This window comes from Gymnodraco acuticeps, unplaced genomic scaffold (genome assembly GCF_902827175.1).
Source record: "Gymnodraco acuticeps unplaced genomic scaffold, fGymAcu1.1, whole genome shotgun sequence".
NCBI classification, from domain to species: domain Eukaryota; kingdom Metazoa; phylum Chordata; class Actinopteri; order Perciformes; family Bathydraconidae; genus Gymnodraco; species Gymnodraco acuticeps.
Window position 1 is genome coordinate 2,164,290 of NW_022990021.1, and position 144,179 is coordinate 2,308,468.

The 144,179-nt window shown below is 41.1% G+C and overlaps 1 protein-coding gene and 1 long non-coding RNA gene across 2 annotated transcripts; one reads left to right on the top strand and one right to left on the bottom strand.

The window, feature by feature from the left end:
* Positions 1 to 8,887: 8,887 nt before the first annotated feature.
* On the bottom strand, positions 8,888 to 115,663 carry LOC117544793 (cadherin-7-like). The gene is made up of 11 exons (XM_034214216.1): positions 115,412 to 115,663; positions 74,281 to 74,575; positions 64,642 to 64,761; positions 46,517 to 46,684; positions 44,360 to 44,547; positions 41,793 to 42,046; positions 40,606 to 40,742; positions 33,780 to 33,901; positions 22,905 to 23,022; positions 20,692 to 20,940; positions 8,888 to 10,701 (listed from the first exon to the last, which is right to left on the bottom strand). The coding sequence occupies exons 1-11, from the start codon at positions 115,646 to 115,648 to the stop codon at positions 10,187 to 10,189; spliced, it is 2,403 nt and encodes an 800-aa protein (XP_034070107.1). The 5' UTR covers positions 115,649 to 115,663; the 3' UTR covers positions 8,888 to 10,186.
* LOC117544794 lies at positions 98,614 to 99,886 on the top strand. The gene is made up of 3 exons (XR_004568725.1): positions 98,614 to 98,753; positions 98,841 to 99,048; positions 99,140 to 99,886. It is a non-coding gene; the product is annotated as an uncharacterized LOC117544794 (long non-coding RNA).
* Positions 115,664 to 144,179: the final 28,516 nt, after the last annotated feature.

Below are 144,179 nucleotides of genomic sequence, written 5' to 3' on the forward strand. Positions count from 1 at the left end.
AAGGCCCCGTTGGAGCGTTTCCTGGTGCCTGAGAGGAGGTTTGATCACGTCAACATTGACCTGGTTGGTCCATTGCCTTCCTCTCAGGGGTTTTCCTACCTCCTCACCATGGTGGACAGAATGACCCGGAGGCGGTTCCGCTCGTTTCGATATCAGCCGCAGACGTTGCCCGGGCCTTCATTGCAACGTGGGTGTGTCGTTTTGGCACCCCGTCAGACATTTCCTCAGACAGGGGCTCTCAGTTCACGTCCGAGCTCTGGAACGCTGTGGCAGGCGGTTTGGGGGTTAAGCTGCACAGGACTACCGCTTATCACCCTCAGGCTAACGGCCTCTGCGAGCGCTTCCATCGCTCCATGAAGGCGGCCCTCAAGGCCGGCCTTACGGACGGTAACTGGGTCGACAAGCTGCCCTGGGTGATGCTGGGCCTGAGGACCGCACCTAAGGAAGATCTGCAGTGTTCTACAGCGGAGATGGTCTACGGTCAGCCGCTGAGAGTTCCGGGGGATTTCCTCCCAAATGCATCAGCTCCCTGGTCTGCCACGGCCCAGCGAGTTTTTCTGCGTGACGCGGCGGAGGCTTTCGCTCCAGTCCCGACTACTCAGCACGGTGCGCCAGGGTCTCGAGTTCCCGCGGAGCTACGCTCGGCTGGGCACGTCTTCATTCGTCACGACGCACACAGAGGCCCCCTGCAGCCCCCTTACGATGGACCTTTCCGGGTTTTGGAACACGGTGAAAAACACCTGGTGGTCGACATGGGCGGTAAGGCTGAGCACGTCTCGGTTGACCGGGTGAAGGCTGCTCACTTGGACGTGGACCGGCCGGTGGTGCTGGCTCGGCCGCCGAGACGGGGCCGACCCCCGGCTTTGATTCCTGTCAAGGAGTGTGGACCTGTTGTTCCGGTCCCTCCTCTGTCAGGGGCCGCACGGGCGGAGGTCGCTGTACCGACTCCGGTGCGCAGGTCTCGTGGGGGCAGGCGGATTGTTCCTCCCCGCCATACGGATTTTGTTTACACGTGAATTCTGGGGGGGGTTGTGTGGTGACACATTATTGGACATCATGGATATCATGTTGACAATATATGAATTACTACACTCTTCACAGATTATTTTAATCTGATGTCATGAAGAAGACACGCCTCATGTTTCAGATTTCACAAAGACATCATAAATTTGATATTCCGTCATTTATAGTCCATATAACTTAAACATGAAATATGGTAAAAAATAGGTAAAGAAGGTTTAGGTACACCTAAAGTTGGTCAGATATAACAATATTCCTGTTTTTAAATGGATGCTAGAACCAGCTTGGCACTTTTAAGTATTTGCATCAGTTGATATACATATATGATATTGTGGTGACACGTTATTGGACATAATTCACCTCTCGTATTGTGTTGCCACACGGACCCTTTAGTGGGAACACCTGTAGCGTTAGCTTCCATCCCTGCTAGCTCATCAAGCAGAGCAGTTCATGTGATAACCTCTCTGTTATTAATGGCTAATAAAGATTAGAACTCTGTTCTTAATACACCGCCTCCGACTCCCTTTTCCTGGCACTACAATATACCATTTCTCTCATCGTTACATACTATTTGTAACTATTCTGCTTCTTTCAAATCTACTGCTTCTTCTTGAATTCCCAATACCAACTTTTTTAAATATCTAAATAGTGGATAACTGCAACATCTCTCTCTCCTTTAAAAAGAAAATGACAATAAAATAGAAATGTTAATAAAAATGTTCCCGTCATTACTTTCCACTCCAACAGTTCATTACAAAGTAGAAAAGCAGTATGAATAATAAAGGCAGAGAGAGTCCCAAGTTTAAACAATGTATATTACATTCACATTTACAATACAATTTGTAAATAGGAATCATATTGTATTAAATATTTGAGGGAAATAAGTTGTATTTTGTGTTTCTCGTTTTGTTATTTGTTGTTATTCAAAGATATAGTTGTCTCATATGGTTGGCAATATGTGCGGTGAAGTATACAAACATATAACTATGATGACCCTTTGTGTACAAGGTTATTATTATTTTGTATTTATCTGAAGAAAAGATTATTTGTGTTTGATCTGCTTTGCACAGCTGGAAGAAATGACATCTGTATTTAGGAGAGATTGTGAACCGCTGTAATGTATTTATTTGCTACTTTCACTAGTGGTACTTCTTCTTCTTCTTTAAACCAGATTAACCCTGCTGGCTCATCAACACCTTTCCCATATAAGAGTTGAGTCATTTCTGGCCTTCCATGTTTATATTTCAATTTGAACCTCTAAAAGAGAAGTTCAGCTTCACTTCAGAGCAGCTACCTATTTAGTGTGCACGACAACAACACAAACAAGTTAGACTTTGTGCCATTACGGATGTCAAAACAAGGTATTAACTAAGACTAAATGCTGGAGCCATAGCAATTCCATCCCAGCGTAGGAACAATCGACCAGATGTTTTGTCATTAGATATCAAGGCAACGCAGTTCATCTCCACCATTCAACAAGGACATAGTTTTTACAATAGCATTTAAACGAATCACTTTAAGGCTGATGTTATTTTTAAGAGAATCCATGTCAGCCCTTCGGAAACCATATATGCATTTTTTTCGCGTTCCACAATCTGTCTCCGGCGCCTTTTCACTTCAAGGTGAAGGTCAGAGAAAGAAGTGTCTATTGTCTTCCTTGTGCATGTACTCGAGCCATAAATACAACATTTTACAAATTAATATAATCACGTAAAATACCATTATTGCTCTCCTGCCTCTCTTCATTCTGCTCCCCTCTCTTGAGAACAACAAAGAGAAGGTGTCAACTGGTTGTGCCATATTGATGGAGCCTCTGGTCTACGGAGACCTCTAATTTTCTGAGTGAACGGTCCCAGAAAGAGCTAATGATATGTTAATGCTGAATGACAGACATTAGGGAGTCCAGATGACGGCAATTACCTCTCAGGGACGTGTCTTGTGTGGTTTTGTCACGCAAACAAACTCCGTAAATACAAATAACTAGCGAAACGCAGCTGAAAGGACTCCGGGGTGGCTGACAACAATGTCATGGATCTGAGAAAAGAATTGAGGAACTGGAGACCATGCGACTTAAACTCAAACAACAATAACGCCTCCACACTTTGTTTAGCTCGGAAACTCAAAAGTGAGCGGCACCTCACTGTGAGATTTACATATTTTATTTCCTATGAGAACAATTATACCGGTGCTTTTCGTACCTTTCCAAAAAATGTCACAAAACTTCATATGAAAACTTTTAGATTGTTCCCTTTTGTTTGGAACTTTTTTCTGGCACCCGTTATGGCAGGAATATGAGAATAGAAGCAGAGGGAGCAGGTTCGTTTTGAACAGTAAAAAGATTGAAATATGCCACGGCTGATTGTTGAATTCCCAAGCTTTACCACTTGTACATATCCCCCTGTGTGAGTTTACCTGTGGATGTATCTGTTAGTATATATGTGTTCCTGTTTGGCTATGCTTAGCTGGAGATTGCCTCCCGCCCCCCTCCTCCAGTGTGTGCAGCATATGGCCATTGTGATGGGGGGTAAAAGAAAATGACAGGCCATTTGAAGATGCTCTAGTCCCTGCTTCATGAATAATGCAGAGGGTGCATCGAGCAGGTTCTCAGCGCGGCTTCAAAGTTTATCGGCCTCCCCCTGCCTCCCTGGGAGAGAGACTACAGTGCTGCGGGGGAGATTAGACCGACACTGAGCACAGACCTGGTCAAACTCAATTAAATACAACCAGGATAATTCCATCCTCTCATTGTGCCATTCGCTTTTATTAGAAAAATAAACCCAGCATGCTCACACCTTGAAGGAAAACAGGCAGTGAATTATTAAGCAGGGCGTTGACTGTGTGCTTAGTTGCTTCATGTAAAAATATGTAAATTAGCGGGTGGCAGAAGACATGATCGATGAATATTTTCATTAATTATGTCACACAAACACCCTCAGATCAGCAGAGAGAAACATCTCCCACAGTGTTCAGACTTTGTTTCGCAGCTGAAGGACGGGAGACGTGGGGATTTAAACACAATGGTGGTACTTCGACGCACATAAGTGGTGTTAAACCGTTGTTGATGGGTTGTAATAGTCCCACTGATAGATGATTTATTACTCATTCTGATTTGATTGTGTAATTCAGCTGAATATGACTCATAACCCCCCCCGAACACCTACCGTAAATCTAGTGTTTGAATATGCATGTTTCCTTCCTCACTTTTCAGAGTCTTTTGAGATCTAATTAGCCCCAAAGCCCCTCCTGAAGGCAGATGTAGGCCTACAGAACCCCCTCCCCCCCTCCATCGAGGCTATTGTAGCATGTAACTATTTTCCATGTCTACATGACAAACAAACACTTATGCCACCCACATATTCTGGGCTATATCAAGCCAGGCTTGGCTAATGATGATAAACCTACGTAAAAGTGCTGCTAATTAGGCCTATGTCGATTATGGCTCATTAATGCTGATGTTGCCCTGACATGTTTTTGCCAATCATCACTGGAGAGGGCTCCAGTGCATCATTTTCTAATTACCTTAATTCGTCATTGTACTGATGCTCCAAGCATGTTTGTATCTGTGGTCACCTGTTTAAAATAGAATTATAGGGAGAAAAAAAGACCCAAAATGAACAAAATACGGTTGTTTGAGCAGAAAGTGGATTGTCCACTCGCTCCTATTCGATTCTGTATGAGACATTGCTCCAAAAAATATCTTGGAAAAATGGATGATGTAATAAGTACTTATTTCAGGGTGAGATTTCAAAGCTCAGAATGGGACAAGTTAGAAAAACTAGAATCCTTTACAACCTGAAAGGTTATGGTTTTAATAGAAACCATCACATTATATAAGTGTGCAAATACATTTGTATGTTTTAAACCTCGCCCCATTGAGTTCCACTGGAAGATCTTGCAATGATTTGTTGTTTCTGATCTCCAGTATCTAAGCATTTTAGTTTCTCATCCTACTCCAGTTAATTTGTCATCCACATCTTTATCATTCTAGCAATTTTGTTGGATGTACACGTACCGATGGATTTATTTAGAGTTTTGGTCCTACATTTCTCATCTTTTGCACCCTATTACCCTAATCTTGCCACTTTGACCTACTTTTCCACTCGTTGCATTCCCCAGGTGCCTCAGGACCAAGCTGTTGCACTCCCACTCACATCTCAAGAGAATTATTTATATTGCCCAGGTCTGGGACCAGTCTAATTTGTGTGGAACTATAGAATACACAAATCTCAGGTCTGACATTTCTGTTGCTGAAGGCAGGCAAACTGTGAGTGCTGCTGAGAGATGGAGAATAAAACATGGCGCTGCAATGGCCTTTGATCTTCCTTTCCCTCCTTTTCTCTTGTTCAAAGGCCCAGTGAGGAGGGGTCCAGCTGATGGGGGGTGCCCCGTCTCTCCACCACCAACAGGCAGACCGGGGTGGCTGACCAGCACATTATTTATTTTGTTCTGCGTGAGAGCAAGAAAGACGCAGAGAGAATTTTCTTTGGAGTTTTCTTTCATGCTGGGTAATCGCAGAAAGAAATATTCACACGCATGCATTAATATGCAGGTCCCCAGTTGGTTTAAAGTAAGCTTATATTCAATGAATTCCTCCATATCTTTGCAAGAGAGGGGCATGTTATACTTAAATGATCCCACCTGAAAGACATTTGTTACCTTTATATGAAATTCCTCGCAATAAATGCTTCTATTTTTGGTTGTTTATAATATATTTCATGTTGTGGTGCATACATAAAAGTAAAACAAAAATTAAATACACAGATAGAGAACTAGAAAATATTAAAATAATAATATAATAAAAATATAGTAAAATATAACAGTATTTACATAGGAAGGGAATAAAATATAATAAAATATGGAATAAATAAATAGGCTACGCCTGGTTTCTACAGACTATCCGGGCCTTATTTCGACATAAAATACACTGTTTTCATTTTGCATTTTTTCGAAATGATTGTTTTCAACATAATTTACTGTTGTATTTTACTATATTTTGTATTTTAAATATTTTTCTAGTTCTCTATCTGTGTTTTTATTAATTGTTTTACTTTTATATATGCACCACGACATCAAGTCAAATTCCTCGTACGTATACCTGGTAATAAACCTGTTTCTGATTCGGTTTGTGCTGGAATTAAATATATTATAAACAACCAAAAATAGAAGGATTTATTGAGAGGAAACATCACTGTTAATCTTCTCCTTCCAAGAGTTTGACACAAAACCATCATTCTAGAAATGACAGAGTCTCTGGATATGGGGCCCTCTGTGTCAGGGCAATCTGTTGATGATGCATTATGATAAGAATTGAGTGAAGTGGCTCTTTACTGCCAAGGGCCTCCAGAGGGGCCCCGACCAACACCAGTAATCAACCAAGGTCGAGATTGGGCCCCGATAGAAGAGGGTCCCTGATTGCTCATAAGTAGCCCCCGGCAGCCGCCATTTAAGACACTCTTCCTGATTTTGATTGACAGCTGGTCAATCCAAATCAACTTCCTGTCGCAGCTGCTATCAGTGCTGGAGTTTACATCATATCTCTATGTTATAAGCTAAAAGAATGTGATACACCAGCTGCTTTTTGCTATAATATCACTAACATCTCTATAGGAACTATCTTTTTTATAAAGCTCACAAAACAAACAGCTTCAGGGGAAACAGAGGAGAGCTGTTTTTGAGTTTCAACTGTGTAACTGTGGCTAAACGACCTCTAAAGTTTTGTTTCTGAGTTTCAGATCTACATTTTTAAAGCACAACAGTTTAAAGTAAGAATCTATATCTTCACATCAGATATCAGCCTTCAAGATATTTTTTCTCAATGTTAATGCAGATAAAATGCAGTTTTAAATGTTTATTCTTCGTTTCCCAGTGAATGCAGCTACACTGGTTGACTTAATGCTAAATATGCTATTGGTCAACCCTCTTGTTAAGTGACTTATATGTAGATTTTTGGGGGGTATTTTTGTATCTTAATCTTCATTTTTGGTTTAAGATTCAAGATTATATCTTGATTATCTATAATGTATTGCATAAAATGTTAATGCCCATGTAATTCTTGTCTTCGGTCATCAGGTAAGCGCCTTCTTACTAAACCTTTTAAATACTCTCTAAATCTACACTAGTCTCAATTATATACATCGTTTGCAATAATTTATTTTAATTCTATATATTGCACCTATTTCATTCTATGTCTTTTCATTCAGCCCTTTTCCTCTATTGTTATGTGTTTGTGACCACGTGGCATCCCAATTAGTTGTCTACTTTGTGAACCTCTGCCTTTTAAAAGTTAAATGTACTTAGCTAGCATTAGCATTAGCGAGCATAAGCTCTAGTTATTATTGTAGCATTGAAATTGCGCAAAGGTGCATTTTATTCCTTACTCAAAAAACGTTTTGTCTGTAAGAAAGAGATGTTTCTTCTCCAAAATGTTAAATATTCTGGCATTCAACTATTAAAAAAAGAGGACAATGTTTATTTAGGTTTCAAGGCGTTTCTTTTACACATGACTCGATTTAGAAAGTTTTATCAAGCAACATCATTTGGTGAAAATGCTGTCCAACTCCACTACAAAAGTGTTTCATTCAATAATTTCCACATGAAGCTTCTTGCTCTTTAAAGCTCTTACATGTGTGGTATTGAATTAGCGATGCAAGAGGATATCATGTGAATATATTTCTTCGTGTTAATTGCATCATAATGAGCACACTGGGACCCTGGTTACTCCTGACTCACACTTAAACATTCTCAGATGTCTTGTTTTTGCCAGGTTCAAAGCTTTGGAAACTGTGTCAATACCTGTAAGGAGATGGCATATTTACCAGGAGACAATGCATAACAAGTTCATTGCAATTTCTTTCATCACTGTGAATCATACAGCTGTATTCATAAACCTCTGAGCTGTCGAGACGCGGAGACAGCACTGTGACAAAACTCGACTACTTTAGAACCCACATCTTGGTCGTGGTGGGTCATCAACTGAGCGGATTGTGCAAGCTTCAAAACAGTTATTACTCGAATATTACTTCGACATGCTATATTATGACTTTTCTTGTCATTTTTAAACGACATACTATACTACGCCTGGTTTCTACACACTATACCGTGCCTTATTTAGACAGAAAATACCATGTTTTTTTGTTGTTATATTTCAACATACTAATATGTCATTTCTTCTGATATTTTCGACATAATACAACAAGTTTCTTTCTGATATTTTAGACAAACTATACTATGTACTTGTTTCAGAACATTTCAACATACTATATGTCAATATAGACACTTTATTACAATTCTATATACATGTAGTGTATACAAAAAAAGCCTTGTTGAACATTAGTGGAGTATAAACAGTTGTAGTTAGAGGTAACATTCAATGTAAATATGCATGTAAGGTATAGTTAAATAGTACTTTTTTGAGGGGTAATTAACTTGATAAAGGGCTGATATCAATGAGAGCAAACATAAATATATATATTAAATAAGAAGAAATAATCTATTAAGAAAACATTTTAAGACTTTTTTGACTTTTTTCTTTGGAAGTATGTTCCAATACTTCCACACTGTGTACGTGTCTTTGTCCGGGGAGTTGCTGTATTTGAATGCACTTTTCTTCCTTGGACTGTTATCCTCGGTGGAGCGCCTCCATCAGGCCTTTCAACTACAAAAGCCTCATCAAAAAGAGATATAAAAGACAACAAATAAATCCCCCTCCCTCTAGTTCTTTGAGCTCCCCACATGCCCAGCGATAGGCACCATTCTCTTTCTTGTTTTCTAAATCATTGATGAATCCTCTTTGATTCCGGTTGTAGTTTATCAGAGGTAAACTTTATTTCTACTGAGCCACGATGGAATGAAACAAATCCCTTCAGTCTTTTAAGGAACTGAATGTCAATTTTATTTTCAGCAAAAAGGATAAAAACATCATTTGCACAATTCTGACTCTTCAAAAATAAATAATAATACATAATTGGTTGTACATGTTGGCACCCAATCGTAACATAATTAGTTTAAGCTGGAAAAACAACATAGCACACTGTGTCCTTTCACCATTATTTAACAAACAAACCAAGTGATTTCATTTCTGAATGACAATATATGTTGGACTCTGCAAACTACAGAAGCAAAATGCAGTTACTTACAAAGTTCATCTAGATAAGGACTGTCACTTCAGAAACAATTCTTTTTTCTGGAGTCTAGTTGGCATGAACCTCGCTATCAAGCACAACAAGGACGGATCCTTCCACAAAGATTTATCATGTAGAAGCCCCCCCCCCCGACTCGTATAAAAGCAGAACAACCAAATGTTGACATTTTAGAGCTCAGAAATCATTGGACTTATAGAAAGGCGGTAGACTCAGACAAACACTACATTGCAACATCTGCTAGATGTATTGTTAGGAGAATAAAATAAATTATTCTTTCCTCTTCCTCCCAGTGAAGACATCAAACCGACATGTCATTCTTTTGATTACTTGCACAACTTACAGTATGTCTTCCATCGAGTGTTTGTTTATTCTGTACGAGTGCAGCTACACTTCTCATATAGTGTCGAGAGGTATGAATAATGTTGAAAATATTTATGAAAAACAGCTTCTCATTACCCTGATCCCCAACCAAAAGAAAAGAAGAAAAAGAAAATAAAGCCCACGGAAATTGTTGTCAAATTTCAAATGAACAGTCAAGTGACTGCTGATTAGCCGCCAGGGACACAGTATGTCATGAGAAACTTCAATGTTTGTTTTTTTAGCACAAAGATAGCAAAGGAATGCATCAAAGCAGAAGAGTGCTGGGCCCGTGCCCATCGCTGGAATGAAAGGACAGGTGCCTCCCCGTAAAAATGTTCCAACATGTATGCAGTCAATGGTTGGACTGGAGCCTAAAATCTGCAACCTTTAATGTCTTTTGAACACAAGGTCTCCTCCTCAGTCAAGCCACTTTTGAAGTCTGTCCAAACTCACCATGGCACGCTTTTGAAGAATCCACACAAGGAGGTAAACAAACCAAAAAAACCTTTGATGTCAAAGTGTTTCTCTTTCAATCTCTCTTGTGTTGAATCTTTTTCCTCCAATGCACTAAGGCAGACAAAATCATTTTTCTCTGACAATAAATTACTCTTTTTTTTTTTTTTTTTTTTTATAGTTCGAGAAATGTTAAGAGAGACATTGAGGGGCTATGAGAAGACACTGGTGCCGTCGCTGTTGCCGTACAGGTCGGCCAGCTTTTTGAACCGCGGCCCCCAGTTGCTCAGATAGTCATAGTTCTGATCCGAGTCTGTACTTAGAGACTCCAAGGAGCTTAGTGACTCCGCCACAGAGCCGCTGCCTTCAAAAGCATACGTCTGTAACGAGTCATAGGGGGGGGCCGACGGGTCCACGTCAGCATCTTTGAGTCGCTCCCAAATAAACTCTCGAAACACCACGTTGTCCGGCAGGGCCTTATAGGGCGGGCGAGCGGTTGATGGGTAATGAAAGAAGGTGGGGGTGTCCGGTGTGACGTCCCGCCTCACGTTGGGGTCCCTGATGATGTTCAGGTTGCGGAGGGTAACCATGTCGAAGGCCTCCGTGTCCTCCTCGCCCCCCCCCTCGTCGTCGTAGCGCACAATGTTCTCCCTGATGTCCCGCTCCTCCTCGAGGATCAGGGGCTCCTTCCTCCTGCGACGCATCGTCACTATCAGCAGCACCATCACTGCGGAGAAGAGGAGAAGACATGTCCGAGTCAATATTCAGTGACTATTCTGTGCCCAGTCAGCGGAAAATATGCAGGAATATGGAACTTTTGTAAGAGCTGGAAACAGTGTGACAGCAACCAGGGGTGATTTAAGCCAGGGGGGATGGCAGAGTGATATGATATACAAAATAACTTTTACAGTACACTATATATATATATGATAGGTATACATTCACTATCTTTTGAATATATGTATACATATTTACATTAAAGCAACAGATTAAAGCTAAAATATACATGCCAAAGAAATGTATACATGGTTAAAAAGGAGAAATGGTGGACAATTGTATCTAATAGATAGAGTAATAGATACATGTCTCACATCTTATTTATATCATAGTTTAATTTGTATTAATGTATTATATACATTTGTGTTCTTTGTTAAAACCTGATAAAAGACCTTGTTGTTCTTGCTTATGTTCGAAATGTAGCTGTTTGCTTATATGTTTTTATTTGTGTATAGATGTTGCAACTATACAGAGCTTTAGCAATACTGTATACAACTATGGTCACGCTATTGAATTGAACTGATAAATGGTTGAAATAGTAAGATAACATAAATGGATCAAAGTTTCAAATTGTGGGCTAGACAGTGAAAAAAGACCCTGTTTAAAACCAAATGAACACATTAGAAACATGGCAGTGGTGTCAGTGAAGGTGTTTTTGACTTCAGATGACTGGGCTATGGGGAGGACACAAAGTTGGGCGAACCACTGCACTATGAATACAATTAGAGTTCACAAAACTAAACCTGCAATGTATCATATTGCGCTCCTCTGAGGTTTCCCCCACCTACATTTAACTTCAAGACTCCAACAAAGTGGAATGTGTGTCCCTGTGAGATCCTACAGAGCCCCTCCTCCAGCCCCCGCTCCCTCAACCATACATTGCTGCTGAAAATAACTCTACGCCCAAGCAAACTGACAAATGTCTAATGATCCTCTATCCATCAACGTCAAGCTGGTGCCAGTGAAATATCGCTCCGTGGGCCCATATTTATTTTTTCCTTTCTCCACGTCTAGCTGTTGCAGGCTGAGGAGAAGGAGGCCGAGGAACCAAATCCAAACCCCACTTCACACCCTCTATTAAGGGAGCAAATGGAAAGGATGGAATGGAGGAAAATGTCACATGGAAAGGCAGCAGGAGATTAATGGCTGGCTGTTTGGCGACCCTACAACAATACTCAGTAAGGTCCCTTCAGTTTAATAACAACTGCTAATATCTGTGAAAACGTATTTAGAGCCGAACGCCAAACATTTCTGTGTTTCCTTTTAATTTTCAGGAACTCTAAATTCTATTCCATTCAGTAGGGTTTCACCAAAGTGAATTACAGAGTGGCACATTGAAATAGAATATTCTCAGTGCTATCCAGCAAAAAGCTCTTTAGGGTTTAATGCCTAGAAGGCAGTCACGATGCTTCACAGATTGGAAGCGGGCCAACATCCAATCACGTCGTACGAGGAGGAGCAGGTGGATGGCCGGGCATACAAATAGTGAGTTTGTGTCAGGTACTGTACCGAGGGTCCTTTAAGAAAGTATTTCCAGACCCAGACAGTTGAGCAAACACGACTAAGATACGCCTCTTCATAACACATGCTGTACACTAAATGAAAAGCAGAAGCAAAGGAGATCCATTTAGAGGTACAAAGGCTTTTTGCAGTAATTGAATTGTTTAAATGATCTACCAGGCTGAATCGATACAGAACAAGGTGAGTTTTCTGTGCTGCCCTTTTCGTACCAGCATGCATCACTTTCTCATTAGAGCGTTTCTTTTTTTTTCAAATGCTGTGTGGTTCTGGTAAAACTGGGACTGATTATTCTCTCATTTTATGTCTCAGTGCTGCAGTTTAATTTCTGAGAGATGTATCAAATAACAACTGTCTGTAGGGAGGGAGAATGTATGTACAGTACAGTATGTGTGTTTCTACGGTGGCCCTGAAGTGCAAAACACCACAGCATTTCAGAAAACACCACAGCATTTCAGAAAACACAGCAGCATTTCAGAAAACACAGCAGCATTTCAGAAAACACTACAGCCTTTCACATTGGACGGAAAGGGTATTCCTTTAGGGAGAACACTTCTTGTTTGTCATTGGACAGAGCCAGCCAGAGAAGCACTGCTGTGATTGGTTGTTTTTGCTGCCAGTCAAGAAATTACGCTTCGTGATGGGTCTCCACTCGACAGCGCAACATGTCCCAACCGTCCCAACACATCAGCCATTAGCTGTTAGCACACACTCAGAGCTCACAACTCCTCATATCTGTTCAGAAACTGGACAAAAGTTCAACATATACAAAACACAGACTGTCGTCATGGTGAATACAGTCGCTGCTTTATTTATGTCTGTATGACGTTGTTGTGAGTGTGGACGGAGCAGCTACAGGTTAGTTTAGCCTGGTAAGGTTGAAAAGGTATTAATTCCTGCTTTAAGTTTTCAGGGGCTTAAAGCACACAGTGGTAAATGAGGTCCAACGGGATATAAAACAATTATCAAGTGAATGAAACTCCTTGGCTAAAATCACTGACAAAAAGTATTCTTAATCAAACTATCAATAGGATAAATGTGTAAGCTGATATTGAAAAAATAATGTTCTGCTGGTGATTCAGAGCCCTTTATGTGACGGCGCAGAGCGTGCTGCTACAGTTTAGCTGCTGATTAACTGCTTGCTTTAATGGCAGATTAATCGACCAGCTGTTCAGCATCCGCTTTACATAAGAACAGCATGGGTCCTTTTCATTGCCAACATATAAACCAAGGTGGACAGAATTTGTTTGAGTATATATTAGAGTAATAGTTTTAATTATAAAAAGTAACTGCAATCAAGCTGCATTTTTAGGAAGACTCTAACCATTTGTTTTAACCTACATTTTAATATGGCTTTTAAATTGGGTTAACTTTCAATTCTCACTAGTATCGTTGTCCATGTTTTACTGTACTTTTAGCGTTTTGCTTTTATTGTACATGTTATTTATTTTATGAATTGTTTTATTTGAACCTATTTTAATTTCTTGTCAGCTTTAATTCAAGGGAATTTCATTAGGATCACTTTAGATGTTTTATCTTGTTCTGTATTTATTGTAATATTGTTTCCATGAAAGGTGCTATACAAATAAAGTGTATTATTATTATTATTATTTGAAAAGCAAAGTAAACACTTGGTATTGGATTTATTCTCAATTATTTAATTTATTGATCTCTAAAAAGTCAGAAAAAGGTGAAACATGTCTAAAGAGCACAATGTGATTTCGTAAACATTATTGTTTAGTGTGACAACAAAACAAAATCAGCTGTTCCTCATATTTAAAAAGGGGAAACAAAACTGTAACCAGGTAACATGTAGCTCTCTGTTTCAGTTTTAACTCTAGCTGACTTGCTGACTTTGTAGTTATACGAGAACAAAGAAACGAAATGGAGGACAGCTGGAAAGAAAATAAAGGTGTCTGTCTACTAGTGTCTAGACACCTGCAGAGGTCTCAGGCGCCCTCATCAACATGACAGATTTCACTCTCCTCCATGGATGACATTGCCACATTCTGCAACCCAGCATGATGAAGGGCATAGAAACAATCAGAATCTACAAACACAAATCCTCCACGTTATTGGCTTCTGTATCAGTCGACTGTATGTTTTCTGCATGATTCAAACAGCTTTTATGGTTCCTTTGTTGCTGATGTTATCTGTCACACTGTTATTTCTGTATCTGTCTGTATTACACTGAACAAAAATATAAATGCAACACTTTTGTTTTTGCTCCCATTTTTCATGAGATGAACTCAAAGATCTAAAACATTTTCTAAATACACAAAATAACCATTTCTCTCAAATATTGTCCACAAATCTGAAAAAATCTGTGATAGTGAGCACTTCTCCTTTGCCGAGATAATCCATCCCACCTCACAGGTGTGGCATATCAAGATGCTGATTAGACAGCATGATTATTGCACAGGTGTGCCTTAGGCTGGCCACAATAAAAGGCCACTCTGAAACGTGCAGTTTTGCTTTATTGGGGGGGTCTGGGGGGGTCCGAAAACCAGTCAGTATCTGGTGTGACCACCATTTGCCTCACGCAGTGCAACACATCTCCTTCGCATAGAGTTGATCAGGTTGTTGATTGTGGCCTGTGGGGTGTTGGTCCACTCCTCTTCAATGGCTGTGCGAAGTTGCTGGATATTGGCAGGAACTGGAACACGCTGTCGTATACGCCGATCCAGAGCATCCCAAACATGCTCAATGGGTGACATGTCCGGTGAGTATGCTGGCCATGCAAGAACTGGGATGTTTTCAGCCTCCAGGAATTGTGTACAGATCCTTGCAACATGGGGCCGTGCATTATCATGCTGCAACATGAGGTGATGGTCGTGGATGAATGGCACAACAATGGGCCTCAGGATCTCGTCACTGTATGCTCTGTGCATTCACAATGCCATCAATAAAATGCACCTGTGTTTGTCGTCCATAACATAGGCCTGCCCATACCATAACCCCACCACCACCATGGGCCACTCGATTCACAACATTGACATCAGAAAACCGCTCACCCACACGACGCCACACGCGCTGTCTGCCATCTGCCCTGAACAGTGAAAACCGGGATTCATCCGTGAAGAGAACACCTCTCCAACGTGCCAGACGCCATCGAATGTGAGCATTTGCCCACTCAAGTCGGTTACGACGACGAACCGGAGTCAGGTCGAGACCCCTTATGAGGACGACGAGCATGCAGATGAGCTTCCCTGAGACGGTTTCTGACAGTTTGTGCAGAAATTCTTTGGTTATGCAAACCGATTGTTGCAGCAGCTGTCCGAGTGGCTGGTCTCAGACGATCTTGGAGGTGAACATGCTGGATGTGGAGGTCCTGGGCTGGTGTGGTTACACGTGGTCTGCGGTTGTGAGGCCGGTTGGATGTACTGCCAAATTCTCTGAAACGCCTTTGGAGACGGCTCATGGTAGAAAAATTAACATTCAATTCACGGCAACAGCTCTGGTGGACATTCCTGCTGTCAGCATGCCAATTGCACGCTCCCTCAAAACTTGCGACATCTGTGGCATTGTGCTGTGTGATAAAACTGAACATTTTAGAGTGGCCTTTTATTGTGGCCAGCCTAAGGCACACCTGTGCAATAATCATGCTGTCTAATCAGCATCTTGATATGCCACACCTGAGAGGTGGGATGGATTATCTCGGCAAAGGAGAAGTGCTCACTATCACAGATTTTTTCAGATTTGTGAACAATATTGGAGAGAAATGGTTATTTTGTGTATATAGAAAATGTTTTAGATCTTTGAGTTCATCTCATGAAAAATGGGAGCAAAAACAAAAGTGTTGCATCTATATTTTTGTTCAGTGTATATGCTTCTTTTTCATTTGTTCTATGAATCCTTCTCCAAGCTGTTAGCATGTCTTCCTCCAAATTCCCTTATAAGAGGCCTTTTAAGCTTCTGCCAAGCCGTCATTATAAAGACAAATCTGCTCTTAATTGATTTCAAGCTCATTTCCTTTTCTTCTTTCATTTGAACCAAGTCAACCAGTGTGATTCCAAATAATGACGCAGTTTAAACACACATTTGCAGGTTACAATGTGCACAGCGAAGCTTGGAGATCAGATCTGGGAAAATAAATGGTCTTGTGTCTGAATAGAGACCCATAAATAGACGCATACAGAGGGGATAACTAGAGACAGAGAGTAAGAGACGGATAAAAAGAAATAAAGATTTATCTGGTAAGCAATGCTCAGACGGAAATAAGTGTCTGGATATTCTGACTGCTACATCCTAATGTCCTAATTGGCCCACTGGAGTATTGAGCCATATAAACAATTGTAACAAGATAATGATCATCTCAGTAGTTCCAATATTTGACTATCATTAAAAAAAAAAATTATATGACATTTACAAAGGAAAAAAAACTGTAGTTGTACCGAAGCATTTTCAGGAATATAACTGCTAGGAGTAGAGGACAAGCTCTGTAATTAAATCTAAAAATATCAACGTATGATTAATGACCACTTAGCTTATGAGTACGTAGAGCCAGAGCTAATGTGCACGCACCTCTGCTTTACAGGCAGGCAGGTGGAGACCGCTCACTTTACCCACTGTTAGGATTGAGGCTCTCAGACACAACTGATGAAACCTCAGAAGAGTGGAGGGTGGCACGCTGAAGAGCCTTCCACTCACAGCCTTCTATTGTAGTTATTAGACTGATGATGGGCAACTAGAATCAGTGCTGCTCTCACCTGATCACACAGAGAGACTGAAAAAAAGTGATTTAAGAGTGTGTGCTTGAGTATTTCCATTTTAGCCTTCTTCAAGCGTCACTACATTTCTGAGGTAAAGGTACTTTTTACTTCACTATGTATTTGGCTTGTTTAGTTACATTATAGAATATGTTATAATACAATACATTACACTATATAATACGTTGAGCTACCCAGCAGTGTTTAAAGTCATTGAAATTAGCTTCACTTTTAGCAGTTCCAACATTAAAGTGATGAAGCCTATTATTTTTAAAACTCATTTTAGGTACTTTTACTTCTGGTACTTTGATGATTTAGTACTTTTGATTTGTGCAATTTGAAATGCAGGACCGTTTTAAGAGATGATTTTTCAACAGAGGCTGTGGTACTTTAACTAAAGTAAAAGCTCTGAGGAATTATTCTGGTCTTTTTCAGCCTCTAAGGACGACAGAAGCCCGGGTTTTATTCCATCTGGTGTCTCATTCAAAACAATACAATCACATGCAATCACAGCCTCAATTGCTATCTACAGATTGAAAGAGGTCTTGATGGAAGAGCATCAAGGAAGATCGGAATAAGGACCGCTTTTAATACAAGGGAAGATGGAAAGAGGGAAGAATATGCACATAGAGGAAAAAGAAAAGAGGCTGATACAATTGAGCAACGCAGGATGATGAGGACAGCTGAGGACACACACACACACACGCACACACAGAGACAAGGCGACTCGGAGGTATATTAAACTGGGGGCCATTAGTTCTAAGCCTGTGGCCTGAGGCCATGCTGTGCAAAATAGAGCCAGCTTTCATTAGCGATGCTGGGTTCAGGGCCGCTCTGACACATAGTTGCTCTTGTTGCTCTTTTGAAGTTTTCATTTATCAAGAAAAGTATGATCTGCAGTAGGAGCAAGGCAACCTTAAAGGGACAAGGGCAGAGATGAGCCCATCAAAAAACGACTTTTATTGTATATACTGTTTAGGTGCTCATCAGCTTTCAATGAAGATCACCTGAGTATTAAACAGCAACTGTGCCCTGATGTGGAGACGCTCCGTCTGAGGGCTTTATGAGCGTAAGGCAGCCAGGAGGTTCCGGCTCAGTGCTGCAGCAGCTATAAGCTTATGCTAATGAATTCTCATGTCTTTATGAACCTGGTATTACAGTAGAACACAGAGGCAGAGCAGTGCCTGCCCTTGGAAGGCAGTATTCCATACAGTACACATCTCTATGACCTTTATGAAACATAATTAGGTTTATAAAATACACTGAAATGAATCTGGGGGAAGGCTGCATGAGCGCCTTTTAGGAAGGAAAAGGATCTCAAATCTCATCACTGACTCAGGCTACCTTCAGGCACTGCTTTCTTTCAGTAAACGCAGGAGGAGCACTGTCACATAAATGACACCAAATCTTTTTTCTTTTTCCCTCTTTGTTATAATTATTATTGTAAAAAAAAGATTTCTGACATGTTCAATAAATTGACTAATAAAATAAATAATAGAGCATATATATTTTGTTTATTTGTGTTTCCAATCAGTTGTTCATACTTTCTCTTTAAGAATAGTGCTATCACAGCTAGTATTTTGGACAAATCTCTCACCTTTTAAAGGTTAAAATATATAGTATTTAATATAGTCAAGGTTACATCTTTGGATGACCATATTCCTTCAATCCATGTTTATATATTTGATCATGTACTACTGGGTCCAGCTTAACTCTAAGGCAATATAAAAAGAATCCACCAAAACCCAGAATACTCACTCTGGTTAATTGATCGTGTTGGCAGGATTTCAGTTGTATTTCACTAGTAGAAATCCAGGCTGCTTTTCAGAGCGGACTGACCCAGGTCACATGCATTTAACAAAGAGGAAATGTGAGGGGATGATATCTCCCTCCAGGTTTGACATGTGCACGACCCCCAGATGCAACTTTGTTTTGGAAAAAGCTTCTCTCAACCGCCCGCAGAAAGCGTAAGAGTGAGGATAGGTCTGAATGAATACTGAGGTGTTTCGCAGTGAAGCATTATATCAACATCCTCGCCACTTAAATCTGAACCTAAAGATGAACTGCAAAGATTGCTGGCTTGAATATACAGTAGTCCCGCTGCAACAAAGCCTACGAGCTGCTTCAGGCAGACGCGTCCAAAGCGATGCGATGGTGGAGTCTATTAAGCTATCAATGCCCTGCCCACTCTTTTGCTTTGCTGAGGGAATGGGCAAACATTATTATGTGGGAACAGGCGGTCAGAGCTGAAAGAAAAGTACTAGGATTTTATTGGAGAGCAGGGGGGAAGATTTGTATCTCAGATTCATTCCACACTAGAGAGATTTATTACAAAGCAAATATCATCTGATTTAGTACATATCAAGGTTTAACATTTTCCAGATGTAACTCTTATTTTATGACATAAAAATAAAGAATGGCTCAAATATTGCCATGTTTAAGAGTTATTCATTTATAATTGTGAGAAATTGAATTTAGTTGTGTGTTCGTTTTTTTTCCTTCTGAGTCCAATTGTAAGGTTAAAAAAAATGATTTTTCATTTTAAGGACATTCTTTAAGATTCCAACCTCTCCAATTCCCCAATATGTGTTGGGGTAGCTCATTTGATTTGTTTTGAACTGCTACATATTTTGTTCTGCATTCACCAATGTTGGTCATATTTCATTTGCAGAACAATGTTCATTGGGAGCCTTAGCTACTTTCTGACATTCAGTGGTTTAGTTATGTTCGTTCTCTACACCACTAGCTGTTTAGGTAAATTACACTTTTACTACAAAGAGCATAGCTACCTTGCTCTGTTGTTGAAATGAAGGACTTCAGCAACTCCTTAAAAAAGGTTTACTCCACACAAAGATGCCGGATTACTGCCTCACTTCATAGCAATATTTGCCTCTTTCAGTTGGCTTTGCAACATCAGGATCTATTAGCTGCTGATACTGCTAAATGTATAATTGCTTTCCTGCAGATCTACATTTGGGAGATGTCTCAGCTTTAGCTTGTTTTCTAATCATGTGCTCCTGCCATTTACCTATATGCTGTAATTGTATTGACGTTAACTGCTAATGAAAGCATCAAACTGAGCTGAGGTCATTTTCTTTTAGTTGTTACTCAATTGCTGATCTGAGGACAGGGAGCTGTGGTGGAATGTAGCTAAGTACATTTACTAAAGTACTTAACTTAACTAGATAGTTACCATGACATTTTATACTTTTACTTCAACACATTTCAGAGCCAAATATTGCACTTTATATAAACTACTATATCGAATATAGATGTATGAGAATTTCCATTATAGTTTGGGCAATTTATTTGTAATACATTCGTTCCAAAACAACACAATAAAAAAAGCCAATTTTAAAACGGCAATAATAGAATTGGTGTAATTTAAATGGGTGTTTGATTACTTTTAACTTCTGATATTTTGAGAACCTTGTTTGCAGATGATACCTAATTTAAAAGACTCTCGTAACTCTTTCTCATTGCTACTTTTACTTCAGAAAATACCCTTAACATTTCTTCCACCACTAGTGAGGCAAGCAACACCATGATCAGACAGTTTGTAAAGGGCTATTTTGGTGAGTTACTGACAGGGACAGTGGCTTAACCTGCAAAAAAACACCTCTACAACAATGACCACACAGAACCTCACACCGGCCTCTCCAGCAGCATGGGACTGTTTGTTACCTCTGACACTGAGGCCGTATGGATCTTACCGAGAAGTGTGATGATGCAGCCCAGAATAGCCACGAGGGCTCCGGTGCTCAGGCCGGTCGCAGTGTAGGCCACGGCTCCACAAGACAGGGCCACGCCGTCCGAGTCACAGTCACACACTCGCACTGAGAGTGTGTTTGTGCTGCTCAGGGCGGGACTTCCACTGTCCACAATCAACACCGGCAGCCGATAAACAGGCTGCTCCCGCCTCCTGAAACCACTCCTCTTCGTCAGTATGGAAGCTGTGTTGTCTGCAGAGAAGAAGGAAAAACATCCATCGGTCGGACTCCAAAAGAAATGCCTCTAGCTATTTGTAATTTACATGTTTATTGGCTTCAAATGAACAATGAAATGCTTATACATGAATTGCAAGAGGTTTCACTAAATTATGCGATGATTGCGGTGCTTTGGTTATGCAGTTTGAAATGATTTGACTGTATTAAAAGCAGGAATGCCAACAGATGGTGTCATTAACACGATTCATTACATGACACACTGTGGCATCTCTCCCTGGTTTTGGCCACCTGCTAATAACAGCTTTGGTTTAATGGTAATAATCGTATATAACATCTTAGAGTATTAGAGAGAAAGAGGCAGCAAGAGAAGGGAAAACATGTCATTACCAGCTAGAAAACAAAACATTTTAATTATGAAAACACTGAATGCTCTTTCAAGTTGAGAACAAATGGTCACATTGGTGAAGAAAAACAGTTGGTTGGTAACACATATGATGTGTCTAAAACAAAAACACTTTTACTGTTACATAAATATATCCAACGGTGGTCTTTAAATGAGATATTCAGCTACAGTACAAACATGTTCCCTTGTGTCACCGCTGAACAGTGTTAGAAGTTCTTCATTGACAGATTTGAGAGTGCAATAACTGTTCTTATTCAAATCTGCCAGAAAGAAAATGAGCACAGTTCCAAAAAAGTTCAATTTGCTTTAACTCTTGGTTAGTTGCCTTAACCACAATCTCTCTTGGACAAAGCTATCAAAAACGGTTTTCCAGCCAAGTTGTTCTTAGTCTGCTGAGAGGTTAGCGTTAAACATCCAGTTCATCATATAACACAGGTTAGCACTGACATCGATTACTACCTGCTTCCATTGTGGAGCTCAAACAAAACACTCATCACGGGGCATTTACCTCAACGAATGTTTCAGTTCTGTATGTTCTTTAAAGCAGAGGGAGGCCAGCGTAATTATTATGCTCTCGAGATATGCAAAGTTCTAGAGCTAATTTCCTTCATCCGCTCACCGCCTTGCGTGTAGGTGGTGAGCAAATCATTATGGTACAAATCATCAGAACGTTTGTTTTTGCATTTGATGAACAATTACAAAATAAGGGGAGTAAGGGCATTGTCATTGGAGAATGATGGTTTCATTTGGCACAGCCAGGCTCACCCGGGGGGCACCAGTTACTCTGAACTTGGTCTCCTGAGTCAGATTGCAGAGTAGATTGTGTCTCTGCGCAGGGCAGATATAGAGAGCCGAAGTGAGCAATGGCCAAAGTGTCAATTGCATTGCTGCCAGGCTCAATTCGAAAGTAAGTAAGCAGCAAATAGACCGTACCGTACTTGACCAACACCCTTTACAGACTCAAAGGCAATTTTCTCTCGGGAGGTTTTGCTTTAGCAGCTTAATGCAGCAGGGTTGATCTCACACGTGGAGCTTTGACAAGGACATAGACATTTAGTACAAGTTCAAATTGGTGACTTACTTCTGCAGCGAAATGGAATAAAGATTATTTAAGACCAAATAGCAATTGCAATTTATCTGCGGTAGCATGAGTGTTTGATGGAGTACATAAAGCCTTGTCATCATATCACATTCTTTCAGTTCTTCCCAGCAGTTTACACCAACATTTTTCTGATTTGAATCACTCCTCTATTTCATATTGCCCATTAAAGGATCCCATGCTTATGAGCATTTAATAAAAGTGATTGGGGACTCAAATCCACCGTCTTCATTTTGTGCAAAAGTGTTTTCAAAAGACAAGTACAAAAACGGTTTGTTTGGAATATATTGACTTGATTTGTCTAACTGCTGGAGGCTTATAGATTGGAAAAAACAAACTATTGCCAACAGCATGGTAGAGAAATAATTAATATCGTCTGAAGTCTTGTTTTTGTCTCGAATCATTTGCATATTACCTGCACTTTCAGATTTCTCTGTTTACAGGCAATATTAAGGAATATCAAAATGGCGGTTGCACCTTTGTTATCTCGCAGAGTGAAGTTGGGGTTTCCGGCAACAGGGGCAGCGAGGGCGAAATAAAAGCGATGGCCGCTCAGAGGTTCGTCTCTATCCACGGCACTGATGGTCTGGATCACCTGAGGACAACAACAACAACACATTCGAGATTAGTTACATGGCCGAGATTTATCCCATCTCACTGGCTGATGAGGTGTTAACTGAAGCTTTAATGAGAAGTGTAAGGAAAACATTGTATTTGCATCACTTTTCACTTCCATTTATTTAAAAGGCAGCATCAATCTTTTTTAAAAGGCAAAGCAGAGTGTGAGTGAGCTGAAGAAAATTAGCTTGATTCTGATTGGAAGATTTGTTTTATAATGTTTGGCTGTGCTGTGGTGTCGTTTATCTCTTCGAGTACAGTAAGTGCATATTTGGCAAAGGGCTTGGCAACCGCTTAGGATGAAGTGTATTTTCTTTTAGGAAGTGATTTCTTCCGAAGCAAATCATTGTCAGGCAACTATTTTCTGTCCCAGAAACTAGACCATAACATCCATTTAGTGAAATAATGGTCCGACACAAAAAAAACACAAAAATTGATTTTCTGTTGCCTTACATTGTTCCTGTGGGAATTAACAACAACAAACTAATGTTTTATTTGTTCCACTGACCACAGCGTTTTTTTATGAATACCATGATGAAATGGTATTGATGTCTGATTAAGGTACAAAATAAAGATATAAAAGTGACATTTTCTTGTTACACATCTCTGTTTTTTGATAAGAGCCAAAGCCCAATAAATGAAGCCATTTTAAATGAAACATAAACATTCAGCACTTTTTATCAACAAATAAATAAAATAGTCATTTTTATAAACATATATGGTTTCATCATCCAAACGCCAGCTCAAGTATTTCCCTTTACACTTCAATTATCTTCAAAACTGAAATATTACCAATGTTATGTTTTTTTAGTCAATATTACCCTGGATTTACCTCATAATTATCATACAAACTATAATGTGTAATTATAAAAACTTTGTATTATATTCTAATTATCATTTTCAGAAATGTTAGTAATGCTACCCTCACCATATAAACAACCAATCTCTACTTCTGCTTTGAAAAGTATTATAAAAGTAATTAGAATCGTTCAATAACATCATCCTGTTCAATCAATCCTGCGCACAGGTAATTATTATTCTACTTTTCAACACATTTTCCAAGTGCTAGAAATGTTAATTTATGGTGGTTACCTTTCTAACAAAAAAATAGGGCTCAACATTGTATTCAAGAGGACAATTAAAGGGTTAATGAACATCACAAAAGGAATCTAATATCTAAAGCACATGGCATTGACCAACATATAATTCAAAAAAATGCTATGGGAGGTCATTCCTCTGACTCTTGTTGATGTTCAAAATAAAATGCGTATTCTATGCAGTCGGGCATTTCTACTTCATTATTACAAGTTGGAAAATGACTCATAATAAGAACTGCTCTTGCCCGAGGCGATGCCAGACAAGCATTCATAACTGAGAGTTAAACAAGTGAACGCCATTTATTCTGTCCCACTTTATTCTGCCTCTGAACTCAGGACTAAACAGTATCTTCCTCACTTTATTATACAGCCCTGTTGACAACTATACATAATGCAGGAAATCAAATTACAAAATCAACCAATCTATTTACACCCACCAGCATGTGCTGTAATGACTTTTTTATTCAAACAAACAGAAAATCAAGTTATCTCTTTTTAGCCAAAGAAAACAAACAAACACTAAGCTTTAATGTCTTCTAGGCAGCAGCACTTAGATTCAGTAAGAAGGGAGAGAAAAAGGAACATTTCACTTGCTGTTCAGGAGGAGCATATCACACACAAACATGCCATATGGACGACAAATGATAGCCACCAAGACGACCATCAAAGTGGGAGTTACGCATCAGCGTCCTTATACATTTAGATCAAGCCTCCTGAATCCTTTGTAGGCAACCTAGAAACGCAACCCTGTGACAACTCACACTCACACCCATGGACGGGTTCCAAGAGATTCTTAAAAGCAATTCACACTAAATGTTCACATCTCACAGCCCCAAACAGCTCCGCGTCAAACATCAAGACATGAACAGAATTATAGAAAAAATAAATGTGGCGAGGAAGAAGACAAAGTAAATGATCCATCAGTGCTGAGACGTGGATTATCAGTCGTCAGCAGTGATTCAATGCTTCTGGTTACAAGCTGTCAGGTATTAGGGGTTGTGTAGGTGGTAAACGCCATCCTGCCAATAATTAAAACTGGCAAGCGGGGGGGATTCTTTCATCCATGAATATTTTACTGTGTTTCTTAACTAAATTACAAATATTTGCTCTTTCATCAACAAAAGTAACCACAAAGTAAGCTTTTTCTTTCTGTTTACTGCTTGGTATTGTGGCACAAAGGGATTTTATATGTGGAGCAGGAATGCAAAGAGGTTATCTGGATAAATCTAGATGTAATTTAATATTAGAATGGCATACACATTTAAAAGTACCATTACACATTACAGGGATGCTTATCAAACTGCTATTGTGTGTTGAGTGTAACTGTTGTTTTGAAGTGATACGTTTTATGTAGTTTTATGTGTATGTCTGTAGACCAACTAGTCCAATTCAGTTTCTGTTTATTTTGTAATTGATCAGAAATGTCCTTACTAAAACGTTTTCAAAAAGAGTCTCAGTCAGATGCTGTATGAGCTTCAAATGTCTCTAGTCTTCAATACGGTGTCTGTATTATGTGATTGAAGACTTCCGTTTAAGTACGTTGTTTTGGTACCACTTTACAATAAGACTACCCTTATAAAGGGTTTACGAAGAGTTTGTAATTCATTTATTAAGTAGGTTGTGAACACTATAAATCATTAATAAGCTTTTATAAGACATGAGATAAACAGAGCACCTGTGACCGGTTGCTTGCCAAATAGTGAGCCCACATTTATCTGTACTCCATCCATCCATCCATCTTCTCCCGCTTATCCGTGGTCGGGTCGCGGGGGTAGCAGTTCCAGCAGAGAGCCCCAAACGTTATTTTCCCTGGCCACATCAACCAGCTCTGACTGGGGGCGCTCTCAGGCCAGCGAAGAGATATAATCCCTCCACCTGGTCCTAGGTCTACCCCTTGGTCTCTTCCCAGCTGGACGTGCCTGGAACACCTCCCTAGGGAGGCGCCCAGGTGGCATCCTAACTAGGTGCCCGAACCACCTCAACTGGCTCCTTTCGCCCATTTATCTGTACTGCTAAACCTTATTAGAAATGGTACTAACTCATTAATAAATGGGAATGTGTTTTACACTTTACAATCAGGCTCCCTTTTGGCAGTTATACATGTTAGTAACTCATAAGTAAATGGTCATAAATAGAAGCCAAGAAACATCAAGATGGAAGGGGGGGGGGAATCAACTCAGTGAACAACAGATACCAAGGATGTTGGCTGATGAAGAAGTAAGCTATAGCCAATTTTTCCAAATAGTGAGCCTGTGTTGATGTATGCAAACTATGTTAGAACTGGTTTATAAATGGTTCTTAATGATTAATACAGTGTTTACAACCTAATTAATAACCTAATTATAAACCCTTTATGAGGGTAGTCTTATTGTAAAGTGGTACCGCTTTTTCTTTATGTTTACTACTTGGTATTGCAGCACAAGGGGGATTTATATGTGGAGCAGGAATGCAAAGTGGTTATCTGCTCTGGCTCAGGAACATTTGGGATATCTGTGTGTACAGAAATGATGTTTGTGTCAGCATCACATCGGCAACACCAACACCGAGCACCTGAACACCCTCGGCTTCATATCATGAAAGCTGCCATTGATTCTGGGATCATAATAACTCATATGCTTCTCATTCTGTTATGGAAATCTCACATCTGATAGAAACCTTTCTTTGTGGTTCCGACGATGAATCCTATACACAATCTGAACCCTTTGATGTCCTTTGAATATCGCAGATAGATTCGGAGCTTATCTCTAGGAAGGTTTCCATTCCCTCTCTGCTGAGGGAGAGGACTGTAAATCATCCTTAAATCAAACACTTTGTAATGTATAATGCCTTTCATTAGTGTGGCTCTGATGCAAGGCCTTCCTGAGAACCTTTGCCGGGGAATTCTCTAATGGGTTGAGAATTAGACAGGAGGAGAGAGGCAGAGATGTACACATACATTCTGCCTGAAAAACATTAACGGCAGCAGCAGACTGGTGCCTGTCGCAAGGCAAGACTGAGGAGGCCTATGAATCACAGAATGAAAGGTTTTTGGAGTTTACACATGGCTGCGCGTCAGATCAAAAAGGATATAAAAGGACAAAGGTGTCTCTGTTTGTCGCTTCGGAGGCGGAGAATGTGCAAACAACAGAGGCATGCTCGCACATTTCCATACACGCTCATCTGTCCTGCAGAGATTGTCAGCTTGCAGTGACTGGCGGTGAATTTGTGATTATAATCTTAAGAATTAGATGCATCTGCTGTGTATGGAAATCAGTACAGGCAAGAGAGCCTGAACATTTAAAATACTGATAACTGTTTGGGTCAGAAATAGTGTCCTAAAACAGCTTGTCCCAACGTTTTTGACCTGTGTAGTTGATTTTTGATTTGATTTGATTTGATTCATTTCGAAAGTGTAAAACAATAATTAAAAAAAATAATAAAATAATAATAATTAAATGAAATATGAGAATTATTATACTATACAGACTTAAGCAGTGTCAAATTGATAAACAAAAATATGACTGACCTACAAATGATATATAAACAAATGATCTACGTAATTACACATCCGAGAAGGGGTGGGAAGAAGTTTACACTTATTTAATCCCACCCCTTCTCCCACAAACTAAATTATTAACATATATATATATATTTTTTAAAATACATTTTCTTTTTTTTCTTGATGTGGTATGACGATTATGATCTATTAGCTGATAGACACAATTACATTTAGAAAATACATTTTGCAGTTAAAAATCAACTTCATAATCACAAAACAGTAAACGACCTCATATCTGCACACATCTTCTATTGACCTGGTTAATTTATTGATCAAACTATAATATTAACTTTTTACCTGTCATCAAAGGTTGCATACTACCAACCTAATAGTTATATTGCCTCTCTCTACTGTTTTCAAATGTTTTTGAAGTGATGTGTTAGGCCGAAAAAAGAACACTTGATTTGTTATTTATTTGCACCATTGTTTTGTTTTTTTGCTTGTGCACAGGACAGGGGAAAAGCCTTGGATTTGTGATAGAAATGTTTTTGTAGAAAAGTAGTGAGACGGACAGTACATCTGTTTGTTTTGTCAAGTTCAAATTTCAACAGTCTTTCTCCAGAATCGCCTCCTATAGGGTAAAATGCCGTAAGCCTGTTTATAACGGTCTTTCTACCGTCTCAAACTACAGAAAAGGTGACTGAGCCTGTAATATGTTTTTTAACTTCTTTGTCTTTGAATAAGTCAAATAAATAAAAGGGTCTATTATTATATTTACTAAGCAAGTGATAAAGTTAGAAGGTGTGGAACTGTCAACAGATTATTTTACACCAACTCAAAAGCAATCAACACTTTTCCAGAACTGCAAATTACACCTTTTTGTCATGTTGTACCACACGCATCAGTACCTGTACTCTGCACAATGAGATTTAAGTTGAACATAAATATAGATGTAATTTAATATTATAATGGGATAAACATTTAGAAGGACCATTACAGATTTGAGCAGGAATGCTTATCAAACTACTAAACTGTGGTTTTGTGTTGAGTGTAACTGTAGATTTTAAGTGATTAGTTTTTTGTAGTTTTATTAACTTAGGTATTAAAAATATGTTTGTAGCACAACTAGTCAAATTTGGTTCCTCTTTATTTGTAATTGATCAGATATTTCCATGCTAAAACATTTTTAAAAAAGAGTCTCAGACCTTAAACTTTCTCTAGTCTAAGCAATACAGAGTCTGTATTTTGTGATTGAAGACTTCAGTTTAGTAATTTGGACACCCATTTCTCCAGACATCACATCACAAGCATCACCTGGATGAGCTGAACCCTCACAGACCAAATACTCACAAATAACATCCTGCCAACTAAAATGTGTGTTTTCTCACCTGGTGCGATTCAAACAATTAGGATTTAATTCCCCTAAACACCTGAAGTATCTTAGAGAACTACAATGACCATAATTCATTGCACCTACGACACGAAGCATCTGTGAGCTGCGGCGTGTGTGTGCCAGACTCTCGCTGCAGAGACAGTTAGAAATGTGGCCTCTATAATGAGGGAAGAAATGTCAGCTAACTTCAAGGCTGAAGAGGGCATGGCTAGACTAAAGGCTTTGGTGTGTGAAAACATTGAGAGATAACGAGCCTGAATAACATTTTCCCCTCTTTGACACCAGCAGAGTAAACACTTTAAAATCCCTGCAACTATACTTATAAGAGTTGTATTGTCTTAAAGTGTATTTATCAGAAAGTAAACCGTATGAGTCATACGTCAATATCAAGCCTTGAATGTTGAACTAAGAGCATAATTAGCAGTGCATCCGATGGGTGACACTTGTTGCCTTGGCGATAGCTGGGGGGAGGAGGAGGAGGGTGGAGGCGGAGGTGGCCGTGCGTTTTTCACACCCTTCCTGTGACATCCTGTGACATCCTGTGACATCCTGTGACATCCTGTGACCCTTCCTAAATATCACCCACATGTGACACCCGTAACTTTGTGCTGAGGGATCAACAGCATTCACACATCCTGTCATTACTCACACTCACAACATTTGAAATGACAATCAACACATGTCATGTTTCTTTACAACTCTCATTTTACATTGATTATCCAAATCCTTTACTGATTTGTTGGCAGGATCCTAACAAGCCCAAACTGCTGAGGCTGAGGTGATCTTCTGGTGAGATCTGACTTCCCCATTTGTCTGTTTTTATAGAACACACAGTATGATGCCTTGCACAAGTCACTCTGCGCCCTGCCATATCCGTTTTCATCTCCCACCTTGATGCAACACCCATATTATAATAAACTGATCATTTGGATGAAGACTGGGGGTGTGAAGGAAGTTCTCCTTCTTGTTGTGTGATTGATGTTGACAGTGGAGGCAGTAATTAAAAGGTGATAAGTAAAGAAGTAAAGTAGGTTTGAAAGTGGGGGTGGGTGAACCAGAAAAGTTCTTTAAAGTCTTTCTTGTCTATATTTAAATTCCAGGGCAGATATGTATAGTACTTGTTAGACGGAGAATAGTTCAATATAATTGGCTTTTGTATTTGCTGTGAATATTCTTGGTCCATGTTTTGTTTGTGTGATGTAATAATCATGTTTTATAAATGATAACTCCGATAATGTACACTATAACCTGAGCCATGTGTTTTCAAACCATATTTGTGGCATCATTATAAGAATGTAGAATTAGCTTTTAGCTTCCCTGTTAGCAGTGTAACCATGAATTCACAAACATCAATCCCTGGATTCCTTTGATACTGATCAAAACCTAAAAAGTGTGAAAATTCTCAAGCAACGTTTTTTTCCCATGATTCCTCAGGTCATTTATTCGAGGTTATTCGCAAAGAACATCTAGGATAATGATATGCTTGTCAAGTATAAGTCACACTGAATTGCTAAAAAGATATGTGTGATGTCTGATTTGAGTCATGACTCAAAGGTATGGATGTTTAGAATGTCTCTTTCTCGTCATGCCCTTTCACAGTTTGAAAACCTTTGTTTTTGACCACCTAACATTCATGAATCTCTGGAGGACACTAAGCCTCCTCAGGGAGGGGCAGTGGAGCAAATTGGGGGCAGCAGAATGCCAAGTCCACTCATGTATGTAATGGCTACACTGAAGTGATTGTACAAAGACCCCTCCCTCCCTCCCCTCCCCCTCTGTGCCATCCCCACTGCTGCTGCTGCCCCCTCCACCCCATCATAATATCAATTAATATTATGGCAGAAGACAGACGCACCGATGATCCGTAACAAGTGGCATCTCTGGAGAGAGCCAGTGCCACGAGACGGCCTTAATTAGGCCTGAAAAATTGCAGGTTATTCCATCCCTGCACTCCCTGTTAATCTGTGCTACAGAGCCACGGAGTGAACCCCGGCCCCAACTGGCAAATGTTATTATTTCATCTTTTGGCAGCTGTGAATAAGCCAATGGGCATGACAATCAGTGGGCGGCCTAAGATTTTCAACTTTACAGGGAAGCACACACTGTTAGTACAGCCAACTGCTCGCTGCTACAGCCGGACAGAGAGTGCACAACAGGAGCATTCTCATTAATTAGGACTAAGGGAGATGGTGGGGTGCACATTTGACAGGTTACAAGTCCACCCAGTCTGTCTGCTAAGAGACAGCAGACACCTAGTTGAAATTCAAATGGGGTTTCACATTCAAATGTCAACCTCTCTCCTTCCCTTTGCTCTGTATGTGTTTTTGTGTGTACATTTCCTCATGGAATTTCCATTTTGTCTGCCTTCATTATTCAGTCTGAAGGTGCAATCCCACCGGTGCATTTGAGTGTTGCCTAAACAGAAGGCTGTATTTGAATAGGATTTAATAGGAATGGGATCAGAGAAGTGAGAACACACACTTCCTGTCTGGGGTTCACTCTGACAGAAAGTTAAGATGATGCAGGAAGTTAGAAAGAAATTCAGCTTTCTTATGTGAGCTAAAGATTTTAAATTTGATTTTCAGACCATTTACATCGAGTGGCAGCCTGTTACAGCAGCTCCTCTGAGTAGTTTATTTTTATTTTATTTATTATTGTCTTTAATATTGTATGCATGCCTCTTAATTAATATTGAGCTACTTTTGGGTCTTTTGCATAACAATGCCAATTTCCCCTCTGTTGGACGAATAAAGGTATTATGATTCTGATTAAACACATTTCAAATGTCATACATTCAAATACCTTATACCAAATGTGTATAACTGTAATTTTGGTCTTTATTGCGTTTATAAGAAACATTTTACGATTCAATCCAATTGACTGGTGATTTTCAGATATTTCACAGGTGAGATATAAGAAAACGCCAACATTGGAGAGAGAAAATACATTTTCTTACCCAATGCTTGTTTGTATTTTAGGATTTTCCAGAACTTAATTCATACTATATACTCAATAACATCTGGCTGGCTGTCTTTTTGTCAAATTCCCCAAGTCATCAGTCAGATTTCTTTGGAACATTTCTTTTAATTTACATATAAAAACACACATAGACACACACAAGCTATTAGCATGTACAAACTAGCTTGTGTCTAAAGCAGCTAATTGTATGACTGCACCACTTATCTACATGTACAACAGTATTTGATTGCACGTCTTCCCAGGTAGATGAGGTTAGAGGCCTCGGCCCCCCACAGCCCCTCTCTTTACAGCAGAGTAGCTCCTAGCTAATCCTAGGGCACCTCACAGCTCAGCTATCACCGGCATTGAGTATGCAATCTGTCTGCTTCAGCTGAGTAATTACAGATTTGCTGAACCTTTTCCTGCTGATGATGCTGTCATGGACCCTGGATATGTCCTGGGGGCCGGTATGATTGTTGGGGAATTACTTAGTTTCAGTATTGTCATAGGCTGGGTGCCATCATTTATTAGGTGCTAGTGGGGAGAAATGTACAAATTAACTGTTGAATTTCCAAGTCAGTGCAGTACATGTTTGCTAGGGTTGCTCTACATTTGATATCACTGAGCAACAGCACTCATCTCGAGATAAGTGGCAACATCGTTAACCAGAAATAGACATTCAGCTGTGGTAGAAATTCATTCTTTAATAATGATTGCAACGAATATGGAGGCAATGTGTATTCCAGCAAGTACTCCGTGCCCTAAGGCGAGAATCTGATTAATTACATTTCGATTTCACAATATCTAGAAATATCTTAACGTCGGTTAAATGATATGTACTAAACCTTTTTTCGGATATAAATCTGAAAAAACCAAACTGCTACAATCCCAGAAAGCCTCACCTGTAAGGCTTCATATTGTGGTCAAGCATCATGCACACAGAAAAAAGCACTCATGAAATATAGTCTCTCATTTTTGCAAATGAAGTCGTTTGCTATTTTTGTTCACCCTCCCGTGAGCACGGTGACAAACAACCCTGAAATAGGAATGCAAATAACATATTTAAAAAGGGCCTAATAGCCATTCTCCAATACAATGCATCATTCTGATCAATTGTACTTATTCAGGTCTACACGCCTCCTCTACCCTTCGCCTCTGATTGTATTTTCCAAATGCCAAGAGCAGACGAATCGCCGCCGCAGACACACAAGTCATTTAACAACAATGAGGCCAAATGCTAAAGACAGGGAAAATGTGATGCATGGCTACAGCTTCTTTTCTTTCCTTATTTTCCTCAAACACAAAATCTTAAAGCCCTCAATTCCCTCTGGGTTCCTTTTTCATGATTTTGTGATGCATTTTCTGCATGGCTGCCCTCCATGGTGATCGTCTTATTACACAAAGCCTCAGAATGGAAAGTCAAACTGCAGAGATCACCAAACCGTCCCAGCATGAGGTATCGCTTTATAGGCCATTATATTATTGTGGATTAAGACCATAGGCACCGTCATTAATTTTGTTAGCTTGAACAGTACGGAATGAGAGTGCCATTTATAACAAATGAAAACACCTACAATACCTGCTATACAATCTAAAGGATGTGTCTCATACTAATGATGCTGGAAGTTCCCGAAAATGACCTCAAGCTGTGAAGTGGGTATGCGCACAGTGGACTTGTTTTGAGGAACAAGAAAGAGCTTTAATGGCTTAGAAAGTCAGCAGATTGTCTTTGTGAGTCAAACTTGAAGCATGGACAGAGAAAAGGGAAGGAAAGCTGGACCGTGTGCAGAGATGTGTCTGTGTCTTACCTGTCCTGTCCTGGCGTTTTCACACAGAAGAGTTTCATAGTCGATGGCAAAGACCGGGGCATTATCATTTATGTCCAGCACCGTGATGAGAGCGATGCCTTTCCCAATTTGGACCGGGTCCTCTGAAAGATAAAGGGAGAAAAGGAAGACATGTCAAAGCAAACTTTATTTTAAACACTTTAATCCTGCCTTAACATTCCCTTGATGCACTTGGCCAAATTATGGAATATTGATATTTTTCATGTGTTTTAATTCATCACAAAGGAGGAGGACAAAAGTGCTGCTGTAATGAAATATGCAGTGTGCCATCCCTACCAGCCCTGCTCTGGATCAGCCAAAGTGATTACACTCGGTGGCAGCTTGTTGTCGTGGGAAGGCTGTGTCTGTGGACGAGCCATTCTGCACTGCAGGCTTCACGCCTCTGTCTGCCTGACACACACTGATGGTTAAATGGCTACGTCTGAGTGCAGGATGATGATTTAGCCTGGCGTCGCCGCCAATGCCGGCAAGAGATGACGCGCTGACATTCGGGCCAGGCTGATTTGATGGTGATAAAAAGGACGTGTGGAGCCTCGAGCCATAGGCTTCTTGTCATTGCCGTGGTCTGGCCAGAGCGGATGAAATTTGAGTGAGTGCAGCTCAAAAGCACAACATCCTATAACCGAAGAGTCCTTCACTCTCTCCAGTTACAAATAACCTATTTACTATAAATACTGTCATCAGCCGTACAGGTCAGTGGATTTCTTACCCAGTCCGTGAACTCAAAGATGTTTTCAGCTGGAAACAGCGCCCGAGTGTCACTATGTGTCAGAAGCCAGTACCTCATGCATGAGGGACTGTTGTGACATTTCATATGGCTATTATTATATGCCTTCTCTTTGAGGCTATATCAGGCGAGCGCTCACACTATGAAATCAACAGAGAGCTGAGCCTGTGTGCTTTCCGATGTAAATGAAAACACACCTTTGAAGCAAAGAATGATACGAAGGGTTTGAAGACAAATAAATACCATTTCACACAGTGTGAAGATGTGAAGGCAGAGGAACTGCCAGGCTGACAGGCTGGTTGTCTTTTTCAACTTATACAGATGTGACACAGCTGTCGAAAGCGCTCTGCCGATCGGGCGCTGATGATTGTTGTCTGTTGTGTTTGCATGATCGCGGGTGGAATGATATGGAGGCTGGAGGGGGAGGCATCAGTGTCCTTTGAGACATTGAGAGATGAACAAATAGGCAGGCGACTCTTCCTCACATCACATTAACATAGTTCACCCGAGGGTGAGGTCACCCACCCTTAGTCAGCATCTTGTCTTCACGACGGTTGGACACATGGAGGTCAAAATGACCGTCCTGTGCGTGAATTAACATTCCCCAACAGCCCTATAACAACCCCAACAACTGTTTCGCCCTCTACACAGAGGGCTATTGGACATTAAGAGGATAAGAGGATAACAGGGCAAATAGTGTCACCCAGAGAGAATGAATAAAACCTCAGTTCCTAGGAAGTATTGGAACCATTCGCTGAGCTTGGATTTTTAAATAGAGGTAGAAAAAAGCAGGCTTACATTCTGTTTTATTTCTTCTGTGGAAAACTGACTGTTAGCTAGCATCCTCAGCAGTTTTAACCAACAACATTGCTACTGTATTAACTTGTTAACATTATAAGTATGTTGAAGAATACAACGTAAAATCAAACTGTTATTTAATTTTAGCCACCTTAAACTTATTTAGCTACTTTGCCTATATTAATTACAAACTCTTATTGTCAAAGTGGAAATTGTTTCACTTTAAATGCAACAAGAGAAAAGGCTTTTAGCATAAGCACTAACTGATGTGTCTTGCGAACATAACTTAATCATGTACCTTTGGCTAGGGTTACTTTAGCAACTGACATTATCCTGAACGCTTAACTCTGATAGCATACCAGATACGTTTTATCATAGCGGGAAATACTACACTAAAACGGGATTTTTGTTAATGTATTTAACCCCACAAACTCATTTAGTTAGCTAATGAATGCTCTTTGGCCTAGTAAGTAATGCTTACATTCAATGTCTTACTACTGTGGGTGTAAGCTAGTTAGCCACGCTAAAATGCTAACACTTGTAACTTATACCTTTTACTATTGCTTTTGTGTTTTAGTTTTTTAATAGGCTTAAAAAGATACCATCCCCTCCAGATTGAGTATACTAGGTGTTAGGGAAATAATTGTCCTAGACTCCTAGATATGACGTGCATGACCAACCCTGACGTCTGTTATCTCCTTTAAGGAGATAGCAGACAGTTATTGCTTTTATTTGAAATCGTATAATTTCTGACTTTTGTTGCCGTCTGTGAGGAAAATAAATGGGGCTCAGAGCCTCAGAATACGGAAATCTGTATTTTAAAATATTTGTTTCCTTCTAATTCGATATTCTTTTCAAAATAACACACTGTTATTTACTCACAAATAACACACAATTATCCTTGCTTTTATTTATTGGTTTAATTCCATAATCTCGGGCTTTTTTGGCGTCCGTCAGGAACTGAATTTCAAAATAAAAATAACCGGAAACAGACGTAGGCCTATAAGGGACATTTCGAGCATCATTGCGATTGTCAACATTTCTGAGTTTAGGATGGCCGAAGACACTACACTACCCATAATCCCCAGCTATCGTTTAGGACTACAGTCCCCGTAAGGTTACGCAGAGCGTCAAACAGCTGTGTGAAATGGAACGAAACCACGCCAGACTATCCAAAACTGGAATCGAACGCCCCCCCAGAACTACACATGCTGGCTATTGTGTTTCGCAAAATGTTCTATGGGACGTCTCTACTGAACGTTTTCGTTTTTCCCACAATTAGAAGTTGCCAGTATTAAACACATTGGTGTTATCAAATGTAAAACATATAATTAATAAATGGGTGAAAATCGCTTGTGTCCATAATGCGCAGCATTAATACCCACATGACAGCTCATTGTTACTTTGTAATTCTACTCCACTACCATTCAGAGGTTAACCTGGTATTTTTACTCCACTGCATTTATTTGAGTTACTTTGCAGATTCTGATTAATTATGTGAAATATAAACAACCCTTAAATCAGACTTTAGTTACACCTGAGTAACATTCAGGTAAGGTGATTGTCAAGTGCCAACAATCAGGAGATATTTGATAGTTGGTGCTTGAGAAGACTAAACATGTATCTGCAATTGACATGAATGGAAACGAGTAATAAAGTATATTCATTACTCGTTATTCTCTACTAATAGTTAATTAAAGACTGTATATTATGGCTATTTTGCACATCCCTTTCAAGATTTTCAAAGGTGTATTGACATACAGTATGTGACCTGCTCTATCGAAATCAGTCGCATTGACCCGAAGACACATTTTGAGTTGTTTACACTGTTGGAAAGAGGATATTCCTAGCTTTCTAATGATATCAGGATTGTTTTTGTACTCCAAATATTAAGCAAAATATGTCACATTATATAATGACTGTCACTGAGTCATCATTTTGAGAAAAAGGTCTTCAAAGTTTTCTCTTCTCTGGAATCCATCAATCTGATTGATTATTAGTGGAGCAAATGATCAAAATACTACGGAGGGAAGATATTTTCGTTGGAGGGGAAGCTCACGAGCAGAGATGGGGTCGTTACTAAAAAAAAGTAATATATTACATATTACTTTTAAAAAAAGTAATATATTACACTACTTCGTTACTCTCTACATAAAGTAACTTGTTACTTTACTCGTTACTTTACTTGTTACTTTACTCGCAGGGCCGCCCGCCCCTCCCTGCAGGCAGATCACGCAGACTGCTAAAGTTTCAAATGTTCTCTTTAGTTCAGTTTCCATTGTCGCATTAGACTGATCCAGATCCTGAATGTTTTCCTATCTGACCATGGCTGTCCTCTGTCTCCTGCTATCTGTATATTTTGCGCAGTCTATCTCTGCTCACGCTGTTGCGTCGGCGTGTTCTCCTGCGTGTTGGCCATGTGTTGCACTGAAACCAGACACCGCAAAGACTTCAGCCGAGCACGTACGAACTGCGCATGCGTGAGTGGCAATAACTCTCCTTACCAGCAGGCGGCGGTAGTGTGTATTCGTCATTCAAAACAGGCAACAACAGGAAAACAGAGAAGAAGAACATTGATATAAACAAACAACAAATAGCTTTGCGTTAGCTTCACCTTAGCATGTGTTCTTTGCAGGTGTTTGTTGAGGTTTGATTATGACTGATTTTAGTAAGTAACTAAGTAACGCGTGTCGGGGCAATGTTAGTAACTGGAGTGTGATTACTGAATTATAAAAGTAGCGCGTTACACTACTCCGGTACCAACAAAAGTAATATTATTACAGTAACGCGTTACTTTGTTACTTTGTAACGCGTTACTCCCAACTCTGCTCGCGAGTGTGTGTGTATACGTGTGCGTGTGTGTGTTTGTGTAATTTTTCGTTTGTGTGTATTGTGTTTGTTTCCCGGGGAAAACCCTCACGAGAAACACCGGCTGTTGTTCTTTCTGCAGTGACGTTAAATTACTCCGTTCTCTGCTTGTAATTATGCCGTTACAAGCTTCAAAGTTGTATTTATCATCTGAATTTGCCGAAACAAGTTTAATATCCTGAAAGCCAAGACTTTGTTTATTTAAAATCAAACAAAACACCCGAACCCCGAAAAAATAGTTTTTTACGTAAATCCACGTTTATTTTGAAATGAGCCGTTGCGACTTCCGACTGATTTCGATTGAGCGGGTCACATATCATATACACAACTACGGTGTAGTTATGCAATGAATGAAACACTTGGGTCACAGGTTCCTCAACAGTGCAAGACATCTATCAATATGTGTGTACCTCCACCATTAAACTGTCATATTCTGCACATTTCTTATTCTATATACATACATAAGAGTATAATTCATATGTATAATATCAGTTAAAATAAGTGCTTCAACATAGTTAACATTGCAGGAAAGCAATATATTAGACGTTAAGTACTTTGTCAGGCTTAATATGTATCTGTAGATAGATACCCCCAAAGTTTTTTTCTTATTTAAAAGAAGACCTTAATCTGTTATTTAATGTTTAAATAAAGGTTAATTCGTTTTTCTGTTTTGCACCTCCTCCTATTAACATCTTTGTACATCCTGCACTAAACTGTTTTATTGTAGAGATCACTTATAGTATCTTCTTGATTTTTTATATTCTATATTTATACTTTCCCCTTATGAAAGTATGTACTCTTAATATTTGTTTAATCAAATAAAACACAATAATTCAATAACGTGCTTTAACCACTGGGCGGTGCACACAAGGTACACACAGCCATAATAACTTTGTATTATTAGTGTAGGACACTTTTGTTTTCGTACAACATCTGAAGATGTGTAGTTTTATTCATGCTTTCACATAATTTTACAGCATATTGCTATACTATTTCAGACTCAGTATTTACATTCTTACATTCAAAGAAAATCAGTAATATCTTTAAAAACTACAGTCCTTTTATATCAGATGTCCACCGTTATGGTGTAAATATAACCTATCTGTGAATTAGATCAAATGTAAAAGTCAGCTGAATTAGTGTTGATACTGCACTGTATTGTGTGAAGAGAAATTGAAGATGTTGTTTAATTGTTGAATATATTTATGATCCACGTCAAGTATTCAGTTTCGGCGGCATTTTCTCAGTTTTTCCAAAGGTCTTCTCATCAGGGCTCTATACATAAAGAACTACGGCAGATCTGTAATATACAATGCAGCCGAACCGTGTATTACAATGCCGTTATGTGATGACTTTCAAAGAGAAAAGCAAGAGCGCTCGGAATTAAGTATTATTTTATTCTTTTAAAATGTTTTCCGGATTTCATATCATATAAACACCGAATCCCAGCATGCATTGCGGCTAAAACATCCAATAAACGAGCTTAAAACCATAGCTGAGGATCTTGGGTAATTGCTCGAAATGCCTACGTCTGTTTCCGGTTATTTTTATTTTGAAATTCAATTCCTGACGGACACCAAAAAAGCCCGAGATTATGGAATTAAACCAATAAATAAAAGCAAGGATAATTGTGTGTTATTGGTGAGTAAATAACAGTGTGTTATTTTGAAAAGAATAACAAATTAGAAGGAAAAAAAGATTTAAAAAAATACAGATTTCAGTATCCTGAGGCTCTGAGCCCCATTTATTTTCCTCACACGCGGCAACAAAAGTCCGAAATTATACGATTTCAAATAAAAGCAATAACTGTTGCTTGATATTGAGTAAGAACATGCTTTTATGAACCACACAGCTTCCGGTCTTCCTCGACCGGAGAAAAATACGTGCTGCAGGCAGTATAAATACATTGCTTTTAAAATCGTGCTGTGCAACACGAAAAAAAGGGGCAAATCGTGTTGGTGAACACGAATCAATAGATTAAAAATCGTGTTGGTGAACACGAAATGCCGTGAGACTGGGTTGCTCAGTGTTCCCAACTGTTTAGGTTATCTTCTCAAATATGTTGATTACTCTCTGCGAAACCAGTTAAATGGGCTAACGAGAGAGAGGCGCGCCAGAATTGACGTGGCAACTCTACCGTGAAGTCAGAACCTCTGGCTCTTGGACTTGTGATGTGAATTCTCCGGCCGAAGCTCCAAATAAACCATCAGTGTTTGACATCAAAGCTTCTGCTCTTCCCGTGTCTCCTTCCTGAGTCGGTGACTCCCACTGCATTGCTACACAGAAGTTTCCCTTACACTAGGTATGAATCTTATTAAAACCAACAAGGCTTTAGCCAAAGGTCAACTCTGCCTGTACAGCAGATTTGAGAGTGTATGCTGAAGGTACACTTACGGCTCTCGATGGCCAAAATGGTGAGGTTATGGACCATGTTGGCCTCTCGGTCCAGAGGCTTGGCTGTGCTGATGACTCCACTTAGAGCATCCACGTTAAAGAAGCGCTCCAAGTCGGTGTTTCGGTCAATAGAGTACCTGGAGAAAAGAGAAAGCACATCAATACACACAGCCGACATACGTAAAAAGAATACGCTTTTTGATAGAGGTATTGATTTGACATTTAGGTGTTTCTTTAAAGATTATGATATTTTTCTTCCATCAATCTGTGCAGCAATATACAGGAACCACTTTTATAAAACCTCAATGTGTTGTGTTCACAATAAGAACAATATAGGATATTTCCAAACAGTATTAATGAGTTTGGATTGTAAATTCAGAAATGCAGCAGAAATGGTATGAGTGAAACAAAACCCTATTAAATGTTTATCAAACTGAGGTCTGTCTGCTTGTCCCTCAGCACACAACACTGATCAAACCCTTTCAATACACAGCAACTCGTATTACTAGAGCAAATTACAATTTCAATTAGCCTACATCCAAAGGGTATTATTACAATGTAATTCGACTCTTGTGGCTGCATTAGTTCCACAATAATTTTAATTTCAGCAGATGTGGTGAAATATATTGCAGACGCTGATAACAGTCACAGGAGCAAAAAGAAGCAATTTACAGCCACAATGGTGCAGTAATTAGATTTTCTGATTAGGATTACTAACAATACTAACAGACCAAGCATGAATACTATACAATATTCATTCAATTAATGCAAAATAGGAGGGGATCTCGAGAGTGACACTGCACAGATTGGTATTGTGAGTGCTTGTTTTGAGTCATAAATGCCACGATACAAGTGTTGTATCGCCTTGACCCTTCGGCAGAAATGCCCTTCTCTCGTTCAAGATGGCATTTCACTTTTGCAAATTCTGCACTCTTTGGCCCTCCCACCATCTGGCATTGTCTTTGCAACATCCATATGGGGGACCTTCGAGGGTCTATGGATTCTGTGTTTGCAGAAAATGTGGAGTAGTTAAATGGATTGTGAAGACATTGGTATTCTTTATTGTCTATTCTAACAAACAGCTCTGGAAAACTTTACCCAAGTCTTTATGAATGAAAGAGTTACATAACAAAATATATTTGACATGTAGAAATACATTTACGGAATAGTAGACCGATCGTAAGTACCTGATGCCGTTGTTGGAGTTGTCTGGGTCATGGGCAGAGACCCTCCCAATTGAGGTGCCCGATTTGGCGTCTTCTGAAACAACCATCTTGCTAAGCGGTGTGGAAAAAACGGGCGGCTCGTTCACATCTTCCACTGTCACCTTGACTGATGTTGTGTCGCTAAATGGGCCCGCGCTCAAGAAGTCGGAGTCAATGTTCCTGTTTGTGGCCTCGATTCTCAGAAAGTAGCTGCTCTTTGTTTCAAAGTCCAGAGGCTAGAGGAGACAGAATACACAACATAAAGTGAGAGATGTTCACTTTTCTCATCAAAATAAGAGAGGTGGCAGAACATTTTCAGTTCTTTGTTGTTTGTACTTGAAGAACACAATGCTAAGGCTATATCACTTTTTCATTCAGTCAAGGTTAAAATAGCAGTTTATATAAATGATTCATACAATGCTGAGGTCCCAAATGAAGATCGGAATGGAAAAAAAAAAAAATACAGTTTAATTGTATCCTAAAAATATTGATTTTAAGAGAGGTGCACAACAAGGTGAAAAACGTTCAGAAATGCTATCTTTTGTCTGGGTTAACAAACTCCTCTTTGTAACATGTAACATACTGCAGGACAACATGGAATTGACACTGTCAGACACTTACTGCGATGATGTATTTGCCTGTGTCTTGTGCAAAACAAACACAGGATCAAATGGGCCCATCTGACTAGAATGGCTAGTGTCCAACAATGGCTGTGCCTCTCCTACAAAAGAGCTGCAGCAATGAACTGTCACATCCATGTGGCCGTAGGAGGCCATTTAAAGTCTTCAGAAACCATGACGTGTTAAGTGTGAGCCATGAGCACTGCAGCATCCTAAAGTGAGGCAAGAAAGTGCAACGGATTTCCTGCGTAAATAAATAAGAGGATTGGTTATACATTTAACTTGAGATGGTTTATTTATTCATGTAGGTGGGTATAGCATCCTGGGTTCCATTGCGAGAGGAGTGCTTATTTTGAGTGTTAAAGTCTCTGTTCCCTTCATCATCCTTACAGTGATGTGTATACTCTCATGAGCAAGTCCGGAGCTGTTATGGTAGTAAACCTGCTTTGATTGACCATGGGATGTTAACTTTAATCTAATGTGTTGGATATCGTCAAGACTGATTTGCCATTAGTGATTATCACTCAATCTAAAGGTGCAGAAGAAATCATGAAATGAGGCTTGTGAGTAAAGAGGAGAAAGGGAACCTCAAAAAGGCATTGTACTTTATATCCTTCAGTAAATTACCCTTGTGAAATTGTATCATTATTTTGTTCAGTTTATTATAACCGAAGAATGAGTAAATCATTGTGCGAGTGTGTTACGTGCCGTAGTGGGTGCTTGTGTGTGGGTGTTTGTCTCTCTCTCCCTTTCCCCCTGATTGTCTCCCTCCAGGTGCAGCCTCTTCCTCAGGTGCTCCCAATTAAGGACCTGAGAAAGGCAGCAGTCGCTCTCTTCCTTCTCCTCTGGCTGCATGTGCGGCATGTGTTGTGTCTTTGTGTGAGGACTGTTGGGTTAACTTGTATTCTGCTCATTGTTAGATGTGCTCCAGTTTACCTTTGGGTATTGTTTAATTTAGTCACTTTCTTTTAGAAGAAAGTTGTTCTGAGTTACCTTAAGTCTGTTTAGCAAATTGGCTGGTGAGACTCTTTTTCTGTTGTCAATTAAAAGACCATCTTGTGGCTTCACAAATCTGTTTCCTCTTTTCTCTCGCCCGGTTATTTTATATTTTTGTTACTTCCCTTTGGTACCCCTAGTCCAGGAGGGAACGTAACAGAGACAATTTCTCCCTAGTTTTACTATCTTACACATTTCCAAATAGTCAAATATTTCTCTTGCAGCCAAATCCCATGAAAAGAGCAAATCTGAGTCTCTCTTTAAAATATCTGACTCAGCCCCATGTACATGAATCACTTGTGTATACCGTATTTATTCATAAATATATCGTTTTATTTAAAAAAGATAAAAGTAAACAGAATATTTTCTATATCTAGAATGGTGTGTGTGGAATAAATACATATACATCTCTGCCTAAGTTCATGGTTATAATGGACCAAATCATCCTGTGCTAGAGCGTGGCTCATTGATGTATTTTTTGACAACAATGGAGTTATTTGGCATAAAGGATTCAACAATGTCAAGTTGCACTACATGTTAATACGATCCATACATTGTTGGTATTCATATCCTTGAATATTTCACATTGAGTGTAAAAACTTCATTTCTGTGGGTTGGCTACAGATTAGTAACATTCTGGAGAAGAAAGAATATAGTATTGTGAAAATGTGGTGTGTCTGTAAGTACGCAGGTAGAAAAAGGGAGCATGTGGAACAGTCACACCGCTTCAATCAATATTCCAAGCAATATTGAATGCCACGCCAGCTGCTAAAGTACAGAGCTTTACCCAACAGCCGGAACATTTTGCCCTACAGTATGTCTCACTGACTTTCAGGAGGGAGGGTGAAGTACCATTTATGGGCAGAAAGTCATGGTACGAAGGTTTCAGTTTCTCAGGCTGTCTTAATTTGTATGTGTTTTTATATGCAGTACCTTCAGAAGGATGACGACCCCGTCTTGTGTGTTCTCATCTGTTGTAATGTTGAACATGCCAGGCCCGTCGCCATCCATCAACCTGTAGTCCATCTCTGCGTTGGAGCCTATATCAGCGTCAGCCGCTTTGATTCTGGCCACCACAGATTGCACCGGCAGCGACTCCAGCACCGTGTACTGATAGTTCTCTGTAAGAGGAAAGACAGGAGCGGATGTTGGTAATGGATGTGTTCATTTCACCGCCAACTCACCTTCAAGCAGCTCAGCTTTTCTTATACCCCCTTCAGCTTTGACTCGGCTGTGTGGCTCCTCAATAATTGTATGTTTCATAACACAGACAGGCAGCAGAGCACTTTGCTTTAACTCCATATTGCAGTGTAGAAGGCAACATAAATGTGAATTATACAAATGAGGTACTAAAAATCCATTTCTGTTGTCCCATTTCTACAGGTTTAACAGCTGAAGGATTACATGTATCAAATTATAAAACTCCCTAAATGCTGTCGGGATGTAATGGGGAATCACTTGGAACAAAAAAGACAAAGCAAGAATTAAAAAAAATGAATGATACTTAGATCCCTTTCAGAGGATGGGATGAATTGTCCACTTGAAGATTCTATTACACAAAAAGTCTCCAATGTGTTCCCTTAGCTTTTGTGTGACCCTTCGGATTGAAAGTACTCTCATGAGAATAAAGAAGGGAATCATATTCATATTCATAATCTCCCCAATCACCATGACAGAGCTCATTACGGGACCTTTCTGTGTTCCTCACGTTGTCTCCCTCAGCCACCGTCTAAATGCTAATCTGCCTGACATTGTTTGCCGCCATGTAATCTTTATAATGGCTTTTTAATTTGCCGTGGAATAGCAGCTCTTTAAAAGACCGAATAATTGCTTTCCTCCCTCCGATTTGCCCCATGCACCTACCTCCTGCATGAGCCTGTCCTCTCATGCAGCTAACCTTGGCTTTCCTTCTCTTCTCTTTCCTTCACTAGCTATAGCTTCTGCACTCTCTCTCAGCTCTGATGCTCAGTAATGGTCTATCGACTCTGACCCCTGACCCTGCGAGCTCCACAGCAGGAGCAAAAAGCCAAAACTCCTCTAATGTCCTTTTTTTCATAGTGTGACAGCACTGGGTTTAAACGGCATTGATCACTTGTTGTGCAAGTTTAAACCTTTCTTCCCCCCAGGGGCTTGCAAATTGACTCTGCTTCATGGCAGTCCAGTGGCGAGTACACCAGCTAGACAGGGGTTGGGCTATCAGCGGTAAACCGATTTCCGGAGCTTCGGATTATCATGAGAGGCACCGCATGCCTTTGAATCTTAAGGCTGGGCCTGGAACCCATTTGCAGCCCGTGAAATAGGCTGACAACAACAAAACGGCGCCTGATTGATCCTAGTATTGAGCGTTGAAGCATTCCCCAGCTCTGATGAGAGGAGCACACCTTGCAGCAAGGCTGCTTTTTAATTTAGACGTAAAAGTCCTAATGTTTGCCAAAAAAGTGTAGGGAATTTGCCAAGACTAAGAGAGAATGGTGTTTGGACAGCAGTTAACAAAGAAAATGGATGCGATGAAGTTAAATGGTGAAGATTTCTGAGTATGTTAAACTTGTTCTATCACACAAAAGGGTTGTTACAGATGAAATAGCAAATCTAATACTTTCTTTTGATGGATTTTCAAGGGTGGAATAACAGCCAAATCTTTTTTTTTTCTTAGGCCACCACGGCATTCATTGCAAAGTATGTCTCCATTTGGTCTGTGTTCAAGTGGTTTTCTGTAGTAATGGATCTTTTAAGCATAATTCAGCTGGATCAAAAAACAAATGTGAAAATCATATGCAAAGATTAAGATGGACTTTTATTAATCCCCGTGGGGAAATTGTTTCTCTGCATTTGACCCATCCTAGTGTTAGGAGCAGTGTGCTGCCATTTTGAACGGCGCCCGGGGAGCAGTGTGGGGAACAGTGCCTTGCTCAGGGACACCTCGGTAGCACTTGCCGGGACTTGAACTGGTGAGTTGCCAAGCCAAGCCCCTATCGACTTCGCCACCACCGCCCCCAAGGTGGTTGCTGGGTAGCTGTTGACAGCATTGCATGTACCATACACAACAAGCTTAATCAACCCTGTAGGGACAATCAGGAACAGGGGTCTTACTGTGAGTGAAGCGAGGCGGGTTGTCGTTGACGTCAGTGAGCGTGACAGTAACAGAGGTGGTGCCGGAGAGCCCCCCCATCTGACCGACCATGTCTTTGGCCTGGATGACGAGCACATACTGGTCCCTCGTCTCCCGGTCCATGTTCGGCAGAGCTGTTCTGATGACACCTGAAGAGAAAGACAGAGGGTCAGACATACTGTTCCCACAGATTAACTCAAGTCCCCTTTCATCATCCTTTATCATTTGAATATATCATTTTCAAACATTTATTTAACATTATGCATGCTTGATTTAATGAAGTTAACACATTATCTATTACCTGAAAGGAATTACCATAAGCTTATAGTGTTACTGACTCAACATATGGACATTTATCTTTTAAATTAATCACATCTGGTTTTTAATAATTTAAGTTAAACACTTTTTCCAAATCCATGTTTATAATGGTAATCATTAAAAGCGTTTAAGGCCTCCAAACATACTACATTTAAACAAACCCCCAATCAAATAAAGCTCAGAGTAAAACATGTCACATCGGAGCAATAGAGCATATTTTTATTTATATTAATATATTTTTGTTAGGATGGCTTTATGATTCATTTGTGCTTTGTGCAAAGACAATACAGGAACTCCATTCTATACTATTTACTAAAAGTAATCATTAAGCAGCAAACTTGAGAGACAGCTGTTCATGATGTCAGTGCAACCAAACATTTCCCACTAACTATGTTTGCTTTAAATTGTTTGGAAAACTAATTCACTATGTCACAGCAACTGTCACCCCGGACAGTGCCAAAATGCAAGTGTTAGTTTTGAATGCAAATGCATCAACAAAAACACAGTATCAAGCAAAAAGACATCAACACAATTTAACTTCCTGCCCTGAAATTAAATATCAAGGAAAGAGGAGTAGACCACTCAAATACTTAAAGGCTTTATTTATGTAAGAAAGGCTGCTCTAAAAGTATTTTATTTGTCTAAACATTATGAATTCAGACTGGAAAAACATTTTCACGTCATCTTTTCAAGCAGTGATCATGAAAGCACATGACTTGAGGTCCATCATGGCTGGTAGCTTGTTTACAGTACAGCAATGAACTGTGAGTCGACTGTTCGTGTGCTTTCAATCCAAATAGTTTAGTCTGGCATAATGATGAGGTTAATGTTAAGACGCTGTCAGAAAAGGGAGCGCATCCAAGGGGACATTTTAGCCACCAGGGAAGGCATAATCTGTCTGTCCTCCTGTCATGATTGATCTGTCATCAGAAGAGGATCAGAGATGTGACAACACTGGCATCAAATGACTGGCATTTCTCCGTTTGTGCATGAGCTGCTGTAGAGACAGCTTGCCAAGATGTGACAACCATACACAAACACTCGAAAGGTTGTAGCCTAGGGAAATATTTTCATTATTTAAATGTTTTCTAATCTCAACTTTATCTACTGACTACAAATGCAAAGAAAAAGTGCACTAATCCTTCAAAAGCAATCACTGTTGCTTTCAAAGTTAATGACTTCCCACACAATGTGTTTCTATCATTAATTGGCACTTATTAAAGATTCATACAGAACATGGAAGATTTCTCATTATGAAACACACAAAGCCACAGCACACACTTTCTGAATAAATAATCGTTTTTGGTTGCTTTATCGCATTCACAGCCTGATTAAGCAGATCAAAGCACGGCTCTTGCTTAGAGTTAGCACCTGGAGAATGTATCATAATCCTTCAAATTAACCAGACATTTGACATGTAATTGAAGTCCAATCTGTAGAGAAAAGGAAAAAGATTGGATGCATTCTAGAATTCACAATCAGCTCTGCCCTTGACCGAGGAATCCTCAAGAATGAGTTTACGAAGACAATTCTCTGATAAATCCCCAGCAATATAAGGTTTATTTTTGATTAATTGTTATAACTCTGAAAAAGGTGCTGTTTTAATTGGGTGCTTTAAACGAATGTTAAATGCTAAATAAATAAATCTCCTCTGAAGATTTCTGAATGATTAAAATGTGGTCCATGCACGCACACACACGCACACACGCACACACACAGGGTATTTGCAATCAAACCCAATCCAGCAACTAAGAAGGAAGGACAAACAAATCAGGGAAAGTGGGTCGAAGGACCTCAAGAGAAAAATGAAGATGCCTTTGACCGTCAACCGCAGTCCTACTTGAAAATAAACAATTCCATTAAGTGTTTAATTTTCTCTCTCTGCCATCATTTATTAACGTCATTATAGTCCCTCCAGCTGAAAACTGTTATTGGCTACTCTAACTAAATCAGTTAGCTAAATTATAGTGAGCTGTCCACTTTCTTTTTTTCCTAAGTCCCTGCCAGTGGGCTTACAGTGGGATGACGGTGGTCAATAAAGCAATAATCTTTTGCTGTTGCTCTGCAAAACATGCCATTTCAGTCCTGCATGGAATAATGAACAGTGGTGCTGTCTCGCAACAGTGGGGGAAAATAAAGTTACCTTTCTCTCCTTTAGTTAAACCTCAACAACATCTGTGTTTTACTTTTATACTTTTGTACCAGAAATGTAGGCATCTGTCTCAGTGTTGTGGATGTTCACCCATCTGCTCTTTCGTTATCTCTCTCAGTCCTCCGTCAATCCTTTCATAACTTCTCAGGCTGCTTCCTCCCGAAGTGTAACCTCACAGCCAATTAAAGAGCACCACCACTGCTCCGGGGCCTGCAGCAGTGACACCCTGAACCCTGTTTATCACCAAAGGTTACTTCAAGCCTTCAATCCAGCAAGGCTCCCATAATGCTTGCTTGATACAAACTGAGCCAAAACTTGTTCTGTTCTCTACTCCATACAACATGGCCATAGGGACAAATCAGGCATGTCTAGACTTGAAAGAGCCATCTTTAAACATCTGCCAGAAGCAAAACTAAGTAGGAAGCAGGATAATGGTTGGATTATAATAGCCTCTGCAATGAAAATGACTCCTAAAAGGTGAAATAAAGTAGAAAAGATGTTAAGCTTTTGCAGACAGCAGTGAGACAAATGAATGCTCTCTCTAAACCATATATAGGCTTCACAGACAATTGATATACTTATTTAATATCAGTGTTGGAGCCTTAGCTGGTGGTTAATGATGCCATGAATCCTGATTCCAGCCCCCTAAAAAACAGAGACATGTTTCTCCTCCCGCCTGGCCAGAAGCACACATACTTTTCACCGAGCGACACCACTAATCCACACGGCGCTGTTTACAAGACTGCTGTTTGTCTGCTGGGTGCCAGCCTCCCCGCTCTCTATCTCTGTTACCCCGTGCGGCGCTGGTGTCATTCCTGGGGAGAGGCGATGATTAAAATCCTCCTGCTGCTATCACGGCACGGCCTCACATTACGCCGTTGACTCCATGCCTCCGGTGCAAAGCCTGACGCATTGTAGACCGCGCATTTATCTAGCTGTCTGCGCACCACTGGCGGCAGACGGGTGGGCCATGCTCCCCCGCTAAAGCCCAGATACTTGACATATGTCTTAGGAAGAGGAAATAAAAAGTGCGAGACTTTCGGAGGAACCCCCTGGCTCTGCGTGTAGCTATGAGAGGTACTGATGAAGGTGATGAACACTTAAACATGAAGGCTGCAGTATGTGATTTGCTGTGACCCTAAGGCAGTCCGCTTACCAAAAATACATCCCATAACACAATAACAGGCCATACAAACAGGGAATAAAACCTCTAGCAAAGGCGGTTTATTACTGGGTGACGTTACAAGAATCATGCTCTAATAACTGGATACAAGGGGCCACAACACAAAGGACCCAAGTGTTATAAACAATATGTTTTTCTAATGTTACGCTGCGTACACATCCAGGTGGTGCTTGCTGTTGGTGATTAGAATTGAAAAATTGCACCATTTTTATATTACAGGAGTCAGCCAGATTGATATCTAGCCTTAAGCTGAATGGTTTCGATGTAATGCCGTCGCAAACACAACAGTCTTTAACAGTCTGTATGTTGTCTTCTCCTGAATGTTGTACGTCTCTTGTTTGTTTTTTGTATTTTTACAAGTAGCTCTACTCATCTCATTGTACCTCTATAATGACAATAATAAAGGATTCTATTATTCTATTCTATTCTCAACGGAGCCACAGCAACACACTTTTTTTAAGTAATGGGATAAAGAAAGGTCTAAAAAAAAAGCCCATGCTTATATCTTAATCACAGGCTCATCACAGCAAATCCTTCTCCCCCTGACCTGTGCGCCAACATTTCCAACGTGATGATTGCACTGGGATTGAACCTGGCCTTTTCCTTTATTTCAGCGATTTCGGTTTAATTAGATTCCCAGTCTGAGATGAGACAAAGCTGGGTCCGCCCAGGCCCCTCTCACCTGAATGCCTGTCATATTCAGATGCTCTGAGAGGCAAGCCATGTCACATCTTAAATACCCCCTTCAGAGTGTAATTAATCCTCTCATTCAAGCACCTGGCATTTTCCACTAACTCAATTCTTCTCTTGTTATTCCTGCCATTGAGGCCTGTGAGCGTGCGAGGCAGTGTTAATGTGCGCGGATAATTGTCTTTAAAGGACTTGCCATATAACCAAGGTGTATGGAGCTGGAGGCAGCTGTTCAAACCTCCTTGAGCCTGCCATCAATTAGAACGCAGTCCTTAACAGCTTTTACAATTTCAGCATCACCTTCAAACTAAACTACAAGCTATCAATCCATATATATCACCGAACACTGTCTTAACTGAGCAGCTTTAGGCGAAGCAACTTATGTATTTTGCCCACATTATGTATTAACCGGAAGTTATTGGAGCTATTCAGGATTAAGTACTTTTCCCAAAGGCACCTTGTAGATTCAATTTGGGATTAAGAAGCAGAGTTGTTAAGCGAAAAAGAACCATGATGCTACCAACACCAGGTCACAGGCATCCCCCCCCCCCTGACCATTAGCCCTCTGCCACTTAATCGCTATTGCAGTATTGCAATTCAGAGTTTAGAGTGTATCTCAGCCCAGGCACTTTGTCAAAGTCACCCTCTGCTCTTGCCCAGGCCTGAGCTGCAAATGGGACTAATTAGTAACTTGCAAAGACAGAATCACAATGCTCATCCAACGACACTTAATCCAGGTCTGCTGTCTGAAAAGCTGGAGTCTCAGCCCCAGAGTGCACTGTGAAAGATACATGGTATTGACATTATGTTGAAACTAACAGTTACCACCAACAATGGGCTCCCTTTCACAGACAGAACTGAAGGCGGACATCATTTTAATCACCTGTAATGATTATAATGCCATTTAAACTGAGACTATGTGTCTTTTTAAATAAACATTACAACATTACTTACTTAGAAAACAGCTAATTACAAGACGGATTAAAAATGAACAACCAAGATTGATTGATATTTTTTTCTGCTACAGCCCACTTTGTCTGACCAGTACCTTACATTATATAATGTTAACTTATGCTAGATAATGTTGTAAAACGATTTTACATGCCATACTTTAACATTTCAATGTTACTATTACATCTTCAAAATCAAGGCAAATATTGTCACTATCTGGGAACAACCACTTGTGGCCACTGATAATGTGAATAATTGATCATCTAAATCTTTAAAGTTGGTATCCAAAGCTGTCAAATCAAAGTTTTGGAATTAAAGGTACAATATTTGCATACAAAAATAGTATAATATAATAATATATAAAGTATAACTAGCATAAAAAGGTACCAGCAGTATTATATGATTATTACTATATAAGTATTTGCATTTTGAACTTAAGTACTACACTTGTCTAAGTATACTTACTAAAAGGAATGTATTTACTTTGTAAAAATCCAAGCATTGTGTTTTTAACTTTTCATTTAAAGCATAAATAAAATCTTCAGAATGTGCTCATCTTGAAGGTTAAATATACAAAGGAGTATGTGCTTTTGAAAGGAATACAGGATATACATTATATTTATGTACAAGCATATTTTGTGTTTTTGCAATTAAAATGAAAGTAAAATAGTGTCAAGGTGCAAGGACACACACTCTTACATTTGAGGATGCAATGTAGGTATGTAAGCACACTGAGAGCTTAACAAAACAAAATAAGACTGAGATCAAAAGGACATTTCTGCATGGTTTCAAGTATGTACATAGAATTCCATGTAGCATATATTACCACCGGTTATAATCACAATCCACTGCAGAATACAGGCCACTTACAGTGAGCAATCATAACCCATTAAAGCTTTAGAAATATCAACCTTGGGGTTTAAAGAATCCACTTAGCTTAATGAAAAACACGTCAGCAACCAAGGAGTATGAGCTCTGGTCATTGAGCGGAATGTCTCTAAGAAAAACATGATATGAGAGAAATGTCTACTTTATGGGCCAGGCAAGCTGTTTGAACATCACTTAAGTAAATGTCTGCTCTCGCTCTAATTGGTATTGGTGTCATGAAGTCTCACTTGAGTATCATCGAGAATCGGGTTCAAGTGTCCTTGGCAAACTTTGTTAAAGTTCATTGAAGAGCCAGATGCAAGTGGTTAAGTTTGGATCAGTCACTGTTTAAGAAATGACTGCTTGGAGACAACATGATCAACTAGAGAATGCAATTCCTGAAGAAATTAATAGTGGGAAATCCTGAAAATCCTGAAAAGCTGACGCTAAACAGCTATGCTGAAATGTAATGTGTAAGAAGAAAGTGAATAATTTAGATTGAAATGATACATGAACACTGGGGGCTTGAATGTGTGATGAGAGAAGAAAATAAAGTAAAAAGGCTTGGAAAAGCAGCAGAATATTTGAACTGCAAACTTTAAAACTAACTTGATGGCGAATGATCTGTCGCCATGCCAACAGCATTTGATGACATCCCATAATACGCTTAGATGCGTTGATGGCTGCATCGTTACCAAACCTGTGAAGTTTTGGGCCGTTTGGAGCATTTTCACTGAAGTTATGAGAAAACCGTGTTTCATGGCGAGCATTGTGTTGCCATGGCAACGTCATTTGAAGAAATCCCAAAACTGTCCCGTAGATGTCTTCACGGCTGGACTGTTAGCACACATGTCAAGTTTGAGCACTTTTTGAAAATGTTCATAGGAGTTATAGCGACATCATCTTTTCATGGAAACGGCATATGATGAAACCCCATAATTGACGTAGAGCTGTTGAGGGCTGGACCGTTAACCATTATCTGAAGTGTGGTGCTGTTTTGACCCTTTTCATAGGCGTTACGACAACATCGTGTTTTATGGCGAGGGATGTGTTTCCATGGAAGGGTGAAGCATGTCAAGGAACTTGAGCATCTGAAGTGTACTTTTTGTGTAATTTCGGGTTAATAATGTGGCCTTTTTGGCAGATTAACTAAAGGTGTGCGGCTGCTGTGGTGGGGAAAGATGAGGCTGAATTTACAATGGGGTTTAATGGAGACATGTTGAAAGTTCTCATTCATAACACTATGGGATGCGCCTCATCGCGGAGCAAACAGAAGCATCAATCTCATTACGCCAATCCTGATTGGCTGGAGATCTTGACGTCAGCATCAGGGAAATCACCCCCTATAAGTAGCTTGCGCCACAACGCATGCGCCATTCAAACACCTCTTCTCGCTTCAGAGCACATCTCTATGGTAGCCGGACAAGCTTCACGGTCCACAGACTGAACCCAAATATCCATTTCGGTCGACGGGCGCTTGCCGGCTACTCCTTCTGCTTCGCAGGAAGACGGTAATTACTAACGCTAGTTATTGTTGAAATCGACCTCGCCGCTCTCTTTCCCCGGAAAGTAAGCTAGGTCTGACTTTTTTCAAGCTAGCGTTAGCTTGCTCCCTCACTACCGACACCACGGTAGCGAGGAAGTCTTTTATTTTCTCTTCCCCACGGAGGAGGAAAGGATTAAAAGGAGCATACTGCCACACCAGTCAGTATTCTCCGGGAATAAAAGACCCACACCGTCCTTTTCTCCGGATTAAGGACAGGGTGGTTACCTCTTTTTCTCCCAACCTACCTGTTGAGAGCGGGTCCTCTCCACGCCACGAGGCGAACAAGATGGACGCCCCTCTCCCTCACACCAGAGGAGTCAGGGACTCGGTGGCTCGACTCTGCGGCTGCGGGTTGAAGATCTCGGGCACAGACACACACCAGGTCTGCTCGTCCTGCCTCGGGCTGGAACACGCCCGAGGCGCTATCGACAACCCCGGCTCGTGCGGACATTGTGTCCGCTTCACCGTAAAGAGCCTCCGCCGACGGCTAGCACGCCAAGCTAGCCTGTCGGAGCAGGAACCCCCCATGTCCTCTAACCTGCCGGCCGGCAGTCAAGACGCGGGGACATCTGCCACAGAGAGTGAACCCCTCTCCATGTCGGTCTGGGGCTCAGTATCTGAGATGGCCGCAGAACCGGATTCCCGCGCCCTGGCAGGCCGGGACCCGGTGGCGGCAAGACACGCGGGAACGGGAACCCACGCTTTACCGAGCTGGGGCTCCCGGTTAGACCTCACCATGGTCTCACCCGCGGAGGATGTCCTCGAGCTTCACTACGACGAGGACGAAGAGGACGCCTCGGTGTTCCTCCTGTCCGAGTCGGATGAACATGAAGAGGACATCTTCATGTCATCGGCTCAGGCTGCAAAGCCTGGAGCGAGGGCTGCTCTCCCAGACGATAGCACACCAGCTTCGCCCTGTCTGAGTATGGACCTGCAGGCCGTGTGCAAACGCGCTGCGGCCAGACTCGACATCCCGTGGCCTGAAATGGCCAAGGAGTCCTCCAGGTCCCGCTACGAAGGGAAACATTTTCCCCAAGCAGCGCGGACAAAGAGGCAACTCCTTCCGGTCTTCCCGGAGATGTTGGATGAGGTGTCGGTCTCGTGGAGAGACCGGCCCTTCAGCAACAAGGTCCCAATCCAGGGTGCCTCCTCCCTAGACTGTGACGGAATGGAGAAGCTCGGCCTGCTCCGCATACCGCCCATGGAACCGCTGGTAGCAGCCCACCTCCTACCGAGGATGGGCCCGTCACCAAGCAGGAACCCCACGCTGCCGGCAAAGTCGGACCGATTTCAGTCGACAATGACTGACCGGTCCTACAAAGCCGCAGCGTTGTCCGCCAGGGCCCTGAATGTGGCCTCGCTGCTAACCGCTTACCAAGCGGAGCTCTGCGAGGACCTGTCGGGTAACCCGGGGGCAGTCACTCTGGACGAGATGGCAGCGGTCACAGACATCTGTCTCCGTGTCCAACGCTGCGCCGTCCAGGCCACAGGTAAGGCAATGGGGATCATGGTGGTGCAGGAAAGAGCGAGATGGCTCAACCTCACCAACCTCCCAGACCGGGAAAAGGAGGATGTGCTGGATATGCCCATCGTTCCCGAGGGAATTTTTTTGGCGCAGCCAACCCAGAATTTCGGCCAGCAGGGGAGGAAGAAGAAGCGAGCGGCGTGACAGCCCCTCCTTCTCCCCTCCGTGACAGAGCTGGAAGTCCACGGTTCCCCAGCTCTAAATGTGTTCCCGCCGCCTCGAGAGATGCCTCAACACCATCCTCAAGTCCGCAAAAACACATGTCACAAATCTGTTTGTTCCTCTGTCATTAAACATTTGCCGCTGACGCATCCAGGCTTCAGGCCGAGGGCGCAGCTCAAAAAAATGATAAGAAAAACAATAAAACCAATAAACAGCCCGTCAACTGTTCCCCTTCTGAGAGCAGCTTCGGCATCTCTCAAAAGGCGGATTACAGGCGGGTCTGTGAAGGCACCACCGTCACGCGCATGCGCAGTGCCGGCTGGGGTTTTAAAAGCACCACCGACACACGCATGCGCAGTGCCGGCTGGGGTTGTGAAGGCACCACCGTCATGCGCATGCGCAGTGTCGGTGGGGATTGTCGAAAGGGGGCACCACTGTGTTCAGACACTAGAGGGCCCCATAACACAACAAATAGAGACTCAGAGGGGAAGAGATGTGACATCTCCACTGGCTCTAAGGAGCATGCAGTGGAAGATGCTCACATCATCTGCTTGGGTTTTCAAGACAGTAACACGGGGCTACAGACTCCAATTCGCTGTCACCCCCCCTCGCTTCTCGGGCATTCTGCATTCGCAGGCCCGAGGAGAGTCAGCCCATATTCTGGAGAAAGAGATTCTCTCTCTCCTAGAAAAGAGGGCTATATCTATTGTACCCGCCGAGCAGAGTCAGGGTGGCTTCTATTCCAAGTACTTCCTCGTTCCCAAACGGGGAGGGAACGGAATTCGGCCAATACTTGATTTGAGGGCTCTGAACAAATATCTAAGAAGATATAAGTTCAGAATGCTCACTCACACATCTCTGCTGCGGCTCGTGCGACAAGACGACTGGTTCACATCAGTCGACCTGAAAGATGCGTACTTTCACATCCCAGTATATTACCCACACAGGAAATATCTGAGATTCGCATTTCAGGGGATCTGTTATGAATACAGAGTACTCCCCTTCGGTCTGTCTCTCAGTCCAAGGGTGTTTGTACGATGTACGGAAGCCGCGATAGCCCCGTTAAGACAACAGGGTATTCGCCTGGCGACCTACCTGGACGACTGGCTGCTTCTCGCACAGTCGGAGCAGGAGGCTGTTACGCAGACAAATGTCCTCGTAAAGCACCTGCTCAACCTGGGTTTCATAATAAACACAGAGAAGAGCATGTTGTGCCCCGCGCAGACTATACTCTTCCTGGGTTTACACCTGAACTCGGTGCCCTTTTCAGCTCGCTTGTCAGCGGATAGAGTGAAAGCTTTCAGAGCTTGTCTCGCTCTTTTCCGGCTGCGCAAACATGTTCTCTTCAGATCATGCCTGCGATTGCTGGGGCTCATGGCGTCAGCCATCCTGGTCGTACGACTGGGACGCTTACACATGAGGGAGTTTCAGCGCTGGGTGGCCGCCCTAAAACTAAACCCACTAGAGTGATGGTTACTGTGAAATGCGTAATGGCACTGCGCCACTGGCTGCACCCGACTTTTCTAGTACGAGGTGTGCCTATGGGTGCTGTCCTTTCACGGAAAGTGGTCACCACGGACGCATGTCTGACAGGTTGGGGAGGTATTTATGAAGGTCGCCCGGTGAGGGGTCTCTGGAGCAGAGACCTCCAGCGGGCGCACATAAATTACCTGGAGCTTTTAGCGGTGTTTCTCACCCTAAAACGCTTTCTGCCTTTCCTCACGGGACATCACGTCCTCGTGAGGACAGACAATACGACCACAATATCATATATTAACTGCCAAGGGGGTTTGCGTTCTCTCCAGTTACACACACTGGCGCGCAAACTTATCCTATGGAGCGGTAGGCGTCTCCTCTCTCTGAGAGCGACGCACGTACCGGGAGTGATGAACCTCGGGGCAGATCTACTGTCCAGAGGTATACCACTTTATGCAGACTGGACTCTACATCCAAGGATTGTGAGCCAGCTGTGGGTGCGTCTGGCCAGAGTGAGAGAGCAACGCCACACACTTATCCTGATAGCTCCGCACTGGCCAGCTATGTACTGGCTAGTGGAGATATATCAGCTGCTGTGCGGGCAGCCATGGCAGCTCCCACTACGCAGGGACATACTGTCCCAAGCGGGGGGGGGCGATCTTTCACCCACACCCAGAGCACTTGGCTCTATGGGCCTGGCCCGTGAGTGGTACAAATACAGTGTGACATGACGCTGACCCTGGCAGCTGCCAAGCGAGCCAGCGGCACTCATGCACTATCTGTACAGTTTTCATGCACTCAGTTTGCCCCGGGGCAAACAGAGTGTGGTTGAAGCCTGACCCTGCCTTTATCTTAAGGCGGTCGGTTCGGGTACCACATTTGACATTAAGGCATCCTCCCCGCCACTGTATTCCTCCGGGGAACAGCCGCCGGATTTGCCGTGTCCAGCCCGTGCTTCACGCACGTACAGGGACAGATCAAGGGTGCTTTGTCATAATGACCAACCCCTTGTGTCCTGGGCTAACCCTTATAAGGGCAAGCCTGTTACTAAGCAACGGCTCTCCCACTGGTCTGTGGAAGCAATTGCTTTGGGGCTCATACGAGTCAGAGTTCGCAGGCACCCTCGGGTCCGCGAGCTCTTTCGACTCAGAGTCTGGCTGCATTCTGGACTCTGTCCAGGATGTCTCCCATCAAAGACATTGGTGCAGCGGCGAGCTGGTCCTCGCCGCTCACTTTTGTCTGCCTCCTAACAGGTTGGACGTTCTGCTCCCAGTGTGACTCAAGCAGTGCTGGGCACCTGGTTGAGTCAGAGCTCTACCTGTTAAGTTCTGGTTGGTTTGGTGATTTTCGAGATAAGCTCGTCTGGCAATACGGGAGCTACAATTTCCCATAGTGAGACATCGAACGGAGTGTTATGAATGAGAACTATAGGTTACTTACGTAACCCCAGTTCTCAGAGTAACATGAAGTGAGATGTCTCACCAGACGGCCCTCCTTGCTATGGTGAAGCGAGAAGAGGTGCTTATTTTGAGTGGCGCATGCGTTGTGGCGCAAGCTACTTATAGGGGGTGATTTCCCTGACGCTGACGTCAAGATCTCCAGCCAATCAGGATTGGCGTAATGAGATTGATGCTTCTGTTTGCTCCGCGATGAGGCGCATCCCATAGTGAGACATCTCACTTCATGTTACTCTGAGAACTGGGGTTACGTAAGTAGCCTATAGTTTTTGTCATTTCATGCCCTCAAGTGGCATTTTGTTTAATTATTTTAATTTTTCTTTTAAAGCTACGAGATGTTTTCTACGGAGCCCCCTAGGGGACATGGAGAAGAAAAAAATAAAATAAAGAAAAAAATAAAGAGTTTTGCGAGATCTCGCAAAACCCTGTTGCAGTTTGTAGACGGTCCCTAAGCACTCCCCTCCCTCCTCAAGCTGCAGATTGTGACCAATTCTTGATGTTTAGCTCGGATGACTGCCCGTATCGAACTGTTCTGATAAAAACGACTCTGTAGCTCGTTGTCTACCTTGCTATGATTGTAAAGTCATGTTGTTTGTATTTTTACAACGTTATGTTCATGAGTTATCTCGCAAAAGTATTGCGAGATCGCGCAAAGGTTTTGCGATATTTCGCAAAACATTTTCTTTTTTTTTTTTCTTCTCCATGTCCCCTAGGGTGCTCCGTAGTTTTCCTATGTTTCTCATGGAAAATTATGTCTCAGGAATGTAGGGTTTGGGAATTATGGCAGGTTTAAAAGAAAATATGAAGGCACAATTAAATCTGTCCTCCACTCTGTGACATCACGCACTCTAAATCTGAAGAAGGCCTCTTTACCAAGGTCTGAACAATGTTTAATATCTCTAAAAGTACGAATCAGATTAAAAAGTTGTGTTACACGAATAATGTCGGAAAGATGTGTAACATTTTAAAGTTGGAATGAGGTTTCTGAGTGAAAGTAGGAGCAGTTAGCAGTTGAAGTTGCATGAAGATTGTTCAAGTCTGAAGAGTTTCTCCATTGACTTCCATGTTAACAATGTGATGAATTATGGGATGTATCTCTGGAATTATGAAAGTTATGAATAAGAAAAGTAATAGCCATCGATTCCCGACCGAGCTGAATGTTTTGATGTTTGAACGGAGTTTCTGCGATGTGGAATGTGGGAGAAGAAGAGGTGCAAAATAACCCGGCGGAATAATAAATAATTTCGTGCGTAGCATAACAGACAGTTGGAATGCTGTATCAGCATTCCAACTAAATGAGGCTCATTTTTCAGTCTTTGGTGATCATTCAAATGCATCTTAAAATACAAAGTAGCAAAAGCAAGATCAGTTGCTTTTAGATTTGAAACATTTAAAGTGGTGGGATAATTTTTAGCAAATGTGAAAATCACAAATAAATAAAAAGGTTGTTTGTAAAAGGAAGTTAAAGTTGGTGACACAACAGGATATTTTTACAGGAAACCACCAGAGCATTTTTCAGTGGCTTAATTTATTTATTTCCCAAGGTAGTTCTTCTTGAAAGGTAACCAATTTAAGATGAAGACAAAGTGAACCGCGTGAACACTTCCTAATATTTAATTCAATTACATGTGTGTCTAATAGCTTATCAGGGAGCAATATAAGGGTGAAATTTAAAATGAAATCTATTGAATAAAACTTCTAACAACACATACTTTAAAACAGTAACAATGCTGCTATAAGCCTGCAGGATTTTCCCCTCGACACACAGCTCTATAAACTGTGTTTTTACACCTGGTTGTTATTAAGGTGTTAAACTACATATCTTCACAGTCCCACATGGAGTCACATGTCTCTGACAGCCGTCCATGTTATTCAATTCTGACATCCATACTGCATCTCATAACCATGAGATCCAATCGCCTTCTGCGTGGTTGGAGAGAGAGCCGAGTAAAATGAGTTGTGGTCAGGAAGAGATGGGCGGCAGAAGGCTGAGGCTCTGGCAGGGGCCCAAGGGCTGCGTCTGGCTGCACATTTAGGTATGTGTGTGTGTGTCTGCCTCTTGTTTGACAGGTTAATAAAGCAGCCATTGTCCTACAGAAAGATAACCAAGGTGGGATTTGTCTGTGAGCTTTAAATTATGTGCTTAAGACAACACTCCATTCTTACTCCTAAAAATCACTCGAAAGACATCTTTATTTCACACATTGAAGTGAGTGTTCAGGGTCTCAGAGATATTTGTCACCAGGAACTACTAATCCTTCAATTAATGCTTGTGTAGACATGCTAAAGGCCCGGACACACCAATCTGACAACAAAGAACTGACACAGACGGACCCCGACTGTTGCGTCGCCTGCGTCTCTGCGTTTTGGCCTTGTGTCGCACTGGAACACACCGCAAAGACTTCAGCCGACGGCCAAGAAGCACGTACGAACTGCGCATGCATGAGTGGCAATAACTCGCCTTACCAGCAGGCGGCGGTAGTGTGTATTATTCATTCAAAATAGGCAACAACCGGAAGACAGACTGCGTGATAACCGAGAGAAGAAGAACAGACTGGGTGATATAAACAAACAACAAATAGCGCATGCGTTCCATTTTCACTCTACAACGAGAAGCTCATGGGGCTTTCCCGAACCTGTGTCGAGAGCTGGAGTTAAATGAAAACTCAGATTTGCCTTCTTAATAGTTTGTTTGGGTCCCTCACTTCCGTTTCGCTTCTCATGCACTGATTCGCTAGCTGAACAGCCAATCAGAGCGATTTATTTTACCGACTGCCTTTGGCCGGTATTCGGCCGAAATTGCGTCGGCCCGACAGTGCGGGACACACCTATCTGAGTAGGGCGTGTTGACGCTCATCGCCTTTTCGGCCGAAAACCCACCAATTCAACATGTCGATTGTTGAATCGGCGGGTTTTCGGCCGAAAAGGCGTCGGCCCGGCTGAAAAGACCAATCTGAGTAAGGCGTGTCGACGCTCATCGTCGGCCTGACGCCCACCGACGCCGATAATCGGCCTGGTGTGTCCGTGCCTTAAGCCTCTGCAAACTCGTAAAATCATATATGTATATAATATGTAGGTATTGGAAACTGTTAAAGGAATTGGTTAGGAGGAATATCAAATTAATTTGGTTATATTTCACGTGTAAAAAGATGATGTCTATACCTAGTGTAAGAGTCAAATTAATGTAAATAAAGTGAGTACTGTATGTGGTGACTTGTCAAAGGAACTGGGATGCTGAAGGGTTAAGTAAAATGAGAATAAGTCTAGAATAGATAAGATAAGATAAAATGGACACGTAATAATGTCTGTTGGAGAGTGAACAACAGGACAGTACAGATGCACACCAGGATAATACAATAAATAATAAAATTAGAATCATAAGTGATCTCCTTAGACTTGAATAGATTTGAACTGAAAAGTGCTTTAATAGTTTTGTCATTTTTCTATATTAACAATGTAATAATATGAAAAATACACATTATGTGAAAGAAAGGTCACTTGGAGTGACAAAGTCAAAGAGTGTCAAAATAGATTCTGCAGTTCCCTCTCGCCTTCTACAGTATTTAAGCGCCTATTATTAATCATTGTTTAGGATCCACAACAGGCAGCTGTTCAGCAAAGAATCACAAACAAATGTATTAGACTATCTCAGCACGCAGACAAAGTGGATAATGCAGCTGTTAATAGAAGGATAATATGTAAATAGATCACAACTTGGACTAATATGGCGAAAGGCAACACTTGGGCAAAATAAGGCAAATTACCAGCAGTTTTTCGGTTTCAAATTCAATAAGACTTAAAAGTATCCTTGGATATTTCTTTTTTAATCACCAGCTGAATTAATTGCAGAAAGCAACTGAGAAAAACATTGAAGCACAAATAATTCACAAGTTCCAAACCAAACTAATCTCAAGGAAGGTGGTCGCCCTTTTTTCTTTTTTTACGCATGAATTAGCCAACGGAATAATTTGCTTCTAAGCAGTCATGAGGATTCACTTATCAAAGTTTTACAGCCTGAGAGAAGTCCCTGTGGAACTTCCAGAGCTTAAAGAGTATCCATGAGAAACTTTCTCATTTAGAGTGAGTAAAACATGTAAATGTTCACCCCAAAACATGGAAACACGGAAATGTTCCCTAATGAAAGCTTCAGCGGGAGGCTTCATTAGTCGAAGGTCTTAGAAAGTGAAAAACAACATAGAAATTCTGCGCCGACTTCACAGCCAAGTGTGCGGACATTTTGATGCTCACAACATATTTTCCTCTTTACACACAGAATCCATTATGCCAACACAGTATGAAGTCATTTCCTTTTTTTGTGACATACAATCATATTTCTTCAATGGCCCATTTTTTCCGGTGGTTAGGCTCATGAATGTTTACAGGTCACTGTGGAGTGTGTGAATGTCGAGCATCCCTCATATTTCTGAGGCTGCCTGAGTGTGAAAAACAACCAACATAAATCTCTGCATTGCAGTGGCTTTCACCAGTTCATGAATTGGAACTTCATTCAGTAATACAAAAAAATCCCGCACTATGTGTATGTGTTGCTAGCGAAGCAGAGGACGGGATGATATTATGGTCTGTATTTTTCTGTTTATTTGCAAGAGTGCTTAGCATGAAGTATCCGAGCCTCGGCAGGGCAGTGGCTAATGAGCCGGCTATGAAGATGTAGCGAGGACTGCTGCTGCACTTCTCAGGATAAAACACCCGAAAGTCAACAATCAGTTTTCTTCAGCCCTTTTCTCAGGCTTTTTGAAAAACGGTTTTCTGATTGCCGTTATTATTATTGCACCAATTGACAATACTTCACTACAAAAACTCAAAATCTTGTCAAATATATTTGTCTAATATCTAGTCAGAATATGTCTTTACACTTGCTATAAGACATAATAACTTCAGAAGTAACAATGCAGTGAGGTATCGGGTCTTGTTTTTAGACAATGCGTCATCTTGTTAAGTCAAACATCTTATTTTGAGTTATATCTCAGATTAAACTTATTTTCAAAATCACCAACTGACATCAGAGAACAGAACATTTTGAGCATTTGCGGCTTACATTGTAACACAACATTTCCTGATTCTGGTCAAATATAGATCAAAATAAGTTCTCCCAGCTAATTACAAGATCTGATTTATCTAAATATCCCATCTTATTTCAAGACATCTTACCAAGCACATTTTCACTTGTTCTATTGGCAGATGTTTGTACTAATTTCAAGTGAAAACAGCTTGTTTTCATAATTTACTTTAACTTGTTTTTGGAGCAGCATTATTTCTAGTGTTTATTTTATATTTGTATATTTTAATCGTTAAACCTTTATTAGAATTATGGCATTTTTATTACTATTATCTTTTCCTTTTTATGTATTTTGTACCTATATGTTCCCTTTGTTTTATGGGGTTTTATATTGGTGCATCGATTCAGTTGTCTTGTGTCTTATCTGTTGGAGAGAAATCATTATTTATTTTATTTTCATTATCATACCTTTTACCTCCTTGTGTCTATTAAAATTGTATCTTTTGCTGCACGTACCTGTAAAGTTCTTACCAAATTATCTGAGGGGAATTTCACAACTTGTGATGTGTCATTTTGTAAAGCACTTTGAGCATGTGTTGTATGAAAAATATATAATTAAAGCTTTATTATGTTATTATCAGATGTTTCAATTTGCTGATGGCTAAATTGAAGCACTGGTGTTTTCAATTGTGAATAGAATCCAGCGTTTTTTTCTCACTGGCCACATCTGTGTACCATACGACCATTTTGTTTGACACATACCTGTCTTGGGCTCCACTGAGAAATACGGCTGTCCGTGCACGATGCTGTAGATCACCCTGGCACTGTTCCCATACGTCGGGTCATCTGCATCTGTGGCTGCCACTTGCACTACCATGGTTCCTGTGGGCAGACAACCCTTCATTAGTTTCCAAGACAGCATCAAGAAGTCAAACAGAGCTAAATATGGAAATAGTTATCATATCAACTGAGCATGTGACCAATTCCACTTGAAAGAGAGGGGAAAAAAAGAGTGAAAGCGATGTAAATGTGACTTCTGAGGCGGTAAATAATCTTGTTAGTCATTACTACACTTCCTTTGTTGGGCCTGGTGTTTGGTTTTGAGTTTTTTTTTCTTTTGTATAAAGTTTAAAGCACTTCAGCGGCAGCAACATATCTGACATGTGCTGTGTGCTGGCACTTTGCCTCAAACGCTATAAGAACACATAACACATTGCGTTTGTTGCCGGCTTTTGCAGGGGGATAAAGTGTAACTGCGAACCTTTGGGGAGCATTTCGCCGCCATTGTTTCCATTTCCCCCCCCGCAGATCAGACAGAAGCATCTTTTCCCTTAACTTCAATCTGTTGATTCTAATTCAGCAGCCAAATGGGTTGTGTAACCAATCTGTGCTCTTTTTACCAGGCCCTTCACATACACTGATCCAGCAACTACTAAAAGTCAGAGTGTTTGAACTCGTCCTGCAGTGATTTAGTCTTCTTTCCACTAATTAGAGCTCATTACAACTCTTTACATTCAAAAATGTATTAAGAAAAAGAAAGAAACAAGGCACAGGGAAAACGTTTCTTCTGCCTGTATTATTTTTTCTTATTTTTTTGTGGAAATGGTTGATATAAGCACAGATGGTAACACAGGCAGTTACTGATTTAAGGGTCCATAAACTGCTTCTGGAGAGGAACATTTAACTATGAGAAACGCATCTTAAATGTTGTTTGTTGAGGAGGTTTTGTTGGATTCTGGTGCTAGTACACAGTGCAAGGCAGACCTTCTGGTCTAGAAGGATAAATATAACCCTTAGTGGAGTCAAAAATGAGCAAGTGGCTGAATTGAATGCAAACAAAACAAGTTATGTAGCCAAAAAGAATATACCAAGCTAGTATCTAGTATAAAATAAGAGATAATCCTTTAAATTACACCTGAACAAAATAACCTTATTGACATCTTAGTTAGAAATACAATTATTTGGTATGGCAGCCAGATTCCATTAATGTTGCGATTGATTTATTAAGGTAAAAAACAAACCCCTTCATTTAAAAACGCCTTTAATTGACAAAAGTATAATGTAAGGAGTATATGACTTAAGAGGTCTGCCTCTTTAAAATACCTTAGTTTGAAAACCTTAATTTAATACATTCAGTCAAATAAAATGGCTTTAAGATCATTAAATAAATAAACACAAGTCTACATCTGTACTAGTCAACTCAGACAGTATAACATTTTTTGTACACAGTAGAGAAGTGATTGGCATATTTTCATATCCCTTTTGTTTTAGGGGAAACAAATGTGTGCTCAACATATCAAGCCTGATTTTGTCCTGTACTGCCCTAACTTCCTCCGAGTTTACAAGAAGGCAATTTGTTTTTAAAACTAGACTATGAACTCCGCTGACAAGCAACTGTTGTCCCTGCATGCAGTACAGTATTGTCCTCTCCCACTCTTCCTCCGAGGCACAGAAGAAATCATCAAACATGACGCCGTATATTTATTTATTTTATTGCTTTTTGGAATGCGGTTGATGTGACTTGAGCTGACAGCCGTGGCTTGGAAGGTAAAGGCAGAGAAGCGTTTGAAGATTTCACAGAGAAAACATAATCAGCTTCAATCATTGCCCATCGCTTTCAGAAGGTCGGCTATATCAGCCTTGTTGCTCTTTAATTGTTACAGATTATATAATGCCAAATAACTGATATGAATCTGATAAAAGGGAAGAAAAGCCAATTAACTGTTAAATTATCACAATCAACCAGCATGGAGTCTACGGTTTGCTGTGAGACTGTACGTCAGAGTTGGTCTTAAAGCTGACGCCTGCTGCGATGAAATCATCAACAAAAGACATTTTTGAAATAACCTTGGAATTGAAAAAATAAAAACAATGCCTTTTCCAGCTCATATAAAAAGCTGCTTTAATATTTCACTTTAATAGCTAGCTGCACATATCTCAAGCCTTTGTAGCATTTGACAGAAAGTGCTGCCTTGCAAGTTGGTGATATTTTACTTTGAAGAAAACATCCTAATAAAAATCTCACTTTCTATCATGAGACAGGCTTTTTACCGGATGAAACTGATCATGGAAATTGAAGATTAGAGTCCTCCTTTGTGAATTAACAGGCTCTGGCTGTGGATATGAACAATATATTAGAAGAGGGAGAAGCTGGAGAAGTTATCACCAGGCCGCTCGCAGAAGGACACCTAGATTATATCATCACCTCTTAGTCATGACAGGTTATATTGCAGGTAGTTTAAAACACCAAGGTCAAAGGATGAACGAGAAGAAAGAGTGTGAAAGAGAGCTCGGGTGACGTCTAAATCTCTATTACAGGTTGATAGTTAAAATCACGTCACAGAGGCTGTAAATCAACATTCAATATGGACTCGGAGAGGTTTTATTTTTCTCTCCAGGTTGTCCAACAAACATCCTGTCCTAACAATATTGCCAGAATGAAAGGTAATCTGAGGTGGGTTACTGGATATCAGAAAAACACCAGGAAATTTGAATAGATTATTTCTGCTCCGTGAGGCTGTCATCTGCTACTCAATTTGCCCCATCTGTGTCCCTTCAACATTTGTCCGTCTTCGTGATAGATCAGACCCTGACTTTTTTTGTATTCATTCCCCCGCAGCTGTGTACAAAACAGGTTTCCTAATCAATTCCACATCTTGGGTGACCAACTGTCATCTGCCAGTAATGAAAATAAATGTGGCATTCTTGAATCTGAATGGAAGACAGGTATTCTCAAGCCACTTGCATATACAAGCTGCATCCAACTGTCAAGTACAATGAGCTTAGCGCACACTCTGAATGCAAATTTAAAACCAAGGATGTAACCATTATATTAATACAAACAGCATGTTGTCAAATAAGCACGAGAACACATTTAAAACAATATCTTGGGCTTTGAAATTGAAATGCGATATACAGAAAAAAAAACATAAAACAGTAGTATGAATATTAAAACCTTCTGTTTAAGCTTTCATGAGTATTCAAAGCTGTCACTGTTGATTAACCTGATTATGCACATTCACACCTGCTCCACATCGCTTCAGGGATTATTGCGAATTGAGATCAATTCACTTTTATTTGCAATTGCCAAGAGACAATGAATAACAACACTTTTAAAGAAAGTGGCTAACTACGTGCTGTTTACTCTGTGTCTTTCAAGTAACTCTCAGTGGACATGTTAGTAGGTATGTGTGTCGAATGCAAACAAATCTAACTATTTTGCCATTAAGTTGACTTTTATTAATGGCTTTAATGTTCAATTGTATTGGTTTAGTACGTTAGAAAAAGATTTAGATCATTTAGGTTGTGTTTTATAAAATAACAAACTAATACCTCACTATTTACGGTCTCTACTATAAGTAGTTTACTTCATTGAAAGATCTCAGAAGCCCTGTTTCTGCTTTGGACATTGCATCTTTCAGCTGATCCAAGAGGATTCTAAAATTGTTTATTCAGCTTAAAACATAAAATAATGTTCTCAGCTTTTAAAGGAAATCTTCAGCCTTCAGTTTAACATTTAAAATCACCATATATGAACATTTTCCCTAGACAGGTAGGTTTTAAAAACCAAAACAAATACGTTTTTTCTGATGTATGGTAGAAGCATAAAGTAGAGTAATATGTAAATTAAAGAAAGTATCTTCAATGTTTACTCTTTGAGTCGATTATTTATAACACTGCCTTTGACTATGGCCTTAGTAACACACATGTAATCAAATTTAAATATTGTATACAATGTTACTAACAACAGAACATATATGTGTATGTTTTAAATTGTACACTTATTACATAAAATGCTAAAGTTACACCCCAATTACATTTTATATTTGATTTTAATCCACTTCACCTTTCCATAATCACCTTTTGAATGTACATTACATCCTGGGTCTCCTCTCTCAGGAGTCAGACAGGAGCGATGACAGCTGCATATTGCACTAGTGAACAGTCACTTGAAGAGCTGTGGCCTTGAATTGACATTACATTCTCTTTGCTTGTAATGAGCTCTCAGACTCTCCGTTGGCCCTTCTCCGTGCGGCAGGAGATCGTCTCGCCTCGCAATTGTCACACCTTCAACTGTCCTCAAGCCCTCTTGTCTTTTATTTGACACCCCCGCCACGATTAAGACAAAAGGTCTTCAGAGATCCCAGGGCCGTAAGGTCTCCTTGTATATGGACGAGCACGGCCTCTAATTACTTTAATTAATTAAATTCATGATTTCCTCTAAATTGAACCCATTCATCAGCGGTGCAGAGCTGTGACCATTAATGATTTAAAGACATCTATAAAGGAATTATTGAGGACAAGAGGTTCATGGCCCCCTTCCTCTGCTTTTTACTGATCGCTTTGAGCAGATATTTTCAAAGAGGGGCGATGCTTTTATTCTACTGGTTGTTCTCTCGATTTGTGATGAAGACCTTCACAGGAGCTGGCAGATTAAGTAAAGTGGGAAGGGTAACGCATTCCTCCTCTGTGGTTGGTTTCCGTTTTATCTGCGGTTGGACACGAGACTCCCAGCTCTTGTACTCTAATCCTCTGGTTCCTTAAGCCTGAGCTCTGTACCCCCTGTCGACAGTCAGCTGTGTAATCCTTCAGAGATCTCTCCCCCCTCCGCCTGTGTAGTAAGCAAAGCACTGTTTCCCTTGGAACAACTCCCACTGCCACTGTATGCATGCGGACATCTCCATCTTGACTTTGAAGGATGTGAAAAAAACACCTTTGTTTCGCTCATTTCCATTTGTATGGCGCACACATGTTGGAGGTTTGGAGGTTATGATGATATGCGTGTTTATTAGTGTGAGGAAGTGCTTTAATTTAATATGCTGATAAAACCCAGAAATGTAAAGTGGGTATAATTAATAATTTTATAATAACGTGCACGTGAAAGGGGTCGTGCTTAGTGATTAACCCGCAGAAAATGATCTTCTGCAGTTCCCCCCCCCCGCAGTGTGACAGAGCTTTCATTGTTTTGGTTTTCTGGCACACTCTCACTGGTTTAAAAGACTTGTTTCGAGCTGCAGCAGGCAACTGTTCGCTAACAAGTTCACCATTCTAACTTAAGAGCCCTCTGGAGTCCAGGTGCGCATCATTTTACGTAATTAATCATATATTTTCGATTATAAGGAGTAGAAATATGATTCAGATATCCGCGGAATCGCTGGAAGAGTAGCTTTCCAGTGGTATCTCCTGTGAGACTTTAACCAGGGCACAGCAGCCAATATGGCCGCTCAAAGCAGCTTGACTTTACACTGTGTGGGATTGGTGGATTCGTGTGTCCGTCAAGGAAATCTCGGCCGGCAGCCATCATGGTCTGAAATGACCAATGGACATCGAGAAATCACTAAGGCCCTACCCACCAAGTAAACAAAACATAAACCACGTGTCTCCCATCAGTTTACGTCTGTGAGGGGAGAGAGAGAGACAGAGAAAATGGCTAAAAAAACTTTTCAGTTGCCGACTTCGCTAGAGATTTGTTTCGCTAGCAGCAGTGAAGAACCTGAAGTTTTCAACTCTTCTGAAGAAGAAGAAGAATACAAAGACAACAACAAGGATCCATTTGGACATGGGTAGGTGTAAATATTACAGTAATAGTGTACTGGCAATGTGTGGGGAATACCGCGAAAATGAACAATAGGTTTATTGATATATATTTTTTATCGAGAGTCATGAATTTTTTATTGGGACAAAATAGACTCTCCATTAGCAAACGTTTTACTCTGTGTTAACGTTATCTTGGTGTGTAAAAGTGAGATTACATGTGTAGATTAAATTAATCCTTTATTCGTCCCACAACGGAGACATTTACAGTGACATGTTTTTGCCATCGATTATTTTATCATACTGTTGTGTACAGATGAGACTTTGTCATAGATTTATTTATATGTGTGCCTGTTATTATTTTACCGTCCTGTACAGAGGAGACTTTGTAATCAGATGTAGCCTATGTATATGTGTGTCTGTGATTTTATACTGAATGTAAAGTAACTGGAAATACCTGTGTGTGTGTGTGTGTGTGTGTGTGAGTGAGAGATCGAGAGAGACTCCTTCTCCAACCTCCCAAACTTTCTTTTTATGTGTGCATTGTTATTTGTGCTTGAGCAACATTTTACTTGAACTTTATTTCAATGAAATTAGTTGTAATTATTGTCCTACATTTTAATTTGTTTTACAGAGATGTTTCACAGCTGCCTGGGCCTAGTGGCCCACAGGTGGCGGCGTTTATCCAGCAGCCAGAACATCCATCTGTGCCTGCCCCCAGGTCAAGATCTACTGTGGCTCAAGGGCCTTCACCAGAGCCATCACCACCAAGGACCAGCAGACCAGCATCACTACAGCTGCCTCCACCTCCATCTGCGGCTGCCACCAGGTCAAGATACATCTCAGCACAAAGGCTCCACCACAGCCATCACCTTCAACCCAGCCAGCAAGGAGGTCTCGTGGAGGTCTCGTATAGCACTTGTACACCCCACCTACACAGCAGCCCATGCACCATCACCCCCACCTACACAGCAGCCAGACCCACTGTCTTGGAAGACAGACAAAGACCTTAACACTGTCTTGACATTTATAATGAATAGTTGGTTGAATGTTCTGATGTTCAATTTTGTAAATAGTTAGATTTTCCAGTTTCTTATATTTATATAAATAGTTGGTTGAAAAAAACCTATTTATAATAAATTGTTGGTTGAAAAAAAAGGTTGAATGCTCAATTTGTATTTGTACACATCACATGAACCTTGGTATGTAATATGAAGTCATTATTCAGTCCTAATGTATCTCAGTCCCTGCTGTGGTGAAAGTAGAGTGATAAACACCTATTTTACTCAAAATTCGAATTGAATTTTTTTCATTTTAGACATGAATAACACATTTATATACAGTGTAATTCAAATATTTCACTGCTTTTGTGATCCTAAGACTTTGGTAACCAAATCTAAAACACCAAAACAATTCGATCACATGAGTACATTTGTGTTTTCACAAGAGTTTTGAAGATTTTCCGAAAATCGGATGTCAAATTTTAAGCTTTTGAGCTACTTATCTCATCAAACAGTGCTCTAAGGTGAGTAATTTGCATATATAGCAAGACCAGAGATTGTCCTGAGCATTTTGATATGTAACACATGGGGTGCCATGTTAGAAGAAATACATTTAAAAGGTGATTTAAGAAAACATCTAAAAATCGAGAAAATACCCTTAGACTCCAGAGCGTTAAGAGGTGGTAATATATATATATTTTTTTCACATGTGTTTTTTTGATGCCTTAGGGGGCCAAAAAAATATGTTTTGCCAACAACATAACACCACCTACAACCTAAACAATACCCCAATATCCATCCTATATTAAAGCTTTGACAGCATTTCAGTCATTGAACCAAGCTACTGTTTGTCGCACACTCTCAATATCTCCTTTTAAATTATAGCGGGAGTTACTTATGTCAATTGTATACCTTTAGGATGAAAACAAAGATGATGGAGCAAAAACACATATTTTTCGATAATAACTCAACTTTCTTATTGAAAAGGTAACCCCATAAAATGCTGATGTTTGTGTTTTTTTTAACTGATGATAAAAAGCCTGAAGCTACGTGTTTTTTTAGAATCACATCAATATTATATTGTTTGTTTACACAGTATATGACTTGTGTCACTGAGGACAACTTTGAAATAAAAGTCCTGTTTTCTTTTGCATTTAAAAAAAAGGCAACCCTAGTATAACATATACAGTATACTGTCGATTAAATATGCTAGGTCAAAAATTGGTGGACATTGTCCTAAAATATTCTTTAATATATCCTCAACTGAATGATGCTTGTCCTGCCTTCTTTTGCAAATGTAGACGAAGTTATGTTGATTGTGTATACTGACTAATCTACATCTAATTCTAATCTTTTCAGCACTGGTAGAGGACTGATTGCTGGCTCCCATCTTGATAATGAATTGTATTAAGATGGCAGATTGAAGTGCCTGTCAAATCATTATGTATGCTTGGTATCAAATATCTTGAATTATCTCCCCTCAAGAGGATGCATTGTGACATTGCAAATTACTATATTTAAATAAATGTCTCCAAAAACAGTCAACAGGCGTGAAGCAGAGAAAATACATATAATTTATCAGTCACCTACAGCAATCTTTAGGTTTAAAATGGTGTTTATCATATCAACAATTTGCTGTCAATTGACATCCAAGATAATTCCAGCCTCCATTCCATCACTCAGAGCTCACTTGTGATTAGACCTCAGCTGCCAGCATGCCCCTGAGTGCTTTGGGAACCCTCTGGCAGGAGCTGAAGGGAAGTTAGGGATGTATGTGCTGCTCTGTTTAATTGATGGAGAGGAATGTATTTGTCTGGATCAGACATTTTTCTGAGAGAGCTACCAGAAAAGACCAGCCATTACGAACTCTGAGCCCAATTTGTGGAAAACATGCCCATGGCCTTCAAGCCTGATTCAGACCTTAAGTTCGCATGAGTCAGTTTTTAAACATGCGTCACTCATCAACATTGCTAAACCTGGAGGTCTGTGCTGGTATATGTGAGGTGATAAATATGTAAATTAAGGCACATCAGACTTCATTACAATACACTGACTTTAAAACACTGTGAAATTGCATTTCCACAGCATTGTACGCTCAGTAACACCCGCTTCTTCAAAACCAAAATGTAGATTTAAATAGCATTTAACGGTGAACTGGAAAATTCATACTAAGAAAGAGAAAAACAAACCCTTGAAAAAAAGATATTGCAGATGAAATGTTTTAAGAGCTACGTTCCGGTAAGTTCAATATAAAGAGCAAATATGGAGATCACTCTCCACTCTGTTCCTTATACTCCTGCTCAGTTCAAAAGCCTCTGGATGTTGTTGTGGCTAATTTGCATTTACTAGCATTTTGAGGTGGAGCGTGACCCGTTTATATTAGAGGCAATCTTGACCATGCAGCTGGAAGCAGCAGGTTAAAGACAGGCTCTGATACCATGGCTTCCTGCAGGACAGCATTTAAAACAGACAGATAAAGGAAATATAAGCTGTTATGAATGCTAATGTGATCAACCGCATAATATCTGCTGAGTCATATAACAGCTGTTTAAGGTTTTAAGCCATGCTAGCGGTGTGGCTCTGTAAATGGCAATGTCAGTCACTAGTATATCTGAGCAACTATTGCCTGGATTGCCATGACATTTTGGCAAAGCTCCCCATTCCATACCATGACCCAAAGACTGGGAGAGATGAAGACAAATTCAGTGAGGTGGAAAATTATCAAATGCAGATGTAAGAGCGAGGGCAATTCAAAGATAAAGTAAAAGTATAAGGGGGAGTAGAAAAGAGGAATGAAACTAAGAGGATAGAAATAGGGGGGAATTGTAAAAAGGGAACTAAAAAGGATTTTATTAGGGAGGCTTACCTAAGGGGGACATTTCCGGTACATCAGCCAAGTATGGTCCATCAAGAAACTTGGGCTCATTATCGTTGATGTCCTGGACCTTGACCACAAATTCGGATCTGGGCTCTACGGGGATATTGGTGATGCGGTCTACAGCTTGAGCTGCGAGGGTGTAGAAGGACTGCGCCTCTCGATCCAGGCGCTTCGTGGCGTGGATGTCCCCTGTGTTCTCATCAATGGTGAAGATGGAGGAAGAGCCCTCGCCAGTTAACACATACTTCACCTTGCCATCTCCTTTGTCTACATCTGAGTGAAGCTGAAAGAAAAGGGAACATCAGATTAAGGGACCACAGTAGAAAGTTAAAAAATCTATTGCATTTGCTCATGTTTTAAAGGTCGCCTATTATTCAAAATCCACTTTTTCATGTCTTTTTATACATAAACATGTGTAGATTCTGAAAGTTTCAGGCAAAAATATTCCCTCACTTTTTGTCCTGATCCATTTATATGAAAAAACTGTATGGAAATGAGCTGATAAGATTTTGGCCACTTTATGATGTCATAACGATATTTTGGCTTGTGTAACCATTAGCCAATCACCAACCAAGGTAACCCCCCCCCCCCACCTTATCACCTGAATCTCCTCCTAGAGCACCATTGTGTTCTTTTTAACCAAATATCTCTCAGAGGGGCGTGGGGAGTGGCTCCTTATTTTCATCTACAGTAACAGACAGAGAATCAGCACTTTGGAAACAGGGCTGAAACAGAGGGGTTTATGGGATGCTGCAATGATCTGTTTGGTATTTAGAGCAAAACACTTCAGAGACATGTTTTGTATATATCTGAGAACTATAATATATTGATGAGAAACAGTATAATAGGGGACCTTTCATATTTTAGTGGTGGTGTTCGACTTAATAAAGAATGACTTGAGGGCATTTGTCTTTAAGCGGAACACGATAGTGGTTATTAGATGATGATTACATAAGTGAGGGTGTTACTTCCTATAACATATTCATAGATAAAAAGCTAAATAGATTCAACTTGAGTTTAAAATGTCATATTTGTAAGCCTGTCACTCTTGTATAATGCATAATGATCTCATATTTAAAACTACTAAAATATTTAAACATTAGCAAGTGCAAAACATGTTTGTTGGACAGGCATTTGAATCAGATCAAAAGATCAACACATGCTGCATCTGTGAATGAATCCCATCAAATGAATGGAATGAGATGAAATGAAGCCACTTACTGCAATACCATTGTGACTTGTTAGCGTTTGTAATGGTCATTACGACTGATCAAACTAGTACTTTTCCATTAAAGCCACCAGCAATAACCAGCTCATCTAAAAATACCATACTCAAGCTCTTTGAAAATACCAAAGACAAGGATGATTCGCCAAATGGATGTCATTTCACTTATTTTATGGGAAGCCAAAGTTGCTGCTCCATTGCCCATAATGCAACGGAATAACAAATGTCTTCCCAGAAATCTGTAATTTCATAAACTCGGAAATGTTTTATGCAAAAAAATCTTAGCCTAAATGAACCTGATATCAAGTGACTATTGTTGCCCTGAAATAGTCCAATATATAACAGCCACTGTTGAATGGAAGCCTGATTCAATCTTTCACATCATTTTTAAATGACAGAGCACAGATGGTTGGACAGACGTGAATATTCTCTGTGCGACATATCAATCAAATCTGATAAAGAAAGGATTCTACCACTTTTGACCTCTAATAATCAAAAGCTTGAGCTGAGGCCATGTAGTCAGTTCAGACCTTTTAATGGCCACATAAAACATCCCTTCCTAAAATCAGTGGCGCACAAAATTCTATTTCTATCTTCTATCTCAGAGCATGCTCACACTGTGGAATTCAAATGTTTGTTTCTTGGAGTAGCTAGAATATTAATATGAGCTGTTTTATTGTTCCATAAACAGACATACTACAATAAAGTTGGAAAAGCTACATATTTTTTTAATCATTGAACCTGTGCAGTCACTACAAACAAATCCGTATGGCAGAGTTTTAGTCTCAGAGGAACAAGTCATGAGTTTAAAGCTGAGTTTAAGACCCCTCCTCAAAGTATGACTTCAACAAAAATAATCCTTGAACAACTCCAAAGAAAGAACACTCAAAGCGTCTTGGAGAATACAAATTACCATGACAAGTAACCAGCCTTGAATAATCACGTCTGAAGTCAAAGCTGTCTGAGGGCCGTCAACCCCTTCAATGTTCTGAACTTCAGAGCGATCACAGAATCTAACATGTATCTTAGGGGAAGGTTGTTGTTGGTGTTTTAAAAATGGACAGATGGACTGTTTTGTCTGTCAGTATTTAGCAGAGTGCATATTTCTGCCTCAACTCCAACATGACAACACACCTCAATTAACAGCAAAGCATGCAGAGCAAGCTTTTAGTGGATTTTGACTATTAAATGTGTTTCCTGATTCTCAATATTTGGTGTTAAAAGAGTACAGAATAAACTTCAATTGAACCTGTAATGGTGAATGGTAAATGGACTGCATTTATTAAGCTATTTTCCATTCTTTGTGACCCTCAAAGCACCCTTACATATATACATAACTCAGATATCCATGGACATTCAATCTGGGGAACAGACATTTAAATGTGTGGACAACCATCGACCTCCCAATAAGTGTAATATCTACGCTTCAACAATGTTCTCAACCTTCCTGGTGTTTTGCATCCGATTTTCTCCACATATTTTCTCCAGGTATTTTCGCTCTTGCATTCGATTAAGAAGGGAACCAAGAGGAAATTAAATAAAACAGTCTAACATTATAATGCCACTGACATTCACTTGGAACAAATGATCTAACCATCAATTTCCCAGTGAAACTTCTAGCAATAACAATCCAAGCCTAAGCACTTAATGTATTTGCGTCAATACAACAATGATGATTCACAAAAAGATAGTCCTTTAGACAGAGAGGGTTAGATTTCTGATAGCTGCACTGGGAATTACTCTGTAAACATAAATATGTTGCAAATTGATACCATATAACTAAGGTTATCACATGGGTGATCTTCCAATACTTCTTGGCAGTTGTTATGCCCCTGGAATACAATTAGAAATCGGATGATTCAGACGTGTCCCTAAAATGTTCCCAATCACTGCGGTGCAAACCCACACATCTTAACTGGATAGCTGCATTATAAAAGACCTATTCTAATAGGATAATAAAGAAAATATCATTATTTCCAAGAGCCGGACTAAAACCACATTGCTTCTCTTGGATCTGAGTTTCTCTAAAAAGCATCTCCTCGTCAGCACTCTTGTTGGAATGGTTTGTTTCCTAAAGAAGCATGTGGCGCCATTGTTGAACTCCCTGTGAAACTGAGAAAGAACGCTAGGAATTGCATCTCAAGGCACATTTTCTCCACCAGAAGGGACCATGTTGCGTTTAACTCCATTGGTTACCTCTGCATGGAGATGGGTAAGGCTTACGATGAGCTCGCTGACATGTTGCATTTGGGTTCAGGAGATCTTTGTTGTATACCTTCCACTGAATGATCCCTATTTGAGGTCAGTGGCTAACTATTGCTGATAAAACCATCAGGGTAAAGGCCTGGCATATAGAGTACTCTGATGGTTTCTCAGAACCTCTTTGATGCTACATTCACTAGCAGGAACCACGCCACAACAGTGTGATGTTTGTAAGTTTATTGAAGTAACATGTGAATGATATGAGGGGGGTGAAGAGATGATCTGGGAGGACGAGCTGTGGTCCGTGCAGTGGGAGACTCAGAGTGGGGGTTCCGTCTCCGGCATGATCTGCGTGGGCTGATTACGGGCCCCCAGACAATACCTGGGATTAAAATGTTAGTATATACAGTATATAAATATGCACCGTTTAAATATAAATGTTGACGGGTAGAGGATGTTGGGATGAAGGGATGAGGGATGAGGGATGAGGGATGTTGGGATGAGGGATGTGGGGATGAAGGGATGGGGATGTGGGGATGAGGGATGTTGGGATGAGGGATGTTGGGATGAGGGATGAGTGATGTAGGGATGAGGGATGTTGGGATGCGGGATGTTGGGATAGGGGATGAGGGATGAGGGATGTGGGATGTTGGGATGACGGGTGTTGGGATGAGGGATTAGGGATGAGGGCTGCGGGATGTCGGGCTGAGGGCTGTATGGATGCGGGATGACGGGCTTTGTGATGTTGGGCTGCGGGCTGTGGGGATGACGGGATGCGGGCTGTGGGCTGTCGGCTGCGGCTGCGGGCTGTTGGGCTGCGGGCTGTTGGGCTGTTGGGCTGCGGGCTGTGGGGCTGCCGGGCTGCGGGCTGTGGGCTGTTGGGCTGCGGGCTGTTGGGCTGCGGCTGTCTGGGGCTGCCGGGCTGTGGGCTGTCGGGCTGCCGGGCTGCGGGCTGTTGGGCTGCGGGCTGTGGGGCTCCGGGCTGCGGGCTGTGTCTTGTTGATGAGGATGTTGGGATGAGGGATGTAGGGATGAGGGATGTAGGGATGTAGGGATGAGGGATGTAGGGATGAGGGATGAAGGGATGTAGGGATGAGGGATGTTGGGATGGAGGGATGGAGGGATCGCTCGGTGTGAGTCGGAAGGGGAACTGTATGGGTAGAAGGGAGAGGGAGGGTGGGTTGAAAGGATGGAGACAAACGGTGGCCGGAAGTTTTTCCGGATATAAATAGGGGTGGCCGTGGTTCGAGGCGGAGTTTTAGGCGTGGCCATGCTCCTGAACCTATGTTAACAATTTAACCTCATTTATTTTTATATCCTTACCCCACCTGACCCAGTGCGCAAGAGAACCAAAAGCTGGAGCAACGTTTTTTCCCCGTGAATAAAAAGTCTATAGGGGAGTTTATATTTGAGCAATTTGATTATGTCTTATCATTATGATTATATGTTGAAATCGACAAAACGGAAAGAAAGTATACACACATTCTTTACACTGCTTTTCAATTAATTCCAGACCTCTCTTGTTTGTTGTATGATACAATCCAATTATGGAGCATTCATTTTCAAGGTACACTGTACTCACACAGGATAATGTTGAAACTCTTCCTTGAATTAGTCTGTAAATATCAACATCTCATTAAGGGAAAAAGAACATTGGTACTTCAGGTTTATAGCCAGCGCTGCAGGGGTGGAGAATGATTAGGTCAATATGATATTGGTGGCACTGAAGGAGTAGCTGTACAGAGGATACAACACCAAAGGTATTTTATTAATGGAATCCATCAGGCCCGCTGATAGATGCCACGTTTGAGATGTGATGATTGCATTGGATGTTTCCTTAAGGCTCTCAGCGTGCATACGATGGCTCTCTAATGGAGCTCGCTGTGTTTATTCACCATCTCCTGCTGTCAGGAGCAAACTCCAGCTAAAGTGTCAGTGGTGGTGAGAGTCAACATTTAGTCTTGAGGAAGCCATCCGTGGCACTTTGTTTTCGGTAAATGCCATTGACATGAAGGACAAGGCCAAGGGTCAAGGGTCAAGCACACTATGTGGTCTTTTCAGTGAACTTTTTGCTTCATTTCCCTCTCTGCCTGGCAGGAGAGTACCCAACAGTGCAGCAGCTGTTGCATATATTACATCTCTAAACTATATCAACAATGAGGGCTATATGAAATATGGCAGGGCTTATTAAAGTAGCCTAGGGAAATACTTTTTTCTCATTAATTTAACCTATTTTCAAACTGTCAATCCTTATTTTCTATGGAATACTATTTAATTCAGTGTTAAATAAATACATAAAATGGCACCGTTTAATTTTTGTTTTGATTTTTTAAATAACCATTAAGATATATTTCTGATGAATATTTCTATGAAAGTGAAAATTAAGATTTGAATTAAATGCCATTTCAAAATGTCAAGCAGGTATTTTTGGTTTATCTCCATATTACTTTTACTTAGCACCATGTTGTTAATGCAGAAAATGTAAAGACTACAATTATTTTCTTGGCTTCCCCTGAGCGTAACTCAGCATGAAGCATGGCAATGTAGCTCAAGATCACACCAAGGGATTGTGACGGAGGGGTGGGACTAGAACACGAACCCTTCTGAAATCAAAGCTGACACTCATCATCACTTTGTATGCAGGCGGATCTCCAGGGACCAGCCTGTTAGCTTTGTGTTTGCTTGTTTACCTTGTAGCAAGGGAGAGGAGTAAAAAGCATAAAAGATGATACAACAACCCTCTGGTACACGCCTATCCCATCACAGCTACTGCTGCACAATGTGTACAAATTGTTACTGCATTGTTGCCGCTCTATGCTACATGAAAAGTCATGTTGGAAAGTGTGTTATTCTATTCTGCTTCTCTTTAGGCTCGGCTCTGTGAAACACTGCCAGGAATAAACATAAAATGAACCCCAAAATGTATGTTTCAAACTTTGTATTTCCACCTCCCTTGAGTAGAGTACACATTCTCCCATTCAATGGAGTGTGCACAAATAGATTCAAAAGTCCATACCTACTGGCAACCTGTGAGCAACACTGAATCCGGTACACCAAATCAGCCGCTGCCGATGCTCAAGAGCCCTTAATCAAAAGTCGCCCTGAAGATATTTCACAGAACGGCTGAATGTGGGGGCTTAACGGGGTCTCTACGAGCGAGGTATGCTTCATAAACAACCAAAAAGAAACTGCGGACGACTGCACTGTGGGAAGGCTTGCAGGTTTCTCATGCAACATAAGGAAACAATTGTATATTACATACTTTCTTCCATTATTATATATCCTACAGAAATCAAATAAAAGTTATTACAGGAGACAGCAGGGAGTTCAGACTCATATAATAAAACATACATGAAGTGCTCATAAAGAAGACAGCAGATGGGAGTAAGAAAGGTAATTATTCTCAAGTAAACGGGGGCTTTGGGGGAGCTGTCACTGACATGCTTGGCTTTTCATCTATTCATTCGGCCATGTTCTGGTGAGTAGCCATGGCGCTGTGCTCGGCGAGAGGCTGGGCTTCCCCTCTTTCATTTCACGTTGGGAGGTGGGGAATAAGCAATCGCCATGGAGAAACTGTTTGCTATCACACAGTGGGGAGATACATGGGATCTGTACACATAGGCTTAGGATTCCTCTCCTTCATTTCAATGAGTAATGCTCACTTATTGGTCTTCCTTATCTGTTATTATGTATTAGATCTAAATGTTGTTGACATACAATAGGGTTTAGGTAGTCTGATCGTATTGGACACTGAATCAATCACCTAAACAGATTGAATTACCATGATCACATGTACTTTGGATTAGTGCTATATTAAATTGAGTCATTCCAATGAGGCAGTTTCTGGTTTAGGGATATACAGTTTATAAAAAGACATTTAAACACTCTCCTTGAATGCTTCATGTAGTTTTTCGAGCAGCCGTATTGTTTTCGGACTCATTTGCAGTGAAACAGTTTTTTCCATGAATAAGTGTCAGTTATTTACTGTGTCACATGAAAACCCTCTCAAATACAAAGCTGCTGGTGGATGCGATATTTTTTCGTTTTTCTTTTCTCCCTTAAGTATCGGAGGTTGGAGGGCCATTTGAAGTGTGGCACTCAGAAATACAAATAATTATAAAGCAAATAGGCAGATATTTACAACAATAGACGGGTCGAAAGTCGATAATAGCTTTGAGGATTGATTGTATTTCTGCAGCATGTTTTTAAGTAAGATGGTTCACCGTTTAAAAAAGAAAGAATATGAATTATTTATACATTTATAATAAAGTGGCTGCGGTTCAAAACAAGTTAAGTAAAAGCAAGTGGCACACCACTGGTATCCATAGCACAGAATTGTATTAGGTGTAATTCTATTTGTATTTACCGAATACAGTTACTACAAATGAAAGAGGGGAAATAGCTCAGTTAGAAAGGTTCAAATCCGGCAAATTACAAATTGCCACATGTCATCCCCCAAAAATCTGACAGAAGAAAAATTGTCCTTTATTGCTTCACTCAAACATATAACTGAAGTCATTTTAAACTGATGTGGGTTTCCAGTGGGGCTGCTATGTTCAATATGTTGCTTAGCTCCATGGTTTACAGTTATATTACACCTAATAAATATGTTTTTTAACAGCAAAGGAAAGTTAAAATATGACGAGTGATCGGCAAACATTTTGATTCTGCAGCAGGGTCCTGTGTAGCATATGACTACACCCTAACCCTAACATGAACAAAAAATCAAAGAAAGGATTCATTAAAATATGTTTTCTTGTTTACATTGAAACACTTCATTTGGAAACACTGTAAACATGTTCAAATGTCTTTCAAATGTTGAGTCTTTGCTTGTGAAATATTATATGGCAGTTCAACTTCACACATTTTAAGAACTTCAAGTTGAAACAATGAAATCAATAACCCCACGGTTTGCATTACACTAAATGTCTGTTACTATATATGGCCAAATAAGGTAAAGCAAGAACGATGTTTCATTCCCAGGTTAGCAGTCTGGATCTCTGGGAAGTGAGATCGAAGGGGATATCTTTGAAATTGTAACTTTCAGAACTGAAAGGAGTTGAGGTGTGAGAGATCAAAACAGTGCGTTTAATCGCGGAGAGCATTTTCAGTATAAAGTGTGAGCCATGTAGGGTAAGAAAACAAAAGCAGCTGAAGGTAAAGCACCAGGAATAGTTTAAGTGTATGCAGAGCAGTGACAGGAGTTGAAATAGAGGTAGTTGAAGTGTCACTTTAAAGTGTAAACATGTGTTGAATATTCATCAAAAGAGCAGCACACATTTTTCTAATTTATTGAACAAAACAAAGAAATATATTCCTTATTCTGTGCCGAAAAAGCTGCTTCAAAATGAGTGAAGAAGGCAGTTGAAACGACTGTTAAATACACACAAACAGATGTGTGTGATGGCTTGACGGCAGGTTCAAAGCAAGTGCAGATAGGTTTTTCAGAGCATAAATATGAAAATGCATGGAGGCTGTTTTCAGCGGGGATATGGCATCTCTCTCCCTCTCAGACTGTTCACATGCGAGAATCGGCTTTCAATCAAAGTCAGAAATGATTTTGTGGATTCTGACTGCCATTTACACACTTCGTCTCCATCCGACGGCGGCGGCTCATATCTGCACCTGCTTGCTGAGTCATAACACTGGGGAGATAATGGCTCTGTTTCCGTGTGAGGAGGATAAATGAGCCTTCTTGGAAATGGGCTTCAGTCAAGATCTCAAAGCCAAACAATGCTATATAAACATGTGTTTCAATCCATGTTCTCAGACAAGTATTTACTAAATAAGTCATTAATGCATCTGTATGTATCCAGATTAAATGAGTGTCATGCAGAGGCGGGAAGTAGTAGAGTACAAATACTTTTCTCGGATCAGTACTTTACTCCACTTCTTATTTTTCTGACGACTTTTGACTTTTACTTCTTACATTTTTAACACAAATACCTGTACTTTCTACTTCTTACATTTTCAAAACAGGTTAGTTACTTTATTTTTAATCTGCGTTTGGTGGCGTGATCATTATTATTTAGAGTCATTGTGTGCCTATTGATTTGAACACGATCCGTGTATCCATCATTTCCTGGTCTTCTCTAAAGAAGAGGGACCAATGAAAACGTTGTCATGTTGCCGTTGCTCAGCATCAAAATATTCATTAGCTAACAATGACATTATTGTTCTATTCATATAAAGGGAGCTCAGGTACTCTTTAAAACAGCTGGTAGTTATGGGTACATTTCAAAGCCCATACTTCTTTACTTTTACTTGAGTAAAGAAGTTTAGTCACTGGTTCTACTTTTACCAGAGTATTTGTAAACACGAGTATCTGTACTTCTACTTGAGTAAAGGATGTGTGTACTTTTGCCATCTCTGGTAACATGTACTGCCAGGTACGTTTACACATACAAGGAATTTGCTTTGGTATCTGGTGGTACAAACATAAATAATCTAAACAAATAAGTTGCAAAGTAGATCAAAAATAAATATATTAGGATAATAAAACAATTTTATTTTTAAGAAGCATTAAAAAGAATGTTAAAGACAAGTATTTACACCAAATGTAAATGTCCATCCATCCATCCATCTTCTCCCGCTTATCCGTGGTCGGGTCGCGGGGGTAGCAGTTCCAGCAGAGAGCCCCGAACTTTATTTTCCCTGGCGACATCAACCAGCTCTGACTGGGGGATCCCAAGGCGCTATATAATAGCGCCTTGGGATCCCTCCACCTGGTCCTAGGTCTACCCCTTGGTCTCTTCCCAGCCACCCTGCGGAGAAAACCCATCTCGGCCGCTAGTATCCGCGATCTCGTTCTTTTGGTCATGACCCATCCTTCATGACCATAGGTGAGGGTAGGAACGAAAATGGCCCGGTAGACAGAGAGCTTTGCCTTCTGGCTCAGCTCCCTTTTCGTCACAACGGTGCGGTAAAGCGACTGCAGTACCGCTCCCGCTGCTCCGATTCTCCGGCCCATCTCACGCTCCATTGTTCCCTCACTCGAGAACAAGACCCCGAGTTACTTGAACTCCTTCACTTGGGGTAAGGACTCATTCCCTACTTGGAGTGGACAGTCCATTGGTTTTCTGCTGAGAACCATGGCCTCAGATTTGGAGGTGCTGATCCTCATCCCAGCCGCTTCACACTCGGTTGCGAACAAATGTAAATGTAACTACACAAATAACCTTAAAAGCTAAACAACTAAAACATTTAGGACAATGAGTATATGGCAAACTAGAGTGTATTATATGTTAAAGTGGAGGTACAAATGTGCAAAACGCAGTCTGACTCACAAAAGAAAGAACAAACGAAACACTTGTTGTTTTGGAAAAAGTGAAATGGTCAAACAGGAAAAAAACATGCTTTAAAAAAGAACTGTGTTGATAAATGGCTCTTAAGCCTTTTAAGACTTTAATTAAAGATCTCTCTAAACACATTCCAATGAATAATAATTAAAAACATGTACTGTAGTGTGGAGAATAAAAAAGATATGATAGATTTGACTAGTCATTAGTACACTCAGAGATATTCTCTCACATATCCCTCATGAGATTATGCATTCAGCTCAATGGTTAAGTCTTACAAGTCGAGTTTAATTAAACAGATCTCACATTTAATTAGTTATCTGACTTATCATAAGTGCACTGCAGATATCTGTAATGTAAATCCCGGCAGAATAATACATTATGAATTATAAAACAGCTTGGCGATTTCTGTCACGTCATTATAGATATGTTTAAAAGATATCTGAAATCTATTTGAAGATATATTGAATGGTTGTTCTTTCTAGTCAGAAAGCAATGGCAGGTATCTTGAATTATACATCTAAAAAAGCTAAGATTGTAATGATTCAAATATGTAATTAGAGATGGTCAAGTGAAAGTTAAAATGGACATTAGGAAACAGAGGATATAAGACAGTCATTAAAAAGTTCCACCCATGGTGATGGAGATGGACACATTCAATATATTTTTGCTGTATCAATACATGAATGCTTCAAAGTGTAGTATTGAACTTCTGGGAGCTTTGTGATCTGGGTAAGGTTGAAAGTGAGTGCCATTTTTCATTTGATAATAATTGAAGGGAGTTAATGTTCCATGGAAGTCTGAAGCCAGTGTAAAATCTGAAGTCTTTACACTGGCTTCCTGTGTGTCAAATAATAGATTTCAAAATACTGCTGCTGGTTTATAAAGCTTTGAATGGTTTAGGCCCAAAATACATTTCTAATCTGCTAAATTATGAACCATCCAGAACTCTCAGGTCTTCAGGGACTGGTCAGCTTTCTGTCCCCAGAGTCAGAACTAAACATGGAGAAGCAGCATTCAGTTGTTATGCTCCAAATATCTGGAACAAACTCCCAGAAACCTGCCGGTCCGCTGCAACTCTGACTTTTAACTTTTAAATCCAGGCTGAAGACTTTTCTTTTTGCCGCTGCTTTTAATTGAACTATTCACATCTTAAACTGCACTGTAACTTGTATCCATGTATTTTTTCTTTTAATGTTTATTTTATTATCTTTGCTTTTTAACGACTGATTTTAAATGCCATTTTCTTAATGTCTTTCATTTTTTGTAAAGCACTTTGAATTGCCTTGTGTTGAAAGGTGCTATATAAATAAACTTGCCTTTCCTTGCCTTACTCTCGAGCTGGTTTCTCCTTAATGACCTACCCCACCTTTAAGTAAGATTTTGAGGTACTTGTCCTTTATTCAAGTATTTCCATTTTATGCTACTTTTACTCAACTACAATTCAGAGGTAAATTGTGTACTTTTACTCCACTACATTTATTTAATACCTTTAGTTACTTTTCATATTTGGAGTAATGATGTGAAATATATCTACTTTTACTTGAGTAACATTTTGATTGCAGGACTTTTACTGTAACAGAGTATTCCTACACCCTGGTACTTCTACTTTTACTCAAGTACAAGATCTGAGTACATCTCCTATCTCTGTACAAAAGTAATACGTTCAGTCATTTTAAAGACACACACTAATTATACAGGGAGACACACAGATGATAAAAAAAAATACTTGTTTTACAGAAAGATAGCATATTTCACATCTATGCTGCTGATCTACTGCCCAACATGAGCTTTGAACTACATTTTAAACAACTCAAATGTACTACCGGGTAATCTAATCTACTCAATAGGATTGTATTTGGAGTAGCCCTTGACACACACATGTTAATTAAAGAAAAGCAGAAGTGCTTCCCGGGCATGTCAATCTTTGTTCCCCGCTACCTTGTAATGGTGTGCCAGCCTTGCCACCATGCCGATGTGTCATCCACATCAATGAAAAGTAATCAAGGTAGCAATCAGGGCAAGCTTTCACTTATTTTGTATTATGTGTCTGTGTTTGTGTCTGCGTGGCTTTCAGCTGCCCTCATCCCTGAGATGCAAATATATGGAGGACAGGAATAGGCATCCCTTTCAAAGTATCATGGAGGCGGAATCAAAGCGCTGTTGTCACAAAAAGCTTCCTTAGATGCTATCGGTGTGACGGCGTGTTTTTTTCATGTGCGAGTGAGTAGAGGATACAACTGGCAGTCTATTAAAGGACGATTCAAAATGTAAACATAAAGAGATCTAGGAGGAAATTGTGTTTCCATATCAGGTGTTGTAGATATAATCAATTATATTTGCATGCTGTAGCTACAATAGTTGTTATTTCTCTCTCTCTCTGTGGGATACCATGTATACAAATAACAGTATTGGGTAAGAAAGCTGAAAAAAACCCAGCAAAAATATGTCTCAAAACATAATTATTGAAATGAATGTTAGTTTTATCAATATGATTGAAGTACCTATTTGGTTTCTACGGTACATGCTGACAAAAGCATATTGCATGTAGCATTCTTATTCCTTTAAAAAAACAAAACTCCTATTTAACATATTAACCATTGGCTAAACATGTGTTTTCTAAGGTAAAAGTGATCTTAACCTTTGACCTCAATAGTTCGTCTCATTTTGTTCCTGAGTCCAAATAGATGTTTGAGCCCAATTAAAAGAGATTTTCTGCAGGCATTTTTTAGAAATAATGTGCAAGTGTCTTCACCTTTCAGCGCCAAATTCAAATCTATTCATCCTTGGTTCCAAGGCCCATTCACAATGTCCACACAGGGGCGTGCTCCTGCAAATCAAGCGTTAAGAAACCAATTAAGAAAAAATGTCCTTGCAGTGGAAGTATAATGAAAAGGAGAAGTTTGTTTGGGGGGCTTAGGGCTTATATATCACAAAATGTCAAAACTACATGCAATAAGAAAAATAAGCTGCCAGGGACGAGTGCAGGACAAACTGTATGGAACAGTTTAGGAGGCCACAGTGGGCTATAAATATCACTTGACTGTTCTGAACCTGTGGACCCAGGCTCACCGTTTCACACTCAAACTCTGGCTCATCCAATGCTACAGTCCACTAAAACCACTAAAACTCTGCCTCTACAAAATCCATATTGATTATAGCCCGAGGTCATGGCGAATTGACATTTTTAAGATTCATTTATCAGAATTCGACACATTTTATATCAACATTACGATTTCCTACTGAACTGTAAAAGTCTATCCGCTGCACATTTCGATAAAAAGCATGTGCTTTAAAATTTGCTAGGATAAAACATTTAGTTGGGGTTTTAGTTTAATTTAAGTTAAAATACATGTTTCTTCATTTTGTAAGACATGCGTTATTGTGCAGCAAGGAGGAGAAAGTGACTCACAAAAGATGTTCAGCAGTCAAAGGATGAACACAGCAGCTCGATGAAAACCTCAAACTACTGTGTTATTATTGTATCATATTGTGTCTGCTGTGTAAAGTACAACCTTGTGATTAGTCTGCTCATAAAAAAAGCAATGTCCTTTGTAGGCGTTTATAAGGTTAACACGTTTTTCAACTTTAGAAAGAGCTCCTCTTCGCCAACAGAAAAGACAGGCCGTTCCAAAGTGGCTGCGATCCATCCGTCTCGCAGCCGCTCCCCATTGGCTGGTGTGTGAAAAAGGAGCTGGCAGTGTGTTAAAACGCCTTGAAACTGGCCAAAATTAGGAGTGTGTTTCGACTGTGTATAGTCGATAAAAAACAAGGATGTCTAACTATATGTGCTATGTGTGAAATGCATTTGATTTGCTCAATTCAAGTATTCAGTTTCATCTATTGACACTGGTTATTAAAACTGCCAAGATGTTGTTAATCTAACAAATATTTAAATAAAAATACACTTTTTCCATTGCATTTGGGTGGTGTCTTGTTGTGCAAATAATTATTATAAAGAACCCAAAAGATTATATTAATAATTTTGGACGGTTTAACTGACTAGGGTAGCATTTAAATTATTTTTCTGGACTTTACTGGGATGGAGATGAAAAAGGTTGGATGAAAGTTCTAATGTGGAAAATGTTGTCCATCATTTCAAATGGCTTGCCTGCCTAAGTTCAGCTTACATAAATGCTTAATAGGACAGCCAATATTCCACTGACAAACAGCTGTAGTAAATGTAAAATAAATCAAATGTGTTCACATGCCTTAAAAAACTATCTTTGCCTTAAAGAAAACAGATAAAAGGTTATTCATAAGTAATAATTTATTTCTCTACTCCCCACATTCTTTGGTGATTTTAAAGCACTTTCATGATATTCATATATTTGTTTTAATGCTTAGGGAAGCGTAATTGCTTATGTTTGTTCACTCCAGTTGTTCACACGCACTCAAGCTCTCTACAGCAAACAGCTTCCGATGATGTTTGACACATTATTATGATTAAAAACCTGTTCAGTGAAGAGTACTCGTGGCTCCAAGCACTCAGAGGTGACCCCCCCGATGACAGTGACATCAATAATCTCTTCTCGGGCGCTATTCACCTACAATACGCAAATGAAGATGACCGACAAGGGCAATGAACAATCCACATATTGAAGATGTGGATCAGGAGAATGATAACCACCTCATTATTGCCCATAAATCACACAATAACAAGAACTGGAGACTGAAATGACTTAACCATTTATGACTCTAACACTCTGATTCTAAGGGTGTGGGACATTGGCATCTCCCATCACTTCCTGTCAAATGTGTACTCTAACAAAGCTGCACTTTGTAACAGGAGGTTCTCAAAGTTTTGAAGAGTGGGACATGAAGTTAAAGGGCAGGTCTCCTCAGTGTTGGGAATAAATACTGTCGATATGCTCCATTTGTTTAATGTGCCATTTCAGAAGTGGAACCGACATGGCAACCTCACCGTGCATACCACCCCTCTGGAATTTGATCAGAGCTAAAACTGTTTACCAATGTTTGGAGTCTGACATTTATTGAAAGTGGCCTTTAGTAAAAGTCATAGCTAAAGCGTGAAGAGGTTTCCTGATGAGCTTGTGAAGCTGCTCTGTCTTCCCGGCCAATAAGACAGCAATTGGTGTTTTAATAAGCAATATATCAGTCGGTCGCATCAGCTCAGGAACAGGTGGCCTCAGAGGGCTCCACCCAAAACCCTCTATATTTACTGCCAAATAGGGATGCATATCGTTGACTTTTTTACGATACCGATACCACTGAACGTTACCGATACTCAACCGATACATATCGTGATACTTTGAAAATGTATCATCCCACAATTACTCCCATGAAGCGCTTTACGATATAGTTAACATGTCAAATTAATATTCAATTCAATTGTGGGACTTCTTGGACCTTTTAGTACTGAACAAACAATGAAAGATACATAACAAATATGAAGAAAACCGATTATGGAATATCTTTTATAACACAGCAGGTGTGCCGCGTGAATAGCACATCTTGTCAATGCAAACAGACCGTTATAATTAATGTTAAACCTGAAATTCGACTAGAGAACAAATAAATAATAGAATAAAGGTCATGAGATCTCGGCATTGCACAAACAAACAAATCTCATCTTTAAAATCAACATTTGCCTTCACTGGTGAGAGAAAACAAATCCCATCACAGTTCATTTGTTGGACTTTTACCTTTCTAGTATTGAACAAACAAAAATACATAAAATATGAAGAAAAACGATTATGCAATCATTTTTTTTTCTAAAGTATCGAAACCGGATCTGATTTTGGTACGGTATACCGTAGCCACCAGTAACCGGTATTTCGGTAATACCGGATACCGGTATGCATCCCTACTGCCAAACACTCTATATTTACTTTGACAGGTGGAAAACAATGGTGGTGCAAATTCAGAATACAATAAAATGTCATTATGGCTTGAATTCCCAAGACGTCTTCGATCCATGAAAAGATATCTGAGCTACTATTCTTGGGTTGATTGCCACTAAAACTACTTGTAATCATATACACATCATCATAATTATATTGCTTTGAAATTTGGTACGGCCTTTCGTGTTCCACTGAGGATACATTATTATAACTTTGATCACTTTTCATCAGGTCAAAATGTGAGTTTGTCTACTTGTAGTCAAGAAGAGGACATATACTTATGTATATAAATAGTTATCCACGCAATAAACCGTATTTCATTTTGTCTTAATTGACATTATTTGATTTCATATTCTGTTCTTGTACATATCATATTCTATTTACATGTATATAGACTTTTTGCACTACTTTTTATTTTATATTTTTTAATGTTGCATTGTTGGAGGAGCTCAGGTCAGATTTTCATTGCCATTTCTACACTGTAGCTTTGAGCATATGACAATAGAACCTTTGAATCTTGAATGTCCAAATGCTTTCGCAAGATCTGATATATATTCACAACTGGGACCTACCAATATGGACACTATGGAATGTTTCCCATCACTCCCCTTCACCCCATAAGACCAGGGCATTAGTACAGCCAGGTAGCTTGGCTATTGTCACAACACCTCATGCATCATGCTGTCAGCTGGAATGGATAATATGGAGCTGAACCTAAAAATCCAGCCCATTACGTTGGGAGGACACACTGAGCAGAGTGGTCACCCTGGACGTTTGAGCCCTATGTCTCCTGTTCTGGTATTATGGGCTACTGTGTTTCCTTCTATTCTTCACATGACATTTGGGAATTTCGGTTGTCAAGAACAAGTCATCTTTGATATTGTCTGCTGCTTGTGGGAAACCAATGTGTTATTCCGGTTGCCGTGTCACTGCCTTAAGTACCCCAGACAGCACAAGAGTGAGCATGACATCCCAGCTGTATGTATGTGCCACCGACTGCTGGTAAGACCCAGAGGCCAACAGATGAAGAGTCAGCTAAAGTTTGGCCAACAAGAAGATCTCATGAGTCCTTGTGGTTCGTGATTCTGAAGCAGACTAGAACTGCATGAATCACCAACATCCAAAAGGGCAAAATAACGGTTTAAAAATGTGAGTATGAAAGTGAGTTCAGATGGATTTTGCTTCATTAAAGTGAAATAAAAGCATTTGCAAATTGTAAGAGCTATGTATTTGGGTATAAAAACTACAATCAAACTTCTAAAACTCCTGAATATAGATAGAAATTGGCGTCAAAATGCAGTATTGGTCTTGCTACATTTAGCACAAAGGCATAAACAATTGCTAGTGCAAAGCTATTTTTAAATGACTTAAGAAGTCATTAAACCTTCCCTTATTTTGGTATTTATTTACATCACTTAACTTCAATATGTCTTTTGAATCACAAACTTGTTTGAAGGAGGCACTCGTGATCTTTTTTGGGATAGATATAGGTCAACCACATAAGACAAGTACAACTGATTTCGGAAAAGATATCAGGGACATACATAGTAAGTAATGAACACCATATGGCTGAATTCCATATTATACCTTAGTAAATTAGATGCAATGTGTGTGTAATGAACATGTATAATAAGCTTCTATTTGTCTTTGTCACGTATATAATTCAGTTCCATCAGCAACCGTGTTTGCACTTCAACATCCATAATACACTCATATACAGACCTATGTGCGAGATGACGATTGACATCAGATTTGTTCACTTCTCTAAGTTAGTCAAGAGGTCAAATAAAAAGCATCTGCTCTACATTTCTCTACAAGTGCAGTTTTCTTTCCATTTGACGCACATTGTCTTCTTCTAGTTAACTAAATGCTTTTCTATACATTTCCAGATAACACACAGACAGATAGACACCATAGAAGCTGCAGGATTCTGTGTGTAAGTAAACACATCTCTTTAGTTATTTGAGAGTTCAAGTGTTTTCAACTTAAAATGTCTTGTAGAGGAATTCTGAGCTATATAATTGTACACCTGTGTAAAGGTCTCTTGACATTAATGTTTTTGATGAGGAATCTGTGAATAAAAGCTACAGTAGGCTTGTCAAAAATCTTACAGTGGTATTCTTTTATCCAATCATTTCTCTGTTAATACCTGTGGATTCTAGACTTCCAAGCCTATGACAGATTCACAAACCTTCTAGGTGAGAATAAAGAATTGAATTCACATGAAATAATGAAAGCTCGTGTTAAGCATGTGTTTTACAAACAATAATGAAATAGTGTCAGTATGCATGAAGACACCACAATCGTTTTTAAAAACGACCTGTGTTTATCTGCATGTGCCCAGTGCAATCAATGTGTCAAATGAAAATGTAAATGCTAATTCTGTTAAGCACACAGGCTCAAATTATGATCTTTAATTGAGTGGATGCCATGTAAAGTAGAAGTGATCATACAGGAAAGTAAAATGGATGTAAATGACTTCCTGAAGCATTTATCCATCTGCATTACAGTCAACAGCTAATTAGAATGAAAGCCTATATATAGCTAGCAGTCAACAACAGCTGATGCATGTCCACACTATTCCATATCAGTGTGTTGATGCCAGTCTCTTTCAATAATACTGCACTGCATCAGACTGTGCTATCTTTCTTCACTGTTAGATGTGTGAGAAATACTGAAAATCAATTAGTCTTTTCCACTGTTTATAAAAAAAGCACACAGCTACAGTTCATAATATAAAGAATGTCACTTTAGTTCTTTCATTTTACAGACCTTTATATTTGCCGGCTGAAGGGCTTTGTGTGCTTTAATTGGATTTTTCTTTCGGAAAGAATATGTTAATAAAAAAGGAGAATGACAGACATTCAATTCAAACACATAACTTCATTTTCCATTAGACTAGAATTAAAAATCTCAGACATTTATAAAAACATATCCAAGGTTAGTCTTCAAATGTCTTGTTTTGAAAAACAAAATATATTGCAGTTTACAATTATGGAAAAATGCGTTACATTTTCAATCATTTAAAATGAAAATTACTTTATAAAACTATACTTTCAAGTTAAGGGTTGATATTTAAACCAGTGCGCCAAACTCTGAGATTGTACCTATACTATTTCTTTACACTTTAGTTTGGTAACTTTAAAAATGGTCCATCTTAGAACGTTGAAGCAATATAATATTGCAAAACTGCCTGAATTGCACGTGTCCTCAAATAATTAACAAGGACTTTAATTTAGTTTATAAAAGTGGTCCTGATATGAGGATTTTTTAGTGAAGCCTTTGTTGATATGTTAGGTTGGCCAGCATTATTTTAGTTCAACCCGGAGAGACGTGATGTAAGAATTACATATTTATTGTTTACACGTCATATGAATTAAATGATTGCCATGATAGTACAACAGGAGAATGTAATGGTGTTTGGCGATTAGGCCCCCGGTTTGCAGGATAATCATTCAGGAGGGAAAGCACCGCTCCGATGAAATCCCCGGGGTCTAGACACTGGTGGTGGTGATGAGTAGGTGAGACCGGTCTGAAGGAGGAAGGTTTAGCTTTGTCCTGAAGGAGACAGGAGGCGAGAGGGGTGGAGGCGGGTTGCGTGTGATCATCTGCAATGACAACTGACAGGGAGGAAGAGCAGGTATTTAAGGCATTTAGCATGTGCAGCGATTGGCTGCTGAGGCGTGACGCCCTCATATTTAATGAGGGGGGAAGGGAGCCATAGAGTGACGTGTGAGTGACTCGAGTTAGGTCTTCCTTATTGAACTTGCGCTAAAGCTTTCATTTCAACCCGGAGAGACGTGATGTAAGAATTACATATTTATTGTTTACACGTCATATGAATGAAATGATTGCCATGATAGTACAACAGGAGAATGTAATGGTGTTTGGCGATTAGGCCCCCGGTTTGCAGGATAATCATTCAGGAGGGAAAGCACCGCTCCGATGAAATCCCCAAAACCAGTGAAGTATGAATACTGAGATGAACTGAGTTGCTTACCTTGTGGGGTGACTGGTGATCTGGGGAGGAGAGATAATAGATTAACACGTATATGAGCGACACTGTGCCGGAATCACTGCCGGAGCTTACTGGTCATGCTGAGACTCTGACTGCCGAAATCAGTGCCGGTCTTATCTGAAAACGACCTGCGGGTCGCATGCCTGGCCAGCAGGGCTTGACTACGCCGAGGAGCGAGCGGTTTCGTTTTGTAACGGTGGCCCAACGTCCACGACACCGAAGTGTACGGTAGCCTTCCGCTACGACACCGAAGTGTACGGTGGCCTTCCGCCACGCCTGACTTCGCAGGCTATATATATATATATATATTTCTCTTTATTCTTTTTCCTTTGTTTTGTAACTGACACCGAAGTGTACGGTGGCCTTCCGCCACGCCTGACTTCGCAGGTTATATATATATATATATATCTTTCTTTACTCTTTCCTTTGTTTTTTTTGTAACTGACACCGAAGTGTACGGTAGCCTTCCGCTACGACACCGAAGTGTACGGTGGCCTTCCGCCACGCCTGACTTCTCAGGCTATATATATATATATATGTTTTTCTTTATTTCTTTTTCCTTTGTTTTGTAACTGACACCGAAGTGTACGGTGGCCTTCCGCCACGCCTGACTTCGCAGGTTATATATATATATATGTATCTTTTTTTCTTTACTCTTTGTTTTGTAACTGACACCGAAGTGTACGGTAGCCTTCCGCTACGACACCGAAGTGTACGGTGGCCTTCCGCCACGCCTGACTTCGCAGGCTATATATATATATATCTTTTTCTTTCTCTTTCCTTTGTTTTGTAACTGACACCGAAGTGTACGGTGGCCTTCCGCCACGCCTGACTTCGCAGGCTATATATATATATATATCTTTTCTTTCTCTTTCCTTTGTTTTGTAGCTGACACCGAGGTGTACGGTGGCCTTCCGCCACGCCTGACTTCATAGGATATATCTTTACACTGACACGTTTGAGCGAGAGCCTGGGATTTGGATACCTGTGTCCGGGAGATGGAGCCCGTTACGTGGAGGTGCGCGTGAGACGAGAAGTTATTCCCTGTGGGCGGGGCCCGCGGACTAGGACAGGAATGCAGTTTGAATATCAGGTACCTTAGTTAGACATGTATACTTATGAATGTGTTTATGAGCCACCACCAGTTATATGCATAAATACCATAATTAGGGTCCGAGAGATCTTTGGGAAGCCAGTACGGTGCTGATGTCCGGGCGAATGTAGGTTGCGAAGGCGGAGGAGGACCACCGTCCTAATTGTTGAAGGGATGAGGTGGAGAGACCTTGATTAGCAGCCGAGGTGGCTGCACCTATCCTAAAGGAATGTCCTGAGTAGGATGTAGGTGATATGCCGGACTTAGTGAGGACTTGCTTGAGGTAGAAAGTGAACAGTCGCAGCGTTAGGGGGGCATTTCCTTTGATGAGAAAAAGTGGTGAGGACGGATTGGTGGGGGGTCTGCAGCGCAGGAATTTAATCATGGAATTAAAAGGGCAGAACGGGGAATTGATGCGAGCCGCGATGACTGAGCAGGCTCCTCCGCATTTTGAGTGTTTGAGGCTGAGACTAAAGTGGTTGGTGTTGAAGACTAGGTCGGAGAGGCAGACGTCTTGGCTGGGGTCGAACGTGAGGGAAGCTGTGGTAAATTCGCCGGGTCGGAGGAGCGCATAGAAGGCAAGTAGGAATACGGCATCGAGCAGTGCGTCGAGATAGGGGGAGAATAATCCTTTCCTGAGTGTGGACAGCATGAGACGCAGGACAGGGAGCGTGATGGGGAGCCTCGGGTCTGCAGCGGGGGGAAACGTCTTGTACAGCCCTTTAAGGATGAGTTTAACGGTAGGGTTGGAGAGTAGGCTGGGAAAGCTAGGATCAGAGCATCGAACGTTAAATTGAATTCCTGCTAGGAGGCTCCGGATATACAGGGGTTTGAGGTGTCGATCGGTGGTGCAGTAGCCCATAAAGGCGCACACGGTGGAGATGAGGACAGGTTTGAGGGGGACATCTACTGAGCGGCAGAAAAAAGCGAACGTTCTCCATGCGAAATCATAGGATCTGAGGGTGGAAGCGGCTAAGCCCTTTCTCATGAAGAATCTGGCCGACTCAAGGTGCCGAGCTAGGGGACTCTCGGTTAGTGCAGAGAGAGGAGATGAAGTGGAGGGATTCCGACTGGTTGCGAGCTGGCTTCCGGGCAGAGGCTCCGGAATGTCTGGAAATGAAAGCGAGAGAGGGAGTCAGCGATGACATTGAGGTGACCGGGAATGTGACGAGCTGTGATGATGAAGTTGTGGATAATGGAGGACCGCGTGATGCTTCTCATGAATGGCATGATGTCGCTACACTGGGAGCGCGCTTTATTGATGATTTCGACCACTGATTGGTTATCGCACAGCACCGAGATGCGTTTACGGAACCACTGGTGACCCCATACGTGGCATGCAACGGCGATCGGAAATATCTCGTGCAGAGCGGAGGATGAGGCATGATTAGGGAATGACGGGGGCCAAGGCCCTGCGAACCACTCGCCCTGAAAGAAGCCCCCAAAACCCACGGATGGGGCGGCATCCGTGAAGAACCTCATTGAATCGGAGGAACACACGAGGTCGTCATAGAAGAAAGTGACTCCGTTCCAGTGGGCGAGCAGGAAAGACCAGAAACGTAGGTCTGAGCGGCAGCCTTCGTCTAAGAGGACGCGGTCATGGAGATTGTCGACCGCTGATGCTGTGTCCAGGAGGCGGGAGATGAACGAGCGCCCCTGGGGGATGACTCGCATGGCGAAGTTGAGGTGTCCTAGAAGGGAGAGCAGCTGTTGTTTTGTAATGATTTGTTGCTCGCAGTATGATTTGGTGATGTCCCGAATGCGCTGCAATTTGTCGGAGGGGAGAGACGCCTTCATGTCTATGGAGTCAAGGGTGATGCCTAAGAACTCTAAGCATGTGTTGGGACCTAACGTTTTTTCATTGGAGAGGGGGACGCCTAGCTCCTGAAAGCAGTGTTTCAGTTTGCTCAGTGAGGTCCCTGAGCTGTCCTGTGGCGGGTCTATGAGGAGGAAGTCGTCCAGTAGGTGAAGGACGGAGGGGATTCTGACGATGTTCAGCAGGATCCAGCAGAGCGCTTCCGAGAAGGAGTTGAAGATGCAGGGGCTGCTTCTGCACCCGAAGGTCAGGCGAACGGCGAAATAGAATTTGGACTCCCACTTAATGCCGAACAAGTTCCACTGAGACGGATGAATGGGAATGATTTTGAAGGCATCGGTAATGTCCGCTTTGGAGAGCCACGCTCCGTGCCCTGTGAACTTAATCAATTTGATTGCATTGTCCACTGAGGCATAGTGAAGGGAAAACTGCTCTGGAGGGATGATACTATTGACGCTGCAAAATGTGCCGGAACGGGGAGCGGACAGATCGAAAATCAGCCTTTTTTTTCCAGAGTATTTGCGTGTGGCTATTCCTATGGGATTTGAACGGAACACTGGGAAGGGGGAGGAGCTAAAGGGGCCGATTATGTATCCTTTGTGGAGTTCTTTGTCGATGAGCTGGGAAACTATGTTGGGTTCTTTAGCGGCTGACTGTAGGTTTTTTGCTACGAAAGTAACTGTGGGAGATGAGAGGACCCCTACCCTGAAGCCTTGGGAGAGCCCTGACAGGAGATAGTCCACGAAAACGGAATCTGGGTGGTTGGATAGCGCAGCTGCTAGCTGAGGGATGTTAATGGGAGTGGAGGGGTGATGTTTTAGAATGTTTTTCCACCACGAGGTTTCTGGCGCAGAGCTACTGAGAGGTTTTGGCTGCGCCTGGGGCACACGGACTTCGGGTGTGCATCCCTGCAGGAACTGCAGATATGGAGAAATGAACAATAAGGTTGAGTACAGACATTTTCATTGAATCTAGCGCAGATTTTGTCTTCGTGTCTCATTTGCACCTGACGGTTTGTTCTATCATATCCAGTATACTGCGTGTGGGAGGCTCTGGGCGCGGAGAAAGGCACTGAGGGGCAGAGGACAGCGATGTGGCCTTGTGCTCCGCAGCTGTTGCAAGAAATAGCGGTTTGCCCGCCGGTAGCCATCACGAGCAGCTCGATGTCCATCACTGACCAGTCGAGGCGGATATTGCTATGCGCTAGGTGAAGCGCTGCTTTACTAGAAAAGCTTTTATGGTACTGATAGAAGATGGATCTCCCGTATCTAAGGTTGATGTCCCCGATGATGGCCATGTACGTATCTAATTCTGCTCTTCTCTCAGGGTAGACAGAGCAGATGACGTCACGGAAGATGCCGAAAGCTACCATGAATTGCCCTATGCTGATATCTCTGATAAGCCTGGGGTCTGCGGTTTTAAAGACGGCGGTGATGTCTCCTCCTGTGGCGATGGCTTTATCGCACTCTGGGGAGGGCAGGATAAGGCTAAGCAAGTTAACATCCTTCCCTTCAAGAATTTTCGACCTAAGCCGTGAGGAGATATTAGCGGCTTGAGAAATAAAAGGCCTACCTGCAGGGGGGGCTGGGAGGGCTGAAGCCAGAGAGTGAGGAGGAGCTGCCACTGGGATGCGTGGAAAACCCTGACCTGGCAACCCCAGCGGGACTGAGGCAGCGAGCGCTGCTCTGAATGCGGCGGAAGTTGACGCTCCTGTGCCGGAGTCTTCCAGGGCCTGGAGGCGAGCATCGATGGCTCTTATGGAGCTATTGAGGGATTGCAGGGCGCCGACCACGCTACTTTCCCCGCTCCCGGCCTGGTGAGCCTGAGAAGGGGTGGATTTGGGAGGCGGACGGGGTCCTGGAGGGCTCGATTTCCTGCGTTTTTTTCCTCCGCGGCTGCGGCCGCGTCCTCGCCCTGGTCTCTCTGGGGAGCTGCTTGGGGCTGCTGCCTCGGGCTGGGGAGCTGAGCTGGAGACCTGATCCGAGAGCTCTCGAAGTTGCGAGAGAGTGAGGCCTGGGGCTGTGGGGATGCCCTGCTGCCGGAGTCGGGCGATGAGGAAGTCTGCCTCTGGTGATAGGCCGCTGTGGAGAGTCGAACCGGGATCAAAGATTTCCATACCAGGTTCGTCTGAATTGTCCGAGTTGGACATCTTGAGCTAGGTTTTGTTTTGGGTTTTTTTTTTTTTCTCACGAGAAAGAGTAGAGAAGTACTGCTACTGCGTGTGATCATCTGCAATGACAACTGACAGGGAGGAAGAGCAGGTATTTAAGGCATTTAGCATGTGCAGCGATTGGCTGCTGAGGCGTGACGCCCTCATATTTAATGAGGGGGGAAGGGAGCCATAGAGTGACGTGTGAGTGACTCGAGTTAGGTCTTCCTTATTGAACTTGCGCTAAAGCTTTCATTTGCCGGGTTTTGAAAATAAAAAGTGAAATCACGCAACAAATACAGAAATTGTGCTAATTTGTAAATCTTAAAATCCTGAGATTTTAAGGACTTACATAATATGGAGAAATTAACAATTTACCACTGACTAAATCCAAGGTAGCTAATGGAAACCCACCCATGACTGACTCAGGTAATGTGACCTTCTTCAGGTAGTCATCACTTGACCTAGACTTTCAGAAAAGCAACCTTTTCCCAGCTTTCTATTTCCCTTGTATTCTCTGTGAAGGACCATCTTTCCATAACCAACAAACATGTCCAACATGGCATTGAAGTATAGAACCAATCCTGAGCCCTGTGACTCAATACTTCCTTTCATTCTTCGGGGAAGGAATGAAAAAGCCTACCTGGATTATACAATGTGATCGAAGAGGATGTGTTGTTGAGAAAGAAAGAAAACACGAGGATAATACCAAATCTTTTATACTACCGGCAGTGCTGATACGATCCAAAGGGATTATAAACAACTCAAACAAGCAGTACTACTTACAATAAAATACCTTATTAAACCCCAACATGAGAGGGCCTTCGGGAAGGAAGACTTTTGATGTGTAAACAATCCCTCCAGTGTTGAATATATTTAGTCTTGAACCACAAAGAAAAGAGAAAATCATTCTCCTGAGTCCTGACGCATTCTTCATTGTGAGGGATATCAAAAGCCAAATTCAATAAGAACTTTAGATCATAGCCCAATCCATCTCTGAATCATCTTTGCATAGCCTTAGCCCCCTGGCATCATTTAACACTGTCAAGACTATGAACTCATCTCCTCCATAGAAAATGAATGGGCTCGGTTCCAAGAACAGGCTATCTTCACAGAAATCCTTCAAACTTCTCTGGAGCCACTACATTGAACTGGATTCAAGCTGTGTCGAATTGATATCTACTGGAAGGACATACAGTGGGGAAAAAAAGTATTTAGTCAGCCACCAATAGTTCTCCCACTTAAAAAGATGAGAGAGGCCTGTAATTTTCATCCTAGGTACACTTCAACTATGAGAGACAGAATGGGGGGAAATAATCCAGGAAATCACATTGTAGGATTTTTAATGAATGAATTGGTAAATTCCTCGGTAAAATAAGTATTTGGTCACCTACAAACAAACAAGATTTCTGGCTCTCACAGACCTGTAACTTCTTCTTTAAGAGCCTCCTCTGTCCTCTACTCGTTAACTGTATTAATGGCACTTGTTTGAACTCGTTATCAGTATAAAAGACACCTGTCCACAACCTCAAACAGTCACACTCCAAACTCCACTATGGCCAAGACCAAAGAGCTGTCAAAGGACACCAGAAACAAAATTGTAGACCTGCACCAGGCTGGGAAGACTGAATCTGCAATAGGTAAGCAGCTTGGTGTGAAGAAATCAACTGTGGGAGCAATTATTAGAAAATGGAAGACATACAAGACCACTGATAATTTCCCTCGATCTGGGGCTCCACGCAAGATCTCACCCCGTGGGGTCAAAATGATCACAAGAACGGTGAGCAAAAATCCCAGAACCACACGGGGGGACCTAGTCAATGACCTGCAGAGAGCTGGGACCAAAGTAACAAAGGCTACCATCAGTAACACACTACGCCGCCAGGGACTCAAATCCTGCAGTGCCAGACGTGTGCCCCTGCTTAAGCCAGTACATGTCCAGGCCCGTCTGAAGTTTGCTAGAGAGCATTTAGATGATCCAGAAGAGGATTGGGAGAATGTCATATGGTCAGATGAAACCAAAATAGAACTTTTTGGTAAACACTCAACTACTGTAGACGTGTTTGGAGGAGAAAGAATGCTGAGTTGCATCCAAAGAACACCATACCTACTGTGAAACATGGGGGTGGAAACATCATGCTTTGGGGCTGTTTTTCTGCAAAGGGACCAGGACGACTGATCCGTGTAAAGGAAAGAATAAATGGGGCCATGTATCGTAAGATTTTGAGTGACAACCTCCTTCCATCAGCAAGGGCATTGAAGATGAAACGTGGCTGGGTCTTTCAGCATGACAATGATCCCAAACACACCGCCCGGGCAATGAAGGAGTGGCTTCGTAAGAAGCATTTCAAGGTCCTGGAGTGGCCTAGCCAGTCTCCAGATCTCAACCCCATAGAAAATCTTTGGAGGGCGTTGAAAGTCCGTGTTGCCCAGCGACAGCCCAAAACATCACTGCTCTAGAGGAGATCTGCATGGAGGAATGGGCCAAAATACCAGCAACAGTGTGTGAAAACCTTGTGAAGACTTACAGAAAACGTTTGACCTCTGTCATTGCCAACAAAGGGTATATAACAAAGTATTGAGATGAAATTTTGTTATTGACCAAATACTTATTTTCCACCATAATTTGCAAATAAATTCTTTAAAAATCAGACAATGTGATTTTCTGGATTTTTTTTTTCTCATTTTGTCTCTCATAGTTCAGGTATACCGAAAATTACAGGCCTCTCTCATCTTTTTAAGTGGGAGAACTTGCACAATTGGTGGCTGACTAAATACTTTTTTGCCCCACTGTACATGGACTGAAGTGTAGTCTAAATGGAGGGGAGATAAGTTGTCTTGCACCTTTAGTATACATTCTATGTATATAGGCCCTGACCTATCACCAGCTTAAATGTCCTTTTGGTTGTAAGTACTGTAGAGGAGGCTTTACAATTGTAAGAAAACACATCACTTTTACAGTAATTTGTATGTACACATTCCTTTTATAGTGTAGAAAGAAAGGAAAATGAGAAGCACAAACAGCATCCCACATGAAAGATTAATACACAAATCTTGAGGCCAGTATGAAAGAACAAATAACAATCAGCACTACCAAAGATCCACCTATCCCTGTTTTCTCTGAAATTGAATGAAAGCTTTGGGGTAAGAGAATGAAAAGAGAATTGATCCACACACCAGCTCTTTCCAATACAGTTGCTTTGATCAGGAATTTCATGAATTAACCCTCGGGCACTGAAGTTCTGATCCTGAGTGGATCCCTAAATTAGTCATGTGGGGTAAACATGGGGGGGCTAATTTTGTTCATTGAAGCATTCAAAATCTAAATGTAAAGCTGTTGCTTGTACCTCAGATGAAGGGAGGCACATTGCATTCCATGAACTATTGGTTTCAAATACGTTGAAATGTAGTTCAAATCCATACCTCCTTAGCTTGAATTGTGATAACTAGCCTCTTCATAAGGTCAACATTTCAATGTGCCAATATTTTAAATTATAACCAAATATGTTATCTATGAAAAACATGTGAATGCAGTGTAAATGCATAAAGAATGCATTGTGACAGTTTGAGATTAGTAGGACCATACCTAGTGGGGGTTAGGCCTGCATTGTGATTGGATATCTTAAAAGTTGGCTTAGGCTTCTCCTAACCTGGGATGTGGAATGTCAGCTGAGCATAATCAGGAAGTATAGAGAGCTTATCCACACCTGTAGTAAATGCAGGACTTGGGGATTTGGCCTGTATGTTATTATCCTGATAAAGATCATATGTCAATATCAGGTGTGAAAGGCGCCTTATGCAATGGAGGAGGGAATATATTTGTACCGAAAAAACACCATCCAATCTGCCAAGGTGAAAAATATGTTGTTGTCACAACATTGATAGTTGAGGCAGGAGATGGAATTCAAATATTTACATGTTGTGATCAAATTGTCATCTATGTGCAAATAAATTAAAAATACACCAGTGAATTCAACACTTGCAAATCAAAGATAGAAATCCTAATAACCAAGAGCCCTACTTCTTCTCTGAGGCTATTGAACGGACGAAAACAAAGTGCGCATTATCTCTGTTGTCCTGCTGCCAAGCGTAGTTTTGTATACAATGAAGCGGTGACAGCATCTTGGGCTGCAACCAACACGGTCGGCAAATGATAAAATACACCTCCATGGGCAAAAGGTACAGAGGCACCATAGTGAATCACCGACATTAGCCCGATGACTGGCTCATACAATACCTTAATAGCCTCGTGTTACTACTGTATGCACGGATTCTCTCTCCACAGAGCAATGAGCCACATCGTATTGCTATTCAACTCACAAAGCATAAAAAAATAAAAGAGTTGACCACATTATTAAAGGCTTGCAAGCTATGACCTGACTTGCGATACATCTTTTTTAGCTGCCACCTGATTTTGTTAGACGATGCCCTGTGTGATATGCAGTTTACATATGTAAACAGAAGAGCCCTGATATAGACATTTCAACACGACTCAAAGTGAAGTTTGTGTGTGATTTCCATGCTTTCAGAGCCAATGCCAAGTAAGGGAGTAATAGTAAAAAAAGGCTATTATAAGAGATTTCCCAGTACATGTAGGTCATTTTTATTCCCTGTGGAAATATAGGCTTTTTTAGGATTAGGCGCTATGATTCATTATGACTGAATTTAATTACAGCAAGAGGTGGCCAATGCACGCCATGGTTTTAACATATATCCATGGGATGGTAAATGTCTAGAAGAGGGCGTGAGGGGGTTGGGTTGTGTAAAGTGTGTGTTTTCTTGTGTGTGTGTCTTTGTGTGGGAATGTGGTAGGAGAGGAAGCTTCAGGTTACTTAAGCAGAGCTGCCATACGTGCACTCGCACACATACACACACACACATGTAAAAGCAGATTACTGAGAGTAATCAAGTTAAGGTGAGAGAGCAAATGTATTTCTACTCCTTCTAGCATAAAAAAAAACAGCCTTACAGTACATCAGAATTAACCGTAAGTGCATTATTGTAAACACAAAGTGCATGCAAATGACTATGAAGACGGTATACCATTAATATAAATCATGCAAACAACCACTTTGTAATAGCAATTCATTATTGTCAGTGGAAGATGGGGTGTCTGTTGTACCTTCAAAGCGCTGTCAAATGGGCTGCAGTAACTCAAACCTATATCAATCATATCATTGAACCTTGTTACAATATGTTTAGCCCTTTTAATGGCATGACAGCATGGGATGGGCGTCCACTTTGGTCCAGACTTAATTATGTTTTGCTATTGAAGGGATTGCCCAGATGTTTTGTATGGACATTCAAGAAAAAAACTCAAATTTGACCGCACCTACTGGAAAATAATAATCTGTTTTCAGGCACTGACACAGAGAGAACTCCAACACCTTTGGACCCTGCGTCTTACATCTTGGATGAGAAAGGGAATGGACTGAGATGCAACAAGGCAGAGAGGTTTTAAGGCATCCTTAACAGTTATAGATAGTATATGTTAACTACATTTCAAGCTGTTTACATTTTTTTTTTATTTTACAATTGAAAGAAGGCTTTATTGAAGGTTTGATTCCTACATATTCATGTTTGAAAATGTGCTATTTCAACGATGTGTGAAAATAAAGGCTAACTGATATTAAAACAAGTTATTTATTTTATAATGATGTCTTGGTTTCAGAAGAGTGGGAATACATTTAACAACACAACATGATTGGAAGCCTAAATTGAATTTTTAAAACAGAATTTGAGCAGAATTTTACAATTGTTGCATCCATAGTTTCAGTATGGGTCAAATCGGAAGTCATATTTCACTTTGTAAAGTGTTAAAGGTGGACACCTTCAAAAGTTATTCTCTATTTTACCACTTCTGAAGACTTGCTCGCGTTTCATTGCATTATCTTGTCTGAATGTGTTTTAATTGACTGAGGACTGAGGTTGGAGTTTACTGGGGTGTTTATTGGGTGGGGTGATAATAAAGTAAAGCTCAGTCTTTCTTTTCTTCCTAATCACAAATATGTAACATCATAGAATGTACAGTATATGTGACCAAATCCTAATTTCAGCCAAGATTGACTTACTTTCTTTCCACGCATGAGACATAATACCTCTGGTTTGGAATCATTGGTGATGGGTTTCTTTAATGGTACTCTCCAACATAGGGTTACAACTCCCAAAAACACAGATAAGGTTATACTAAAACTAGTAATTGGGTTTCACCTTTACAAATCTACCTCTTTTAATCCAATTATTCTTCCTCCGTTAACATGAAAAAGGAAACCAGGTTTCTCACTGAGATAAATGCTTCTGAAATTAGACTAAGGCTGAAAGTGGGGAATAATCAGATTACCATGAAGCATAAATGTTTGTTAAATTCAAAGGAGATCCAAAGACTTTAAACCTGGGGTCTTATAAGCCATAGAGGGTGATACAGTATATATAAATCTCAAAATACAATGGGTAATTCTGTAATGGTGGTAAAAAATGGGAAAGAGGAAACTCAATATCTCCAAATATGTACTTTAAGGTTTTTTTAATACAGAATCTGGCGCATGGGGATTTCTCTGATCCAGTAGCCATTACTCCACTATAACCTTACATGGTAAATAGTTGTTTGCTAGTGTATCAATTCTCAGAATATCAAATTAAGAACCATTAAGAAAACGTTTTTAATGCATCAATCTCATGTCTAATGGTGTATCAGGCTGTATGAAAACCAATTTCAGAGATCAAACTGCTATCATGTCATTCTGATATTATGTGGAATGTAATTAGTCAGTGCATCAAAAAATAGAAGTGTGATATAACATATCTTTGAGGAGCAGAAGTCAAGTAGCATCTCACTTACGTCTCTCACTTCACGTCAATTAACTGAATACAATATTCACTAAAGGTAAGTGGTCTTCTCACCTCTTCTTTACACCACGTCTACGAGGAACAACTGTCAGACATTTAACAGACTGCTTTGCTAAACATGAACTGCTGTTGCGCCCGGCACAATTACATTATTCATCGAAATGGAGAATGTTTGATACGACCATTACGCCAAACATTGTAATCTCCAAGCCACTCGTTATCAATTTTGTAGAGGGGAAAAAAAGAGATAGGAAACATCTTCACTTTTGTGTGCATTCATAGTACATCTATACTCTCAGCACAGGTGGAGGACCTCCCTTGAATTATTCACGATCAGACCTGTTGGGGATGTGAGAAATCCAATACCTCAGCACTACAGGAAATATCCGCAACGCCATGATGAAAGAGGCACATAAGAGGATTCAGACTAAAAAAAAAACATACAATCTATCTCACAACTCCCGTTCTCCCACAATAGACCTTAATATTTAATTAGCTTACAGTATTACAGGCTCCAAGAAAGAGGATTCAAATGTCACAATGATGTACCTTTGTTTCTATCAAGCCATAAACGGACCACCGTAAATTTTAAGAGCTGAAGCCGAGAGGTGAGACAAGGGGAGAGTGAGTAAATCCTGAGCTCTAAATAACAACTTTAGCTTGCCAAAAAGACAAACTGCTTCTGTGATAAGTGCAAACACATGGGAAGTAAATCAATGTACAAGGCCAACACTTTTAAAAACGAACATCTGGGTTATTTCTCTTTCACCTACTTGGACAGGTGTTTTTGGTCAACACGGTGTGGACAAAGTAGGAAGAATTCTGGGATGTAGTTCTTCTCATGCCCTGAGAACAACACATTTGACAGATTTGTCAAATTTAGAATGTGTTTGCAGAAAAGATTCTGAGTTAATGGCTGGAAGCAGCTGCAGACCTGCAATCTAAAAGGTCTGTTTTTGTGCGATAACGCCATATTAGCCCTGTCTCAGGATAGCGTAAAGGTGTACAAATTGTGAGTAATTGACATCTCTCGTTCTCCTGTTAGTATTGCTATGTGTTAGGGCGGGTATGCTCTCACCATTATAATCCTTCCTCTTCTCTTTAGGGACATCATGCAATTCTGAAGGCTTCAAATGTCTGGAGGTTAAACACAACTTCATGACATCGAACCTGCACCATTGTCACTTAAGTCAGAAATGTGTTCAATTCTTTTTTTGTGTATCTTGATTTTTGTCATATTTAAAAATGAATTGGGATAAAAGGACAGAGATTTAAGAACTACTGTACCTGATTTGCTAGAACAACATTTACCAAATGTCAATTATGCTCTTACTTTTGGTTAGCCCCACACAATTATTGTATCGCTACAAAATATTTAGCCTTAACAACCAAACCTTTCAAAAGTAGACAATATTGAAACAATAAGTGCGATAAATGCAACATTTCCTATAGTTTCCTTCTTTTTCACTAGAATCGTGAAATGTTACAGGTCATTTAGAAAAACAAGTTTGACAGCTGAGGTTGAACGATGAATTCAACAATTTTGGAAAACAAAGCTTTTGATACGTTTTCAGGTAACTTTCTGAGCAACTGCTCATAGCCAAGAAAGTCTGGAACGTAAGGATCCGCAAAACAGCCACTTGTCATTTTCGATTACTTTGTTTATGGAGTAAGCAATCTAAATATAAAGTGTTAAAAAGTGAGCTTTGAGGAGCTGGCTCTTTCAGGCTAGCTGTTAAGCTAAGCTAACTCTGCTGGCTTTAGCATCATAGACCGCCTTGAGAGTGGAATTGATTTCTTATGTGAATCCACGTTGGAAAGCAAATAAGCGTATTTTGTAAAATGTGAATTATTTTGCTTTCGAGGCAGTGTCAAACTATCTCGTTTTAGGTCAGGTCATGTTAATGTTAAAAGAATATGGTTATTTACACACTAAAATGCGTGGTGTCAACTTGGTGAACCCATAAATGTGTGCCAAAATATTTAAAAAGACTGAAACCGAGCTGCCATTTCTATAACACACTATATTCCTTTGCAATTGTTAATTAGATGCATAAGGGTATCTCAGTTGCAGCTGGTAATTAATAATTTACAGGTTATTGCATGTTTGAGTTTTGAATCAGCCCCAGTTTACACACCACAGCGTTGACCTTGCTCTGACCTCGTTAATGGACAAAAACTGCCCTGATGTTGACTTCCAGTCGTGGCCCTATATGTGAGAGGGAAGGAGTAAACAATGTCCTCTCCCCTACCCCGCTGATAACTACCCTCTAGTCTGGTTTACACTGCCGTTGTTCATCCTCTTTGATTCCTTGGCTCAGATTAAGGCTTTCCCCACCATCCCAGAGGCCCCCAGGATGTCTCATGAGCTCCCCTCTCTGTGAGCCCTTGTCCCTGGGTACTGTGTGTATGATGTCCCGCCCCCCTGTCAGCTTGAATCACCGTCCTCCCCAGCTCAACATGCTGCTCCCGATGTGTTCGCGGCACCAGCGAATGTGAGTAGACGCTATTGAGACTGACCTTTCTGCAAGAGCACCCTGTGCCCTATGATTCTAACCCATTTGACAGTGAGCGTCTAATAGAATGCTAATGAAGTAACGTGTATAGCAACTGCTGCGCTGTCTCCATTGTAATCATCTGTGGGATTATCCCCTGATGATTATTAAACCGAATCACTGTCATGCGCAACACGGGGCTCATGCTACCGGGTCAGAAATGACTAATGATGCATGCTCGCAAAAATGCATAATGGTTGTGACCAAACTGTAAAACTTGTTGCAATAGGAAAATGAACATTTCCTGTGTCCCATGCGTAGGAGACGGGCAATTTCCCTTTCTTCAGTCTCACTTGAAGATCTGACAGCAAGCTAAGAGACTCTTCCATCAGGGGATGTTTTTTCATTTGAGGCTCTTTTATTTGTATTGGAAGGAGTCCTTCTGTGAGTCTGAATGCAGCCAGAATTATAAAGTGAAGTAAATAAGCCCATCCATTACTCTGATGGTGTGTGTGTGTGTGTGTGTGTGTGTGTGTGTGTGTGTGTGTGTGTGTGTGTGTGTGTGTGTGTGTGTGTGTGTGTGTGTGTGTGTGTGTGTGTGTGTGCGCGCGCTGGCACCTCCCACGATGTGAGGCAACACAAACTATAAAAATGATATGTCCTAAAACAAAAGATCAGAACATGTGTTGGAAGATAACACACCTGCGAACGATGCTTATTCAGCAGAAGCTAGATTGGTACGTGTCAACACTTGCGAATATTTAGTCGCATGAACACCCAGTAGAAAATGCTAATCAAATCATGTTTACAAGTAAGTGTTTGCTAAGTGGATGAGCTGCTGCGGCTTGTTTGCTTGTTTCAATATGTGCGTCACCAATTTGCCGCCGTGCAGTTTGTTCCCTAATGTATGTGTCCACCGGCCTGATGTGACTGCAGCTGATTCCAGGCCAGTACACTTACCCCAGGCACAGTGCCAAGGCATAATAGGACATTTGGTTGAGAAATTCCAATTCTGACAGAAAGCATTAAAGCCAAGCAGAGTGCAGATGAAAAGGGAGTAGCCAGGCCAAAGTGATGACTTCTCATTTCCTACCAACTATATCATATTTCCCTTTGCTTGCAGCCAAATAAATGAACTAATTGTGCAGCGAGGGTGCCATTGTTTGGACAGTGTCTATTGTTTTTCATTTACTTTTAATGCAACTCTGATGTTTTTGCCTATGATCTGTTAGAGTTTTATAGCTGACTGCGTAGTTTTGGCTAAATGTGGCCAAAGAAAATCCATTAAGGGCATTCTGTCGACATGGCGGGACCTTCCATGTCGCTTACACTGAGTCACAAGGTCAGGGTGGCCCGCTCTGACTTTTTGAAGCAGCCGCCACCCTTGTGATACCAAAAGAACACACACTATGTGACAACCGTGATCTTGGGTAACAAATAATGTGACAGCTTCTCAAGCTCCCAGGCAGACGGCCCTGCCTGCGGGGAGTAAGTGAATCGGATTTTGCAGATTCCTGAAAGGGTTAGATTGAGCTCGGGCACGAGGTCAGACGAAAACATGTAGCCCAGTCTGTTGTTTTCACATGCGCCACTATAAACACACAAAAACATGAATCATAACAAATCATAATGTGCTCCCTTTTAGAAAAAGGATGGGTAAATGTGTGTACTCACTGGGGATAAGCATATCTCAACACATCTATGAATTAATAATCAGCATGTTCACGTCCCTGGGGATTTACTAACAAGAAAAGCAATCAAACATAAGGGAGTGTAAAAGAAAAGAAACACTAGAAATCTCCTACTACTACACTGGCCTTTCTTCTTTGGATAGTAAACACAGCACAAGGACACAACAGATGTTCACTGCAAAATACTCAGTCAGATAGAGTGGATATCTGGACACACACATCAGACAAGACTGGATTTGAAGATACTTTGGACAAGACACGACCTTTAGCTGAACTGCAGCAATGTCACAAATAAGCTCATTGTGATTTAGATGCTTTCCTGCAGCATCCCTCTGGCGAGAAACTCAAAGGGAGAACAATAGGACCGTCACATGTATCCTAATTCCGGATGGAGACGCTAATCCAGTTCAGAGGCAGCGAGGAAATGGGCTTGTGAGAGCAGACCCTGCAAATACATGCAGATGAGAATGATTATAAGAGCGGAAAGATGCAAACTAATTTAATAATAAGACCAGAAAATTCTCCAAGATAACAGGGATCTGGAGAGCAATCCAAGACCCATCTGGCCTGCTTACACACTGGAGCCATCTTCCAGGCGAGAGCTGTCCACGTAGAGGGTGGTGCTGAAAGCTTTGTGAACACCACACACAGGCAATGTCAACATATAGAAGGGAATATGTTGTCGATATTATGAATGCGTATCAGTGCATTGTATATTGAGATTATTATCCGTGTATTTTACTTCATTATAGCCACTCAATCTGCTTTATAATTTAACAGTAGGTAATCTTACCTTGCCATACCAGTTTTTTGTCAGCTATAGTAACTATGTACTTCTGTAGTGGTGTGTAACGACTTTTATTTTCTCGATATTCAGAACGTAAGTACATTTGAGATGATTGTAAGTACATTTACTTTACCTTTTTTTACATTTTATACATGTTTCGTACACCTACTTCATACATTTCGGACGGAAATAATGTTTTTGAATGTTACGGCCCGTCCACACAGCGGCGTGCGTTGAAGCTTGCTGGCGGGCGTGTCTGAAACTCGACCAACAACTAATCACATGAATCTCCCGCCCCTGACACACAAGCAGCGGTTTGATTGGCTAGAGCTTGTACTGGCATATGATTCGATTGGCTGACGCTTCTGCCGAGGCTTCAAAAGTTGAACATTGCTCAACTTTTGCAGGGAGCCACGCCAGCAAAGTATGGGCTCAGAACAGTCTCATAATACACACATGCACACAGAAGGATTCACACTTGTATTTCATGATCCGCAAAAGGATCCACACTTGTGTTTTTCAATGCACACACAAATGTGTTCCGTTTCATATACATGTAAATAAAATCCAATTTCAGAAAAAAGTTTTACATATGTATTTTTGATCCTCACATATTTGTTTTCCATTTAAAACCTCTGCACCTGCAAACACAAACCGCTTTCTGTGCACGGACCGCTGTGCATTCGTGTGTGGGTTTTTGAGACTCCCCTGACGGTCAGCCGATTCGTAGCCTACTTGTAATTGTTTCTATCTATAGCCAATCAGATGTCTCCTTCATTCTAAGCCAATCACATGAGTGCGCCCCCACGAGGGTATGATTTATTGCGTTCATGACACTTCATATACGCATTTTGCGCTGTCCTGTCAGCTCGCTAAACAGAGGGCGGAGCTTCAGGTGATCATGCAGAGCTGCGTGTCTCCGTCAGACTCAGCAGCTGATCTGATCTCTCTCGCGTCCGGTTATACTTCACTCGCGGTTATGTCCATATCGATCAGATCCAGCTCTCCTGATCGGCCTTAATAGAGAACCGCAGTGACGCGTCCTAAAACCCGGAAGTTTACCACATCCGGTTCCTTCGATAAAAAGCAATGCAATTTCTCCATAGGATTTTGGAAAATAGCTCCAAATAAGGTCTGTGTTTGACACAAATTGAAGAGACAGATCACGTTTTGTTCTACGACATTAAATACATCAGCAGGGACCCCGCTGGTGATTTTTGAAGAGTTTACGTGTCTGAAAAACGATGGTTGTTAACATGTCCAGAAGTTGTCCAGGCCGTTTTACGTCATTACACCGAACACGTAAAACACTCCCGCTAAGTTTGTTTGCCTTGTTCTGCTTGAAAGCAAGTACTTGCCTCCTGCAAACTGTTCAAACAAACGCTTCAACTTGTACCATTTATAATCTGTATGTTTGAATATGGATCTTAAGTTGGCGTGACGTTGAAGCAGTAGTTCCTTTATAGCATAATGTTAGCATTTTGCTTCTTGCGACTAGATTTATGATTCGAAAGTTATAAAAGTAGGGTAGACATGTGGATATTATCCGGCTGAACAAAACGTGATCCGTCTCTTAAATGTGTGTCAACCACAGACCTTATTTCGAGCTACTTTCCAAAATCCTATGGAGAAATTGCATTGCGTTTTTGACGAAGGAACCGGAAGGAGTTAACATCCGGGTTTTAGGACACGTCACTGCGGTTCTCTATAGAGAGCACCGATCAAACTAGTGAATATCGGCCGATAATGACCGGCGGGGCTCCCCCCTCCGTTGACAGTTCACTGTCTAGCACTGGCTTCGTAGTGCACTGATCGATTAGGCTAAGCTAACCTGTAGCTGCTCCCTCCACACTCTATTCACAACAACTTCATACAGACATAAATAAAGCAGCTGTATTCGCCATACAGGAAACACACATTTAAAACGGTTTTGCCTGCCGTTTTTGTGTACACAAGCATTCATCAATGGTTCGGAAAGTGGCGCTGTACCTTAATAATATAAAGGCTTGTATTTGCGTGCATTTCCTGTTCGGAACGTGGCAATGTACTGATAGTGGAGGTGTCCTGAGACACAGGCAGGCTCCATGGAGCTGTCAGCTCCGGACTGCGCAAAATGCGTACATGAAGCGCAACGTCATGAACGCAAGAAATCTACCCTCGTGGGGGCGTGCTCATGTGATTGGCTTAGAATTGAGGAGACATCTGATTGGCTATAGATAGAAAAAAATACAAGTACGAATCGGCTGACCGTCAGGGGAGTCTCAAAAAACCCACACACGAATGCACAGCGATCCGTGCACAGAAAGCGGTTTGTGTTTGCAGGTTCAGGGGATTTAAACGGAAAACAAATATGTGTGGATCAAAAATAGATATGTAAAACTTTTTTCTGTATTTGGATTTTATGTATATGAAACGGAACACATTTGTGTGTGCATTGAAAAACACAAGTGTGGATCCGGAAATACAAGTTTGAATCCTTTTGCGGATCATGAAATACAAGTGTGAATCCTTCTGTGTGCATGTGTGTATTATGAGACTGTTCTGAGCCCATAGCAAAGCTCCGCGTCGCTTCCCACAATGCAGTTCGGCGAAAAGTCACCCCATTCAAAGTGAATGGTAAAGCTTTCAACGCACGCCGCTGTGTGGACGGGTCGTTAAGGTACCTGTCTGTGCCTGCATTTGACATGAGTATTTCTACTTTATGATACGTAATACTTCACCTTGACTACATCCCAAGGGGAATATTGTACTATTTACTCCAAAAACATTGTGGTGGAATGTAAATATGTATGTTGGGTCGAGTTGGGTCGATGTATTTTCTTTGATTATTTCCACGTTATGGTACCTCAAACTTCTACTCCACTACATCTTACAGGGAAAGAATGCACTTTTTACTTCCCTACAAGTGGCAGCTTTGATTTACTTTGCTGACTTACAATGACAAAAATGACAGGCTTATAAATAACAATAAAATGTTAAAATGAACAACAAATAGCAATTCATACCAGCTCAACAGTGAAATGCTGCTTACATCCATCCATTTTTACCAGAGGAAGTGAAAATAGCAGTGTTACTGAATCTCAGAAATAAATGATGAGTCACGTAGTCGGTACACCCTCACTTAAACTATGCCATTTGTAAAGTTGGGAAGTTTTAAACCTATATATCAGCCAAAACATGCATTACTTTGATCCATCTGCTTGTACCTTGGCAGAACACCTACAGTACAAAGACACATTTGATATACCTTTTTCCTGGAGATTGATTATGATGCAAATTACCTTGTCACGTCGTACACAGGCCTTTTAACTGAAACTGCGGATTTGTTTGAGCACATAGTTCAGCCCGGCAGGAATAAAATACCTTCCTACGCTGCGTTATGTCTTGTCATTTGTTTTACACTTTATATAGGGCACTGGGATTATGTATAACTCACTGCTGTGCCCCAGTGTCTGCAGGTCATTATGGTAAGAGGTTATTGATATGTATATTAGTGTACAGACGCACTAAACCTGCTGCCAGATGTGCACAAATAGGATATGTGTGAATCATATTTTATTAGCAGACAATTTGTTCTTTTTAATATGCATGTAACATGACATTGTAAAGCAGTGATAACACGGTCAGTAGCTTACCTTGCCAACATAGAGTGGTTCATTTCCTGTGTACTCCTCCAAAACGAAGAACTGGTTCCATACCCAGCTGCGTTTGTGCCTGTGCAGGGCCTCCCAGGGGTCCGGATCAGAGTGTGGGGACTTCTCCAGATCCCCAGAGCTGGGATTCAGCCCCCAGCAGCCCCTCTCCCGCGAGGGAAACAGGAGTGCCAGAAGAGCCAGGGCTCTGCATATGCCAGAGCAACACCACCCCATCATCTGGATCCCCTCCAAAAAGCAGCGACGCCAGAAAAAAAAAAAGGAAAAGAAAACAGACAGTACGGCTGAAATGTCAAAACCCTCAAGGTTTTATCCACACAGTCCTGAACCTGTGTTTCACCAAAGAGCAAGAGCAGTCAGACCATGAAAAGAGCACATGGGTTGAAAAAGAGTCAAGCTCTGCATTTTGCTGTCTTGCTCTTCTTTTTTCCTGATTGGAGACGAAAAGTGGGGTAATTCCCTCCACTTAGGAGCCAGGGAGTTGACATTAAAGCTGGGTAACAGGGTCAGTGGTGACCGGGCAGGCTTCAACACAGGCTGTATAATTGGCACCTATCAGAACAGAGAGAGAGGGAAAGGGGGGGAAAGGGAGAGACACAGAGGAGAGAAGAGAGGTACCGTCAGCAAAATTGCCTCTGTGACCGCAGTCACTTTAGGCAGCAAGTAATGTGCTTGCTGATGCAATGATAATGACGTTTTTCACCAATTCTGGAGAGATTGATCAAAAAGGAGTAGACAGTAAATCTTGCACATACAATCAACACAATATCCTTCACCCTCACACCTGGCAAAGATAAATGGGGGGAGGTCAAAATGTTAATAAAGGGAAGATGGAGGGGGAAATGACCCGCAGGGAGATTTCACAGAGAATGAAACAACAGCGGCTGCGTTGAATAACAATCACACGCCATTCAGCTGGCTCCCAATTATCTGGGCTTTACCTCACCAAGGTCATTATTGTGTCACATTTTCTTTGTATAAGAGCGTGGCATAATGGTGACGGGGCTCGCCACTCAACACTAACAAGCCACATGATCTGTGTGGCGAGCTCTCATAACCGAGATTAAAAATAAATCGGAGCTGTCAGCAGCACGATGGCCCGAGTGCTCCTGACCTCTACTCCCAGCAGTCTGTTTGCCGGCCTGAGCACATGCACGATCTGTCTCCCCGCCGTCGTCATGCCGATCCCCCAAGATGCCAGAACATGAAGACTTGTCAGAGTAAAGAAAAGCATCAGTGCCTGACAGATAATGTTCTTCATGTCACAACACATCCTGGCAGGCCCGAGTAGTTGTGCAATTACATTAAACTTCATAATATCGCTGGTGTATCTGCCTAATTTGAAATTCAGTAAATGTTTTGATGGAGGAACATTAAAACACGCACAAGACTTTGCTGGGAGGTTTTCGTAATATCTTGAAACTGACAGAAATGGCATTTCAACTTTAAAGCAGGCGTTTAAACAACTCTGCCACACATATATTTATTTCCTCCCTGACCTCTCTTTCCCTCTCCTCTTCACAGGAGTATTGGCAGGGCCCTGGATGAGGAAGGTAATTAATTGCTTTGGCATAAAGTGACCTCTTTCTTCCCACACAGATTCTTGAGTTCTCATTTTGCTTCCTCTCTGTTCCCCCTGGCTAAATAGAAACAGCACACTCCACTTCCTTGTTTTATTTTGCCATGGCAAAGTCATTATTTGGTGTTAATTACCAACTTAGGAATAAATAATAACAGCGTGATTGTCACCTGTGCAGGCAGCTAGACGGGGTTTGGAAGCATCTAGCACCTTGGAGGTTTCTTCTTTTTTTTCTTTAAACATGTTTGTCTTTATAGTCAAGTTGCACAAAACACACAAACACCTACAAGGCAAGGCTTTATCCAAGAAGCCATACATCTATAGAAATGAACTCCTTTAATGGGGAATGGAATAGGCTGCAACACATGAACGTGCACACACATACAGAGTCACTGCCTGTGCATGACAATGTAGGTGGAAAGTGGAGCAGATCTGGCTGCAGGGTTGTGAAGGCAGGTTGCAGCGGTGGTATTGGGGGGGGGGATGGGCGCAGGGTCAGTTTGAGCCAGGTGGCCAGGTTAATGCTTTCATTACGCTGAACAAACCCCGAGATGGGAGGCAGATACAGACGGGAGATAACACTAATGCTCTTTAGGGTGCAGCAGATATTGGCTTGTTATTAAATGAGCTTTGGCTGATTTGCTGTGTAGTGAATTTGTCGAGATTATTAAGCAATTCATGCTGCAGGGAAAATCAATCTTTTCAATTCATTTTTATTGTTAATTATTTTAAAGATTAAAAGCACCCAACGGAAAATCTAGCTTGAAATTGGTATACTCGCAAACAAGCAGATGAATGTGTGCTTCATGGACTTGTTTCCTCCTTCCTGTTATAGTCAGGTGATTGACAGCAAGCGGAGTGTAATGCACTGCAGCTCTGATAGGAACACACTCGACTCGGGCACAATGAAGTGACAATGAGGCAGAATTTTTTTTTTTAAACTCGGGCAGAAAAAACAAATGCAGTCGTCTGTGATGGATTATCTCACTGGGTGGAAGTTGTTTTTGTACAGGGGTGAAAGCCACTTCCTGATGTCTTCAAATATTATGAGTGAGAGTGGGGCTAAAAACCAAGAAAAAGGAGGAATGCGAGAATTGTACAACACAGAATAATTGCTTTAATATCAGATATCAATCCATTTTAAAGGCCTTCTAACTTGTAATCATTCTGCTTTCAAGCAATGGCAATGTTTTGGTGCCAAATGCTCTAAGAGCTGGTACCCTTTTTCTCATTATTTACCAATATTGAAATATCAGCATAAAATACAATCTACTGGCCAACTCAGCCGATCCTTTTAAAGATAATGCTCAAAGTCCATGCTGGACTCCCTGTGGATAAGCAGACTCTTTGTTGGGGCGAAAGTGTCAAAGCGATGAAGCGAATTTAAGCGAAAACGTGAGATCAATCCGTAAATGTAAAGCCTCCCAGTCATCCCTCGGATCTGTTTCTCTTACACACAGTGTCCTAATCCCATTTGCCAGTCTCACAACAGGATTACCAGTGCTACAGCGGTCAGTAACCAATCACACGCTTCCTCTGATCCATATTCTCCTCAATCATTGAGTGTCTTCACTCGTGGGTCAGAACACACTACACAAAGGGCTCAGAACATAAGTTAATTATGGTTTCAGGCGCTTCATAAAGGCTGTTTGTGATTTCATTTCATCAAATAGTGAGACCTTTTTTGATGTGAGAAAAGATATATGAGCAGTGTTCAACAGATTTCTCCTGCAACGTCCCTCTTTGTTTGACTCTTTCGAGGAGAAAAAAGGGGGCAGAGGGTCAGCGACAGAGCGACAACAAGCTGCTGTTTCTTCAAGGACTCTGACTCCTGATTCGGGATCTTGAACCCTGTTGAAGGGCGGTCTCCTCAAATTCCTGATTGTTTGTCTCCAATTATTTTTGAATTCTTCTGGCATCCTAAGCTTGTATTTGAGACGAAATAATGCTGTTTATGTTTCACGTGCTGCATGGAAAGACACAATGCAACATATAGGCTAGCTTTTGTGTAATACATGTATTAGCCTTTTTTCATTCAATAACGCTTGAAAAGAGAATTTTACAATGTAGCATTATCTTTGAATCCAGAGTGGATCATTTAAAGTAAAAAAAGGCTGAGCTGTGACACTGAAGGAATCCTATCTTGGGCAATTTGTGCTTTTTATTGAATATTCCCATCATAAATAAGCAAAAACGAATCTGTTCAGAGAAAAAGCTAAATATTGTTAGGAATTATGATACTAAAAAGTCCTAAAACTGAGACGATAAGTTCCCCACAGATGCACAGACACAATAACATCCCTCCATGTCCTTACAGCGACACAATAATATAAATTATGAATGCTGCTGATGGGTTGTGCAGAAAACTATCATACACAAATAGTGCACTCACTTTGAGGACTACAGGCTTTCAGTTAAAAACCCACTTGTTTTGTACACACAGAGCTCATATAAGTTGATGTCTTTTGCTTGTAAATAATACGCTTGTGCTGCAAAAAAACGTCATTATTATAAATCACATTATTGCATGTCCTTAAACAAGTGGAACATTGTTCAAATGTCTTCTTCTTATTCCCACTGCAGTTATTACATGTCATGAATTCTGTTGAAACATGTGGAGGTATTAAAACTAGAAATGGAGAATATTCTTTCATTTTAAAAACCCTAATTTGATTGAATGGAAGTTCATTTTTCATTTTTTCGCGTGCTTGCAGTTTTTTTTATTCCGCTCCACATTTATAAAATGAGATGTTGCAGTCGTGCACTCAGCGACTCTTCGCAGTGTAAATCAGCATGGAGCCCCGTGCTCGGCTCCTCACGCGCACGGATGTGACCTGACTGCGTTGACCCTGCTGTTAAGTATCAATCATTGCGCATTTGCTGTCAACACCTGCACGATGCAGAAAAAAGTTCGCGGGGCGCACCTGTTCCCCGAATCGATAAGAGACAGTTGTCCGATACAATAAAAAAAACAGCGCGCATCATTAATACAGATCGATTAAACATCCCTACAACTTCGGGGGTTTGGATGAAATAAAGAAGACAGAGGATGGTGGCAAATAAGGAACATGTTGGGAATCAGGCACACAGACAGTCAAATTCTCAGCGAGCGTCCGCCGCAGGAAACCCCGTGTCCATGGAATACTAATTACAGAATAAGCGACGGGACAACAAATGCACTGAATACATAAGTAGACTAACTGTGATGCATTGTGGGGAATGTTAAATAAACTCTACAATTGATTAAAACTATCCTCAGTGCGCTTTAACATATATTGGAATAATTACTCACCAGAAGAAGGTAACTTCGCCGCGGCACAGATGGTGTCTGCTGCTAAAAGTTGTTTTGTTCACACCACGCACCAAACTGAGAAAAACAGCTCATGTGAAAATGAAGAGTTTGAAAGTTTTCATGATGAAATTAGTCCTGGTGGCAGAGCAGGGCTGCTGGAGATCGGCTACTGGATCGCGCGTAAATGCTCACCCTTGGCGGGGATGTGGCAAGTCTGATCCTTCTCTCTCTCTCTCTCTCTCTCTCCCTCCCTATCTCCCTCTCTCTCTCTATCCTGCGCAGTGCTGCCTCTGTGCAGGGAACCCCAGCTGCAGGCTTTTGGGTATCTATCGCGGTCTTACATCGGCAACAGGGGACGCGCAGCAGCGAGGAGAGTCAGTACGCGTATACGAGACAGGAAACGCTCCCATCTGAGCCAAATCCTCCCTGACTGGAGCGGAGGGAGCCTATCGAAATAGTTTGACCAAAATAAGTTGGCGGGGAGGGAGCCAGAGACACACGCAGCGTTTTGGCAGAGAGAATGAGAAGCCGAGTTTCCAAACCTGCCAGGTTTTTGGCAGCAGATGGCATGTGTACTGTTAAATGATTGCCTCGCTGGTGAGAAGAAAATCAATACTAAATTCTTGACACCTTCAACCAATGATAGGAAATGAACGCCTCTCTGGTTCACATTGAGAATTAATTAACTCCTCAATACAATAATTGCATGTTTGAGGAGCAAATTAAAGGGTGCCGTTTTTTTTAATTGAATAATTCGTACTTTCCAAATAGATTTTTTTCCCTTTTTAACTGCACTTCCTCATCCCTATTTCTGTTTTCCATCCAATTAGCTGCAAACGGAGCCCCTGCAGTGGCAGAAGAATGCACCATGAGGATGGGCTCTGTGAACTGCTGCACCATACGCTTACAGACCTTTGAAAGCAAAACCAGTATTAGTTACCATTTTAATTAGGGACCGTAAACATTGCACAGGCGTCCCCAATTAATAACAGGTGCATTTGCACAGCTTCTCTTCCCGGGCCTCATCAGAGTAAACAGTTTGAACTCTCATTTCTACACATTGATTTGCAATATTTACACCTGTTCTCCCATGAGAAAACACTAGATTCACTTTCAACACAGTCCTGATCATTAGCCATCCTCTGTGGGATTGTCGTGGTGCTAATAGCATTTTTTTTAAACAGAAAACATTTCAATTGTCGCTTAGTAAAAAGGAGCACTGACCCAAACTAATAGAAAGAGCAGCCTCTGTCTGTCATACCTGCAAAAGCAAAAGTGAAAAAGGACACAGGGGACAATGGACAGGTAAAACAAAAGGCTAATATAATGCAATGCTATATATCGAAAGGAATAAACATGGACTAAATAAGGAATCAACTTAAAGGGAGATGGAGAGAGTGTGGGGGTGTGATAATAGAGGTGAAAGGGAGGAGTATTGCAGGAAGGGGGGCTGCAGTTCAGCGGTGAGAGTTATTTAATTGGAGAGTGACATTGGGAGCCGCTCGTCAGCTCTTCCCCATCAATCACCGGCGGTCAGGAGACGCCTGAGGTGATGTGGCCCCCCGTCCCATTCCCCACGGGGCCCCCCGGCATTTAACTGCCATGCCTCCATTACATCTCCCCCCGCCCTTACCTCCCCCACCCCGCATCAGGGTGCTCTGACCTCCACTCACCTGGCCAACTGTTATCGCCCCCCCCGTGACAAACCGCCTGATGGGTCTTTTGTTCAGCGACTAACAAGAACAACAGTGGAGGGTTACTGCAGCAGCTTACACAGCGCTGATAAATATGATCTCCAAGGACGACGCCGTTTTTGCATATTTGCCACTCAGTATTTACATTTAGTATTTATATGCTGTTACGGCTCCGATACAATCAAATAAGCCAAAGTAATACTGACAGCCTATGATAATGTTTTCATAAATGTTTAATTTGATCAATTTAGTTTGGTATGGCTGAAGCTACACTTCTCCATTATGTGTTGTTCACCATCTTAACTGATTGTATTGGCATTGCTTCTCTTCACTGGCATGTAAAGAAAAGCATGGAATAGAGTACCAGGGTTATAGTACAATACATACAACTTGTTGACAGATAGCAGCATTTTTTTAAAGGCATAAATAAAACACAATAAAGCCTTCGTCCAGAAATGTTGTTGTTTATTCAAATCACAATGATTTTAGCTTCATCTGTTTTAACCTTGTATTTAGGCTATAGCTATATCATTATATACCCAGATGTTTTTACTAAATTGACTGTTTATCCATTTGCCTAATTTAGCTGACAATGTATATTCATCCATTGAGCAATCTGTTTTAAATGACAGGCTAACCCTAGCTACACTAACATCTGCTGTTCGTCCATTATCTTTAGCTTTCTTTTAAGAATGTTTATAATATTATTTTACAGTTTATCTCCTACTTTTTGATAACTATTTCCACCTTTAATCCGTAATTTTAAGCTAACAATCCTAACTCTTCTTTCTATACCTGAGGCCAATAAATGTAACAAGTTCATCCATGACTTCAAGATAACTCTTTCAACCGATTATCCATTACTTTGAGCAATTTTAACAATATATCCGGTACTCATTTAAGTGTCCTACGATATTTTACATTACATTCAAGTAGAATTTGATACATTTCAGCTGTTTAAACAACTCTGCTCTCTTGCCATCTACTTCTCAAACACCTTCAATCACCACAGCAGTGCTCTGTGCTTCAGACTCTCTGAGCATACTCTGAAACCTTTCCATGTACCTGACAACTACACACATAACCCCCCTGGGTTACAAGCACCTCCAGTTGTATAGCACTGCTTGAGCAGACATATACATATGGATTAATACTCTTAATCGCAAGATAAGTAATGCTAATTGCTGATCAATTGCTGACCTTCTAAAAGACAATTGACATTATAATTCCAGTAACTGCCTTTTACTATCATTGGAAACAGATGATCGTAACATTGACTGTCCAATTCCAGCTGTAAACAAGGTATTGATTTCCCCAGTGGACTTTTAAACGAAAGCATGTTGCTGTGCTCACAGCTAAAGAACCGTCATAACGTATGTTTTTTTAACAGCACTGCAGACACAAAGCACTACATGGACTGTGAGGCACAGCAATAAAGAGAACAATGTTGAACACAAACACGACTGCTGTCTTATTATGTAGATAAGAAAATCCAAATTATATTTGTAGTTTAATTATTTTTTAAGTTTATGAAAATACAATTCACTACCCTGCATCGGTCTTCTTGTTCTTTGGTGCCGGCGGAGCAATGATTCAGAGCAAGTGACCTTTTTCACACAGTGATCTTGACAGTGGGAACCTGATTTATCTTCAAACTGACTTCCATTTAGTGGTTGTTATGATTAATCTCTGACTCCTTCTCTTCCCCATAATTGCAAAGAGACATTTGGCACACAAGCTCAAATGCCCCCTTCATTTTATTTTATTTAACTCTAATTCCTTTCGTTGATTGATTTTTCTTTCTGTCGAGCTGAGACACTTTCAGGGGGCAGTTATTTTTTGCTCGCAGCGGCTCAGTCAGTGTGGGTTTTGCATTTCACACAGTATGTGAACATGCATTACACTACACAGCGTTCATAAGGCTGCAGAGAGCCGAGGATCAGAGGCGCTGTGATGTTCAAGGGACAGTTGATGTCTGCCTGACTCCGCCACCGCCACCAAAATATAAACTTATTTGCACGTGCTGCATCAAAACATTCTCCTCTTTCAATAACACAGGGATTTGGACTAATCATCCAGCAAGTATTGAGCAATTCAGTTTTCATCGTATGTAAGAGGGTCGAAAGTGAACTAATGGATGACCTAATCACGGGGGATTGGATGTATCGATCCTCATGGTCATATTCTCATTGTCTGTCAGGCCACTGAGGCTGGAGGCGGATACCATTCCTCACGGGCTGAAACCACCATATTCAAGAAACTCTCATTGAGATTACACTAATTTAGCCCATACCTCTTCTGTTCCCCTGGGGGTTAAATAGATTACGGGGGAGGAATGGCAATCCTGCTGATTTGCAGCTTCGAACTCGTCTTCCAGAGGTTTAGACTTGGAATAATTTAATGTAACAGATTTTTATCATCCCTACTCCCTTTTTAGGTATTTAATTTTTTTCCTCAGAAGGAAATGGGGCAGCACGTTGTACGTCTCTGTGCACCCCCCCACATATAAATTGTCTTAATCCTCATTGATATACAGTGTGTTGAAAATGTTGTCATGCTTGCAGATGCAATTTTGCACGCAAGCAAAATTATGACTTGGCAGTTGGTGACACTGACTGCCAACACTGCAGAGACACTCATTCTTCAAGGACAATCTTCTGCATCTGTGCAAATAATCAATGTAACTGAAAGTTTATCATGAACTCGTGGCATTTCTTATATCCCGTCAGGTAATAACGCTTCAGGGAAATCCCACCCAGAAGCAGTGGCGGTTCTACAGGGTGGCAGCTGCCACCTCAGAAAAATGCCTTGCCACCCCAGTTGGCAGCTTTGTTTTGAAAAAAAAGTTGTGGCTCATCGGACATTTATGGAGATGGGTCTGGATGCAGACCGCAGCAAGGAGGCGGATCCTATAGGGGCGGATCCTATAGGGGGCGTTTCCTCACTTTTTTTATCCAATAGAATAATGACACTCAGCAGAAATACATACTGTAGGTGGCAGTAATGCAACTTAAGGGATTCCAGCTGCTTTTATAAATCCTCGCAGAATAAGTCATTCGTTCTTTCAAGATGGCCGAACAACAAGTTGAAACAGCGGTAATAGTATTTTCCAGAGATGCATGTTTATATTTATTGTAATGTCATTTTTCTTAACACACAATTGTCTCGTTATCAAAGTACAACATCGACTGTCCAACCTCATTAAGCGTTAATAAAGTAAATAATAGTTGTATGTGGTAAAACATTTTGTGGTATTAAATGCTAACTTAGCATGATGCTATAAACACGTTGGCCTATAGTCCCATTTGCAACCAGGCCTACTCTACTGTTGTAATAATGTTAAGCTTAGATAGGTCAATAGATTATCAGGCTCGGTAACAATACTGATTTGTGTTACCAAAGCTGATCATCTAATTGACCTAAGGTTAGCGTATATGCTGTGATGCTAACCAGCACTTAGCATGATGCTAGTGTACTGTTGTGTACTGTTGTATTATCTTGGAAATATAAGTAGGCCTGCCCTACATACTGTAACTTAATCAAATAATATGGTATGGATTCAGATAAACAACATGGCTAGCTTGGTTGGTTGAATTGAGTAATACGATGTGCGGTACTGATTAAGGTTGTAACTGTAACAGTTTGTAAATGAACCAGACGAGAGACGGACGCATCCTTTCAGTAAATGTCGGCTGCTAATCAATATGTAAAAATAACACTTCGGATGTTTTTTTTGGGTGGCAGCTGTAGGCTTCTGGCTTAAATAAAAAATAACCTGAACCTACGTTTTAGACAATTGAGTCCTTCTTTTCTTTTCTCATCAGGTGTGGTGACCTGGAAGGAGTACTCTGTGGAGTACACCAAGACCAACAGGATCCCGTTCCAGATCTCCAGCTGCATACAGTGCCGCAACCTGTACAAGGACTCGGAAGGCTACAGGGGACATGGGCGCAGAGGACAACTCTTGGGGATGTACTCAGAAGATGATCTGGCAGGATTCTGCAGCATTGACTGTTTTTATGATGCTGGAGTTGGAGCTGGTTAATAATAATAATTAGAACAGCCAATAAAATGTTTGTTTAATAAAGACTTTCCTCTTTGTATGTACTGTATATATATATATTTGTATTAATCTTACCACCAGACACAACATGAACAAATGAATGATACACATCAGGACAGTAACTTCAACTTCAGTATTTTAGGTGTACAGAAACCTCTACTCATGTTGTTAAATGATATACAGCAATATCTTCCATAAAACGTAGTTGATTGATTTGATTAATAATTACTACCACTGCACAAACAGTGAAAAATGATATGCCTACAATTTATGAATGTGTCTTCTCTGTGGGTTATATACTCTTCATTCTTTATGCAAATTAATTATAATTATTATTTTTCAAAGTTCGTTTGATTCATTCAAAACATTAAAAACAGAGAGCGTCATATACCTTTAAGAAATACGTGGGGGGCTGGGTTCATAACCCTTTAGGAAACGCCCCCTATAGGATCCGCCTCCTTGCTGCGGTCTGCATCCAGACTCTATTGCATTTATGAGAGAAAATCTCTAATGTCCGAGTGCAAGTGAATGCAGCACAAGACGCGAGCCTTGTAACCCCTCCCCCGGCCCTGGAACGAGCGTGGAAATATGATTGGCGGCGATTTCATTTGAACGGGGCAAAACGAGAAGCATTTCGGATCCAAGTACGGAAGGAATGAGGTATTTGCGGTCAGTGGCGGCACCAGGGTATGGCCATACCAAGAAATGGCTTAGCCCCACTGTTACGACCCGCCTCCCTACTCAATAGTAGTGGCTCGTGAGGCAGTCCGCAACATAAAACAAAAGTACACAACACGTAGGCACTAAACTGTAATCGTACATTTATTGCCACAATAGTTAATCATTCCACTGGAGGGCAGGTAAAACAAACAAACAGACGGAGGGGACTTGGGCCAACCACACCACGGGCCGTAGGATCCAGAGCCTTCCTCCCCTACCCAAAATCCAACAGACCTAACGGGAGAAATAAAGCCGCGAAAACCTAATCCTAACACGTCCTCCAGGAAACACAACAAAAAGGCAAAAGAGCTCTGACACAGCAGAGACATACGGAGTAGTGATCGGCTCCTCCTTCTCCTTCAGCCTCCTCTTTTATGTTCGGCTGATTGGCAACTGGGAACACCTGGGCCAAGCTCGGCTGAGTGACAACTGGGAACACCTGGGGAAGGCGGAGCCAGGTGTACCTGCACAGCAGAGCGAACAAAGAGGACAACAAAAAGGGGGGGAGTACGTAACACCCCACCATGAGTTAGTGATTTTTATTTTTTTTTTTTTTTTTAAACAAAACAATCACATCAATCAACCTTAGTTGACAGACGTGCTCACCACCACTCATTCCACACACCAGACAGGTTAACAACACACAATAACTGCTATATTATAAGCGCGACAATGCATCAGCCAACACATTATCCTTGCCACGAATGTGTTTGACCTCAACATTGAAGGCTTGCATGAAAATACTCCACCGCATCAACCTTTGATTTGTGTTACGCATTCTCTGCAGAAACACAAGGGGGTTGTGATCGGTGAAAATAGTGACAGGAATGTTTGATGACCCCACGTATACCTCAAAATGGTTCAAAGCCAGAACCATAGCCTCCTTTTCGACTGTGGAACCAATGGTGGAACACACCCGCTGGTGGGGATTGAATTTCCCGGAGCAGTACGACACAGGGCGCTCCACCTCACGATCAGCTCCCATACACGCTGCGCATCAGGCAAGTGTGCGAAATGAGACTCCATATTGGCCAGAGTCTCCGCAGCGATCGGGGCCTCCGAGGTGACAGGGGTGTCACTTTTAGCACTGGACAGCGCCTCCACACAGGCAGCGACAGGGTTATGAACAGCCCCAGGGCTTATCGTACCCGATTTCCCACCCTCACGCCATGATGGAGGATCCCTGACCGGTCTGTCCAATCCCGTAGCCGTAAAACTGTCGCGGGTGACTGCCACCGCATTCACTCCCGGCTTAACGAGCACTCTGCCACCGGCTAAATCCTTCCCCAAGACCAAATCTACCCCTTCAATGGGAAGACATGGCCGAACCCCGACAGTTACCGGACCTGTGACCAGATCTGACTCAAGATGAATATTATGCAATGGTGAACCCACACACTGCATACCAAACCCCCTCACAAGAACACCTGAACCCACAGCAGACTCCTCAGAGAGGGGCAACACACCCCTTATCATAAAGGATTGCAAAGCTGCTGTATCCCTCAAAATGGTCACTGGAACCCTGTTGTTCTTCCCCGGTAAAGACACCATTCCCTCCATGAGAAACGGAGCAAAAACTTCCAGTTCAGATTTGAGAGACCCTGGCTTTGAAGTACTCACCAAAGCGACCGTCTTTACAGGCTTCTCCTCATCCCGCAAAGCATAACAATTCGCAACAATATGACCTCTTTTCTTGCAGTAATGACAGTGGCCTATCCGTAGATCCCCAATTCACCTCTCCCGGTTTTTCCTCAGCAACTCTTGGCCTGCTGGACTGCCATGGCACTTTAGTGAACACTGGGGTTTCTCTGATATTATTGTCCACAAACCCGGCCTGTGCCCTAGTCCTCTCACTGTAAGTCTTGTGAGTAAGCACATATTCATCAGCCAAAACCGCAGCATCAAACAGTTTCACCGGTTTTTGCTCATTGAGGTATGTGGCTACTGTGTAAGGCAAACAGTTTTTAAATTCTTCCATGAGCACTAATATTTTTAGGTCCTCTAGAGATTTTGTCCCCGTCGATGAGCACCATCGCTCAAACAGAACCTCTTTCTCACGGGCGAATTCCACATACGCTTGACAATCTTGTCTTTTCAAACCACGAAACTTTTGACGGTATGCCTCAGACACCAGCTCATAAGCGCGCAGAATTGCAGCTTTCACCTGTTCATAATCCCGGCTAACCTCCTCAGATAACGCAGTATACACCTCCTGCGCTTTACCCGCGAGAACGCACTGCAGCATAACGGTCCACATGTTCCCAGGCCATTTAAACGTTGTTGCTACACGCTCAAACAGGACAAAATAGCTATCAACGTCTTTTTCGTTAAATACTGGGATAAACCGAGTATACTTGCCTACGTCAAAATCATGAGGTTGCGCAGACCCCAACTGCTGAATCTGGTAATCAGCTCCCTCAAACGTAACTCCGCCTCATATTTCCTCAATTCGAGATTACAGGCGATCTCCTTCTCTCTCAGTCTGTTATCACTCTCGTTCTCTCTAACCATCAGCTTGCGCAGCTCTAGCTGAAGTTGAAGGTCGCTCACTTTCTGAGAGACCTCTGTCTCGTCGTCTATGGGAACGTCTACTTCCTCCTCCGACAATACCTCCTGATCTATAAGCGGAGCCAACAGCTGTTCCTTAATGACTTGTTTGTTGTTCTGCTTATTGACTACCACGTCAAATTTGCCTGCGATCAGACCAAGCTGCTGTTTGCTACATGCATCGAACTTCCCCCGAGTCGGATCACCAACAAACCCCTCCAAGTCGAAATCCATCACTGCAACTCTACGCTATACAGCCAACCAAACAAATAAATGCTGTCAAGGGCCTTTTACAAAGTAATACTACTCACCACCACACCGGTACCTGCCCGAGACAGCCTTTGGACGAGCCCCCATAAGTTACGACCCGCCTCCCTACTCAATAGTAGTGGCTCGTGAGGCAGTCCGCAACATAAAACAAAAGTACACAACACGTAGGCACTAAACTGTAATCGTACATTTATTGCCACAATACTTAATCATTCCACTGGAGGACAGGTAAAACAAACAAACAGACGGAGGGGACTTGGGCCAACCACACCACGGGCCGTAGGATCCAGAGCCTTCCTCCGCTACCCAAAATCCAACAGACCTAACGGGAGAAATAAAGCCGCGAAAACCTAATCCTAACACGTCCTTCAGGAAACACAACAAAAAGGCAAAAGAGCTCTGACACAGCAGAGACATCCGGAGTAGTGATCGGCTCCTCCTTCTCCTTCAGCCTCCTCTTTTATGTTCGGCTGATTGGCAACTGGGAACACCTGGGCCAAGCTCGGCTGAGTGACAACTGGGAACACCTGGGGAAGGCGGAGCCAGGTGTAACTGCACAGCAGAGAGAACAAAGAGGACAACAAAAAGGGGGGGAGTATGTAACACCCACCATGAAAAATGATGTTAAGGTAAGCAAAATAAAGTCCGCCAACTCGCGCGGAGTAAATTGCACAGACAGCAGTTAGTAAGATTGATTTCAGTAGCCACTTGTCTGGAAATACCGAAGACTAGAAACGGTTTTGAAAACTTTTGTCACGTAGTGATCGTCTTCTCAATAGAACATCTTTGATAATGTCTTCTGGCCAATCAGAATCACGATAACGGCGTGGTGTTGTTGCAGGAAGTCCCGATACATCGATACAACATTACGTGTTGATAGAAATCAACACGTAATGAAATAAGACCCCACGGTTTGATGATTCATAGGTGTGTGGGCTGTCTTTCATTTTGACACACAGAACAATGGGGGCTATCCACCCTTATCCACAATGTAAAGTAATTCACAGCCTCTTCCCTCTTCTCTCTGTGAGGAGCAGCAGGTTCAACAAAAAATTAAATACCATTCATTTTTTAAATATGTCGTGTAGTAATAGATGTATTTATTTTTCTTCTCAAGAGAGTACCAGAATGTGTATTTTATGTTAGTATTTCAAAAAATCTCCTGGGGGAGAATCCCCCCAGACCCCCCTGCAGGGGTTGGGTTTTCAGCAGGTCAACTCTTTCACCTGTGGGGAAGTTGCAGGATTGGCTCCAGGTCGCCCTTTTTATTTACTACAAGACAAATGTGCCTTTTTGTTTCATACAGTTCAATTTGGATTGAGACATGGAAATAATCTAAACCTCACGCGTGGCGTTTCACTGTCAAGGGGAGCGTGTATGTAATTACATTGCAAACACTGACTTGAGCCCCACCACTGCATGTGTTAGCCCTACCATAGATTACCCAACACAAATACTCTGGAGCCGCCACTGTTTGCGGTCTACAATGCCAGAGAAGAGCCTGTCAAGTTTGGCTGTACTCAGCATTGAATCAAAACGCACCATAGCTTTAAATCTTAATAAGTTTGTGAGGCGTTTTGCTGATCAAGATGGTAATCGCCACATTCAGCTGTTATAGGCAACCTCTGCTCATGGATGAGTCGATGAGAATAATAAACTGTTAAGATGATGACCTTACGTGTGTATAATATTTTTCTTCTTTGTGGGGGTCTGCCACCAAAAAACAGTTTCAAGTCCTGAGAAAGTCAAATAAGACGATGTGTAAAACTTCACTGCCCAGCCAACAGAAAGTAACCACTTTGATTTAACTAGGCCAGTAGGTAAGGACTTTCCACTGGATAATAACTGCAGCGATGTATATATTTTAGCTGAATACACGTTTTTTAACCCTAACTGATGCAGTTAGTCACTTCTTTAATGTTTGTTCTTTCTGATGTAAAGTCAAGGTTGTAACTGTTTGCAGTAAAGTTGTGGGGTGCTGAACTGTTCTTTTGATTCTTTTGATTTATGATAGTAATTACTTGTCTTTCAAATTTGAAGGAGGGTGAGCAAGCATTTTGAGGAACATTCATCATTAACTCCTCCAACAAATATAGTTTATTTAATAATAACACTGAATATGTGAATCATAACAGTGATTGACAGCTGATAGGAATAATATGATTGTTAATATTATCATATTCATTCAGACAAACATCGATGAGACAGTTAATTCATGTACTTATTGCAGCAGTCTGCATAGATTTGGTACCCCTGGTATTGTTCAGTTAAAATTAATTAAATGATGTGTGCCACCTTATATTTATATGTAAGGCTTTACTGATGTGCCACAATAATGTCACCTAATGTTATTGAGTTAAAATATTAAAATTGTGGCTTTCCAAGTTAACACTGATTGATATGACTGCGATTAAATCAGCATGTACTTCTGCCAGGGGACGCCACCCCTGAAATTCTCCTGCCACCCTCTTGCCACCCCATGAATATTTTTCTAGATCCGCCCCTGCCCAGAAGTAAAGGGATATTCCTTCTTTCTCAAGAAGATCGAGAACCGTTATAAAACAAATAGGGAAATACTCGAGATAGATAACATACAAGTACAGAGGTCAGTCTAAGCAATTTCCCTCCAGACGCGTCACAGCAGGTTCTGAAAGAAAAACGTCTCACAGCAGACAGACATGTTCATTCACCTCACTTGGTGTCGACTGAGACGGCTTCCTGATCCGAATCCTAATGACACAGCGACTTGCTAGCATTCAGTGGTCTGCGTGTCACAGAGCCGTGGCAGCTCATGCTCTCAATTCACACTACACCACATATCTGCCAAATGGGAATAAAGCTGTCAAAAGAGATCCTCCCTGTCAACACAACCATATATATTATGCTGTGATACACTGCATTCAGCTTGTAGGAGTTCTAAAACCTTGGATTTGATTCATGCCTGGCATTATTTCTTACAAAAAACTAAAAAGAGAACTAAACTAAGCTCCACTAATTCAAAAGTCAGTATTCTAAATGTTAGTTGAATGGGGTTTACATCATGGCAAATCCACTGACAATTACCATCCAACCACCGTTAGATCTCTTCAGGTTTTATCAACCATTAATTGCTGCTTTCGTCAACAAAGCTCTGTTAAACCAACTGTGTACCACAACAAATGGTAAACGAACAAAATCAGCACATAGCTGAATAAAGTCAAATTTAAGTGACCTATTTCAGTGGCCAATTCATAAAATGACACTTGTGAAATGCAGATAGGTTTGTAGTGTCAATTTTAACCACTACTGTATATCCCACATATCAAGCACATGTCACTTTTAGTATTCAGCTTTCATGGAGGGCATCATGAAACGTTGATTCACAGCACTTATTCCAATAGAGAACTAGTGTCATTGTGCAAGAAGAGTAAAAGTTCTTGAATCCCAGAGGATAATCTAGACTAAACACTTTAATTTAGCCAATATAGCTAAATGGTATACCCTGCTTTTGTCTCATGCACAAGCCTATTCTCACTCATCTAATAGAAGTTGTACACTATTTAGCAATACAGTGTTAAAGGTATTATACATATTTTCAACAATATATTATAGGTCTCAGATATATACAAAACATGTCTCTGAAGTGTTTGGCTCTAAATACCAAACAGATCATTGTAGCATCCCATAAACCCCTCTGTTTCAGCCCTGTTTCAAAAGTGCTGATTCTCTGTTTTTTACTTTAGATGAAAATAAGGAGCCACTCCCCACGCCCCTCTGAGAGGAGATATTTGGTTAAAAAGAACACAATGGTGCTCTAGGAGGAGATTCAGTTGAGAAGGTGTGTGTGTGGGGGGGGGGGGGTACCTTGGTTGGTTATTGGCTAATGGTTGCACAACCCAAAAAAAACGTTATTACATCACAAAGTGGCCAAAATCTGATCAGCTCATTTTCAGACAGGTTTCTATATAAATGGATCAGGATGAAAAGAGAGGGGGTCTTTGTTCCTGAAATGTTCAGAATCTCTTTACAGAGGGGACACATGTTTATGTATACAAGACATGAAAAAGTAGAGTTAAAGTTAAGCAGAAGTGAGAGTGTATCGGGTACTGTTGTTTTCTGAAATTGGATGCTCTAACAATGCTAGCCAGCTAGAAACAGCGTGGGAAAAGTTGCAAACTTTTGCTCATTGATATCATTGTGACCAGAGCTTCAGCTAATGGAGCATGCTATCCAATATGGGAGCTGTTCTGATCAAGGGAAGGGCATAAAGTAGTTTCTAATGAATTTGGGGATTTGTCCATATCCAATTGGGATCAGAGTGTATAGGTCTAATAAAAAGAAAACGAATGTATTGTTTGTATCAGTTGCACATGTGGTTAATCCTAGGTGACTACAGCTGCCACCGTGTGAAGGAGCCACCATTTTCAAATCACAAAAAGTTCAACTTTCATATCAGAGTCAACAAAGATACACATTTTTTTGTGGAATGTCACAACAAAATTCTCTTCATTCAACCATTCTTGTGGGATCCGGCTTCAAAAGTCTCTCTTCAGTTACAAAACGTCTTTTAAAGAAACTGCTTGTGTTTTCTAATTAAATCGCACCTGTGTTCATTTCTAGTTTCCACATTTCTAGTTGATTTGTTGCATCTCTCGAGCCAGGGTTTTCAATTAGGACTTCCCTGAAAGATGGCAAGTGTTCCAAGCTTTTGACAGCAAGCTTAGACTGCATATCACCCAGATGCTTTTCTTTCCATTTTGAAAAGAGGGAAAATAACATCACCTTGTATTGTGCACAATGAGAAAGAAAGGAAGAGCCAAACAGAGAGCAAAGCACAAACAAGACAGAAATGAGGACAGCATGAGACAGAGACATAGACAAGGGGCAGGAAAAGCGAAAGGCATTGGCTTTGTCATGACATTCTCCTCTGCCATGGCGGGGAAGATGTGTTCACATGCTTCAGTAGTCAAGCTGAAAAACCTAGGCCTGTTGCATTCACTCCAGCAGAGCAATAGCACTCATGGTTGTCTGGCTGGCAAAAGAGCTTGTTATCCCCCCCCCATCCCTTCATCTGTTTGCTCCTCTTCTTTCCACATCCCTTTTTTTCCCCGCACACCACAAGCATCTGCATTCTGTTTGCTTCAACAAGCCCCCCGTTGTTTCCTGGCCTCCGTGTAACAAGGAAACAAGCAGCGCCTTTTTTAGTCTCTTCGCAAGACACAGGTGAATATAAACAGCACAGACAACAGCACCTGATCGTGAACATCAAATCCAGTCAAGCCGAAGTTGCTTCTCCCTCCGATGCCTGAACCGTCCTGCCGGTGACAGAAAGTGAGTCCCCAATCTCAAGAGAAAAAGGAAATGAACAGTGATAGTCTAATGGAGTCAATCAAGCAACAAGTGTCAAATGGGAATACAAAGGCACGCATGAGGAGCCCGTCTGACTGAATACACTCGGTAATGAATGCTGGCGGAAAACTCAGGTCTCTTTCTTCTTATCGGGCATATTTCAAAAGTTTCTCATTAAGTCCATGAGATTCTATTCTACCCATTAAATGTTCTGCCTTTATGTGAATGGGATTGTATGAGCCAAGAATACTTGCTGAGTCAGTGGGTATGGGGCAAGCAGAACAACATACATTACCAATATTCCCTTTTTATTTGACTATAAAGTAAGGCATTGTTTTAAGCACAAAGTAAAAATAGACTTTAGAGGGAGAGCAGTGTTCTAAAGGAAAACAAAGACAAATACCTGCTGTCAAGTCTGGAATAGCTCAATTTGTTCAAATGATTCCGCATGCATGCATCATCATAATGGAATAAAGTTCCAAGATTAAAAGCAAAATTATAAAACTACCTCTGCTGCTTGAGAATCAAGGATGAAACAGCCAGAATGTTCTTTTTCTAAATTGTGGATTTCCCATGATGCCATTGGTTTAAGGTGACCGTGTGCTAAACACCTTACCCAAACAGCTACTGTCCAATTATACCTTGGCAACCGTAACTAGGCACAGCAAGCACCGGATTTTTCGACGTGTTAAAGCAGCGTGCATGCGGCTGTGGGAAGGTTGGCCCTTAAGTGTTTGGAGGCTTATTTTAACATTTGCAAAACCAAAAAAGCCAAAGTGAGGAATGGATTAATTAGCACTACAAGCTGCAAAGGTTAGCATTTCTGGCTATGACAAGGAGAATTTTATAAAATACTTTGTGCTAAACTATCAAATAAAAAATACAGTTTCAAGCATGTCCACTGTGTAGAAGCTGCTGGGTTCTAATAATTGTGGGGTAACATTAGCACGACTTTTCTACTCTATAGTGTATTTGGGGAAATGTAGGAGATTGGGTTACATTTGCCAAACATGTGACGGTGTATAGCTGACATGTTAAATCTGTAACATACATGTAATCCTATCAAAATGTTATCCTGGCACACTATGCAGTATCCACAAATATTCTATTGTCCAAATAATTGTAAAAAAAACATACACCCTTAATATTGATGTAGTCAGCAAGTGCATATTTAACACCCTTTTACAGATTTCTTGTTTCAAATGTTACATTTAAAAGTCAAAGTGCATTTTGAACCATGTGATGGAGCAAACGTTAGCAAGTAACCTTTGCAAGTAGAAATGAGAAACCTGCTTTTGCCTATGACTTATTTCTTCAAAAATAACTAAGAACTTTGAGAGTTATATATGCCATTGTTATTATTGTACATATGTGCCTATAAGCAGGGGGGAGGCGTTAGCAAGCAGGATTTATTTAGCATCAGATGCATTTGAACACTCAAATGCAATTTAAAACACTCAGATGCATTTGAACAATCAATCAAAATATATTTTTTGGTTTAAAGCAAAAAGTGTAAACTGAATATGAGATTCAATGCGCAAAAAAAGACGAGGATGACGAACAATGGTAAAATTCATCATAGTGCGAAATGCTTACAGCATAAATCAATATAAGCAACAAATTGATTACAAATGTCACCAGACAAAGGTCTCCACAAAATAATGCTTCCTGTCCGTACACCATTTCCCACTTTCACTTAACTTGAACTCTATTTTCGAACTTCCAACACTTTGATTTCTCATGTGAGGAAAGAACCCTCCACGTTTGAAATGAGGAAAAGTTCTCCGCTGGTGCCGAAGCAAAGCTCAGTCCGGAGTGGCACAAGTTGATTGAGTTGATAGTGTGAGCGTCTGTAAGCCTTTTCTAGAAAGGCCCCTAGTGGGCTTTCCATGGTTCAGGAGTGCACCGGGTCCACTCTGGCTTCAGCTGACAGGACCCCCCCCCCCCCCTCCCCTCGCAGGTCGCGGGCAGCTGCCAGGATGAAGAGAATACTCTGAGTGGACAAAGTGACAGCAGCTGATGTGGGTCGTACACGTCCGTCACAGCTTTCATTTCCTACGCCATGCCATTGATTCCCTGGCCGGGTGACATTGGTGACACTCTCTTTTAATGTGTTGCAAAGAGCTTGACCTGTGGAGCACATCTCTTGAGGGTGCACAAACTCCAAATCACTTTCTCCCTGGCAGTTTCAGGGAAAACGTCTCCGCACTTTTAGATCTGGGGGACGCTTTCACAAAGAGAGAATATTCAGAGCTGCCCTGAAAAAATCAAAAGTGAGCAAATTACAAAAGGGTGTGGGCTGTGATTAGTTATGAGGAGAGAAAAGCGTTTGACATCATGACTCTACAGGGAGGCGTTGGCATATCATTTTCTCCTGAAACCTGAGAGCAGCGTCAATTTGAGAATTGAGACGAGCGGTCGGATTCCTCGGCGTGTTGTCAAAGCTCTTGGACATATTGTTTCAGCAGAGGGAACGGGTATGAGTGCCGGTGTAGACACAAGCCTGCATTTGGCGAGTGAAATTAAAGGTCATTTTGAGAAAGTGAAAATTAATGTGAGCTATCTATTTCAGCCTTTTAAAAAAAAACTTGACATATTTCAGCCTGACACATTTTAATTAGGCCATCAATAGTTTGGCAACAGTGGCTAATGGTGCAGAAGACACAACCAGGATAAGTTGCCTTCACTTTAACTGTTGTTGACACATTTAAATGGCATTTAAAGCGCTGTGTTGACAAAACAGAGGCTATTTAGACCGTTTTCTACAAATTACCTTGATTTATGCTGTCAATATGTGCTGATTCTGATGTGCTATCGGTACAGAACATATAATAATAATACACTTAGTCACCTAATAAATCAATATCAATACTACCATCCAATGTCATGTTTTCTTTTTCCAAGTGATTTTCAGAGAAGATTGGGCCATCTGTGTAGATCTAGGATACTGTTTGTGATTTAATGACATGTTTTTTTTCTTTCTAGGAACAATCCACCACTGGCACATTTTGGTTTACCAATAGGAGGAACCTTCTTCATTAGCGACACACTCTTTAAACTGTTCCTGCTTTTGCCCCCCCCCCCCCCTCTCTCTCTCCCTCCCGCCTCTTCCCAGAGAATAAATAAGATAAGGGAGAGCAATGAACGCATCCATCATTCAAAGTGGAAAAGGGTAATTTAGCTTGGCCCTCCTGACAGCTTTACAACTTTGCACGCTATTCTATTTTAATTGGCAATCATGAATTAACTGAATGAAAGCCCTGTTCACTGCCGATGTCTTTCTCATTGCAGCTTTTAATTGGGTTGACTTGATGAGTTCCTGAGATAAAACCAGACAATATATTCTCGTGATTGGCAACTCGTTTGTTGCCATATAATTAGGCTACAGACAAACACACGACTGTTTCCTCCTCAGCCAGATTGAGGGAGCGCTACCTACAGTGACATAATACATGAATACATGATGGATACTTCAGACTGGCGTATTGCTTGACTTCGTAATCTGTCATTGTTCTGTCATGTATCCATTTGTCTCGAGCAATTATCGATTCTCCAGATCAATAGAACGAGGTCACCTGCTCAAACTGTCACATCTGTTTTCGTGCCAAAGCGTGGTCATAATTTTACAGGAAAATGGAATAATCAAATTTGAAGATTTGAATAACATGTAAGTCCGCTCAAATACTGTAGAGCTAATTCTTTTTTTCTCTCTTGCTGCTGCTTCTCAATGATTAAAACAATCCCTGAGGCTCCTCAGACTCACCCTACACTTTTACATATAAGGTCAAATGTTCAAAGCTTTTAGAAATAGGGGGAAAAAGGGAATTAAACTTTAATGGGCTGATGAATAAATATTTTTTGTCTCCAGGACTCAGCACTTTCTCCCACTCCTGCAGCTGGCTTAATTAACTCTTCCTCAAGCCTTTTGTAAATGAACACATCTCTTTCAGTGTCCTTCGACATTGTTTTTCTTCTTATTATTATTCTTCCATTCCTTCTTTTTTATCGGTCAAAATGTGTTAGACAGCTTTTTCGTGCAGCAATAGGCACATGGAGGGATGAATAATTATTCAACCTAGAGTCACTGTTTTAACTTACAGTGCAGATGTCTTCCTTTAGATGTTAGTCAGACCAGTTGCTTGAGGCTAGAGCTCACTTGGGATGTTTTTGTTCTCGCCAAATAGTATGCGAATCACTTAAGAATAGAATACTTGTATTTCTGATATTCATAGTACAGCAGGTTAGAGACTTGGACTTAATATCTCTGTTACTGAATATTATATACTCAATTTATTTTTCTTCATTTAGGTGATCTACCTGATTGGTCCTAAACAGTAGAAGAAACAGTTACATTAAAAGCTATCAACATTACTGTATAAGTTTACAAAACATGTATGGAAGAAGTACACTGTAAAAAACAAATGGGAAGTAGAGTTGAACATTGTCTTGTCTGAGGATGATTGGCATTATATACTGAAAACCCAACATACTTCAACTAGCTCAAAAAGATGGAAGAAATTTGGATGGAAAAACGTAATCCGCTTTTTTATTACAGCACACGTAAAAAATAAACAATTGGCAAGACGGCAGTACTGTTGGAGACAATGTTGACAGTTGAATCCCAGTCACTCTCATAACTTCTGGTCATGTGTAAAGGTGAAGGAATTTTGGGTCAGGGTTATTCAGACTCTGGGAGAAATCTATACTATACTCAGGATAGTATAATTGGAAAAGAGGACCTCTACCTCCTTCAAATCTTGACACTAGCGGGTAAAAAGGCCATCACACGAAACTGGTTAAAAAGTGACCCTCCTGGACGGGGTCAATGGCTGGACATTGTTGAAGAAATATTTACTATGGAAAGACTGACCTACTGTCTAAGGACTAAAGCAGAGATCTGTGGACAACGCTGGGACAAATGGACAGTGTACAAGGAAAATAAAGACTGTAAACATTGAGTAGTGGTCCTGTTTTGTGTTTTTTTTCTTCTACCTATGTAGTTGTGTGTGTTATATATTTGGTGAATGGAAAATAAAGAGTTTATAAAACATTTTTAAAAAGCCATCAATATATAGATAGATATATACAGTAGATAGGTACTTTATTGATCCCAATTTGGGAAATGTTTGCGTATATCTATAATATCATTATGGGTAAGGCAGACATAAATGCCACCACCCTACAAACTCTTTCTGAAAATAGCTCTTATTTGAAGGTTCATGCACGTTCAAAATGTGGATAAATCAGTAGAAAAAAGCAAGGCAATGTCACTAAGGTGGGTAAACCAAGGTTGGACTGCCCGGGTGACTTTGTTTCTCTCAAAATGTAATTCCTGACTGTCTTGTAGTGATAAATCACTCACATGCCATTGGACTCAATTTCCCAGGTTTCTTCACAGGTTTCAAAACCCTCAATCACTTTCTGCAACCTGATATATTAAGTTTTCACATTGACCTGAAAACTTGTGATGATGAAAAGAGGAGCCTCAAGTTGTCCGCTCTCTTTTCCTCTGGTGTTCTGCTCCTCTACAGCTCGGATCCCCAAAAGCAGGAAAACAACACACCACTCCACATCCTAAAGCTCTATGATCACACTACAGTCTGCTTGGAAGTAAATTCCCATTCTTATTAGAGTAGAGATGGGAGAGCTTGCCTAAAAATTCCGAGATACTGTAGCCAGCTCTGCATATCAACAACACAAAAGTTAGCACGCTATGGCAGAAACAGGAGTAAATGCCGATAGCCACATGCTAGCTGTACTGTTTGCTCTTTATGTTGTACAAAATATATTACTGCCAACCTCTACTATTAAAAAAAAAAGCAATTTGTACACCTATGCTGTTTATAGTTATTAATATAATTATCATTCATAGTTCCCAAGTCATAGTATGGTATGTTTGATGAGACTTCCTTTGTCAAAAAGGTGACCGCATTAACGTATCATGGCATTGTATTGCCACATTATTATCAACCCATATTTAGAATTTCATTAGATAATTACAGTGATTTATTTGCATTACTATCCATAATGTGTGTTAATAATCCCAACACCTGTCTGGGAGCCTACACAAGACATTTCTGCACAGTCATTTTGGGGACTTTATCTCGAGTTACTCCTGCTGTCAGTCAGAGTGCAGCTACTCTATCTGGCTTATTGTTTGTTTTTTTCTCTTTGGCCTATGCTCACCCCTCAGATTCTGCCCCGTCACATCTGCCGCCAAGTGATAAATGTGACGCTACTCCATCAGAGGATCATTAAATGTCAGGTCCTGCCGTGACAGCGGAACGCCATGGCAGAAAGTCGATGGAGTGGGGTAGGGGGGGGTGGGGGTGTCGTGCTAGTGGAGGAATCGCCTGGTGGAAAAGCCTGCTGGGAAGGATCAATGGCTCATCTAACACCCACATGCCCACTCCTACACCAGGCAGGACCACTCGCACCACTCAAACACTCCCCGCCTGGCAATGAGGTTGTCCGGCTGTTCAGAATGAGGATTCACAGTCAGATGCAAACCACTTGTAGAGATTTGTGGATGTTTGACAAAGATGGTTGGTGGCAAAATGAGGCAAGTCAACTTTTCAACCTTCTATACCCTAAATGTAATCTGAGAACACAGAATGTGTTCAATGTATGTCTAGTAATGTCTGTAGAGAGACAAAATGTAGATTGTCGTAAAGAGTAAATAAGTAAAACATTTGATATACTAGTCTTTTATTTCTCTTATTTCGCTGGTATCCTCTCATGTAAGACAGTAGTATGTGAAGTTTAGCACCCTCATATGGACTATAAGTATTGGATATTAAAGTGTCTAACCCCTCTGGCTAGCATATGGAGCCTCTTTTATGCCCTATGTGTTTGAAGAAAATCTCACAAACACTCTCTATATTGTCATCATGTAAGCAAAAATGATCCAATGCTGTATTTATCTCAAGGAAATTGGCTCAGTCGTGAACTGTCCTTGTTTAGTTAAAGGTTTAGGGGCAGTTTGTTCAAGGACAGAACAAAATAAAGCAGAAAACACAGGAACTCCACAAACCTCTTCAAGTATAATTTATTTTCACAGTTGTATAATTTTTATAAAACATGATGCAAAATTACTCTTCAAACTGAATTAAAATCTACAAACTTGTATTTGACCTTTCGCGGATATTAAATTATCCTTATCGGTCAATGTTTTCTGCTACATGAATCATATTTAAAAGACAAGATTGTAGGTTAGTTTTCCTCTCTGTCATCATGCCCCTGTATTCGACGCACATAAAATACAAAGAAGACACTAGATAAATGAATGGATCGAAATATTTGAAATTGTTTTATTTTTGGCGACAGATGGAAGGGTTGATGCCCCTCTCATGTTTGTAAGGTTATTATGAAGCTAACGCTAGCATCCAGTTAGCTTAAATTATAATAAAGTCTGAAAAAATGTAGGTTAACAGACAAGATTTAACGCCATTCATAAGTTAAAGAGGTATTTGCAAGAGCATTTTTGTTTAATTTTAACAAACAGGCTAACATGCTTCAAAATGGTATGCTAACCTGCTAAAGTTGTAGTTTTAAGGAATGTAATGTTCTGAGCTATTTTTGGAGCAGTTATGTCCAAAACACTAGAAAGACGTTTTCAAGTTTAGTTTTCTGTACAGTTTAAACAAACAAGATAGAGGGTTAATTATGTTCTGCAATTATGTCAATGACAGACTACAAAGGAGCAGCGGGGGGTGCTGCGGGAGTGTCTGCGTGCGCATCTCTCCCAGATGAGCTCAACAGTTTTTTTGCTCGCTTTGAGAGAAGCCAGGCTGGAGGTGCAGAGAAGGATCAGGAGCCCTGCCCTTTTGTTTTAAACAGGGCAGATGTGTGTAAATCCTTTAAAAGGGTTAACCCACACAAGGCTCCTGGACCTGATGGCATCCCTGGCCGTGCTCTCAGGGTGTGTGCCGTTCAGCTGGCAGAGGTGTTCACAGACATCTTCGACAGTTCCCCGCTGCAGTCTGTAGTCCCCACTTGTTTTAAACACTCCACCATCGTTCCTGTCCCCCAAAAGACAAAAATCCCCAGCCTCAATGACTACCGCCCAGTAGCACTCACCTCCATCATTATGAAGTGCTTTGAGCGGTTAGTCAAATCATTCATCACCTCCTCCCTCCCTGACTGTCTGGACCCCCTGCAGTTTGCCTAAAGAGCAAACAGGTCCACAGACGACGCCACGCCATAGCCCTCACCATCCACACTGCCCTCTCACACATGGACCAGAGGAACACATATGAGAATGCTGTTCATTGATTACAGTTCAGCCTTCAATACCATTGTGCCCTCCAAGCTGGACATCAAGCTGAGAGACCTCGGGCTCAACAGCGCCCTCTGTGACTGGATCCTGAACTTCCTGACAGGCAGACCCCAGGCAGTGCGGGTGGGAAACATCACATCCTCTACCCTGATCCTCAACACCGGAGCCCCTCAAGGCTGCGTGCTCAGCCCTCTCCTCTACTCCCTGTTCAGTCACGACTGCGTGGCCATACACAGCTCCAACACCATCGTGAAGTTTGCTGACGACACGACCGTCATCGGCCAGATCACCGATGGCGACGAGACGGCGTACAGAGAGGAGGTCGAAAACCTGACATCTTGGTGCCAGGATAACAACCTCCATCTCAACGTCAGCAAAACAAAGGATCTGATAGTGGATTACAGGAAGCAGCAGAGAGAGGAACACGCCCTCATCGCCATCAATGGGACTACGGTGGAGAGAGTCAGCAGCCTCAGGTTCCTCTGTGTCCACATCACTGAGGACCTGACATGGACTCTTCACACTACCACCATCACCAAAAAAGCTCGACAGCGGCTCTTCTTCCTCCGCAGGCTGAGGAGGTTCAATATGGACTCCAGGATACTCTGCAACTTCTACAGGTGCATCATAGAGAGTATCCTGACTGGCTGCATCACGGCCTGGTACGGCAGCTGCACCGCCCTCAATCGTAAGGCTTTACAGAGGGTGGTGAAAACTGCACAGAACGTCACCGGGACGGAGCTGCCATCCATGGAGGACCTTTACTCCCAGCGGTTCAGGAAGAAAGCCCTCAGGATTATAAAAGGCCCCTATCACCCCAGCCACAAACTGTTCTGTCTGCTGCCGTCTGGCAGGCGTTACCGCAGCATCCGGACTAAAACCACCAGATTCAGAGACAGTTTCATACCATAGGCAATAAGACTGATAAACAACTGAACTGCTGAAACAACATCCATAACATTCATCTGCGACTTAGTAA

Excerpts from the sequence above, each read along its gene's own strand:
- LOC117544793 (XM_034214216.1), bottom strand. The coding sequence starts at position 115,648 with ATGATGGGGTGGTGTTGCTCTGGCATATGCAGAGCCCTGGCTCTTCTG. Across the intron at positions 64,762-74,280 it reads ACCGGAAATGTCCCCCTTAG|GAACCATGGTAGTGCAAGTG; the intron begins GTAAGCCTCCCT and ends GTCTGCCCACAG. Across the intron at positions 23,023-33,779 it reads AAAACGCCAGGACAGGACAG|GTGATCCAGACCATCAGTGC; the intron begins GTAAGACACAGA and ends TGTTGTCCTCAG.